Raw genomic sequence first — 144,179 nt, 5'->3', positions numbered from 1 at the left:
AAGGCATGCTGGATAGCAACAAAACTAAAGAACAGCAATAAGACCTACCTGAAGAATATCAAACGGGCCGGCATCAGTGAAGTAACTGGACCGCACTCGCCCATGAAAGACAACGCACCCCTGCAAAGAAGGCAGGACGGAGAGCACGCCTAATTCTACCACAAGGCAGAACCTTCCCCGCAGACCACATCAGGGCAAAGCTGAGAAGCATACCAGTGAGTAAACCAGCTGGGTGGCGTCCCTGTGGATACCAGGTGAGAGTAACAGAACGCGAAGACTCCCATAACAAATCCACTTGGGTGCCATGGAGACATCAGAATTGGCCCAATTACTAGGAGAGCTTCGTGCTGAGGTTCATTCTGCACGACAAGAGACTAATGCCCTCCGGAGAGACCTAATAGTGGCCAAGAACGCACTGAAGAGATTAGCAGGCAATACTTGCATTCACAGACAGGACAGACGCCTCTACCTGGAAGCAATCCAATGATGCAAAACCCCGCCATTCCACCCACTCCGGTACAGATCATGATACCTGGAACAGTGCCCCTGGCACCACCAGAAAGGTTCTCAGGCGACCCACGGAAGCATGCGGAATTCATCAATCAGTGCCGCCTTCATTTTCTTTGTAAGCCTGGAGCATTTCCAAACGACCAAGCTTGGGCAGCTTTTGTCTTATCATACCTGAGTGGTAGTGCAGCAGATTGGTCGGTGCCGTTGGTAACCCATGACGATCCTCTATTACATGACTTTGGGGGGTTCCAGCGAGAAATGGAAAAACTTTTTGCTAGCCATACCCAGGAACAAGCAGTAGACAATGAACTCTTGTCCCTCCGACAGGGGAATCAGGACTTGTTAACGTACATTGCTACCTTCAAAAGACTGGTTGCCGAAGCTAGGTGGCCAGAAAACAAAAGAACCATGTTATTCCATCGAGACTTATGAGGCGAATTAAAGGACATCTTAGCCGAGGTGGTTGATCCACCCAGAGACGGTGCAGAATTCATAAATCTGGTTGTGCAGCTAGACCACCGGTTGCAGGATCGAAAGGCAGACCGGTCTAAGACGGACCCTCGGACCGTGTATGTTCGACCAAGGGAAAACACACCCCGTGTACCTGAAAATGCTGTAGAACCCATGCAAATTGGAGGGATACGGCCTCCATTAACAAAACAAGAGCGGGACAAAAGAAGACAACAACAGCTTTGTTTGTATTGTGGGAAACCAGGACATTTTCTGAAGGGCTGTCCAGTAAAACCCCCAAGAAGAACAGTCGGGCCACAGAGAAGGATGAAGCTAAGGAATCGGAAAACTACCAAGCTTGACAAACGTAGAGGTCAGTTTGTCGAGTGAGAAGAAAGAGCTGCTGACCTCGCACTTTGCAATACCACTGATCTTAATTAACCACCAACAGTCATCAAGAATGCATGCCGTTGAAGCATACATCGATAGCGGAGCAGTTGGAAATTATATTGATCAAGAACTGGCAGCAGAGATGGGGCTTCCTTTGTGTTCTAAGCCAACTATGGACAAGGTAACCACCGTGGATGGGACAGAAATCGCTTCCGGACCAGTAACCCAGTGCACAGCCAGGGTAACCTTGCTGTGCCAGGACGGAATCGGGAGTCTATTTCATTCGATCTCATCAAGGCACCTCAGTTCAGGCTAATACTAGGGATGCCATGGTTGGTTGCTCACAACCCTTTGATAGACTGGCGGGCACGAAAATTAACCTTCCCCGGTGACTTTTCCCCTGCCTGCTATTACCAAGAGGTGAAATCCGACGTCTGTATCCCCATGACTCCCGGAGCGACAGTATCAACCCTGGGAGCAACTAATACCTTGCCAAGTGAATACCATGATTTCCAGGATGTTTTCCGAAAGGAACAAGCCAATACATTGCCGCCGCACAGGCCCTATCACTGTCAGATCAACCTTGTTCCTGGTGCACAAATCCCTTGCGACAGGATCTACACTCTCACAGAACCAGAAAACCTTAATTTGAAATCCTATTTAGACCAGTACCGTGCAAACTGATTTATCCGTCCTTCGAAGTCCCCCGCAGCCAGTCCTTTGTTCTTCGTACCGAAACAGGAAGGAGACCTGAGAACCTGTATTGACTACCGCGCATTGAACCAGATCACCGTGAAGAACCGCTACTCCTTGCCACTTATCCCTGAGATGCTAGACCAAGTTAAAGATGCCCAGATGTATACCAAATTTGGACCTTCGAGCGTACCACCTGGTCCGAGTCAGAAAAGGAGATGAATGGAAAACCACCTTCCGTACTAAGTACGGCTTGTTTCAATATCAAGTCATGCTCCTCGGGTTACGCAACGCTCCTGCGGCATTCCAGTATTTCATGAATGACGTCTTAAGGGAGTTCATTGATGTGTGCGCCTTAGTGTACATAGACGAAATCTTAGTATACTCAGCCTCGGAACAAGATCATGTCAGGCACGTATGTTCAGTCCTCATCAAGCTCCGTCAACATCGGTTGTTTACAAAGCTTGAAAAATGCTTTTTTCACGTCACCGAAGTAGAATTTCTTGGTTTTATCCTTACTCCAGGAGGCATCAGAATGGACGTGCACAAGGTAGATGCCATTCTGAAATGGCCTTCACCGATGTCTCTGAAAGGGGTACAAAGCATGCTGGGCTTTGCGAACTTCTACCACCGGTTCATCCCAGACTTCTCTCAGGTTGTGCACACAATCCCAGTACTATTACAAAAAAACTATTAAAAGTTTGCTTGGACCGAAGAAGCAGAAGAAGCCTTTCAGTAATTTAAAGAAAGGTTTACCTCCGCTCCAATCCTGCGACATCCTCGTCCAGACCTCCCTTATGTCGTTGAAACTGATGCGTCCAGTCTCGCAATGGGGGCTGTCCTTTCACAGAGAGACCCGGAAACCAGCCAGCTACACCCTGTGGCCTTCTGGTCGAAAAAGTTCTCACCTCCAGAGATTAATTATGCCATCACGGACAAGGAACTCCTGGCTATCAAATCCGCCTTTAAAGCCGCCTGGAGGTACTTCCTTCTGGGGGCCATACACACCATTACAGTCATCACAGACCACCGAAAAACCTGCAATATCTCAAAACAGCCAAGGCCCAGTCCTCGCGCCAATTACGATGGACCCTTTTCTTCGCCGAATATGATTATGTAATCACATTTTGACCAGGAGTCAGAAACGGAAAGGCGGATGCCTTATCTGGCATGGGCATAGATGAAATAGTATATACAACTCCAGACCCAGTACCTATATTACCTGAAGACAAACTCTTGGGTATCACGACAGCCTTAACAGAAGCAGAACTATGAAAAGAAATCCAACGGACAATGAATCCTGATGCCTACCTCGCATGGCAAACTCAAGGAGAACAATATACCATCAAGGACCATCTACCCTTTTTTGGGGATCGCCTATATGTACCCAAGAAGGAATTACAACAGCATATTATTTCAAACTATCACGATTCACTGATTCAAGGGCATCCTGGGATCGCCAAAACACTTGCTATGGTGAAAGAGAACTTTTGGTGTCCTACCTGGCATAAGGACATCATTCAGTATATTCAGTCCTGCGGTGTCTGCGCACAAAATAAATCACAGAAACAAAAATCATCTGGTCTCCTACAACCATTGGACATTCCTCCAGTTCTATGGCACACTCTTTCCCTTGACTTTATCACTGATCTACCTCCAAGCCAAGAGCTCAACACCATCCTTGTAGTTATGGACTTATTCTCGAAGATGGCCAATTTTATTCCTCTCAAAGGCCTCCCAGACGCAGCCACTTTAGCAAAAGTGTTCCTGGAGGGCGTAGTTAAGCTACATGGCTTCCCTTCGGTTCTGGTCTCTGATCGAGGCAGCCAGTTTTTTTCAATGTTGTGCAATGGCGCAGATCGACATTCGACTATCTACCAGTCACCATCCCCAAACGGACGGCCAAACCGAGAGAACCAATCAGACACTCGAGCAATATTTACGGTGCATGCTGCACCACGAACAAAGGAATTGGAAAGACCTACTATGGATAGCCGAATATGCATATAACAATTCTTTGCATTCAAGCACCGGACAAACGCCCTTCTATACCCTTTATGGCAGACATCCACGTACCTCTCAATTAGACCTTCCAGCCAGCTTGGAAATGCCAGCGGTAAAGACTCTACACACAACCATTACTCAGGCTTTCAAAAGGGCAAAGTAGCACCTTATTCATGCCAAAGAAAAACAAAAGAGATTTGCCGACCAACACCGGAAAAAGGCCCCTTATTATAAAGTAGGAGACAAAGTTTGGTTAGCTGCTAAATTCGTACCCATCAAAGGAACCCGGACCTTTCATCCCAGATTCTTAGGACCCTATACCATTAAGGCAATTATCAACCCAGCAGCCGTGAAACTAGATTTACCACCTAATCTATACATTCACCCGGTATTCCATATGTCCCTCCTGAAACCAATGCAACCCGGCACACGGATTGGGACACCACCTAAGCCCATACTTGTTGATGGAGAACCAGAATTCGAAGTCAAAGATATCTTGGACTCTAAATACTCTAGGACCAAGCTATATTATCTCGTCGATTGGAAAGGATTTGGACCACAAGATAGATCCTGGGAGCCCAGTGAGAATATCCATGCACCACGTCTAATCAGGAAATTCCATCGGAACTTCCCAACTAAACCTGGGCCAGACAGAAGGAACACCATGGGAGGGGCTTTAGGGGGGAGTGCCGTCACGACCCTCGCCCAAGACCCCCTCTGGCAAACCCATTGGCCAGGTGGAGTCAGGAATCGGGCCTCTAGAACCTGGCATCCTTTTCAAAAGCCCTCATAGGGCCAGTCCTGGCACCCATGGCACCAGGCTCATACACCATGAATAAACAATGTGCTGGGGAACTACTTTATTATTGTCAGCCAACATGGAGGCATCCACATAGCTTGGTTCCTAAGAACCAAGCTATGCGGTCTAGTGTTTTGGGTGTGGTAGCCTAGGGACTACTTTTCCTGGACAATTTTATTGGAGCTATTGAACCACACCCAAGCAAGACAACACACTTTGCGTTACTTTGCATCTTGCAACGTGACGCTCACCGTGTCCAGTTATTCCCTCGGAGAAGCAGAACCTGCAAGGAGACAAAAGGAACACCATTAGCAGCAGCATCTCACCTGCAGTCTTCATCTTTAAACACTCGCAGCTACTGAGAACAGCTTCCTTGAATCTGCACGCCTACCGGACAGAACGACCTGAAAGAGGAAGATAGAGGCAACATTAAGAAAGCAGTAGAGACATTTACAAATTACAAACTGCTCAAAAGGTTTACCTGGCTGTTCGCCTCTCGGCTGGCACCACTCCGGACATTCCACTCGCGCTGAAGAACACCGCGACCTACAAGGAAGGAAAATACAGGTTAGCAAAGGCAAGACTTTGCAGCGCTGTGCATAGCGCTTACTTACCACATCATAGCGCTCTTAATGCGCCAACATTTACCAGTGGGGCTCAACCAAGCCAGTTCGCCGCGCTGAAGCTCTGCATACCTAAGGGAGAAAAAAGAGACATTTTAAACAAAGAAAGGCATGCAGGATAGCAACAAAACTAAAGAACAGCAATGATACCTACCTGAACAATATCAAACAGGCCGGCGTCAGTGAAGTAACTGGACTGTACTCGCCCATGAAAGACAACGCGCCTCTGCAAAGAAGGCAGGACGGAGAGCACGCCCAATTCTACCACAAGGCAGAACCCTCCCCGCAGACCACATCAGGGCAAAGCTGAGAAGCATACCAGCGAGTAACCTGGGTGGCGTCCCTGTGGATACCAGGTGAGCGTAACAGGCACCTCTTCTCCTCATCTCATCTCTGACTGTCGTCTGCCATCCAGGAGTGATGGGCCGCCAATGTTCTCTGCCTTAATGCCAGTAAGACTGAGATTCTCTTTATCGGCACACCTGCTCCCTCCTTTCCTGTCACTCTCTGGCTGGCCTCTCTTGGCCCTCTTCCTGCTCCTACCTGTGAGGCTAAAAACCTCGGGGTTTTATATATTTATTTGTTATTATTTTTTCTTCCCGATGTTGTTTGCTTTTATTGAATGATTTGTAATAGAAATAATAAGTATTTTGTAAAAGGTTTTTTTCTGTAACCAAATACAAATAATAATTTTAAAAAATTAAAAAACCTCGGGGTCATCATTCGACTGCACACTCTCCTTCTCTCCTTACATCTCTGATGTCTCCAAGAAGTCAATTACCAGCTGCACCTCCTCAGAGGTATTCTTCCTTTCCTCTCCTTCCCCCAGAAGCTCACTGTCTCCAGACATCTGGTTGTCTCTAGGCTTGACTACTGCAACAGCCTCTTTCTAAATCTGCCTGCCTCTACTCTCCGCTCTATGCAGCTCACCCAAAACAGGACAGCCAGACTTGTCCTTGGCCTCAAGCCCAGGGATCGGATCTCCCCAGGACTGAAATCCCTGCATTGGCTCCCAGTGGCTGTTAGGATTAAGTTCAAAACCCTTTGCATTGTCCACAAGGCCTTCTGGGGCCTGAGGCCTAAATACCTTCAACTCTCTCTTTCTAAATATCTTCCTTCTCGATCTCCCTCAGGGTCAGTCGCTTTTCCTAGCAACACGTTGGTGGTACGTGCCTCTCTTCAGCTGGGGCCACCCTCTGGAACAGCCTCCCTGCCTCTCTGAAACTTGAGTAGAACCATCTCTGGTTCCGGAAGCACCTCAAGTCCTTCCTCTTTGCTTCTGCTTTCTCTCCTCCTCTCCCCTGCTGAACTCCTGGCTGAATCTGAAATTGCACTAGTCACCTGGCTACCCTCTGTTCTCGGGCCCAGGTCTCCTTCCCACCAGTTGCACTCCTGCACTACCCTCCTGGCACACCCCCCGCACTTAGGCTGTTTCTGTATCCCTACAGCCCCCTAACAGCACCTGACACCTAATGTCTGCACTTACCCATGCACTTGCCACCACTGGCTGCACTTTTTATTTATTGTATTCATTGGTTTTTATTTATTTATTGTTATCCTATATACTGCACTGCCCCCACTCCTTTTCCCCTCGCACTTTTCCCTCTCCCCCCTCCCCTGCACTTGCGCGAGCTCAGTGTCACCTGGATTGTTTGTCTTTGTCTTCCCTCTGTTCACCTGCCTTCCCTCATCACGCCTTGAAACACTTAGGCCCTCATTACGACCCTGGCGGAAAGTGACTGACCGGACCGCAACAGCGTAAATAGCGTTTCCGCCATTGCACGAAGGAGCAAAGTGCGGCCAATCACGACCCATCGGGCACGAGCATTACGCCATGGCGGAATCCGAAAGGCTGCGATGGCGGAAATGACCCCAAAACGGCCCTTACCGCCGCCGTACGCTGCACCAGGTGCAATACCGCCACCCATCTTAGCGGTCACCGTAATGAGCGGTCACCGTAACGAGCGTGCACCGCAAATTACGGCCACCGTAAATATACGGAAACGGAAGTAAAAGCATGTGGCCGGAACGGGAAACAGCACGCCGCACAACTATAAAATCCGAATCCCAACACAACCATAAAAAATCCGACCCTGACACACATCCCAACCCGTTAGCAACCCCAGTTAAAAAAATAAATATGGGAAAGGTAGCCAAGAAAGCGTGTGACCGCAAGCGGCAGGTACACTTCTCCCGAGAGGAACTGACCGTGCTCACCGAGACCCTACAGGAAAATTCCGCCGTCGTCTTCTCCAGTCAAATGACCAGGACGGCCCTTGCCAACAAGAAGGCCATATGGGCCCTGGTGGCACAGCGCGTAAGTGCGGTGGGGACAACACCCCGCACGCCACAGCAATGTCGCAAGCGGTGGGACGACCTGCGGATCCGCGTACGCAGCATACTTTCTGCGAACAGGAACATCGCCACAGCTACCGGTGGGGGTTCAGAGTCGCCCATCAAGTTGACCCCCTGGGAGGAAATCTGCGCCTCCACCATAGGAATGGAGAGCATAGAGGGAGTCGGAGGGATGGAGAAAGGAGTGCCGACATCCGGAGAATCAGGTAGGTTGGCCAAGAGAAACAATGCGAAATCCACAACCCACGAACATGTGCAGTACCATGTGACCCCATAGTGCAATACATACTTAGCCCTGACAGCGCCCTCTAAAAGTCAGAATGAACAAACAAATCAATCAAGAAGCCATAAACAACCCCTACATGTGCAGCATGCACCCCCTAACTGCAGGCAGCCAAATGAATGCATCCTCAATCCACACGAAAATGAGACCACCTCCAAGGCCCAGTCCCAAATCAGCCTCATGTACCACCCCAATGCATTTGATACGTTGCCATTCCAAATCCGACAGACCCATAACTAACGCTCGCCCCTCTTTACTCCACCACAGGGTCCGATACCAACGACGAGCTGCAGGACACCCCTACCAGCACGCCTGCAAAGAGGGCCAGGACCAACGTCCCAAGAGCCTCCACCTCAGGTGCAAGGATCAAGACACGGCAGCAGCAGGAATCAAGTGGCAGCACACTGGAGGGGACTGCAACAGGCACCCCAGCAGCCAGCAAGTCCACAACCCCAGCACCACAGGTCCCCCCAAAGAACGTATCTGATGGCACTGCCTCTGGTGGTAGCAGCACCATAGGTGACACAGCTGTCATGCCAGCATGCTCCGACACGGAAAACAGTGCTGGCGACGTAGGTACCATCCATGACCTTTCCCAATCCCCCTGCATGTTCCATCCCCTACACCATGACGAAACCACGCAGGGGCACCCTGAAGACGACGACTGGCCAACCCCCACAAGTCCTGTGCCAAGGCAACATGTGTTGAGCAGCCCCCCTGTCACACCACCGCAAATGTCCATGGCCCAGCAGAGGCAACAGTCCCTCGACCTGCTGATCGAGCAACAGCAGGAAGTGTCCACGCTACTCAAGGACCATGCAAATGAATGCGGGGGTTCCAGGGCAGCCATGGAAACATCCACCGAGACACTCAGGGCACAAATAGAGAAAAGTAGTGAGAGCCTCAGGGGAGAAATGGAGAGAAGCACCGAGAGCCTGAGAGCACAAATGGAGAAAAGCACCGAGAGCCTGAGGGGGGAACTGCATGCGACGTCCAAAGACGTTTGTGCTGAACTTGCTGCTGTGCGCCGTGTGCTCTCGGAGCTCTCACAAACCCTCAGAGACATGCATGGACGCGAGCAGGCAGAGACCTCATCCGTGGCAAGTTCCGTCCAGGGCAGCCCCCAACGCAGATCTGGCAGGAACCTGCGCTCCACGGGCAGGGGTGCCCCTGATACCCGTAGAGGGGGCCTGCAATAGCGTCTACCCACGGACAGCATGCATATTTGGACACTGGTGTTGGGGGGGGAGGTAGTAGGGTGGAGGGGGTGTGTTGGGCTTCACTGGGTGGCGGGTCCATAGGGTGTATAAATCAAATCACATTAACAATACAGCACCTCATTATCATCCAATGACATGTGTGGACATTGATATTTGCGTACGAGGCCTTCATAGGCGTACAGTCCACAATGTGCCTGTACTACACACACACAGTGCCACAGGTCCCCTTTCCGTGTAATAGGCACCATGCGTGGTTGCTAGAAGCATGCATCTATGATGCTCTGTCGGATTGCACGTGCATCCTGTGCCTCATGGACTCCTTGAGGTGCCTCCACATCCCCACCCTCATCATCATCATCATCTTCAGGTGCATGCAGTACAGCGTCAGGGGGCATGGGCACATTCCTACGTATGCACATGTTGTGCAGCATGACACATGCCATGACCATCTTAGAAACCTTCTCATGGCTGTATATGAGTGCCCCGCCAGACCTGCTGAGGCTGCGGAAACGAGCCTTCAGTAGGCCGAATGCCTGTTCAATGACCACACGGGTACGTGAGTGGGCATGGTTGTAGTCCTCCTCATGCTCGTTCTGTGGGTTCCGGATTGGTGTAAGGAGCCATCTCTTCAGTGGATACCCGGCATCACCTGTATGAGACGAATAAAGGGTGTCAGTGGAATGATAGTGCTAAGTAGCCCCCCCCCCCCTGCAAGGTCATTGACGCATCAAATGGGCCACGATGTCATGCATGGAATGAGACTCACCGAGTAGCCAGGATCTGTGCCCTGCGTGTCGCTCCATGTAGCGTGGTATTCTTGTGTTCCTCAGGACCATAGAATCATGGGTAGATCCTGGAAATCTGGCACAACAATGCGTAAATATCTTGTTGGAGTCACACACCATTTGCACATTGATTGAATGAAATTGTTTCCGGTTGCGGTACTGGACCTCCATGGCATGTGGGACAACCAATTCAACATGGGTGCAGTCGATGGCACCAATGCAACCCGGGATGCCGCCAAGTGCATGGAATCCCACTTTAGCGTTGGTAATCTCCTGGTACGTGCGTGGTAGTGTGATGTGGTCGTCGGCGTGCTTCAGGAGGGCATCGTGCACTTGGAAGAGTGTCCGTGAGAACAGTGGCTGTGAAATGCCATGCAACTGTCCCACTGTGTGCTGGTAGGTGCCTGTGGCCAGGAAGTGGAGTGCAGACACCACCTTCAGTAGGGGTGGGATGGCGGTTGGGCTATCTATCATGCTCACGAGGTCAGCATGTGTCATGTCCACAATGGCGATTATGGTGTCCCGGTCCAAACGGTAGAGGGTGTGGATCTGCTCAGCAGTGAGGTTGAACGGATCGGCTCGGAGGCGTGGGATTGCGGGCCGCCTGCGTGGTGGTAGTGGCAGTGCTTGTGGGCCTTGCTGACCCTGCCTTGCCCTCCTCCTCCTCCTTCTCCTCCGTCTCCCCTGTGCGCCCGGTTGTTGTACCTGTTGTTGTTCGTCGTCTTCTTGTAGTTGTAGCACTTGCAGTGCTATCTGGTACCCCAGGCCCAACATCGCTAGTCCTGCCGGTAGCATTTTGGAGTGGGAGTGGTTGTGGGAGGGGTTTGGGTCTGCAATATATGTGCTGTCGGCCTGTATGGCCTCCACCTGTGCTGATTGAATGAATCTGTGGCAGATGCAATCCCTTCTGGTCGAGCACGGCCCGCACGTAAGGCTGCATTTGGCCGCATGGCATCTTGGGATTTGAATCATGTATCTAATCCCGATGGCAGTGTGATGTACTTTGACTGATCTTCATGCTATGCTCCCATTGTTACACATGCTATGATTGCAGCCGCTTACATACCTGTGAAGAGTCAGTGGTATGTAGGGCTCGATCGATGGGCGACCCTCATGCAGCACAGTAACGTAATTCACCGACGGGCGTGGCGTACCATTTGTGATTGCAGCCAGTTAGCATCATGACACACAGCCGCACTACATTGATGTAATTGTGAATGCAAGCGTTCACAGAAGCCTTTTCGACGTAATGTTGCAAGTGAGGAATTCGAAGGCCAGCATTCTGGGTTTTGAAGTAGCGGCGAGGATACGCCCACAGGTCTGGCTGGAAATGTAACGTTCTATTGTAGAATGTCCTTGGGACATGGCCCATAACGAGCAGGCAATGAATGATATGAATTGAATGGGATGCGCAATAGCGTAGTGGACGATGAGGCAGGACGTTCCCAAATCCATCTTGCTTCACAACACTACAGATCCGGCCAGGGGCACAGTGGTTTTTGCGGACTGCATTACGCACAGACGCGATGGAAGTTTCACATATTATGTGAGTGAATATTCATGCGTTTTCATTGCGGGATGAGGGAATGATGTGTGGATGCATGGACTGATGAATCCGTTTAGGGTCTGCCATGTACATGGGTTTTTTGGTTCACTCCCCTTCCCCTGCGTTATGTGATGCAAGGCTGCCATAGTGGGACATACGTCTATCTGCCCTTGTCGGATCCTCCCTGTCTCGACGCGCCTTCATACACTTGTGTCTAGGCACGTTACTAATCCCATGTCATGGGTTCTATCTTGACGGACGCATGCACAGTAACCGACGTTGCCAATGGTGTATTTAGCTCGATTGGTTTCGTTGTGATTCGATACTGAATTAGGGGTGTGTATATTCCTTTGGAGTGGGCTAGCATGCATATGGGTGTGGATTTGGTGTGTTGAATGAAGATTGTAATGCATCATGAGTCCCGTAATGCAATCGGTTGATTTGTGTTTCTTTTGGGTGACAGGTATCTCCTGCCCTATTGCAGATGCCATCTCTACGCCACTCCTCCAGATGGTTTTTACTCTCGACTCCTGCAGCTTCGGGTGAATCAGTGGAGCACCATTTCGATCATATGGGACGATCGCCAATGGGCCACATGCCCTTACGCTGTACTGGTGGCTAGGTGCAACATTTCGGCCTTTCAGCTCGACTAGTGCCTGCCTCATGGGACGGACCTGCGGTTCTTGCCGCTTCCATGTTGCCTTTTGGAACGTTGATGTAAGCCCTGTGTGCCATGATGGTACAGGGCGTCACACAAGTGGAAGCCGGTCAATTATTGCAGATGCAGCCCTCGGTGATGATGGTTGTTTTGGTGGTATTTTGCAAATTGCTGTGGGGCCTTTGTCATTTGGATGTGCATTTAAATTGTATTCCGATATTTGTCGTGTTGCGTTGTTCTTTGCAGGTGATGTGGCGATTTTCGCTTTGTGGCGGTATGTATTGCGTGATGATCTGCTTTGTGTTCCGCCTTCTGAGTTGAGTTGTGTGGTACAGTACTGGCCGCGTTTGCCTACGTAGCACAGTATGGTCACGGATAGAGGCTGCCATTGTGACTGTTTACATGATGTGCTGTTCAGGGGCGGGGGATTGGCTTTTGGCCGACTGGTGCCTGTCAGCCAGGTCGATTGGTGGAATGATGGGTTGTTCAGAATGTGGCTGGTCACAGGTGGCTGTGTTTGCGTGCGTTTGTTGGAGGGGGACTGGGGTCATGTCCATTGGAATAGCTTCTGTATTGATGCCATCTGTGCCCTGCAGCTCCCATCGGCCCCTCTTGGGATGAGCCTGGCTGCTCAGTCACTCTGCCGACTTGTGTGGTACATGCTTCTGCTGATGGTTGGTTTGTTTACTGGCATGAGTACAGGGCTGGTGCAATCCCCCTCAGGATGCTGTTGTGGATGTTGCCTTGCGCTGGTGGCAAGCGATGGGGGACTACTGTTGTTTTGTGTCATGTGTTCTTGATTTTCATTTTGATGTGTTGTACCTTCACATGCCTGTGCTGCGTCAGTACGGCTATGGTGACATGCCGTACATGGATGCCCACTCACGGGGCGCTTTGAGCCACTGCATGCTTTTCTACGTTGGCATGCATGGGTGAATTGTGGATTTCACTGGTTGCATAGTGTGAGTACATTGCGCCTGCCAGGAGTTGTGCAATGAGGCCAGGGAGTGGAGTACAGGCACTCAGTGGGCCATTTACGGTTGGTTCGCGTTGCCGTATTTCTCGCCATGGCGGAATGGTACTTTACGACGTGCTTGATGGCGTTCAGTACATGTCCGCTAGGGTCAGAATTCGCGTACCGTTGCGCCATGGCGGTGATTCCGGTTTTGCAAGGCGCGCGTGCGCGTACTTGGTGCAGTTAGCGTTGCCGTTCACTGCGGTGTCGCTAATGGCATCGTACTTTACGGTGACGGGTCATGATCGCAACGAGCGGTGTTCGATGGCGGTATTGCATTTCCGCCATCATTTTTCCATTTCCGCAAGGGTCGTAATGAGGCCCTTAGTCTATAGGCGCGTTATAAATGCCATATCATATCATGTCTTATACCTAGATTTTGATCATGCAAAAGCATCACAACCATTCCACCAGTCTCTGAGATTGGGGTTTAGTAAAACACTGTGAAAGTAAGAGGTGAACCTTTAAAAAGAAATAATTACATTGTTTTTTTAAATCTCTCGTATCATTAAAAAATCCAGCCTGTAAGCACAGGACTGGGTATCGAACCAGGGCTGCTCGGCATTGTCTTGCCCCTAAGGTATCCTCCCTGTGAAGGAAGGGCTCTAAACACTTCCAGACCGACCACATAATGTCTAAGTACGTACACAGCCCTTGGTGAATGTGGCAGAATGCTTGTTCCCCCAATTCTTCAATCTGCTCCTGGGGGATCAGAAAGACTTTCACAGCAGATTTCCATGCCTGTTGTGGACTTCATAAAGATGCCCTATCACCGTTTCTGCAGAAATAAGAGAGTGGACCAACGACGCCCACTCCTTCTTGCACACTAATTATGTCCCTCACCCATTACAATGCCATGTTGCCCCCTTAACTCCCTCCTCCAGAGCTCAGTCTGCGCCAGCCACTGCACTGCAGAACAACAGTAGGCAGTCAACAAACAAGAAATTTGGTTCGCCATGATTCCCTCTTGTTCACTATCACTTGCGCCCTTCTATGCCCCCTCCATATGGGTCTCCAGCATCACCTGACCCACATCGAGAGCATGGAGCAGATGGAAGGAGCGGCCATCTGTGCATCGATTCTACCCTCCCACATTGAAGCACTATTTTTAGCAGCCATTATAAATAGCATCATCCTGCACACCATGGGGACATGCTTGCTCTAAGGTGTCATATAAGACATATAATGCCTTCATTTAACAAAAAGATATATAGACCCATTCTTTGTGAAAATAAATTACATTAACCTGAATTCTGTAACGTTAAAATGAAATAGGTGACTCATATGCATCATTAGATTTTGAAATGGCCGCCCGGCGCTCGGTGCCATAACGAGGCTGACTATTCGTTGCCTAGCAACGTGTGTGCATTGTAAATGACATGAATACGCCGGCAGGCGGAAGCCGGCTCTGGCCCTTCCGGTATAGGCCTGATGGCAAAGGCCCTGTTTTGCGCCTGCAACATCACTGAGACCCCAACAACAGAGAGTGCAGGAGCCCATCTCCCTCCAAGCACCTCCGACACAGATCAGAGCTGCAGGAGCAGCTGATTCCAGCTTTGTTCACCTTCACCTTTTAACAGAGATCTGCCCCTGTCCTAGGAGAGCACCTCTAAGGCCAGAAGATCCCTTTTGCCAATCACTCTTGCCCGCATCCTCCTGGGCACACCCGCAACCTGAATCCTTTGATTAAGGATCTGCCACGCTTTGATCCATGCCGCCGCCTGATTTCGAAATGGCCGCCCGGTGCTCAGCGCCATAACGAGGCGGCCGATTCGTTGTCTAGCAACGTGTGTGCATTGTAAACGACACAAATACGCCGGCAGGCGGAAGCTGGCTCAGGCCCTTCCGGTGAAGGCCTGATGGTGAAGGACCTGTTTTGCACCTTCGACATCACTGAGACCCCAACAATGGAGGGGGCAGGAGCCCATCTCCCTCCAAGCACCTCCGACACAGATCAGTGCTGCAGGAGCAGCTGATTCCAGCTTTGTTCGCCTTCACCTTTTAACAGAGATCTGCACCTGTCCTAGTTGAGCACCCCTAAGGCCAGGAGACCCCTTTTGCCAATCACTCTTGCCTGCATCCTCCTGGGCACACCCGCAACCTGAATACTTCGATTAAGGATCTGCCACGCTTTGATCCATGCCGCCGGCTGATCTCAAAATGGGTGCCCGGCGCTGATCCCCATAACAAGGCTGCCGATTCTCTCCCTAGCAACGTATGTGCATTGTAAATGACATGAATACGCCGGCAGGCGGAAGCTGACTCAGGCCCTTCCGGTGAAGGCCTGCCGGTAAAGGCCCTGTGTTGCGCCTTCAACATCACTGAGACCCCAACAACGGAGAGCGCAGGAGCCCATCTCCCTCCAAGCACCTTCGACACAGATCAGTGCTGCAGGAGCAGCTGATTCCAGCTTTGTTTGCCTTCACCTTTTAATGGATATCTGCCACTGTCCAAGTTAAACACCCCTAAGACCAGAAGACCCCTTTTGCCAATCACTCATCCCCGCATCCTCCTGGGCCAGTGGCGGCTGCTTACATAGGGCGGGGGGGGCGCCGCCCCCCTTCCCCAGGGCGCCCATAGTGTGCTGCAGAGTGCAGACACTGAAAACGATTTTTTTTTTGAATTTTTTTTTGTACAGGGCTGCATGGCAGCACAAGACAAATATATAAATAATTAATGACTGCCGCTCAGTCTGAGAGGCCCAAACACGAATCATCAACATTGCAGAGCAGGGTCTGATTCAGACCGCTCTGCAATGTTGATGACTGGGCATGGCTACAACACAGGGGCGCGTCCCCTTTTACGCCCCTTTTTTTGTATTGTAGATGCATGGAGCTCGTAGCTCCACGCACTCTACGTTGCACCACACAATATAGGAGACTGGCGGGGCGCTAGAGGGGTGGCCCCGCCAGATTATAATCTGTGCGCAAACAGCGCACCAGCCAGCCTCTTACTTTAGAATGGGGGCGGGAAAAAGCTAGCAACAGGTATTTTGCAAATGTCATTGGCTGTTTGCCAGCCTTTGACATTCATTACTGAGTGTGGGTGGGGTTGGATGATGGGCACCAGCGTGTTAGTGACGTGGGTATTGCCTGCCACCTTCTAGAACTTCTGTCTCTCTTAGGAAGTGTTTCAGGCAGCTACCCAACCAGGCCGTAGAACAGGACAGCAGAGAGGGCCCACTTCACACGGCCAGTTACTGTAATCGGTAAGTAAAAGGAGGTCGGCGTTTGATGGTGTCCAAAGGGGGTGGGGGAGCAGGCTCTTGTAGTAGAACATCTACTTATATTTTATAATAAAAACAGCCATGTGGGAGGACCCGTCCCACCCGTTTGAAGAACACTGCAGTATAGCATTGTTTTGTTCAGCCAGGGACTGCCACCGTGGGGCCGGATTTCAGTGACGCCTTTGCACTGAAGGGGGCTAGCGCTTGGAAGCGCTCTCCATACTTGCTTTCTCGGCTGCTACACTTTCGTGTCGTCTTTGCCCCTTCGTGCGCTTTCTCTCCCTTTACACCCGGCCTGCCCATTTATCTCCCTCTTGTATCTCCCTTCTGTTTAGTCTGAATATATTAATGTTGAACCCTCGCTCTCGGCCACCTATTATTCTGCCTCGTCCCCTCTATTTTAATGTGCTACATTTGCAAGCCCTGACCGCTATTGGCAATCTTATTCCATAGCCCATTCTAGTTAACCCCCACTTACACGTCTGCCCCGCTTACATTTCCCCCACCATCACGCGCTGCCCTTCCCCTTCTCAACCTGTCTGCTAATCTCATTTGCCACGCCATCTTCTTAGCCCCCCTCGCCCCGTCTTCTGTGTGTTGTTCTTCAACACACACCCTTCCCTTCTTACCTAACCTTTACCATTTGTCCGACTCTTTCAACTGCTAACTTATCCTTCCTTCTCTGACTCCCCACCTAGCCCCTCGTTTCTTTACCCCCACCACTAAGACCCACCTTCTTTCCAGCAGCATCTCCTACCACCTACACATGTTATAGGCTCCCCTTATAGCATAACCTCTCCTGCTCTCCCCAATCTACCCACCTCTTCGACATCTACTGCCCCCCAACTTCCGCCGGCTCTGCACTTACCCCTGGCCCCATCTACTCTGCCTCGTATTCCCCCTCTTTGCTCGCACCTCATGTTCCACGCTTACGTACTGTGTATGTCCTTTCTGCTCCTCTCTCAGCCTGCAGTGCTGCCTCACTGTTATTCGGAGGGTCAGAGACGGAGTTAAGTCACAGGTGAGGGCGGCCATGGGTATATTGGGAGTCTTTACAAGCCTATGCATAATTAGTACATTTGTAGGAAAAAGAAAAACAGTCTTCATGTTTTTCTTTTTCCTCCAAATAAATCTGAAGTTTACTCTAGCTGTCTCTTGAAGGCTTCAAGCACAGCAAGGGCTTTCTGCTGAAGTGCATCCTGGTATTTTTAGTCTTCCATTCAAGGTGGGGTGATTAATGCCACAAATGTAAACTTTTTGCCTAGCATATTTCGAGAAGGATTTATATATTTGTATGACTACCTTAACATGGTTTGTGTACTTTTCAAATTCTCTTTGTAAAATAGAATATTGTTGAAAGCCAAACATGGGAGTGAGAAGGGTAGGATGAGAGGGCAAGTGAGTCTTGACTATGTGCCCAGGATATGGGAAGAGAGGATTCAGTACTGGAGACTGGAGACTTGAGAGTTTATATTCTCTCAGGCCCTATGCTGATTTTCAGGGCACAAGTCGAGAGGACACATATGGGTGGATAGCATCCACCCACTTTTTTCCGGGTGCAAACACAACCCCTTTTAGGTGTATCTGAGGCTAGCATTCAAAAAAGTTTGATCACTCAAGTCAAGTGTTCAGCTACTAGCATTTTCCACCCCATGTTAGCATGTTTCCAGTGCAAAAGCTTGCCTACAAGCCCACATGAAAGTGTCATCAAAGCACATGTCTACTGTTTGGATTTTGTTTTCCTTGAAATATTTCAATATACATTTTTGGGTTTAAAAGGTGTGTACTTTTTATTCCTTGCCAGTATAGTTATTGGAACTCTTTCAGGTTATTGTTCCAGTGTTGGTTACATTTTTTGAAAGGCAAATACTCATTTGTCTTGTGCACTTACTTCTGAAGGGAAAGATCAATTGAACTGAATGTGTATATTTCACTTTAAGATATGTTCACTTACAGTGCATATATTAATGGGTGGCAGCCTCTGATTTTTGGTATGGGGTAGAGATTACCACACAGAGTGATGTGAGGGAGCTGTACCCATCCCCCAGTCGAAACAACACATTTTACAGCACATTTTGCAGCAGGATTAGAGAAAAGCATATGATTTATAAGAAGGTCTAAACATAATCTCAGCAACAGTCACCTAACCTGCTGAGTTGTCTTTGCAGCATTCTCCTATAGGATAGCCTGCCACTCCCTCACCCGCAAAGCAGATTTGAATGATGCTCTTGAATTCTAACAGAACCTGGAGTATTGGAAAACTTAATTCTTAAAAACTGCCTGTAAAATCAATACATTTGTACTCCTTTTCCTTTGAAAACAGTACTATAAATTGCATACATGTAACCCTTTTTTCCAAATTTTCATAGGGGGAAAACCCCAGCAAACCCCCCTATTGTCGGTTCAGCTCGCCCGCTACGCTCGCTTGCATGCACTTTCTAATTCCAGGTTTAGCGCCCCACCACTTCAGAATTTCACCAGCCGCCACTGTCCTGGGCACACCCGCAACCTGAATAAGATCCTTATTGCTGATATTGCTTTGATCCTTTGATTAAGGATCTGCCACGCTTCGATCCATGCCGCCGCCTGATTTCAAAATGGCTGCCCAGCGCTCGGCGCCATAACAAGGCTGCCGATTTGTTGTCTAGCAACATGTGTGCATTGTAAACGACACGAATATGCCGGCATCTTAATGCCTGGTTCACACCTCAGCTTAAAGCCCTTAGATTACAAAAAAGAAAACTGGAAACCCTATGGCGACACACCCCTTCTGATGAAAACAAGACTAACTTCGTAAATAACTATAAAAAGGAAATAATTTGCACCAAAAAAGCCTTCTACAACGAAAGAATCATTCATGCCAGATCTAATACTAAGGAATTATTTGTGATTCTATGGGAATTGGAATCCCCCATTCCTCACATAGACAATGTACCAAGGACAAACCTTGGTGCACAAGCATACACCATGCCTTAGCTAACAAAATAACTCCGCTCCAGATTAAAATTGCTAACAAGAAAGCCTCCTTGCCCAATCATGAGCTACAATCCACTGGTCCTATGGCACCCCTTAGCACAGTAGAACCATTCAGATTTTCTAAAGTATCCATCCTCGAAACTGAAAAAATGATCTCCTCCTTGAAACCATCAAACTGCCAGGGTGACAACTGCCCTACTCAAATAATCAAGGATGCAACTAGAGACTTGGCGCCATTCATCTCGAAACTAATTAACGCCTCCTTCATGGCTAATATTACCCTAAGTAACTTAAAAGAGTCCTGGGTCTTACCATTGCTCAAAAAACAGACTCTGGACCCTTCCATCCCAACGAACTACAGGCCCATCACAACAGTGCCTTTCCTTCTTAAAATACTTGATAAAGTAGCATATTTACAAATTCAGAAATACCTTGAAACCAACCTTCTCCTAGGTGCCCGCCAATCCGGCTTCAGGCCACAACACAGCACGGAAACAGCATTAATCGACTTAAAAACCCAAATTGATGAGCTTAGGGACAAATGAAAAACTGCCATGCTACTCCTCCTCAACCTGTCGGGCGCATTTGACCTGGTGAATAATGAAGTTCTGTGGAAACAACTGGCCTCAGCTGCCCACTTCTCGAAGGACGCGATAGCATGGGTCCAATCCTTCCTAAATAACAGAACTATGAGGGTCCTTTCCTCATCAGCATCTGCAGACCAATTCGAGACTACATGTGGTGTTCCACAAGGATCTTGTGTTTCGCCTACCATGTATAATATATTTACCAAGCCTTTGTTTGACAAATTGGATAGGCTGGGTGTCCCCTACACTAACTATGCAGATGACACCCAGATCCTCATCCCCTTTTCGGGCGATTACTGTAAGGACTCGGCTTTGGTAAATTAAATATACCTTCTCATTCAGGCATGGATGGCAGCCCATGGCCTCTGCCTGAATGACGACAAAATGGAACTCCTGATTCTTGGAACAGCTGCCAACCTAAAAAAACTGAATTCCAACTATTCTGCCTTCAACATCGACAGAAATACAATTAAGGTAGTAAACGAAAAGAAAACCTTAGGCTTCTACCTTGATTCCACACTAACCCTAAGTAAACAGGTAAACCATATGGCATCAGCTACCGCCTACATGTGTAAGCTAATCAGGGCCTGTAGGCCATTTTTATCCAAAGCTAGCTGTATTATGCTTTGATACTCTCGAAATTGTACTATTGTAATGCCCTTTACCTTGGTGCCAATAAGTATGTCCTAGACAAAATCCAAATCCAACAGAACAATGCGTTAAGAACGGCACTGAACATACCCAATAGAGAACATGTATCAGAATTTATAAGAGTTCGCCAGTGGCTGAAAATAAATGACAGAATTCTGCTTAAAACAGCCTCCCTGACCTTCAAGTGCCTAAACAAATGCGGCACCACCATACCTAATGGAGAGAATAGTCAGAAAATCCTCCACCCGTCTCTCCAGAGCAGCCAACTCCTTCTGCCTGAACATACCCAGATTTAAGCTAAAAAAATCTGGAGGTAACAGCTTCCCAGTTAAAGCCACTCAGACATGGAACGCATTACCACTGTGACTTAGAGTTGACCAATCCTTCCGCATCTTTAGACGCAATATGTTGATCTGGTTGTGATCCAATGAAACATAATTGGTGCTGTACTTATTGCTTTGTATATGCTCTACCCACCTGCTCTGTGTCACCCACTGTATAAGCTATTGTCTTCTTTCTGTATAATCTTGTTGACTTTCCCGTTCTTCTCTATGTAACCTAAGCTTAAAGTATTCTTGTATTCATTGTGCCCAGTTACCTTTGGGTTCGGTGAGCCTTACAAATTAATAAACAAACAAACAAACAATTAGACAATGCTTTCTTTAAACCAGAAGAAAACAGAATACATAAGGCCTATATTCTACATGAACTCACCCAACATATGAATTGTATGCCTCCGAGCAAGGTAAAGATTTTGTTAATTCTGCAAAAAACCAATATTGTTAAAAAGGGGACTTTGGGTTAAACCTTAGAGTATACCCTTTGCATTTGATAAAACACACCTTCAAGCCAATCAATCTTTCCCACAGAACAGATATTGTGATTTCAGCTAGACACACATTTATCTTGTAAAACCTCAGACATTTTTGGCTCCTTGAAGTCAGTGTAGGAAGTCTGGCATCTTGTCTCATCCTACAAGATTAGCTATTGGTACACTTTAGGTACGAAGAGCAGGCTGTTAAAACCTCTCTCAAACCAGTCAGTAAACAGACGTCCTTAGAGAAATTTCCAAAAATAGGCTGAAGTGCTCTCTTCAGTGACATGGATCTCTGTCTTTTCACCTACATGGCACTAACATTCCAATGTGCCATTTGTACAGCTTATTAGACATCAGCAAGAATCTCAAATGTGCATTACCTCCTTTTAGAAGACATAAAGACCAGATCCTATTTATTAACTTCTTCTGAGACTCTGGGAAGCCCTTAATATAAAATGTCTTAATGCTTCAGAAGAATGTTATCACCACTGTAATGTACTGAACTGAATGACTATTTTACCCTTGTGATATTGTAAAGGCTCACCTCCTGACTTACACATGCATATCCAAAAAATATAAGACACCCCAATGGGGAATGAGACTAAGAGAACGGGTTGCAAGATTTAGTAAGTTTATATAAGGTTGGCATCCAGAGAACTCTGCTGCCTCGAGAGCGCTCTGGCATACAATACAATTACATGGAATTATAAAGGGGAAAAGCATCATCGGTGAAATCATTACATAAAGGATTACAATAGAACAGGATTGGTGGTGAGCAGAGCAACATATGTGTCCTTAGGTGCTGCTTCCTCCGGATTGGCTGCTCAGTTGTCAGGAGGGTGAGTGTCACAAGGTCCATCTGCCTGTGTCCGGGCAGGGTGAGGGTGAGGTCACGGTGAGATAGGGCAGACACTAACTAAGCTAGCATGAAAAACTACCACTAAACACACAATAAACAATGATCATTAGTATACCTTTGAGTAAATCTTCACAAACCTATAAATTGCATACACATAGTTATATCATCATTCATTAGGACTTATATGGGGTACCAGGCTTAGGGCTCTTGGTTGGCGTGATAACATTGGTCATGGGGTGGGTCTGTGCGCATCAAAGCAATTATGGGGCACACTGACAGTTGTTAGTTCTAGGGCGCAATATACTGTGACAGAGGTCCGGTTTTAGTAGGGGGCACTCTGGGGTTGGCTGCGCTGCAGGGTCACACTTCTGGTATATCAAGAGAATACCTTAGGAGGGCACAGGGTTAGTTTGGCAGTACTTTTCCAACAGCAGAAGTAAGATGGCACAGGGGGGTTTGTGGAGATGGATGAGCTACAGGGCATGGTTTGAGCCGGTTCACACACAGAGGAAGAGTGAGATGATACAGTGTATTATTTGTTTCAGTTATCCTTGGCACATCCATGAGAAAGAGATCTCTGAAGCTTTCGGACAGGGTAGAACAGGTGGGGGCTGTGAGCATGGTGCGCGCGGCGCTGCAGTGGGGAGGGAAGCTTTTTCGTACTATCGGAGTGAGCCTTAGTCCAAAGATGGAATCGAGGGCACACAAAATGGAAGCCAAGTGTCTCTCGCAATAGCCCCACTTATGCTAATGTTAGCATACGGGCAATGGAGGCGTCCCCCAGTAATGCGTGAGCAAGTGGTTTATTTTGTGCTGAATGATTGAAGGGGGCCCAAACGACCCCTCACTCCCACACATTCCCCCCTTTAGTTACATCTAAAGTAACAAACTAATCTTTTTTATTATTTTCATTCTGATAATACTCTGCTTCTTGTATTGCCTCATCCAATGCTGGTGTCCCTTTGATTGGCATCCAAGCCCTACAAACACCCCGTTAGCTTTGACCTCTCCTGGCGTATTCATCAGGTGCGCAGGTCATGTATATTCCCCCATCCCCATCGAGATCCACCCACACCTCCCTGTACCATTGCAATTCACATGGCTCTTTAATTGTGGTGTGGTATAAGTTATCTACCCTGTCCCCATGCTGGTTATATACAGCTGTCAGGTGATACTTTGGTGGATTTGACTCCCCAGTCTGTATTTGAGCGTCTATCATAGTTGATACCGTTGTCGATTTGCCCATTGTTACCATCATCATTGTTTGTTTGATTTATTATTTATAATGCGCGAGCATACCCTAGGGTAACAGGGTGCTGCAGTTACATGAATATGCAAAGCTTAGTTACAACAGCGTTTTTTATTTACATACAGGTATTAAATACAAGGAATATACAGAGTAGGTTATTACAGATGGAAGGTACAAGAGCAAAATATAATGATACATAACATTTGTTTACATCAGCAATATGTACAGGTGTAAGTGATAATAGGGTGAGTGAGTGCAAAAGTACAGTAGGGTGGAGGGGGGTTTGGGAAGCCTGGCTGCTTGTTAAATTTTGTGATCATTCGCTTTCAGCCACATGATGGTGTTGGTCCTGCAATTTTGATGGAGGAGGTCAATTCTCACTGTGGGAGGTAGGGAGTTCCATAATTTGGCTGCTTTCACCGGGAAGCTATTACAACAGATGGTGGAACGATTGAATTAAGGAATAGAAAGGCAGTCTTTGTAAGCTGTTCTGGGGGGTCTCAGGGAGGTCTGTCTGTGGAATCTGTTGACCAAGTAGATAGGCGCAGTGTTGTTGAGGGATTTATGTGTGAGTGACAGGGTTTTTAGGAGAATTTTGTCATTAGAAGGGAGCCAATTGTTCTGTCGGCTACTCTCAGAGATGTGGTCTCTTTTAGAGATGCCTAATGCCGCTGTAAGGGCATTATTTTGTAGGGTTTGGATTTTTCTAATAGTGGCTTTGGTGGACCCTAGATAGAGGGCGTTGCAATAGTCCAGGAGAGACAGGATGAGGGCTCTGGCCAAGGTCGTGCAACTAGTATCGGATAGAAATGGCTTGGCTGTGTGGATTAATTTGCACGTGTAGGCCCTGGAGGATGCTAGAGAATGAACCTGTTTGGCAAATGAGAGGTTTGCGTCTAGGTAGAAGCCCAACATTTTTACCTCTTGTCCTACTTTGATGCTGTTGCCATCGATAATGAATGAGGAATAGTAAGGTCCTAGTTTTTTTAGGCTAGAGGTGGTGCCCAGGATGATGAGTTCGGGTTTATCATCATTTAGGCATAGTCCATGTGTGGCCATCCATGTCTAGGAGGAGGAGAAGGGCAGCTTTGCCGGTATCTCTAAACTCATCGACTTGGGTCTTAAGATCGCCGAGTGCTGTCTCGGTTCCGTTTTGAGGACGGAAGCCTGATTGCCTGGCTCCTAACAGGTGGTGTACTTCCAAGTGTTTCTGAATTTGTACATAAGCAACCTTATCCAGAATTTTTTGCAGAAAAGGTACTGTCGTGATTGGTCTGTAGTTGGTCGAGTGGATGGGTCGAGAGTGTTTTTTTTTAAGAGTGGACGTACCCAGGGTAGTTTAAGATTAGTGGGGATGATGCCAGTGGAAAAGGAGGCGTTGATGAGCTTCGTGATAAAAGGAGCGAGATATCTGGCAGCATACTTGATGAGCTGCGCAGGGCAGAGATCGCCCTGACAATTAGACGGTTTCAGTGATAGAATGATTCTTTCCACTTCAAGAAAGGAAACTTTAGTGAAGTTAAATTGGGTAGACTTGTTAGTTGTGATGCTCTCAGTTATTTTAGGTGGGAGAGAGTTGTTTAGGGCGGTTCTTTTACTGGAGATTTTATTTTGTAAGGTGGAGATTTTGTTGGCTAGTGCAATTTGGATCTCTGAGCACCATTTGTTATCTTTAGTACATGTGCCAGGTGGTGCTATGGGGGTTTCTATTTCTTTGAGGATAGAGAATAGTTTCTTCATGTTGGATTTGGCTTGGGAAATGCGTAAGTCAAAGGTGGTTCGTTTTGCTAGGCATATTTCTTTTTTTATAGAGGGCTGAGAGTTTAGTGAGTTTGAGTTTGTTGGCTGCTGAGGGTCGGTTTTTCCAGGCGGCCTCACCGTTTCTTTTTTGCTGTCTTAACTTTTTTAGGAAAGGCGTGAACCATTTGTCGAGATGAGTTTTAGGCTTGCTTGGTCTAAGTTTTAGGGGTGCAATCAAGTACAATGAGGTGGACATAATTTTATTATATTCTTCGACCAAGGTCTCAGGGTCCGTGTTGTCTGGGAGTGAGTTGAGGGTAGGGAGTAAGGTCGGGATAAGTCCCTCCGCAGTAATACACTTATTAATTCTGGTTAGCATGGGTGGAGCCCTGATGGCTGTTGGGGGTGGGGGTCTTTTAGTAGAAAGCATGAATGACACAAGGTGGTGGTCAGTCCAAGCTGGTGGAGAGATAGAGAGGATGTTAGCTTGACAGTTGTAGTCTGCCACCCAGTCAAGTATTCTACCTTTGTCATGGGTAGGTGCATTACTTCTTTGGGTGAAGCCTATTTCAGATAGGGTGTTGAGTGTGGTGAGGGCAAGCTGGTCTGATGGGTCATTAACCATATTGAGGTCCCCAAGTATAGGTTCTTGTGTAGAACTTTTGAGGTTGCTGGACATAATGGTGTTGATGTCATCCTCGAATGTTCTGGGGGGGAATCGGGGGCGGTAGATGAGGTGGATATTGAGGGTTTGGGCATTGGTAAGTGGGACTTTAACAGATAACAGTTTGCATGAGAGGACATCAATAGGAGTGGCTAATCTCATGGAGAGGCTATATTTGTAGATGATAGCTATACCGCCTCCTCTAGATTTTACGCTGTCTTGTCTCAGTATCGAGTAGCCTTCCGGGACTGCTAGCATAAGCATAGGGCCTGCTGCCGGGTGTAGCCATGTCTCGGTAATGGCGAGGAAGTCAAAGTTCTCTCTTAAGATCAAGTCAGAAATTTCTGTAGCATGTGCTACTAGAGATCTGGAGTTAATTAGAGCTCCCTTGATCTGAGGTTTCACAGTGGTTGTGGGTGTGGATTGGTGGGCTTGTGTCGTTTTAGTTTTGCTATGTTTGGCTATGCTGTTTCGGGCGTACGGTTAGAGTTGCGGGTTAAGTTCAATTTTAAGTTTGTTTGGCCGGGCCGAGTTGGCCTAGTCTTTAGTCCTGTTGTGGTAGGAATAGAACTGATGGGAGGCTCATAGATTTTGGCTAATCTAGCTCTGAGTTGTAGGTTCCTAGTTGTAGTTGGGCATGAAATACTTAGTAATGGGGATTGAGTGTCATTCATGTCTATGGAAAGGCTGGTAGTTGGAATATTATGTAAGTTAGAGGTATGTGTTAGGGTGGGTAAGTGTAGTAACATAATGTAAAGCGTAATGTTATTTATAATGGCTAAGATGTAGGCAGTCTGGCTAGGGGTTCGGGGGGACATGCTAGATAATGGTGACAAAGCAGTTTCTAGGGTTTTAGAATAGAGGTAGCTGGCACAGTCAATCAATAAGTGGGTGAACAACCAAATGCTAGCATAAACACCAAGATCAAGTTAGAGCAAGCAGGTCATGAAATGTCCTTGAGACGCTGGCCTAGGGCTAAGACTGGTTCTAGGCAAAAGGTAAGGCATGCAATCAGTGCAAGGCGTAGGCAGTTGCAGGGCCAGTTCGGCAAACAAACATGGAGAGTCACAGGCCTTGTGCTAAATATACAGGTCGATAGGCAGGCAGTCAATACAAGTACAAGTTACAAGTCATCAAAATCAAGTTAAGGCAAGCAGACATTGGAAGGCGCTGGCCTCATGCTGCGACTGGTGCACGAGCAGTGAGTCAAACAGACCAGTGCAGGCACAGGCAGTTACAGGGTCAATTAGGGAGTGCCCACATGGGAGGCACAGGCCTTAAGCTAGAACACATTCACAAGCAGAATAATGCAAAATAATGCGGCAACTCGGTACGGGCACAAGCAGTTACAGGGCCAGTTGGGGAGGGCAAACATGAGGAGGCGCTGGCCTCGAGCTAAACACATTCACAAGCAAAATAATGCGACAACTCAGTACAGGCACAAGCAGTTGCAGGGCCAATTGGTGGGGGGGGGCAAACAGGAGGAGGCGCTGGTCTCGCTCAGGGTGTGCAGGGAATTGGACATTCAGTGCAGGTACAAGTCATCATGAATCGAGTTAGGGCAGGCAAACTTTGGGAGGCCCTAGCCTCATGCAAGAGCAAATACACAGGCAGTTAATTAGGCAAACAGTGAGTGCACAGGCAATTGCAAAGGCCAATAGGGCGGTACATTTTGTATTGTGTATACAGTGAGTGAGCCCGGGGGAGGTCTGAAAGTACCATATGGATGGAGAGCATCTCGCTTACCTAGTCAACAGTGAGGGTGGCACGTGAGCGTCTTGGAGCGGGAGCAGGGGTCGTGGCCCTAGGCTCGACGGCTCATGACAGGAAATGTGCCTTAACTCGTGTGCCTTAGGACGTGGGCCTGCTTGGCTCTCAAGTGTAGGCGGGCGGCCAATCGGATTTAGATGCAGCTTCTTGTGTGCATCAGCCCCTGGGGGAAGGCAGACAAATGGCGGGCGGCCATTTTGAAGTGGCTAAACCTCGTGGAGCACAATGGTGGAGGCTGCACTTCTATTGAAAGTAACGCAGTTCTACTGGCACAGATACCCCATTTGGCATCAGCTATCAAAGTGAAGATAGTATCAGGGCTAAGGCGAAATTAGTGCTGGGTTGGCAGCGTTAGGCAGTAGGCACCAGCATTGCAGTAGGATGTAGCAGGGGGCCTACCGTAGGCTCGAATATGCCTCCAGGCACGCCGCTACTCCTCATGGAAAGGCATTGTTGAACTAGGCATAGATTTTGCACAACATCGAATGCCCATCTGTCACACACAGAAAAATAGCAAAAGAAAAACGATGACTGGAACAAAAATTGTCATCATGATGCTGAACCATGATGGTATCCAATTAAAAATGCTGTTGAACCAGTTGCTCGGCTCTATTCCTCCTTCCTTCCGCATTCTCTCCCCTAGGCTGTCCACTGCCGAGATGACGTGGGAAAGTGTCCCATTACCCGCGTCTTCAGAAGGTTCGAATGTACAGCATGCACTCCCGATTTTTCGGCAAACAACGCCGACCATTGCTGTGAGAAGGTCCAAGACATACCGGTTTTGCATTGTCATTAGGCGTAGAGCTCAAAGTTCCACTTTTATGACATTGATAGTGTCGTTGGCCAGTTGGATCAGTTCCCAGCGCACGATCTGCAGCCATTTGGCGTTTGTTCACGCTTGAAGTCCTGGCACCAGGAGGGAGTCAAAGAAGGTTTCAGCAGAATTGAAGAGTTTATATTTGTCTGGAATCTCAGCAAGGAGGTCGGATGATTTGCTGGAGAAATAGTTGGATGACCTCCTTTTGCGGGATGCCCTGTCTTGTAATTTGTTTTCAGACAGGATGTCGTCTGTGGAAGGCTCTGTGGTTGCTGGCTGGGGTGCTGCCGGTATGTCAGCCGAATTTTCCCCCCTTGGCTATTGCTTTCCGGAATCGCCATCCGTGCCAAATGCAGTGTGGCCAGGGTACAGGTACCCCCTCCAAGTTGGTGGTAGATGCAGGTATGCTTGTTTGCCACATACCCAATACGTGTCCATGAGTGCTGCTGTACCCTTTTTCATGTCTGAAATGATAATTGTTTTGTTGCATTTTCTGTTCAAGCCCATTTGTACCTTCCCCTCGCCCTGGAAACAAAGTTCATAGTCATTTTCTTTCTGTATTTTGATGAGTTTCTCAAGAGCCGTGACCCACGTGAGCTCTGCGATGTGTTGGGACTAGACCGGAGTGCATGTCTCTTTGACCCATTGAAAGTTCTTTTCAGTGAGTCCTTGCAACGCTTCTGCCTTGCACGTGAGCGTCTCGTTATGCCATTTGTTTTCCGTGAACCGTGTCCCTCTGTTAACAAAAAATGGTTCTTTGATGCAAATCACTCCTTGCGGCTTACTCATGCAGGTTTTGTCGTTCTGCAGCATTTCTATTGTAACTGTGTGTGACTGGAAGGTGCTCCGAATCCTACACAATACGAGATGGGCATCTGACAAGGGCACTTCTTGAGGTATAAGTATTTTAGGTGTGCCTGACGCATGCGGTATGAGAGAGCAGACATAACAGCTCTCATTCGTGGCTTGTGTTGCTGTTGCTGAGTACCATTTGTTTGATTGGTCTGGGGGCGGGGGTCTTCAATCTCATCTAATCCCAGCCCATGGTGTACATCATAACTTTTAACTCCCGCCCCCCTTTTCCGTCTCCTCCTCTCCCATCCCTGTTATTTACCATTTTCACTCTCCGGTACTTTATGGGAAAGACATCTGCCCATGTTTCATCGTTTAATTCACTAGCAGCATGCCAAGACTGTGGTACTGGGGGGTCTTGGGTGATTGAGGTATTGGGGTTAAAGTGCATTACGGTGCCTTGTGAGGTAGGTTCTGTGGTTGCATGTACATTTGTATATGTCGGATCAGGCTCACCTAACCAGGAATAATCACCATCATACTCATTAGTCTGATTATCATTGTCTAAACCCATAGCAGCAAGTGAAAAAACAGGGGTTTTGACAGTTCGGTTTTTCTCCAGCATTGGATCTTTCATGGATTCACATGCTTAGAATATTCCCTGTCGTCAGGCTGGGAACCCTCGGTATATTTATTAAATGTTTTCCATTGGAAAAAACTTGACACTTCTGTGTCCTATCTACGTCCTTTTGGGCCGCTTACGCATGACCCAATAGGACATACGGTATAAATAGCCACGCCCCCACGGCTCCCTTCAGATTTCAACCGTCTCCAAAGTAGCGGGAGCACCGTGTGTTTCTACTCTTTACAAGGTTGAATTTTTTATTTCCCAATGTCTGGGATGGCGTTGTTCTGCCCGTGTGCCACGTGCGGACTGAAGAAAGTCTATGAAGGAGATGGCCACATGGATTGCCTTTATTGTCTTCACCCGCATCATTCTGCGGACAGCTGTGAGATTTGTAAGGGATTCTCACAGAAGACTCTGAGAGACCGTAATAGGCGCCTTGTGACGTGGCTGAATAAAGGGGCCTACCCTTCATTGGAGGTAGGGTCTACACACAGTCTGGCATCGAGACCTAAATCCCTGGTAGTTTCATCGCCGCTCTGTATCTGCAGAGCCTCCGGCGAAGAAGCCACATTCTACAGAAAAACGTCCCTCGTTGGGAAAACATCCGGCGAAAGACTCTTCTTCGTCATCAAAACATGGTTGTGTGGACCAGGACCGCCAACAAGGAAAATCTTCCTCTTTCTCTTCGTCAAAAAAAGACAGGAAAGATCCTTTAAAGACCTCCTCCTCAGGGGACCATTACAGGTCTTCCTCGAGTAGAGAATCGACGAAGCATAGGTTTAGCTGCAAAAAGGCAGGATCTCCTAAAGAGCCTGCATCACAGCTACCACCGTCGTTAACGGGAGTCCCGTCGTTGACGGGTTCACTACCACCTGTGCAGGCAATACCTGCAGTGGCCTTGTCGACCCCGGCAGCGACGATTGAAGGGGCTCCGAAATTGACATCGTCGACGGTGGATCCTCCAGAAGTTTGGCAACCGGCAGTGTATGATACAGTTTTGCCAGATACCCTATTGCAGCAGGAATCGGCTTTCTCAGTATCGTCGATGGAGGAAGACCGTGAACAGATTGTTTGTCCAGCTGATCTTGGCTTGCAAGGTGTTGGCTCGTCGATGGTCTTGGGAATGCAAAGTGCCCCTGTTACATCGTCTTTGCTAAATCCTCAGCCAGTGTTATCCTTACAGGTGTTGACCACGCTGCAGTCTCTATTGAGCCAAGTGGATGCAAGGTTACCCCCCATAGGTACACCGCCAGGATACCAGTGATACCTGCCAACGACGAGCCAGGTCCCGCTCCATGGTCAACATCAACGACTGGGTTGCTGGCCTCCTGTCCGGTTAGCAAGGAACCTCCCCGCTCACACCCGGAAAGGGAATTGCAAGATTCAGAGTCAGATCAAGGGCCTAGAGACTCTTTCTCTGACATTTCATTGTCCCCTTTGAGAGATCCTACATGGGAATCGGAGGCCGAAGTGGAAGCTCCTAGAAGCCCAACTCAGCTGTCAATGCCAGATGACATCGGCTCCATTCACGCGATGATGGGGAAAGCCTGTATCGAATTTGGTCTGACCCCAGAAGAAGAAAACAAGGAATGCTTCTTATTTGACTATATGCGGAAGAGGAGGAAGTCAGTCTTCTCGGTTCCCATTCTGGACCACGTCTGGCAGGAAGGCTTGCGAACCATGCGCCATCCATTTTCGGTACCTGCAATCAAGGGCAGGTTGGAAAAGAAATTCAAAGCCCCGGATTCTAGTCCTAAATGTTTGACCGCACAGCCCTCCCCGGAATCGGTAGTGTCGGCAGCGGCTGCCAGAAAAGCCAGATCGCAACACAAGTGTACAACACCTCCAGACAGTGAAGCTAGAAGGCAGGATGCCTTTGGTAAGAAGGTCTTGTCAGTGGGAGCGACGACGGTCAAGGCGGCTAACTCGCTGGCTATCATGGCAAGATACGACCGTGAAATGTGGCATCGCTTGGCCCCCATCCTGGAACACCTGCCTGAGGAGCACAGGAAAACAGCCATGCTACTGGTCCGTGAGCAGGATAGAGGCATCAAACCACTCTATCAACATCGCCGTGGACTTGGCGGAGTCAGGATTCAAACAAATAAATAACTGAGTGGTATTAAGAAGACAAGCCTGGCTGAAACGTACGAACTTTAGACCGGAGGTCCAATATAAGGTGCTCGATATGCCATGTGAAGGTGAGCAGTTGTTCGGGGAGAAAGTGGACGAAGCCCTTACAGCCATGAAGGAAGATTCAGACACGGCAAGGTCGCTGGGAGCCTTACAAAGTGGTAGAACATTTCTATCTTTTCGCCCCTTCCGCGGAGCGTCTGGGGACTCCCGGTTCGTGGCATCCAGGGATCGGAGTTTCAGCAGGTCCTCATACTCCTCCCAAAGAAGAAGCTGAGATTTCCAGGTTTCTTGGAGAAGAGGAGGACAGTCTTCGTCCACCAAAGGCAAGCAATCAAAGTCCCAACAATGACGATCTTCAGGACGTCCTGGGAGGCAGAGTGTCCCGTCGAGTCGACGAGTGGGAAAGAATAACATCAGACCGTTGGGTGTTGGACACGGTAAAACTAGGCCAATCTTTGCAGTTCAAGAACATACCATCTCACATTCCACCTGTGTATTCGGCGCAACCCCATCTTCACATATTACAACAGGAGGTTGTGCTTATGCTGCAAATAGGAGCTATAGAATTTGTTCCGGTGGCCGAGGGAGGTCTAGAAGTTTACTCCTGTTACTTCGTGGTCAAAAAACCCAACGGCAAGTGGCGACCCATTCTGGACCTTCCAGCTCTCAACCAGACTCTACAATGCCTGAAGTTCAAAATGCTTACACTTCAGGAGGTCATCGGGTCTATACAGCCGGGGGATTTTCTGGCGCTGTTAGACCTACAAGACGGATATTTCCACATATCCATGCGTTGACGACACAGAAAATTTCTAAGGTTCGTGATCGGTCAGAGTCATTACCATTCGGCCTGAAATCGTCTCCCAGGACGTTCACGAAATGCTTGGCTCCAGTGGCAGCATGGCTGCGAAGGAAAGGTCATCATGTCTACCCTTACCTGGACGATTGACTGGTAAGGGGCTCGTCTCCGGCAGTGGCGCAAGCAAGCCTAGAGGCCACCATGCAACTACTGCAGCGGTTAGACTTTGCAATCAACTTCGAGAAATCCTTTTTAGCTCGCTCAAGGAGCTTGGAATTATTGGGCGCGGAATTCCAAACTCATTCAGGACTAGTGAAGCCATCCTTAGAGAGAGTTCAAAAACTCAAACAAAAAGCAAAGGAGTGGAAAACTGGCACCAGGGTTTCAGTCAGAAAATACATGTCACTGCTAGGGGCCATGCCGTCATGTATTCCGTTAGTGAACAACTCTCGTATCTTCATGAGACCAATACAAGAATGTCTGGCAGACCGATGGTCTCAAAGTCGCGGATTGTGGTCCGACAAATTAAGTATCAGCAGCGAGCTTCTGCAAGCGCTTCAGTGGTGGCAGCTCTCAGACAATCTGATGAGAGGGATGCCCCTGCAGGAACCGGATTTTCAGTTGACGGTGGTAACGGAAGCATCTCAGACAGGATGGGGGCCCTTCTGGGATCCCTACAGATTCAAGGCCAATGGTCCCAGGAGAGTTGACCCTTCACATCAATGTGCTAGAGTTAAGAGCGGTACATTGGGCTCTGAAATCATTTTTTCGCGCGCATACTGGGATCAGAGGTAAGAATATTAACGCACAATACAACAACAATGTTCTACCTCAGGAAATAAGGAGGCACCCGTTCCAGAACGCTCTCGTCCGAAGCTCAGGAAATATGGCATTGGGCCCTCAAACAGGAGATAAACATAGTGGCTTACCACCTGCCAGGGGTGAAAAATGTGCAAGCAGACTCTCTCAGCAGAGAGATGAATCAACTACACGAGTGGGAATTGAACGATCAACAACTGTCGAGCATCTTCAAGAAATGGGGCCATCCTTTTCTGGATCTTTTCGCAACCTGAGAGAACAAGAAGTGCAGACTTTTCGGCAGCAGATGACCACAGCCCGGCTCGCTGGGGGAGGCGTTTTCCTTCCTGTGGATGGGCAGGTTCGTGTATGCGTTCCCTCCGTTTCCGCTCATTCGATGGACCCTCCAGTGCATTCACAAATATCCATGTCGTGTGATTCTAATTGCTCCTCACTGGGCGAGACAGCCGTGGTTTTCGGACCTTCTCCAGCTGTAGGTGGCAGAGTCAGTGAGGTTCAAGAAGACTCCGAACCTTTTATCCCAAGACAAGGGAGCGATTTGGCATCACGACCCGGGTTCGCTCAGCCTGACAGCTTGGCTCCTGACTTCTCCGAGTTTGGGGCCCTGAACATTTCTTCTGATTGCCGGCAAATTTTAGAGGCAGCGCGGGCTCCGTCCACAAATACTTCATATGCGTGTAAGTGGAAAAGATTCTGTGTGTGGTGTAGGGATCAACCAGGGGTGGACCCTCTAAACATCGCGTCAGAACAAGTTCTGCCAAATTTGCTATACTTAGCGAAAAAAGGGTTGTCTTTCTCCTCCATAAATGTTCACTTGGCAGCCATTTCAAGATTTACTCTTGGCATTCAACTCCGTTGTTCAGCGATCGACTGGTCAAGCATTTCCTGAGAGGGTTATTTCGGACCTTCCCTCCAGCCAAAAAGTTGCCTCCTAATTGGAGTCTCAATCTGGTGCTTTCAAGTTTAATAAAGGCTCCTTTTGAACCTATGTCATCGTCAGCCCTTAAATTGTAGTCGTGGAAAATGGCGTTTTTGGTGGCTATTACTTCAGCAAGAAGACTGTCGGAGCTGCAAGTACTAGTGATTGACCCCCCCATACTTGCGATTCTTTAAGGACAAGGTGGTATTGGCAACCAACCCTCATTTTATACCAAAGGTTCCAACTACATTCCACAAACATTCTTCGATCGTGCTGCCAAGATTCTTCGCGGTGGCCTCTTCTTTCGCAGAAAAAGCTCTCCACACGTTGGACGTCAAAAGAGCATTGAAGTTTTATCTGAGTCATACTCAAGATTTTAGGCGTATGAGACAACTGTTTGTGGCTTATGGGCCTTCAGTAAAAGGAAAACCAATCTCCAAGCAAGGACTAGCCCGCTGGGTGTCGTCAACTATTGTCTTCTGCCACTCTCAAGCAGGGAAGCCTCTGGAAAGACGTCCAAAGGCTCACTCAACAAGATCCACCTCGTCATTGGCGGCATTATGGTCCGGAATCCCATTGGTGGACATCTGTCAGGCGACATCCTGGTCGGCGCCGCATACCTTTGCTCGGCATTACTGCCTAGAGCAACAGCATGCAGCGGATGTGCAGATGGGACGGGCAGTCCTACGACATCTATTTCAGTAAGGTAAGCCCCAACCAAGGGGGATGACCTCCTGTCAATGTACAATGTAAATTAAGTTCTATCCACACTTGAACAGTTGAGTAACTCATTAGCCATTGTAGCTAGGTAAAAAAACAAACACTTGGATATGATTGACAGGCAGAGGACTTTAATATGTTAGTTTGATAGTGATACATCCACATTTAAGTAAGTAAAATCATATTTGATCATTTAATTTATGTTTATCCCAGCCGAATTCAATACACATCTCAGAAAACAGCTTGCTTTGAAAAGCCGGATACTCTTATTTTGAATCAGGTCAAGTTAAATTCAAATTTCATTGTTGTGGCCTCATGCTTATTTTGTAAAAATATTCTCTTGGTGATGTAATTCTGCTGAGAGAAGGGACAAAATAGAACATGTGATCACTTCTTATTTAAAGGGGCGGTAGCTGTGTTAGAATAACGCTCCCATCCAAAAAGGTTCTCACATCTGCCAATCAGGCGTAGGGGTGTGATTTTGTTGTGCCACACAGTTCAAGCATTCAATCAAAATAGAGAACGAATAGAAAATGATGTGATGACAGATGTCTTATGGGGGGTGGGGGGGTTGTTATGCTCTTTAAAAGGCAAAACACTATGCAAATAGGTGGAAGATTCTGAAACATCCAGCGGAAGAAGGCATGGTCCAGGAAGAATGCCAGGAAATCTATGAGGAGACATACTGATTCAAACTGAGGAAATTAAGGAATGTTCTGTAAAGAAGGGCCGTGAGGCCATTTGGAGAGGCCCACTGACTGGTTCAAATGGGTGTTCAGCACTTAGGAGCAGAACCATATTGCATACACCTGGAGATGGGTCTTGTGTATACCTGTTAGCCCTGCTGATGTTCAGACAGTTAGGCGAGATTTGCCAGAGGGAGCCATTGGTATAACCAGCCTACCTGGAGACCTTGTGCCTTCTGTCCATTACAGAAACATTAAAAGTAAGGGAACTCATACCCTGAAAGAATATTTCAAAGTCACATTCCCATGGAATGTAACATAGTACTGGGCCTATTAGCTCTGCTTAATGGAAATGAATACCCTGGGCTTTCACACAATCAAGATTATATCTAGGTCAGCAAATGACGTGGTGCCACAGACCTTACTGATTAACAGTGAGTTAAATAATAATTTGCCCCGGGATGACCATAGTTTAAGAAAGTCTTGAATTAACTTATTTTGTAGTCCTTAAAAGGAACAGGAACTTGATGTCGAAAGTGGGAACAGAATCCAAATGGGCTTCTGATGATGAGTTGGTTTCCCTTTCATTTTCCCTAGAAAATGAACTCATTTTAAAATGACCCATTTTAACTGCATTGCAAACAGAAATCAAAGAGTTTTAAGTGAACAGCAGAGACCCATAAGAAAACAACTTGTTGATTCCTTCACTATTTGTATTTTACTTTGTGATTACATCACATTTTAAAAGTGATATACATTGGCCCTCATTACAAGTACAGCTTGTGTGGTAAAATAAGTGGTGGTACTTCCATTATTGAGACATTTTGGCAGAAAGGCAAATTATCACCACCTTTACTGCACTGCTGAACCCCGATTTTGTACTTTAAAGTGAAGGGTTGGCAGGTGTATTGCTGTGGAATTACCACACACTGTACATCTGAAATAATTCCCATGTAGTACTACATTTTCCGAAAATGGGCATTTACAATGCCTTGCCCCCACTTGTAATCAGGCAGTAGTTTCGCTCTACCGAATGGCAGTAATGTTAAATTATTTTGGCAGTCATTTTGCTGAAATACGGCAAAATTAACCCCCCATCCAAACTGGTGATGAGGGCTAGTGTTCCAAAACATTTGAAAAGGCTATTTAAAATGAAGCTTTGAGTTTGTCAATGTTAATCAGTTTTGGTGTGAACACATGTCCACACATCGTTAAAAGGGTGTGTGTTTGTTCTGAATAATTTTTACAAATGGAGCTGTATTGTAATTGCTCATACGCAAATAGAATTAGGCAGATTGTATCTATTTTGAGATTGTTTTTTTGCTTATATTTGTCAATAGTGTTCCCTTATATTAATGGTCGGGAGATGCCTATCAATATTTTTCAGTTTATTTTCAAATTAAAGGAATAGTTGTTACAACATAGCTTGTTTCTTGTCATAGGGAGTGGAAGTTAAATAATTGTGTGTGGAACCATTAGACTAAGGCTACCCATATCCGTAAAAAAATAGGTCTGAAATATTGAATTGTGCAAGTCGTGTTTGGGGTTGGGTTATGTGGTGAACCAGAAGAAGGACTCGGATGAATAGAGGTTGTTCTCAAAGATTTTATTAAAATAAAAGAATCAAAATGCCTAACTAGCCCAATCGCTATGAGGGAAGTTCCCTACCTAACAGAACAAAATGTAAGGGTGTGCTTTAAAGTCCAAAATAAAGTTCTTCGGTCCGAATCCTATCCAACTAACTGACCGTACCACTTTATACAACATCTAACTAAAAGGGAAAAGGGAGGCTTTGCACACTAGCCTCAGTAGGGCATCAGACTGGCCCAATTTGTATTTGGTTTGTTCTTGTGTTTCCACGTTCCTTTTTCCACCACAGGATATTCTTCCCAGTCTTTGTGTTGTAACATAACTTTATCCGGTTTATAACCATAAAAGCATTTTAACATCAGAATCAATATAAAATATTAATACCAGTAATCCATCAAATACAGCTCCTTAGGGCACCCAACTATTTTCACATACATTGAAAAAAAATGTTAATGTTAAATACATCATTATTTAACTCTATAATTCATTAGTAATAACATGATTTCTAAACATACTTTAACTTTACCCTTTTGTCTTTGAAGTCCAGCTCTGTGAACATACTTAGAGATAAAAATGAATTGAATTTGCATCCGCAGTACTTTTACAGAATGTGACTGCTGTTTCAGTCAATCTAATATCCCTTTGGCAAAAGAGTGGCAACAAGTAATATCTCCTCAGCCTGGTATACTTTGTATCAAGGAGGTATTTCACTTTCTCCTAATCACAAACAGAAAAAAGAAAACTCTCTTATTGTGGACATTTCCATTGCTCCAGGATTTCTTATGAATAAACAGAAAAAAAACACTTCCTCCTTTGAGGTTTTTAGTTTTCCCAAAGTCCTGTGTTCCTCATAGAGGCTATTTTCTTTTTTCCAAGATATTTCAGATAGTTTGGCGGTCCACCTCTCTTATCAGAAGTCTGTACACTCCGTTGCTTTCTCAGCCTTAATTCACAAGTGTTCGTATCATTTTCTCAATCCCCCTCCCATTGGGTATTTGCACACTAGGGTTTCTCAGGCTCCTGTAACGTTGGTAGCTTTCACAGCTGTTATTAACAATGTTTGTATTTTTATCAATTCCCCTTCCATTGGGTATTCTCACCCTTGGGTTTATAGCAATACCTTAACCTTGATAGCTTTCACAGCCATTAATCACAATGTTTGTATTTCTATCGATACCTTGTTCATAGGTTATTTGCAGACCCGTATTTCTCAGCGTCCCGTTACCTTGATAGCTTCCACAGCCGCTACTCACAATATTCGTACCTTGTCACAGTATTCTCTCCATCAGGTTTCTCAAGCTCCCATAACCTCGCCGGCTTTCTCTGTAGCTACTTGTCTCTGTAGCTACGGTCTGACGTGTGCATAGCTCAGTGACTCAACACCTTCATTCGATCTGGTCTCAGCATCCATTACCCGCATACCACTGCTCATTCACGGTCGCGCCACCAGATGAGATGCAGGTCTTCCTGCGTCTGCTCCCTGTCCGGCCTTGGTTCCTTGATTGGGTAGGATGCCAACCCTCAGGCTTTTGGCTCACGCCTTGCTCTCCCTCTTTGCTGCCACTCGCTCTGCGGACCAGCATAGCTCCATCCCTCCAGGATGTCAACGATGTGAATGCTCGCCTCTGCGTAGCGGTACCCTTTCCTCCATAGGAGTTTCCTCTCTTATACACGTCATAGGAATAAACAGAACAGTGCCCTTCTTTGCTGACTATGGCGGTCGGGCTGTGTTCAATATTTCCTGTAGCCAATACATGAAAAGAAGGATCTTTGGGATATATAGTAGTTGCAGGAGATATTTCATGTCTTTTCCACATCCATACATGCAGAGAACGTGGTTTGGACTGGGAGCTCCACTCTGGAATGGGAGTTCTTTTCCACAAGAAGGAAGTCACTTTGAGTGAAGTCCCACTTGCCTAGACCCATAGGGAGGGTCTTGCGTAGCGGGCTCACCTCCCTAGCCTCTGGGGAAAAGGGACGAATAGTCCAGATTTGTCACAGTTATTAAACTTCTTTAAATTAGCTCATGTGCACTAGAAACTGTGATTCAGTGGAGGTTTAAGGTCACCACGGGTCTTAATTAGGATTGTTTTTGTATAGATACCTGCATGCATTTGAGACTGCTACCTTAAAGGCACGCAATCTCTTGAGGGTTTAGCACATATGGGAGTCGAACTATGGACTCTTACTGCTTCCCTTCTTGCAGCAACCAACAAGGGCCATATTGGCAGGTATTCTGCAACAGAAAAAAAGTATTGAAAGCAGACCCCCAGGCACAGAGGCGTCCATATAATGGCAATGCCACTTAACGGCCATTTTTGTGTCACACACATCCTCCTAAGCCCAGAGGGTACCAGTCAGTGGAAGAGGGTGAGGAATGGGCCTAATTTCCCTGATTCCTAGAGCTAGGTCATGGGGGCCTGGCACATCCCATTGAGTTGTGCATTGTGACCGCACCATCCTAATGGGTGGGCTGTGAATATTCACTCATGGATCCTGGCAATTTCAGGATCTACCACTTTGCTCCCCCCTTACAGTGCAGGCAGTTGTCTCACACCCATCTGTCTCACCTGGCATCCAGTTCCCCAGGTATTGTGCTGTGTACTGGCAGGAAGATTGGTTAGGGTTTATTTCACAGGTTTCTGAGGAATTTTCCGAAGAACTATAAAGGATGGTAAAATATGTTGGTGTATTGGCAGGTTGCTCCTCCTTTTAATTGCTAAAAGTATATTACCCAGTAAATCTTGAGATAAAATAATACTCTATAGACCAGTGCCAATCAGTACTTCAGCCTCTGGGGTGCCCACGATGGCAGTGCCACACTGGAGAGTGCACCATGCATAGGTCGCTGATGGGGTACATTATGTAGCTGAGACTGTTTTGCCACCTTGTAAATCCTGGGCTCTTCTCTCATCAACTTCAGCGACGTTTTGTAGTTGGTTTTATTGAGCACTTATTGTAGTGTGGTTTCCACATCCTGCCATGTCATCAATGTCAAAGCTGTCAGATAACAGGTCCTGTGACGCCATCTTGGTCAAAGGTCTAGTGATCCCACTTCCTGAATTGTTCTCCTGCCCAATACGTTTCATACCACAATTCCTTTATTCCTGTGATTTTCATGAATTACTCCAGCACCAGTGGTATTATTCTGAAATCAGGTTCTGAACCTGCCGAACCTTGCGGTTTGCAGCAGTTTGGGGTCACCACCATTTCACAGGTTCACGTTGAGACTGCTCGATGGTGAATAGTGTTGTGGATGAACAAGGAATGTTTTGGAATGCAGGTGAAAATTCTGTTAACTTTTTGCGAATGTTATTACAGCACCCAGTTGCTGGTAATTGTTTTTTTTAAAGGAATATAACTCAATACATAGTTCATTAGCTCAGCGACTGGATCCTGTAGAAATAGTTTCGTTTTATATGACCGCTTTAAAAGTTCAACGTTGCTAGATTGCCAGGATGAATATGAATTCAACGTTTCTTAAATAAGTGCACATTTTAAGCTCTCTCCTTTATAGACTTGACCAAGAAAGCCTTGTTTTCGTGAACTTAGTTGTACAAAGGACCCCATCCATACCTGCCAGCATTCATCTAGAGGCTGGCTGGCAGTGGCTGCCCTGGAAGCCAAATCCAGCCAGCCTCATATCTTGGGAGCACTGAAAGATGGGCTGTGGGTGGGGGCAGCAAATCTGCCGGGCACACAGTTAATGGGCTTTCTCCATATGAACACGGCCAAGTGGTCTTATTCCCCATAATGGACTGATCGCCCGGTTCAAATGTAACCAGAAACTACTGGACACATCACATCTCCTCTTTATAAAGCAGTAACGTTTCCTTACACGGGCTTTATAAAGGACCATCCTAGAGAGGCTGTAAAAGAAGGCAACATGAATTTTCCACATATATGTTCACCGATGAAGATGCATTCTGCCGCGTTATTAGCATTCACGCACATTCCCTGATTCTCATTCGGCAAACGCATGACAAATAATCAAAACCGCGTGGTTACAGTTGCATTTTTTGGGCAGCTCCCGTGCATTACGCTTAGCCTGCTTCATTATTGTCACGATTCACACAATACGCGTGTTTACAATGTTTTCATTTAATAAATAAAGGTTGAAGTGTGCACATTGCTCCCTGTCCCCCCGATCTCGGTGACTATTCATACAGTCCTGATTGTATGCACTTTGCGAAGTTGCCTCAATGGGACTTGTGTCACACCGGATAATGAGCGTCTGCAACCACAAAGGAGCTGGCATTATGCAGCATGGCACATGCCTCGACGTGTCTATTTGTGATCATAATATAGCCTGGGGCTAAGATTACAATAATGGCACAAATATCTCCCTATGTTTTTAATCTTTTTTATTTGTGCATGCCTTTCCCCTCCAAGGGAAAAAAAGCTCCCTAACAAACACTAAATAAAGAGAGGGATAGGCGAAATTATGCAGTACATACATATTTATACTGCATTTCTTTTTAAAGCTGTATTCCCAGTTTCTCTGAGCTAGAATATGAAACGGATTTCATCACAAAAAACTCCTCCAATTGATAACCATTCAACCCCTGCACGTCATTCCATCCACACATATAGATCATTCCACATATCCTATGCACAACCATCATTCATGTCCTTGAAAACATAGTAAATTATCCAGGGACAGGGGCGGACTGGCCTACAGGGAACACTGGGGATTTCCCAGTTGGCCTCTCTGCATCATGGGCCTCTTTTGTGTTGTACTTCTATTTTATTTCCAGGTCTCCAACAACGTCAAAACCGGCTGGGGATCTATCTGGATTCCACCTTGACCCTCTCAAGGCAGGTCAACGCATTCGCCACCTCGGCCACCCACACAGCAAAAGTATTAACGCATGCAGACCCTTCTTGAACCTGCAAAGCTGTGTCACTATTGCTCGAGCCCTAATAGACTCAAGGCTAGACTATTGCAATGCCCTATTCACAGGAACTTCCTCGCGCAACATCTTTGAACTACAGACTATCCAGAACAACACCCTTAGAGCAGCCATCAACATCCCAAGGCACGAGCACATCTCAGCAGCTAGAAATAGTGTTCACTGGCTACCCATCAAAGAGGGTATCATCTTCAAATCGCTAGCCATCACACACAAGTGTCTGTCGAACACCTCTCCAAAGTACCTCTCGCAAAAATTAGCTAAATTGTGATCTACTAGACGACCTGCTCTCCGTATTCCCACCAGATGACCATCCAAAGATTCAGGGGGAAGAGATCAGGAGGGGCTAGCTTCGCAGCAGTCACCTCCAAGAACTGGAAAGCATTCCCCTTACATGTGAGTTCTGAACAATCTTATTGGTCCTTCAGGAAACACTTTAGGACTGTACTCCTTGCCCACAACTAGCCGTTCGCCTGAGCCTGCAAACACTTGTTCAGCCCTCCTTCACTCCCAATCTGAACTCATACTTTCATTTGCTTATGCTCATTTTACCTATGTAACCACTTGAGTACTATGTAACCAGCACCTTGAATCCCCTGGGCGTAGTGGCCTTATTAACTGCATAAATAAATAAATAAATAAATAAACAGGAAAGGTGTTGGCCTTGCTCAAACTGTATAATATTGGGCCACTTAAAAAAATTAGGAAACTGTGCTTTAGCAATTTATTAATTTTTGATTATTGAAGAATTATCAGAATTATCCCACACCCAGCACTGGACTTCCTTGGCTCTGCTTTTGTTATTTACTTTGTTGACGTATCCATTCATTCGTTGTTTTGCACAAGGCAGTATGAAATTGAGTTCTGGTTGCTTTGTTTGCTGGTATCTGGTGACCATTGTTTGTAGTCAGCTTAGAAACCCTAACATGCACCACAAAACCCCTAGTTTCTAGGTCAATGGGGTTCAGCGATCCATGACTGACTTTCGCATTTCATGCTTCAGCTGCTTGGTGCATTGCATACAGAGAACATAATTCACTTCCAGGGACAGTTTGCAAGCCACTGCCTCCAATTCACCAAATGAGAAATGGCTCCAGAAGTGACCAACATAGCAGATGTGACCGCTATCTTGAAATAGTAGAGATCTGTAGTATGTAAGAGTGACCATTACAAGTTACAATGACTTCATAAAGGAGGCATGTTCGCAAGACCATAAACATGCCCCCGATGACCTGCACATTTTATGCACAATTTTGATGGTTCTGAGTGCCTTCCTCAAATTCCTACTTGTGGGTTCTTGAATTCTGACAATTTACAACTAGACTTAACTTCCAACGGCCCGGTGGGATGACCTAAAGGTGGACTGCTTATCAGCTGTAGGAATTCATTTAATTAGAATAATGTGTACATTTCTCTAGAATCTCTACTTGCTGCACTACTTGCTGGGAGGTCAGCATATGGGTCTACTTTTCCATGCTTAATTATTCATATTTATGATGCTCCAAGCGATAATGGTAATATTAGCCTGTTGAGTGGTGTTAAAGAATTGGTAGTAACATACCTCCATAGTCACTACACATTAATTATGGGGGACTTCAATTCAAACATGTAATCTAATTTACACACATACAAAGGCATTCAAGATGCAGTATTAATGCAATCTAAGTGTGACAGACTTGGCTATGATGGGGCTAATAATTTGGGTCGCTTGGTCGTCGGTAGTTAAGTCTCTTTTCTACAAAGGCTCTTGCTTCCGAAGTTCTGATGTGTTCAAAAATAGAAAAACAAAAGTTCATGTTGGGTGATGATTCTTCACCCCAGGGTCCCCCTCTTCCAGGCTACGACCCTTCTCGAATCTTAGCCTCCCTCTGTCGGGTTCACTATGGCTTTTGCATTCAAAATAACAAAACCGTTCTTTTCAACAATCTTTCACTGTGGACATCCCTCTGCCGGGTTCACTCTTGTCAACACAATGTTCACAGGGTTATCGCATTTCATCCCGTTTTGCAGGCATCCCTCAGCCGGGTTCACATTTGCCCGTTACACCTTTCTCTGTACTTTACACAATACAAGATTTGCTTCCCTTAGTTTTCTTCTTGGTTATGGGTCAAAGACTTTTGATTGTACAAGGGGTTTTACTCGACCATTGTAGGACCACTTTGACCTCTTTTGTCAGCTCTCCTAGGGCCTCCTGGGATCTGTAGTTTTAACAAACGGGGACGGGCCAGAGTCTTTCGAATGAGCACCGACGTGGCGCCGGACCACTCTTCAGCTGGTCTCACCCTTGGTTATTTAACAGTTCTGTAACACATAAATGCTTTGCTCTTTGATTCAATTTTAGGTCGCCAGTTGCAACCTTCCCTCAACACAGTTCGGTTTGTTATCGGTTCTCCCTCCGACTCACCGGCTGTGATGAACTGCTTGGCATTTCTTGTCTCTGGAGTCATGGACAGTACCACTGTAGCAAGCGTCTCTCCCTGGTGTGGTTATCAACGTGGGAGGGCTCTGTGCACCGTTGACATCTGTGACACTTCTCGATCGCTGTTATTCCCGGTTCTGTGATTCCTTTCGGGGAGGCTTTGTGGGTCTGGGTTGAAATGGGCAAGGGCACTTCTCTCCTTGTCGTTCTTTCGGTTCTCGCCGCCTTTCTCCTCCTCTTGAACTGCCGTTCTGGAATAGCTGCCTCATTGTGCGACAAGTGTGCATTCGTGCTCTGCCTTTTATCCCTGTGGGAAAGGAAAACGGTCATCAGGTGTGTGTGTTTATTGTCAATTGCCTGACTCTGCCTGACCCTTGTGTTGGGACATGTCAGGTTAACTGCTCTGGTGTTGGTCCTTTGTTTTAGGGCCCTTGTGTGAAGGGTGGAGGGTGGGCCAAAGTGAAGAAGCCCTCCAGAGCTCCGGCACACCAGTTTCTATTTTTCTGTGCAGGGTTTCAGGATAAAGGATGTGTTAGTGTACTTGGAGTTACCATTCGGACAATATTAAAAAGGCATTTCTCAGCTCCACTCCTGTCCTGCTGCCGACATCCCCTATGCACATTAACTCCAGTAGCTTCACACTTTCAAGCAGACATGATAAACCTGACATGTATGCCTGACATGTATGCCTGACATATATTGATTTGGAATGAATCCTTTATATAGTGGGACACAATTAATTATGAGCCTTCCCAACCCCCTTTGATCCAGTTTTTAACATATATACGTTTCTCTGGGTTGATCTGTTTGTGGGTCAGGTAGAATTCAACATGGGTAGAGTTTATACCCTACATGACGTAAGAACGTTTTCATTGTTTTAGGCTATCATATTTGTTTTCCTTGTTGAGAGAGCAATAGAGAGGGTGTGAGTTTAGCTCTTAAGTGTTGGAGTAAGGAGAGGTAGAGAAAAGTAACTAACGAGAAGAGGGAAGCTGGACTTTCTGAGATGGTCAAAGGGCAATTTGGGTCTGGCCAGGATGCAGAGCTGGTCTTTTTCTTTGTATTCCTCACTTGCAGTATCACATGAAAAGTAATTTACCGAACACTTATATGAATAGCCCAGCTTTAGGACATCTTTTGGATAGCATGTGGTTTGATTGTTTCCTCAAATATGTCTTTAGAGTATGTGCCCTGAGCTGAAAGGGGCCTTCCTCTGGGCTTTGAATTTGTAAACTACTGTTGGTGATGTAAGTGACTTCAATTCAGCAATCCAACTAAGTCAATGCCTAGTCTGGGATGCCCAATGGAAGCCCTTATTTATATATTTTTATGTCAAGTTCTTAAATCTGGATGATAAACCCTTATATAACGCCCCTCTCTTTGAATCCCCCTGACCTCACTGAGCCAAGAAGTAGGTTTGTTTTGCAAATTAAAAGGTTTATTGGAAAAATTGAACAATATATATATATATATATCACACTTTTATGAATAAATTAATATTTGATAGCACACTTATGAGTATGAACAGTGATCAACAATGGATAATATTACAGTAGCACAATTCCTTAATTACTTAGGAGTTAGAAAGGAAGGTATAGAAAGGATAAGGTAGCAGAGAATACTTTGTATGGTTTCAAGGAAAAGCAATGATGGAAAGAATGCAGCACAGAAATAAACTGGATTTCTAAGAGCTTGGGTGCAGAAGTGACAACATTTTGCGCTTTTGATGGGTTTTGCAATATTGGTTTTTCATCAAATCTGACACGGAGGTACACACCCTCTCTGGGCATACTACAGTAAGTTTTGAGGTCTCTAGCATAAACACAGACATTACAATATTAATAATTACAGGGCTTGGCCTCAGAACATCCTACAGCGTCTAGCTTTGTCTCAAATTGTGGGTGCATTTTTCATATTAAGAATCCCCAAATTGTACATTTCTGTCAGCTTGATACAATATTTTATAAGCAATTTAATAAAACATACATTTGCCTCCACTGCAGTACACCCATTTGTTTGTCCCCGCCCCTAGAAACTTGGCTTGTCTCAGAGGTCAAATGTCTTGCCTTCCCCCAGAGCAGTGTTGACAGTTCACACCCAAAATCAGCATACCCTATTCAGCTGAAGGAATCCTTTGTCTGGTTTTTCCTGCTAGCAGGGCATCAGTCCAGGGTGCCACTCTCCATCTGATTAACAGAACCACGTGGTTTCCTGCCTTCTTGCTGAGAATACTAGGTGTGAAGACTTCTCATGGACAAGCAAGCTTTTGAAGTCCCAGCTAACTCAGGTTCACTGTTTAGCTCCTGAAATACAAGTCTCCTGTCAGAATTTAGATCGCTAGCGCCGGTCAGTGGCGGGCACCGGTATTGCACCCATTTTTGACAGCTGCCTTACATTAATACATTTCAAAAAGGGGATTTTACTTGATAGCATATGATCCTTGCTAACATTGTATTGATGTGGATTCTGCAGTAGAGTAATGTAGAACACCCAACCAGAAGTTGGATTTTTTTGGCGGTTTCATGCCCATGATTTTAGCAATTTTGACAATCAAGAAATGAATTGTTGAACAGCTCTGTATTCCTTTGTCTGCTCTTGTTCTGTGGGCAGCCAAAGGATGGGGCTGGCAATGGTCTCCTGTATTAACACTGACAGGGGCAAAAGAAGATGGCAGCCTGTCTGTCAGGTTCTCACTGCGCACTTTCTGGTGATTTTTGGCCAGCCGCATGCTTTCCGGCGGCCATTATGATGTTTCCTGTGTCAGTAATGCACAATGATGTTGTAGGGCTTGGATGCGTGGGTTGAAACATCCCACAGTGAGTTGTTTGCATTCTTGGGGTGTGCATAGAGAGATACCAGTGTTTGCATATTCTCTTCAACACATGCCATCTTCTGGAATGCTGCAGCCACTGATGCAAGCCAAAACAGCATGCTGCAATGTTGGTATAGTCGATAGATCTTGATGAACACTGTCAAATCCCTGCAGCTCTTTGTTAGTGTTATCTGGTGATATGCTGAAAAGAATCATCAAGGATAGTAAACATATTGGACTCTCGTAAGCAGATCACCATCTCTGAAATTGTTGGCAGTGGGAACTTATCTACTTGAATTTTCTTGTTAGTGTCTCACAAATTTACACAAATCCTTAGTTTCCCATTCTTATTCACTGCAATCACTATCAGGATTATCCATTCAGCAGACTTGATTTTCTTTATGAACTCTTCATCCTCCAATCTGTCTAATTCCTTTTCTACTTTCTCTTACAATGTCAAAGGAACCAGCCTGAGATATTGCCCTTGCTTTAATATTATCTTATGTGCATATCCCTTAAGGCACCCTATGCCAGGACCAAAAAGTTCAGGAAATTCTTTTTGTTTTATAGTCTTTTCTTCCTTTTGTACACTTAGAATTTATATCCTTGAGCATGGATCTAGACCAGGGATGCACAACTGATTTTGACAAAGGGCCGAAAGTACCTTACAAGATGGCTATAGCGGGCCGAAAAATAAATGTGGGTTGGGCGGTAGGCACGGTGGGGCGTGGCATGACAGGAGGCTTTTTCAACCCCCAATTTTTATTAAACACGTGGAAAAAGAATTGTTTTTTGAGGTGTAACGATTTTTATTTGTATTTCAAACTTACATTTTGTACTACACATTTTCCAATGTTATCATTTATTTCTATTTAGTTATTGCATATCGTCTGTTTAAATATATATAGTTTATTGACCCTTGATTGGACATTCCGTTATTTTGGACTGCTATACCTTGCTGTTTGGGTTGCCCAAGAGGAGTATGACCTTCGTCGAGTCAGGTTTCCACAAAAAGCAAAGGATGTACATCTCCTAACTGTGCCTGTTTTAGCTTTATTATTGGGTTCTTGCTTGGGGTCCGACACTATGCCCCATGGCTCCCACCCCCAACCAAACACTATGCCCCATGGCCCCCACCACCCAACCAAGCACTATGCCCCATGGCCCCCACCCCCAACCAAACACTATGCCCCATGGCCCCCAACCAAACACTATGCCCCATGGCCCCACCCCTCAAGCAAACACTATGCCCCATGGCCCCCACCCCTCAAGCAAACACTATGCCCTGTGACTCCCACCCCCAACCAAACACTATGCCCCATGGCACCCACCCCTCAACCAAACACTATCCCCCATGGCCCCAACTCACCAACCAAACACTATCCCCCATGGCCCCCACCAACCAAACACTGTGCCCCATGGCCCCCACCCAACAACCAAACACTATGCCCCATGGCCCCCACCCCTCAAGCAAACCCTTTGCCCCATGGCTCCCACTCACCAACCGAACACTATGCCCCATGGCTCCCACCCCCAACCAAACACTATGCCCCATGGCACTCATCCCTCAACCAAACACTATCCCTCATGGCCCCCACTCACCAACCAAATACTATGCCCCATGGCCCCCACCACCCAACCAAATACTATGCCCCATGGCCCCCACCACCCAACCAAACACTATGCCCCATGGCCCCCACCACCCAACCAAACACTATGCTCCATGACCCCCATCCCGCAAGCAAACACTATGCCCCATGGCTCCTACCCCCAACCAAACACTATGCCCCATGGCCCCCAACCAAACACTATGCCCCATGTCCCCCACCCCCAACCAAACACTATGCCCGATGGCCCCCAACCAAACACTATGCCCCATGGCCCCCACCCCTCAAGCAAAGACTATGCCCCATGGCCCCACCCCTCAAGAAAACACTATGCCCCATGGCTCCCACCCCCAACCAAACACTATGCCCCATGGCACCCACCCCTCAACCAAACTCTATCCCCCATAGCCCCCACTCACCAACCAAACACTATGCCCCATGGTCCCCACCACCCAACCAAACACTATGCCCCATGGCCCCCACCCCCAACCAAACGCTATGCCCCATGGCCCCCACCACCCAACCAAGCACTATGCCCCATGGCCCCCACCCCCAACCAAACACTATGCCCCATGGCCCCCAACCAAACACTATGCCCCATGGCCCCACCCCTCAAGCAAACACTATGCCCCATGGCCCCCACCCCTCAAGCAAACACTATGCCCTGTGACTCCCACCCCCAACCAAACACTATGCCCCATGGCACCCACCCCTCAACCAAACACTATCCCCCATGGCCCCAACTCACCAACCAAACACTATCCCCCATGGCCCCCACCAACCAAACACTGTGCCCCATGGCCCCCACCCAACAACCAAACACTATGCCCCATGGCCCCCACCCCTCAAGCAAACCCTTTGCCCCATGGCTCCCACTCACCAACCGAACACCATGCCCCATGGCTCCCACCCCCAACCAAACACTATGCCCCATGGCACTCATCCCTCAACCAAACACTATCCCTCATGGCCCCCACTCACCAACCAAATACTATGCCCCATGGCCCCCACCACCCAACCAAATACTATGCCCCATGGCCCCCACCACCCAACCAAACACTATGCCCCATGGCCCCCACCACCCAACCAAACACTATGCTCCATGACCCCCATCCCGCAAGCAAACACTATGCCCCATGGCTCCTACCCCCAACCAAACACTATGCCCCATGGCCCCCAACCAAACACTATGCCCCATGTCCCCCACCCCCAACCAAACACTATGCCCGATGGCCCCCAACCAAACACTATGCCCCATGGCCCCCACCCCTCAAGCAAAGACTATGCCCCATGGCCCCACCCCTCAAGAAAACACTATGCCCCATGGCTCCCACCCCCAACCAAACACTATGCCCCATGGCACCCACCCCTCAACCAAACTCTATCCCCCATAGCCCCCACTCACCAACCAAACACTATGCCCCATGGTCCCCACCACCCAACCAAACACTATGCCCCATGGCCCCCACCCCCAACCAAACGCTATGCCCCATGGCCCCCAACCAAACACTATGCCCCATGGCCCCCACCCCTCAAGCAAAGACCATGCCCCATGGCCCCCAACCCTCAAGCAAACACTATGCCCCATGGCTCCCACCCCCAACCAAACACTATGCCCCATGACCCCCACCCCTCAAGCAAACACTATCCCCCATGGCCCCCACTCACCAACCAAACACTATGCCCCATGGCTCCCACCCCCAACCAAACACTATGCCCCATGGCCCCAACTCACCAACCAAACACTATGCCCCATGGCCCCCACCAACCAAACACTGTGCCCCATGGCCCCCACCCACCAACCAAACACTATGCCCCATGGCCCCCACCCCTCAAGCAAACCCTTTGCCCCATGGCTCCCACTCACCAACCAAACACTATGCCCCATGGCTTCCACCCCCAACCAAACACTATGCCCCATGGCACCCATCCCTCAACCAAACACTATCCCTCATGGCCCCCACTCACCAACCAAACACTATGCCCCATGGCCCCCACCACCCAACCAAATACTATGCCCCATGGCCCCCACCACCCAACCAAACACTATGCCCCATGGCCCCCACCACCCAACCAAACACTATGCTCCATGACCCCCTTCCCGCAAGCAAACACTATGCCCCATGGCTCCTACCCCCAACCAAACACTATGCCCCATGGCCCCCAACCAAACACTATGCCCCATGTCCCCCACCCCCAACCAAACACTATGCCCGATGGCCCCCAACCAAACACTATGCCCCATGGCCACCAAACAAACACTATGCCCCATGGCCCCCACCCCTCAAGCAAAGACTATGCCCCATGGCCCCACCCCTCAAGAAAACACTATGCCCCATGGCTCCCACCCCCAACCAAACACTATGCCCCATGGCACCCACCCCTCAACCAAACACTATCCCCCATGGCCCCCACTCACCAACCAAACACTATGCCCCATGGTCCCCACCACCCAACCAAACACTATGCCCCATGGCCCCCACCCCCCAACCAAACGCTGTGCCCCATGGCCCCCAACCAAACACTATGCCCCATGGCCCCCACCCCTCAAGCAAAGACCATGCCCCATGGCCCCCACCCCTCAAGCAAACACTATGCCCCATAGCTCCCACCCCCTACCAAACACTATGCCCCATGGCACCCACCCCTCACCCAAACACTATCCCCCATGGCCCCCACTCACCAACCAAACACTATGCCCCATGGCCCCCACCCCTCACGCAAACACTATGCCCCATGGCTTCCACCCCCAATCAAACACTATGCCCCAATACCCCCACCCCTCAAGCAAACACTATCCCCCATGGCCCCCACTCACCAACCAAACACTATGCCCCATGGCTCCCACCCCCAACCAAATACTATGTCCCTTGGCCCCAACTCACCAACCAAACACTATGCCCCATGGCCCCCACCAACCAAACACTGTGCCCCATGGCCCCCACCCCTCAAGCAAACCCTTTGCCCCATGGCTCCCACTCACCAACCGAACACTATGCCTCATGGCCCCCACCACCCAACCAAATACTATGCCCCATGGCCCCCACCACCCAACCAAACACTATGCCCCATGGCCCCCACCACCCAACCAAACACTATGCTCCATGACCCCCATCCCGCAAGCAAACACTATTCCCCATGGCTCCTACCCCCAACCAAACACTATGCCCCATGGCCCCCAACCAAACACTATGCCCCATGTCCCCCACCCCCAACCAAACACTATGCCCGATGGCCCCCAACCAAACACTATGCCCCATGGCCACCAAACAAACACTATGCCCCATGGCCCCACCCCTCAAGAAAACACTATGCCCCATGGCTCCCACCCCCAACCAAACACTATTCCCCATGACACCCACCCCTCAACCAAACACTATCCCCCATGGCCCCCACTCACCAACCAAACACTATGCCCCATGGTCCCCACCACCCAACCAAACACTATGCCCCATGGCCCCCACCCCCCAACCAAACGCTATGCCCCATGGCCCCCAACCAAACACTATGCTCCATGGCCCCCACCCCTCAAGCAAAGACCATGCCCCATGGCCCCCACCCCTCAAGCAAACACTATGCCCCATGGCACCCACCCCTCAACCAAACACTATCCCCCATGGCCCCCACTCACCAACCAAACACTATGCCCCATGGCCCCCACCCCTCACGCAAACACTATGCCCCATGGCTCCCACCCCCAACCAAACACTATGCCCCATGACCCCCACCCCTCAAGCAAACACTATCCCCCATGGCCCCCACTCACCAACCAAACACTATGCCCCATGGCTCCCACCCCCAACCAAACACTATGCCCCATGGCATCCACCCCTCAACCAAACACTATCCCCTATGGCCCCCACTCACCAACCAAACACTATGCCCCAGGGCCCCCACCACCCAACCAAACACTATGCCCCATGGCCCCCACCACCCAACCAAACACTATGCTCCATGACCCCCACCCCTCAAGCAAACATTATGCCCCATGGCTCCTGAAAGGAAGCGCCCCCAATTTCAGCACGATCCTCCCCGCAATGAGAGACAATAAGGGACTCTCCCGTAGTGGGAATAAGACCAAGACAGAGTGCGGGTGAGCGTAAGTGGGAGTTTATCCAAAGAATAGGGCATGCAAAGAACTCTGCAACCTCCGAGAGCGCTCTGTCTGACAATAGCAAAGACAGGCGTATTTCTAATACAAAAAACGTCATCAGAACCTACACACTATAGGGGGCACAAGTTAATTGGGATTGGGTGGCGTCGACTAACTATAGGTGTTGCTGCAGCGTGGTTGGTCTTGGCGTGAGGACGTCACTGGTCAGCCTCGTGGGTTGGGTTGGGCCTGGCAGGCCAGCTTGAGGTCATCCGAGCGGTGTTGGTATGCTGGGGCAGCCTGTGACAAAGATGAATACCTTTCCTGACTCGTTTGCCCTAGGCCATGCACACTGCAGTTATTCAAGAAACGACATCTAAGTTCATCAATAAATCGCTCAGCAGTTTGTCTTATAAAATAAACGCAACACATGAGGAATGCACCTCGTGAGAGGTCCGGTGGTTGTCGGTTGGGGTGAGATTTACCTGTGTCCTATTGACCGGTATTTTAGGTCGAGGGGCTGGGCTCTGGGGCCTGAGCCGAATGATACATGTCTGTCTGCCGCGTTAGAAGTTATTATATAAATGGGTCTCTGTGTCTTGTCCCAGTGATGGGGGTCGTCTTTGCACGAGGTCATGATTCTTGGGGTGGTCTAGGGGGAGGGTTGTGGAATTTACGAGAGGGTGCTGGTAGATCAGTGGATTTAAACGTGGGTTTATTACCGTGCTGTAAATAACACAGGTGGCGGGCTGTGGCCTTGGGTGCGGTACCGGGGCCTCTGACTCTCTGAAGTGGCTCCAGCTTGGTTGGGGGAGGTGAGGGAGCGCGGCACAGGCCTTAGCTTCTTTATCTGGCAGGCTTGGTAGGGTGGGAGGGAGAATGGCCTTGCATATATTCACAAAGGTTTTTTCCTCGTGCGTTGCTAACTTTTGAATGCAGAACTTTTATAATGTTCCGCCTTATTTTGATGTTATTTAAACACACATATATATTTCAATTTAGTTACACATTTCTTTAATACAGTCGGTCTGAGTACCTTTTCGTTACCTAACATTATATTTACTACGTGGTGTGATTATTTTATGTACATTAGACGTTACACGAGGTAGTTCTAGGTTATGGCCTACAGAAATTGATGCTCGCTGCTTTAGGTGATTAAGAAAACATATATGAGTTCAGGTTTCTACATAAAATTGTAAGAACACTTATACAGATAAAGGCTATACATTGGGTCGACATCTTTCTCTGTGGTTATAGCAGCACTAGTCCAGACCTGGGGTGGTATCATGTAACGTTACATCTTTATGGTTTATTCACAGTTTACAGGATCTGTTTAAACAGAGGTAGTTCGTTAATACCAATACTTGAATTATTTTCTACTTTCTTCAGATAGTGATGCTTCAGCTTTTTTCCCGTCACCCCGGCTTCGCGGACCAGGTCATGCGAGGTGCAATATTACATTGTAAACGATAAAATGTTACAGTGTTAGCATCTCGGGTTAGCTCATACCCGTCTTTCTCATGGGAACGCGCTCGCAGCGGATCTACCAGGGCTACTGCGGCGGCGGAGATGCATGAAAGGCCCTCCAAAGGTGGGGGCCTCGTTACAGTGTGCTGAACTCACGCCATGTTTGCTAAACAAGATGGCTTCTAGGCCTAACTGAATTTTGGTATATGCAGGGAACGGATATGTGTGGGCAATGTCGTCGGCGGGTGACCCCTCCTCCACCTGGGCCCGGGTGGCATGAGGGGACGGCCACCGAGTCATGGTCCTCACCTGGGGAGAAGGCTGCAGGTGAGGAGGGCCTCGCGGCCAGTCCTCCCCTACATTTCCCCCCTTTCGTTACTAAAGTAACGAATTCTTTAGCTCTTCTAATCTTCTACATTCTTGCTCCTCTATCACTGCGTCATCCCATGCAGGTGTTCCTTTTCTAGGCATCCAGGCTCTGCATACCCCCCTCAAGCTCTCACCTCTTCTAGCATACTCATCTGGGGTACATGTTAAATATATACAGTCACCAGTTTCTTCCAAGTCTACCCAGACCTCCTCATACCATTCCAGTTCCACATCTCGGGGTTCTTTGATAGTGGTGTGCCATAGTTTATCTACTATGTACTTATCACGGCACATAGGCACTAACTGGTATCTGGGAGTGTTATCTGTTCCTGTCTGTACATGTACTTCTTGTGTCGCCTTAATTGTACCACCAGAGTTGCCCATTGTCACCATCATCATTGCACCGTTAGGGACTGCGTTAGCACAACATCGGAGGCCCACCTGGCACAGGCAGAACACCACGAGGAGGACCACCACAACTGGTATCAAGAACTTCATCGCCATTCCAAGCCATGAGGGAACCCAGGAGAAGATATTGTCGAACCATGAGCTATCTTTAGCCCCACCTTCCAGCTTCATCTTCTCTCCCAGGTTATGTACTGCTTCAATGACGTGGGACAGGGACCCATTTTCTGCGTCTTCAGAAGGGACGAACGTGCAGCACGCACTTCCTATTTTTCGGCAAACACCTCCATCGATTGCTGTTAGCAGGTCCAGAACATACCTGTTCTGCATGGTCATTAGTCGCAGAGCTCGTAGTTCCACCTTTATTATGTTGAACCCTTCTTCAGTGTCATTGGCCAGCTGAATCAGTTCCCACCGTGTGATCTGGAGCCATTTTGCATTTGCTCTTGCTTGGACACTTGAAACTAGTGAGGCAAAAAATGTTTCCACGGAGCTGAACAGGCGATACCTGTCTGGGATCTGTGCCAATAAATCGGATGATGCTTGTGATATGTAGTTTGATGCTCGCTTGTTCCGTGATAGCCCCTCTTCTTTCCCTCCGGAGGACAGGACATAGAGGTGCGCTTCTGCAGTGGGAGACGTCGCATCCTTGTTCACGTTTCCTTGCGTCCTTTTATTTTCGTCGACGTGACTTTCTGGAATCACCATTAGGGCCGAATGCAAAGTGGCCATTGAGCAGCTGCCACTCCATGCCTGGGGAAGGTGCAAGTAAGCCTGATTCCCGCATACCCAGTATGTGTCCATTAGTGCTGCTGTTCCTTTTTTCATGTCTGGGATGGTGAGAGTTTTGTTACAGTTTTTGTTCGCTCCCATTGCCACTTTTCCTTCTCCCTTGAAACATAGTTCGTTTTGTATTTCACTTTGTAGCTTGAAGGGTTTCTCCATCGCTGTTACCCATGTTAGTTTAGAGATGTGTTCTTTCCATATTGGTAAGCACGTTTTTTCCATCCACCGCAGCTTGTCTGGTTGGACACCTCTCAGTGCTTCCGCTTTGCACAGTACTTCTTCATCTTTCCATTTGTTTTCGGAAAACAGCGTCCCTTGTATTGCAAAGAAAGGTTCTTTAAGACAGACCACTCCAGACGCTTTTGAATAGCACGTTTTGTTGTCCTGTATCATTTTGAAAGAGACATCGTGTGCTTGAAAGGTGTTCTTTATTCTACACAGTGTGAGATGAAGGAGACATTGGGCATCCACAATGGGCAATTCTCTTGGCAACAACACTTTGGGTGTACCTGATGCATGGGGGATGAGCGAACAGACATAGCAGCTTTCATTGGTTGTCTGTTTAGCTGTTGTACTCATATCTGCATACCATTTATTTGCTTGGTGGGGGTGTCGTGGGTCTTCCATCTTGTCTAATCCTAACCCATAATACTCATCATACCCCCTCCTGCTTGTCTCTCTTCTTCGCCTACTTCTCTCCCCCCTCCTATACCTTTTAGTTTCGATAGGTGAAAGAATAGGCCCCCCTTTCTCATTCCCTCCCCCCTTTTCCAATTCCTCATATAGGAACTTGTGTTCTGTCATCGTAATTACTTTTCCATTTTCCTCAATAAACAACAAATCGCTGTTTTGTATCGGGGCGGGAAGGGTAGTGGGGCTGTTATATATTTCAGGTAGGGACATTGTGTCATTTTTCATATCTTTATCTCTTGATTGTGACGGGGCAGCAGTGGGTGGTGCAGTATAGTAACCCCATACAAGGTGTGATCCATCCCAGACCAAAAAATCACCTTCTTTAATATTCATATTTGTAATTGAATTCGTGCCAGGGGCAAGGGTGGTGTTACTCCCCCCTCCCCCCTCGTTCATCTCGGTAGAGATGAACGCTATGACCCAATATGTCACTAGGCAAAATATTGAGATGAAGAACACAATAACACACATTGATAAACCACATTCGTATGAATATGTCAATCTATCTACTAACATTTCTCTAAATCTAACAAATCTATTAGTTGCAGGCTGCCCATTCGATGCCATAGTAAATCCTGTTTGAAACATAAAAGTGCATTAAGTACAAGCATGTAAACATTTATAACGTTGTGACATTTTATCGGCAAAGTATGGGAGTGGGTGAGGGAGGGGGTGTGTCCACAGACAAGGTAACTTTACAATCATTACTATCCGTACATTATTTCATATATAAAGAGGAAAGTCGAGAGAAAAAAACTTCTCAAAAACCAAAAAAAAAAAAACCACAAAAACCTTCAAAAGTTGTAAAAAATTATATATATATATATATATATATATTTATTTCAGTACACTTGTCGTGCGCCAGTCGCGTTCAAGGTTCATCACTTAATGCACACAAAATTCCCATCATTCATTCTGCACAACTTCATTGTCCGCAGTTGCCTGTGCCTCGTCCTGTACCTCACCTTCCACGGCGCTATAGGCTCTGCGTACGTCTGTCAAATGTACCCAGTATCGTAGGCCCTTCACCTTTACTGCTGTGGGTGTGCAAAACACTACCTCATAAGGGCCATGGAAACGTGGCGCATTCCACCTTCGCACAAAACTTCTGACATATATGAGGTCACCAGGCATTAGTTGTAATGGTTTTTCAGGCAGTGTCTCTGTTTCTGTTGTGTTCCCCTCCTCTCTTGTAGAGGGGGGGGCTAGTTGCTTCGCAATTACGCGCGCTGCCCGTGTCAGTTTTTTCAAGTACTCTGTGAACTCCTCTCCTAATATCGCTGCACTTCTGTGTGCATCAGAACGTTCACGGAGAGGCGAATGCACTGTGTGCATTCTCCTTCCCGTGACGATCTCATGCGGGGACAAATGGTGGTCTTTACTTGGCTGATTTCGTAACTCAAACAGGGCCAAAGGCAGGCAGTACATCCAGGTCTTTTTAAGGGAAAAACACAGTTTTGACAATCTGCTTTTTAACAGACCGTTCATCTTTTCCACTACGCCATTACTTTGAGGATGATAAATCGAACATAATTTGTGCTTTATTCCTAGTAGCGTAGTCACTTCCTTAAATAGTTCATTAACAAAATGCGTGCCGTTGTCTGAGCGAATAACTTCGCAAATCCCCCAGCGCGGGAACACTTCCCGCACTAGGAACTTCGCGGCGCCCTTCGCATCAGGGCGCGCACAGGGGCCTGCCTCCACCCACCTCGAAAATGGACATACAACCACAATCATGTAGCGAGCCCCGTTACATCTTTCTCCCATGTCTACATAATCAATGTGGAGCTCTCTGAATGGGCCATTTGGTTTTGGTATCGTTCCTCTCAGTGTGCGCAATGTCATACCTGAGTTGTAAATCTGACATGTCGTGCATTCTAAAGCCAGCCTTGTGATGTGTTCATGGAGGCAAGGTGCAAACCAATCTTCTTGTATGTCCGCCATTATGTGTTGCTTTGCGTTATGTGCGGGAAAGTGTAGTTGTTGAAATGCTATTTCTAACAATGTAACTGGCATTACCGCTTTTCCTGAACTTTTTTGTCGCCACAATAAATCAGTCGGCGATTTGCTGCATCCCCTCTTAGTCCACAGCAATTTTTCTTCTGCACTAGCTCCCTCTTGCAGCTCTATTATTTCCTGTGTGGGCATCATGTTGTATCCTGTGGGGACCTCTTGGCTTGCTGTGTGGTGCAACATGTACTCTCCTACTACACCTTTCTGTAAATACGAAGCTTCTTTGGCAGCGGCGTCTGCTGCCGCGTTCCCCAAAGATATAAAATCTGTATTTGTGGTGTGGGCTTGGCATTTTACGATGGCCACTGCCGTGGGGTCTTGCAGGGCCTCAATCAGTTCTTTCAATAATTCTGCATGCTGAACCGGTGTTCCATCTGCTCGTCGAAACCCTCTCCGCCCCCACCGTGCCAACCCGCCGTGTACTGTTGTTGTCATGTATGCTGAGTCGGTATATATTGTCACTGCGCACCCCTTGGCGGCATGCAATGCTTCTATTAGCGCTATTAGTTCTGCTGCTTGGGCTGAATAGTGTGATGGGAGGCGGTGTTGCACTAGTGTCTCGTATTCATCTTCCTCTAATCGTACAACTGCCATACCCACATGTTTCTCTCCTGTCTCCATGTCTATTGATGCTGACCCGTCCACGAAATACACCTCTCCCTCGTTCAGGGCATTCTCAAAAATCACTTGATCCTGACCTTCGTCACCTGTGTACGTAGCGCAGTTGTGGTTCTGCATGTCCTCTACGGTGCACGCCTCTGTGATGAATGTGGCCGGGTTCACTGTTTTACATCTTACTATGTGGATGTTTGCGCTGGACAGTATTATTTCATATGCTGTGGCGCGCTGTGTCGTCAATGTGCTCTTTGATCGCTCTAATATTGCAAAGAGTGAGTGTTCCACAAACAGTGTCACAGGACAGCCCATCACTATCGTGGCACTTTTCTCAATCGCGAACGCGGCTGCAGCTAGGGATTGCTCGCACGCGAAATGACCTTGCATTACTGCGTCTAGGGTGCCACTATAGTAAGCCAGTGGTTTGTGCCCTAACGATGTCTTTTGTGTCAGTACTGCTGTCATCAGTGTTCCTTTGCAGTGTGAAAATAAGAAGAATTCGCGCCCATAATCTGGATTTGCCAGTACTGGAGCGCTTGATATCAGCTCTTTTAGTGAGTTAAATGCTGTGTTCATCTCTTCTGTCCATTCTATGTGTTTGTTTTCCTGCTGTGCCTCTTTTAGTGCCTGTAACAAGGGCCTTGTGTATGCTGCATAATCCAATATCCATGCTCGGCAATAGTTGCACATACCCAGAAATTTCTGCATCTCTTTTACTGTTTTGGGCTCCCCAACTGCTCTAATCGCCTGTGCCCTGTCTGGTATGATCCGCTTGCCATCCTTTGATATCAGCTGTCCCAAGTATAGGACCTCAGTCAGACAGTATTGTAACTTCCCCTTGTCCACCTTGTACCCTTTATTGGCCAATAATGTCAGGAGTGTTATTGAGTCCTTTCTGCACTCTTCCTCAGTTTGTGCACAAATCAATAAATCATCAACGTACTGAATCACTGTGCTTTCTACAGACAAATTCCCCAGATCTTCATGTAGTACCCTGTTGAATATGCTTGGGCTCTCGCAATATCCTTGTGGTAGTCTGCAGTGTTCGAACCTCCTCCCCCCTAGTGTAAACGCTGTTAAGTACCTGCTCTCTTCTGCTAAGGGAATCGAAAAAAATGCATTTTTTAAGTCAATAACTGTGAAGTGGGATGCCGTTTTCGGAATGTTGCACAGTATTGTCGCCGGGTTCGGGACTAAAGGGAACTCCTTCTGAATCACATCATTGAGTGGGCGTAAATCCTGTATCATCCTCCATGAACCTCCCTTCGCCTTTTTAATCGGGTAAATGCATGTGTTGCATGGGGAGTTTGAGGGCACTATTATTCCTTGTGCTAGCAGTGCATCTAGTGTCTCTCTGATCCCTTCTTCTGCTTCGCGTGACAATGGATATTGTTTTACCCGGGGTAGAATTGCTCCCGGTTTCAGTTTTATTACCACAGGCTGAACCCCATGTAATAACCCCACATCATGGGGGCCATTTGTCCATATGTTAGTGGGTACTAACCTCATGTCGTCATCAAAAAAGGCATGTGGTGCTCCTACTACTGCCATTAATTCAACTTGAGTTTTTCTGGCTGTAACTACAATGTCACACGGCATTGCTAGTTCCATCACTATTTCGCCATCTGTCTCAGTGTCAGAAAATAGCTCCTCGTCCGAGAGCTCCCTCAGTGGGATATTTGCATTTGTACACAGTACTGTCCGCCACTCACATCCTTCCATGTCAACGCCAATCACACATATTCTGTTTGCTGACACGTGTACTGCGTGTAAATCCAACGATAGCACTGACCCGGGAGCAGTGTCGGGGCTTGCTATGGGGCGGAAGAGGAATTCGGCTGGAATCCTCCAATCCATCCTTTTTAGTTCTGGTACTATGAGAGCCAATGTTCTCATGCCCTCAACAAACATCTCCTCGTTTCTTGGTAACCCTCTGATCTCTTGCATGATTGTGTGGCCGTGTATTACTGCTAATATGCGGAGGGGGCATATGCCTGGCGTCGAACATACGATACCGCTCCCTGTGAATGATATTGTCATATTTAGTTTGCTTAAGAGATCTCTCCCCAGCAAATTAATGGGAGAGTGTTCATAGTACAGTAAGGGTGCTTTCACTGTTTTACCCCCCACTGTCACATCCAATGCCTCTGTGTAAGGAACTTCAATTACAGCCCCAGAGAACCCCTGCGTCTCTAACGTTCTATTAGATAACGGGAACCGGCCCTCTCTAATGCATGATTTCTCCGCTCCCGAATCCACCATGAATATGAACTGCTTGTCTCCTATCTGCGCTCCTATCAATGGTTCCTCTGATGCATTGTGGGTCGTAGATAGTACTGGACACGCAAGTGCTCTCTGTGGGCTGTCCTATGCGGGGTGTCTCATTGCCCCCCCTTGATCAAAAATGTTCCCCGAAACTACTGACACCCCGCTGTAAGGTGCGGGAGCAGGCGCTCCGTTAGCTACTGTGGCGAAAGTGTTACCTGGCGTGTATTGCATATTGTCATTATTCTGTGGGTGGTTTTGTGTTCTGTACTGATGTCCGTGTAGTTGTGCGTTACTTCTTTGTCCTACATTTTCTGGTTGTTGGTATTGTCCCATGGGGAGGCCGTAGGGGCTTCCTGGGTGGGGGTGACCGTACTGTTCTGTCTCCTGGAACCCGTTGTTTTGTCTGCTCCTGCACTCTCTTGAGTAGTGCCCCCATCTCCCACAATTCCAGCAGCTCCCCTGTGGACCTCTGGGACCCTGCCACCCATTTCCTCCCATTCCTCCATACCCTTGTCCTCCTCTTCGGCCCCTGTACCCACCTCTTCCCGCTCTTGGGGCCCACTCTTGCCACGTTGGACCTCCGTTCTGCTCCTGCTCAGTCCACTGTCGTTGTCCTTGTCCTGCCCAATTTGCTGCTATTCTTCCTTGTATTGCTATTTGCCCCTCCTCTCCTTCGTCTCCCTCCCTCATGAGTGGGAGCCCTGCTACCGCTGCTGCAACCTTCACCAGTTTTGATTGTACTAACTTTGCCTCGTCTGCCAACCTTTTCTGTGCTACTTCCCTCTCTCTCTCTTTGATCCTTTTGCAATGGTGCACTATTATACTTTGGATCTCTGGCCACCCCTTTGCCTCAACGCCCGCTATTTTATCGAGTGCCTTCTGCACCTCTTTTGGGAGCCCTCTCTTAATGATAAAATAAAATAGAGATGTGGATTGGTGCCAGGGCGTGCCCGTTTCCGCTCTCCACATCTCCTGCACCCGGAGAATGTAATCCATAGCATCCTCCCCGTCATTCATTGTACATTGCATTACTGACTGTAAATCAGGGGTATCTGGGAATGTCTCCCGCAGTGCGTCCCACACCCTTGCTCGTACCGTATTAAAGGAAGCCCCATCATGACGATCACAGTCCAACGTCACGGCCGGGAAACCAGCCTTAGCCCATACTCTGTCCGCTTGATCTCCTACTGCGGTTACTAGTAGGCTTTTCACATCGCCTACTGCCAACGGTATGCCGGCGGTATGTTTCTCAAATGCATATATCCACTTGCTCGCCCCTCCTGACAGCTGGGGCAATAATTTCATTAAATTAGCCTTATCCATCTGAGCCCATGGTATATAGTTTGGTCTCCCCCCCCTCTGTGTATCAATGGAAGTTGTAACTTCCCTTTTGCGGTTGCACCCTCCCTTTCCTTAGTCGCTGCTGACTCCAATGACGCCATCTTCCCCACCCTATTTCTTAGTCGTCCCATCCATTCGTCGTCTATAGTCCCTAGCGAACATGCACCGTCCACCTCCTCGCTTTCCCCTCCTACTGCCATACTCAACCTATCACTCTCATCCAACCCTCCTCTGACATCACATAACAAGTCCTCTCTGATCCCTCTCTCTCGTGATACATCACCAATGCTCCCTTCTACTGCTCCTACCTCTATTATTCGTGTCGGCTCTTCCTCAATTCTGAACAGTATTTCCCCCTTTTTCCATCCTTCCTCAATTTGTCTACTTTCGCTCGACGCTCTAGACGTGCGTCCTGATTGTGTAGGGGCGCACGCCGTGCGCTCACATATGTCTTTTATTCTTGAGAGTTCATCCCTTGCCACAGTAAGCCTCGACTCTAAGTCACTCGTTAGCTTCTCTATATCCACCCTCTGTGTGCTTCCCTGGGCGCGCTCTCTGGTGCTTTCGTATGGCGGGGGGGCTGTTGGTCTTTGTGGTGTACCAGTTGTGGGGGGAGGCACATAAGTAGGATCGCTATATCCTGCTGCGGGTGCTGGTTTAGGTAATATCGGGTACAAACTAATCACCTCCGCAGGTTGTTCTGTACGTAGCTGTTCCTTTTCCTCTCTTGGAATCATCAGTGGATTATCTGTGGTAGAAGGTAGATCAATATTTGGTGCCGGAGCTTTGGGTGGGGGTACTTCCTCAAACAATCTCCAGAGGTCTAATATCTCCTTCCTATTTTGCCATTGTTTCCCCTTATACTTGAGGCTAATGCATGCTCGTACCATATCAAGAACGCTTTTGTCAAAAGACCCTCCCTCGGGCCAAATCTGGGGCAGACCCTCCCCTTTCAATTCTGTTACCCATTGATCGTGATATTTATTTATTCGTTCAGCGTATCCCGGTAAGCTCTTACAAATATGTGACAAGGGAGTTTCGGCCCCCATCCTCTAAATCACTAACACAGCCGTGTCCACCTTCTTTACTTTTAGTTAGGTGTAGATATGTGTATGTATACCTTTATGGCACAGACAAGAGCGGACGTCTCAAAGATTATCACCCACTTTTATTCACTGCGCAAATCCTTTCTCACTCACCATAGCTCATCTCCTTCCCATTCCCATACGCTCTCATGTGATTTCACTTGCAACTGATCAATTACTAGTTATGGTCAACACTCTCTGGCACCACCTCGCGGTCAACCGGTCGTCTCCAACACTCACACGGTGCGCGCACCCTTCACAATGCTTTTCCACTCACACCTCGTCTTTTTTCCTCCCTTTCCTCCCTGGCCAGCTGTCCCTGTTTTTCTGCTAAGGTTACTATGTTCACGTCTGTACGTGCCACTACTTAATCCCCACTCCTACAAATGTGCTCCCTATTTTATAGTTCTTCTACAAGTATATTTACCTTATACCCTTTTCGCTTTCTCCCCCTGCCCCGTGGAATGGAAAAAAGAAATAGAGAGAGTAGCAATCACTAAAAAATATTCCCGGTGTCTCCCTTTGCCAGACACCAATAACTTATTTCTTACTTCTTCATATATTCCCAGTACTAGTTTAGATAGCACTATGCGGCGCCGCCTTCCACCCCCTTTCGGAGCTAGGTTTCCGTCACTTCTACCACTTCACTTATTTCTTACTCCTAATGGCCATATGCAAAGAAAAGATAAAGAAAGTTTCAAGACCCGTCTTTAGTAGACCCCCGTTATTCTTCTCCTCTACCTGTCCCCGTTCTTCTGTTCACAATTTCCCCTCCCTTCCCCTTTACGATCGCTCGCACTCAGTACTCACGTGCCCGTCTTGAACCGATAGTCTCCGAAACTGGGTCCGTCCAGGCAGTGTCACCGGTAACTCAACGGTCAGCCCCTGGCTCCGGCGAGCGGCACTCAAAGGGGATTTTTTTCCAATCGGGATCCCGTACCCTTTCTCATTGAGTGCGCACTTCTTATTGTGCCGGTCGCCGTTGGCGGGCAGCCTCCCGGAGCCGGCTCACCGTGCGTATCCCTTCTCGACCGGAGATTCTCGTGCCACAAGGGGGTCGTTAAAAAGGAGTTAGGAAAAATAATTTGGAGATATCACGCTATCGGGGTCACCACTGAAAGGAAGCGCCCCCAATTTCAGCACGATCCTCCCCGCAATGAGAGACAATAAGGGACTCTCCCGTAGTGGGAATAAGACCAAGACAGAGTGCGGGTGAGCGTAAGTGGGAGTTTATCCAAAGAATAGGGCATGCAAAGAACTCTGCAACCTCCGAGAGCGCTCTGTCTGACAATAGCAAAGACAGGCGTATTTCTAATACAAAAAACGTCATCAGAACCTACACACTATAGGGGGCACAAGTTAATTGGGATTGGGTGGCGTCGACTAACTATAGGTGTTGCTGCAGCGTGGTTGGTCTTGGCGTGAGGACGTCACTGGTCAGCCTCGTGGGTTGGGTTGGGCCTGGCAGGCCAGCTTGAGGTCATCCGAGCGGTGTTGGTATGCTGGGGCAGCCTGTGACAAAGATGAATACCTTTCCTGACTCGTTTGCCCTAGGCCATGCACACTGCAGTTATTCAAGAAACGACATCTAAGTTCATCAATAAATCGCTCAGCAGTTTGTCTTATAAAATAAACGCAACACATGAGGAATGCACCTCGTGAGAGGTCCGGTGGTTGTCGGTTGGGGTGAGATTTACCTGTGTCCTATTGACCGGTATTTTAGGTCGAGGGGCTGGGCTCTGGGGCCTGAGCCGAATGATACATGTCTGTCTGCCGCGTTAGAAGTTATTATATAAATGGGTCTCTGTGTCTTGTCCCAGTGATGGGGGTCGTCTTTGCACGAGGTCATGATTCTTGGGGTGGTCTAGGGGGAGGGTTGTGGAATTTACGAGAGGGTGCTGGTAGATCAGTGGATTTAAACGTGGGTTTATTACCGTGCTGTAAATAACACAGGTGGCGGGCTGTGGCCTTGGGTGCGGTACCGGGGCCTCTGACTCTCTGAAGCGGCTCCAGCTTGGTTGGGGGAGGTGAGGGAGCGCGGCACAGGCCTTAGCTTCTTTATCTGGCAGGCTTGGTAGGGTGGGAGGGAGAATGGCCTTGCATATATTCACAAAGGTTTTTTCCTCGTGCGTTGCTAACTTTTGAATGCAGAACTTTTATAATGTTCCGCCTTATTTTGATGTTATTTAAACACACATATATATTTCAATTTAGTTACACATTTCTTTAATACAGTCGGTCTGAGTACCTTTTCGTTACCTAACATTATATTTACTACGTGGTGTGATTATTTTATGTACATTAGACGTTACACGAGGTAGTTCTAGGTTATGGCCTACAGAAATTGATGCTCGCTGCTTTAGGTGATTAAGAAAACATATATGAGTTCAGGTTTCTACATAAAATTGTAAGAACACTTATACAGATAAAGGCTATACATTGGGTCGACATCTTTCTCTGTGGTTATAGCAGCACTAGTCCAGACCTGGGGTGGTATCATGTAACGTTACATCTTTATGGTTTATTCACAGTTTACAGGATCTGTTTAAACAGAGGTAGTTCGTTAATACCAATACTTGAATTATTTTCTACTTTCTTCAGATAGTGATGCTTCAGCTTTTTTCCCGTCACCCCGGCCTCGCGGACCAGGTCATGCGAGGTGCAATATTACATTGTGAACGATAAAATGTTACAGTGTTAGCATCTCGGGTTAGCTCATACCCGTCTTTCTCATGGGAACGCGCTCGCAGCGGATCTACCAGGGCTACTGCGGCGGCGGAGATGCATGAAAGGCCCTCCAAAGGTGGGGGCCTCGTTACAGTGTGCTGAACTCACGCCATGTTTGCTAAACAAGATGGCTTCTAGGCCTAACTGAATTTTGGTATATGCAGGGAACGGATATGTGTGGGCAATGTCGTCGGCGGGTGACCCCTCCTCCACCTGGGCCCGGGTGGCATGAGGGGACGGCCACCGAGTCATGGTCCTCACCTGGGGAGAAGGCTGCAGGTGAGGAGGGCCTCGCGGCCAGTCCTCCCCTACACTCCCAACCAAACACTATGCCCCATGGCCCCCACCCCATGCACCCATACAGACCCGAACACCCATCCCCCAACTCAGCACACAAACTCACAAGAATACACCAATACACTATGCACCCATACCGACCCGAACCCCCATCCCCCAACTCAGCACACAAACTCACAAGCATATACCAATACACTATGCACCCATACCGACCCGAACCCCCATCCCCCAACTCAGCACGCAAACTCACAAGCATACACCAATATACTATGCACCCATACCGACACAAACCCCCCACCACAGCATCTCAACATACACTGCACAGACATACAAATACAAACACCCATACAGACCTGATCCACCCCACCCCCATCTCAACATGCACTGCACAGACATATAAATACAAATACCCATACAGACCCAACACACCCCCCAGCCCCGCATCTCAACATGCACTGCACAGACATACAAATATAAACACCCATACAGAGCCGACACACCCCCCAGCCCCGCATCTCAACATACACTGTGCAGACATACAAATACAAACACCCATACAGACCTGACACACCCCCTCAACCCCATATCAACATGCACTGCACAGACATACAAATACAAACACCCATACAGACCCGACACCCCCCCACCACTGCATCACAACAAACACAACACAAACATGCAAAAACAAACATTCATGCACACCCGACACCTCCCCACCCCCACATCTCAACATACACAATACAAACATACAGAAACAAAAAATCATGCACACCCGACACCCTCCCACCCCGATCGCTACAAACACAACACAAACATAAAAAAACAAACATTCATGCACACCCGACACCCCCCTCATCCCCAAACACAGCACAAACATACAACATGACAGACCTAACACACAAACACAAACAAACAGACCACTTACTGGACGTGCTGGAAGGCAGGCTAGCTGGAACGCTGGTGAGGTAAGTGGAGTGGTACACGGCTGGCGTGGCAAGCAAGGCTGAAATGCCTTCCGGCATCAAGCCTTACTGGCCACGCCAGCCGTAATGCTGGCCCTCCATTGGTGCAGCACACACGCACTACGTTGCTTGTAGGAGCTGCGTGGTTCGTGTGCACTGAACCAATGAGGGCCAGTGTTTTGTCCGGCCTGGAAGACAACAAAGACTTTCCTAATGGAGGGCGGCTGATGCTACTTGCGGGCCGCCCTCCATTAGGAAAGTCTTTGTGCCTCGCGTGCCGGACAAAAAGGCATGGCGGGCCGCAACTGGCCTGCGGGCCGTATGATGTGTACCCATGATCTAGACATATCTTGAGTGCAGCCTGGTCTTTCCATCCTAAGACATCGACACCCTTCCTTGCCTCATATATTATTATGGCCTACTGCCCTAGTTGACACCTACAACCGTGTCATGTTAAAAGCTCTCAACACTATTGCCCCACTCAAACTGTGCAAACAGAAACCTTGCAACCATCTCAATTCATGGTTCAACCCTCACCTGCGTGAATTGCGCAAAGCAAAAAGAAAAGCTGAGTCACATTGGAAAAGCTCACCTACACTAGACAATAGAAATAACCTTGCAACCGCCTCCATCACATACAAAGAAGCTATCCTGGCGGCCAAAATAGAAGTGTACAACGTTAGGATCACACAAGCTCAATCCAATACCAAGGAACTCTTTAAGATCCTAAGGAACTAGAGTCTGCAGTTGCTCCATTGGATACTTGCACCCCGGACGCTGAATGGTGCTCCAATATACAAAAAGCACTACTAAACAAAATTGCCCTTCTCCAAGCCGAAATTTATATGAAAAAAAGCCACCTCTCGGACTCAGCGGGCATCCCCCAGTCTTACATTACCCCCGTTCTGAAGCACCCATTCAAACCTTTCAGCTTCTCACCCCTTAACATCAAGGAAGTTGAAAATATCTTGAAGCTGAAGCCTTCTAACTGTCAAGGCGATGCCTGCCCTGCACCGGTCGTAAAGGAAGCATCTCATTACCTCGCCCCATTCATTACCTCCTTTATTAACTCATCATTCAAATCGAGCACAGTGACAGATAATCTCAAGGATGCGTGGGTCATCCCCCTAATTAAAAAACCTAACCTTGACCCTAGCAACCCTTCCAACTACAGGCCCGTCACCACAGTGCCCTACCTACTCAAAATCCTGGATCGTGCAGCCTATCTCCAAATCCAAGATTACCTTGACACCAACAACCTATTAGGTCTTAGACAGTCTGGCTTCCGTCCAAGACATGGTACGGAGACAGCCCTGATCGACCTAGAAACCCAAATTGAGGACCTGAAAGATAAGGGCAAACAAGCTCTCTTACTCCTCCTTGACCTCTCCGCTGCATTCGATTTGGTTGATCACCAAATTCTCTGCCATCACCTTAAGATAGCCGCTCACTACTCTGACGCAGCTACCTCATGGATCAGCTCCTTCCTGGCAAATAGATCCATAAGGGTCTTCTCTCCCTTAGCCGCGGCGGACCCAGCACATGTCCCTTGCAGAGTCCCACAAGGCTCCAGTGTATCACCCACGCTGTACAACGTGTTTACCAAACCACTCTTCGATATTCTTGACTATCTGGGTGTCTCCGACACGAACTATGCGGACGACACCCAGATACTCATTCCTATTACTGGCGACTATGTAACCGATGTCAATGCACTCAACTCAGTCTACTCGGTCATCCAGGCCTGGATGGCACACCATGGGCTCTGCCTTAATGATGAGAAAACTGAGTTACTCATCCTTGGCTCTCCGTCCAAACTCATGAAACTTGGCCCCAAATATAACTCCTTCGTTATTGATGGAAATATTATCAAAGTCACCAACGTCACAAAAACACTTGGAATTTACCTAGATTCCACTCTCTCTCTCAATAGGCAAACCAACTCAGTAGTCTCAGCATCCTCATACACATGTAAACTCATCACCCCTTCCTGACAACGGACAACTGCCTGATGTTAGCCAGAACCCTCATCATGTCCAAAATGGACTATTGCAACGCCCTTTACCTAAGTAAAGGGCGTTGCAGTAGTCAATTTTGGACATGATGAGGGTGATAAATATGTTCTATGTACAGCGCTTTGCCGAAAGCGATATAATGTGCTTAATACCCAGAGGTTTCTAAGCACGGACCTGGGGATCGAACCTGTGTTTCTCTGTGTCGTCTTGCTTCCAAGGCGAGCATGTTGCCCCTGCGCGATCCTCCCGAGACAATAAATATAGAATTTATCATGGAGTCCTTGTCTCTCTGCATTGTTTGTTGTATCATAACATTGCCATACCATTAGGTTGTAATAGCTCCAGGAATCAATGCAACATCCCTAATTCCTGTAATCGCTTTCCATTTATTGGCTGTAATTATCATATATGACGAACGGCTCTCAACCATTACCTTCACTTTCCAATTGTCCGTGGTAAATTTGCTACTCTGACATTTCAGTTCTTGGTCACCTTCCGCGTAGGCCCCTATCTCTATCTGTTTGGTCCTTTATTATCATCACTTGTTCATCCTCTGAACGGTTGTCATCCATTACATAAGCAACCCTCCTCTTATTAATGCACATGACAGCGAAACGTCTTTTCATCTTGCATGCTGATCATTGCTGATTGAGTGCTCGGCAACATTTTGAGTTTGCTTAGTGACCTCTCTTACCACACCTGTAGTATCAATTATTGTCAGTCTCTGATTCATCTTTTCTCTCGTATTGCCTTGATGTACCTCACTTCTATCGTATTGTCTTGATCTATCTGGCTCCTTGATGTTGATCATCTTCCTTCACTGTCATTTGGTCATTTTTTTTCCCTAAATGTATTTGGTTCTCACTCTCTGTCATTTGGTCCTTGTCTCCCCATTTGGGCAACACCTCCTTTTTCATCTGACCAATCTCTTTCAAGCATTTTTGAATGTCCTCAATTCTTTTGCTATGGCCACAGTTTCTACCAGTTACAGGTCAACACACATCCACAATCTTTATTGGATCACTTGGTTATGTGTGTAATATTATTGATCCCTAATGAGTTCTTCAGTTGTTGATAATGCTAGGGTTTTTAACGCGGTAACATACTCCTCTGCAGTTTCCTCTGCTCTTTGGATTCTGGGGTAGAAACTAATCTTTTGGATTGCTTTGTTTATTTTCTGGGGCGTAGTGCTTGTCTGATTTTCTGATTGCTATCTTATGTTCATTCATGTCTCCTGCATCTGCTGCGCATAATTCTGGAAATTCTCTGGATTTCCTTTGTCCTTCCAGCCCCAAAGCATGGAAAAACAGTTTTTTTTTCTTTTCTCTGCTGTCAAATTCTCATGCTCCACATCTTTAATGTAATTCTTCCAATATTCCTATTACAACCACAGTATTGCTGGTTTTCCTGGATTCGCCAGGACATTTTCTGGAGGGTGGACCGTTTTTGATTGCATTTTGTCACTTTTTGTTATCCTCTGCCTTTATCTTTTGTATTTCTTCTTTTACTAGTTCTTAATCACCTTCATAAGTATGTATTAACCCCTTAACTGCTGAGGAGTTTCCCTCCCAATACTGAACCCTTTTTTGGACATTTCGGTATGTCAGCATTCCAACTCTTGTAACGTTTTTTTTACAAGTGATATCCTGACAAAATGTGCACCCTTTTCTTCCCACATGTAGGCGATCATAACGGCACCAAGCATTCCAAGGAGACAATAAAAAAAAAGTGACCAAATGTTGTGTTTTTTTCAGAAAATGCCAATAACATGAGGTACAAAGAAGCATGTGGTTTATTCCTTGTAAGAGCTAGGAACAAATGGTTTCCTGTTCTGAATTCACCATTTTCCAAGCTTTCAAGAACAGGTTGAGCGGTAACAATCAGTTTTGTGAGAGGTAGGTGATTTTCTACTTTTTCTTTCAATAGGACAGAATGGAAGAGAAGGGTAGGAAAGCTGAATGGGAAGACAGAAAGGCATACATTTCTGAAAAGTAGACAAAATTCCAAGTTCAGGAAGGGGTCATTTGCACAGGTCAGGCAACTACTATGTATTTAAAATTCTCGTAGTGTGGGAGGAAATTGGAAAAATGACAGAAAAAAAGGTATGTGCTGACATGTTTGGACTTGTAAGGTAATGGCTTCTGTGAATATTGAGAAAAGCAACGCAGCACTACATTCCCACGACTATTCTAGTTAGCAAATCACACATTTTTCATAATGTTTCACAAAACAAGCAATACCACAAGCCAAACATTGAGCCATGGTACACAGGATTTTTATGCTGACAGCCTAAACAGACGTACTTCGCATTTGAAAATAATGGTGAAGAATGGCAAGCAGACATTTTTTGAAGGCAGACCTTTTGAAGGATAGGTGACCTGCGCAGGTTACAAAAGCATACGGTGCCTAAAACAGGGGCTAAATGTAGATCACATTTGGGAAATTAAAGGGTTTGGTAACAAAGTGCAGTAGGAAAATGTATGAAAACTTGATCAAAACCAAGAGAAAACAACAAATGTCCTACCTTCCCACATTCCCACAGGTGTCCAGATAAAAATGGTACCTTACATGTGTGCACTGACCTGGGTGCAAAGAGAAAAGGCTAAACCACTGGTACATCAAACACCCTGGCGAAGGCTGGATTTGCTTTTGTGGAAAACCCACAGATCTGGGCCTGGGGTGTATATACCAAAGGGCCTCAGAAGACGACATTTTTACAGTTTTTATGTCTCGTGGACAATCCACAGATTTGGCCCCGGGTTGTCACAGCCACTAAAGAAAACAGGGAACCCCATGCATGTCTGAAAAGAAGACACACACACGGGAATCCAAAGAGGTCTGCCTTTTGCGAATTGCCCTAGAATGTATTACCCCCAAGGCCTGGCAAAGTCCAAAATGTTGGGGGGAAAAAACACAGTTTTCAGACATTTGCCACCAGGAAACCACTGAAACATGCCGGCAACAACACATGTCCTACCTTCCTACCTTTCCAAGTTCCCACAGGTGTCCTGACAATAATGGCACCTCACATGTGTGGGTGCACTGACTTGGTGTCATGCGTCCAGACGGCTGCCGATTGTGGATTTCCTGGAGGACTCGTCTCCATTAGAGTGCCTCCACGCTGCCGGCTGTTCTTTGTGGCATAGTCTAGTTGTCAGCAACATGGGCTCCGCTGGGAGGCTCTTAACCCCTCCACTCCGGAGGTCAGCGCATTTCAACACAGTGTTTGGTTTTTCCTCTTTTGGGTAATACGCTAGTCTCCCTTCGGTGATCGTGTTCACCTGCTTTGCTTACTTTCCGCCCCGCCTCCTGGGGGCTGCACTATCTGTCCTGCTTTCGGCAGGTCTGCCTGCGGCTCTGTTCTCTCTCCCTCTGCTTTGCGGTGGGTCTTTTCTCCATGCCATTCTCTCTGCTCCTGCTAGCGGACATTTTCCATCCCTGCCTGCAGCTCCTCTCGGCTCCCCGTGGCCGGCTCTCGCTTGGCTTGGCTCCCCTGCGTCGGGCTGTCCCCGCCTATGGGTTCTATTTTCTTTCTTTTACTTAGCTTCTAAGGCTGAGTCCCTCTTGCACTTCCTAGTAGCTTTCCCGCTCCATCTCTCAGTCACCTGCTGTCCCTTAGGCATTCTGTGTGCTTTTGGGGCTTCTGTGTTTGTCTTCTACACCCCTCCTTGTGGGGTTTATTTCCTGAGCTTACCTTCACTTCAGTCAGACCTGGATTCCACTTACCTGTTGGATCTTTGGTGGCAAGGATTTCGAGACACCCCTTCCTGGGCCACCTCCTGCCGTTTTGTGTTTCCAAAGACCAGGGTTTTTTTTGTGCCTACAAGGCTTTTTCCCCTCATTTCGCCTATCCCGGAAGAGAGGTCACTGGCCTGCTTATTTCATAAGCGCCCATTGTGGCTTCCTCTCCTGGTAGACTATATCTACACAAAAAGAAAGACTAGAGCAACAGAAGAAGGAGGAATTTACCAGCACCAAGCTCCAGCTCTTCAGGTGTGGACAGTTTGCAACGTCCATTAATAGCGATGGCTACAGCTGAACAGTTCCAGGAATTGGTCAACGCAGTGAAAGGACTGTCTCAGAAAGTACCGAACTTAAAGACCGAAAACGCGGTTCTTCGTCAACTAGTTGTCCCGCTGGATCTCCGTTCAGCAGATTTGCCTCCCATGGCTCTGGCGGTCGGAAAGTTTGATGGGTCCCCAAAAAAGTTAAATGAGTTCTTAGAAGCCTGTGCTGTACACTTCACGTTCAGAGCTGGGACTTTCGCTTCTGAGCACCCCAGAGTTGGCTATCTGATCTCTAACATGGTGGGGAATGCTCTGGCCTGGGCTACCCTGCTGGTTACCGGCTCCAACCCTATACTGCAAGACTACGGGGGTTTTGTAAATTTACTCTAACAAACATTTGAACGTCCGGAGACCACCTTCATTGCTTGTGAAGAATTATTGGATGTCTGTCAAGGAAATACCGACCTACTGACCTACATAACTTCCTTCAAGCAGCTTGCATCCAATGAAGGATGGCCCGAGCAGGCTCAATATGCAATCTTCAGGCGCGGTTTGAAGGAAGACATTAAGGATGAGTTAGCCCGCACCACTCCGTCCACTGCTTTTCTCCGATCTATTGTCAGCGGTTCTCCAAATTGAATACTGCCTGTCTGAACGTAAGATTGAGAAAAAAAATGTTCTGAGGCTTCTCTTTATGTTCCGGGGGATATGTACTTACTACAGAAGAACGAAAGCGAAGGAAAGGCAATGGCCTTTGCATGTACTGTGGCTCTGATGCCCATCTCCTGAGGGATTGCCTCGAAGTTCCTCCTAGGTGTCCGGGAAATGTGCGACCTCGGTCCTAGGAGGGACAGGCCACCAAAGTACCACATCCAGTCCCTTCCTAACTCTTACAGTATCTTCTCCTGAGACACCAGATGATTCTCGACTTGTGGTAGTGGCCATAAAACTCACGATCAAGGATCAAAGGATCAACACGCTTGCTCTCAAAGACTGCAGAGCCGCAGGAAATTTCGTGGATACTATTTGAGCCAGCCAGGTGGGTCTTCATCGCATTAAGAAGAAAGAAGACCAGAAGGTAGAAGGAGTTGATGGAGAACCCCTTAGTTCTGACTTGATCACTCACACCACCAAAGAACTTCAAGTTACAGTCCTGTAACATACCAAAAGGATCTGATTTGACATAATACGAGCCGCCCATTGTCCGATCATTTTGGCATAGCATGGCTCTGCAGGTACAACCCATCCATTGACTGGAATAAAAACATACTCAGTTTTACCTCCGTCTTTTGTAAACAGATTTGCCCCAAAGGACCAGGTCACGAGACCATCAAGGCTGTCTCGATTGCAGATTCGGTCAGGGTACATTGTGTGCCAGTCGAACTTCAGGAATTCCAAGAAGTTTTTGTAGCCAAGGTTCCACAAGATCTGCCCCCTCACAGACCCGAGGACTGTGCCATCGACCTGGTTCCTTGGGCCCCGGTGCCTTTCCGAAGGATGTTCTTTCTCTCTCTCTTTGAAAAGAAAGCATTACGGGAATACTTGGACGCCAACCTAGTCAATGGACAAATTCAACCGTCTCGCTCTCCTCCAGGTGCCTCGCTCTTTTTTATTCCTAAGACGGATTCCACTCAGTTGAGGCCTTGTATTGATTTCTGAGGACTCAATAAGGTCACTGTACGAGACCGCTACCCCACGCCTCTGATCTCAGACATACTAGAGGCTTTCCAGGAAGCCACATTTTATTACCAAACTCGACTTGAGGAGTGCGTACCATCTCCTTCGCATTTTCGAAGGGGACTAGTGGAAGACGGCATTCAGGACACTGTTCGGCCACTACTACCATAAGGTCATGCCATTCGGGCTGGTAAACACTCCAGTGATTTTCCAGAGGTTCATGGACCGGCTGTTCTCTGACTTACTCTTTCACACGACAATCGTCTACCTGGATGACATTCTGTTTTTTTCCACCACAACACAGGATCACCAGTCTCATCTCAAGGAAGTCCTTTCCCGGTGGCGGTCCACACGGCTTCTTGTCAAACTAGAGAAATGCGTGTTTGGGGCTTCTACCGTTCCATACTTGGGCTTCATCCTTTCCAAAGGGATTTTGATCGACCCCAGAAGTTTTCCGCCATCCTGGTTTGGCCTACCCCATCCTCAGTCAAGGAAGTCCAGAGGTTTCTGTGATTAGCTAACTTTTACCAAAGGTTCATCCCCGAATTCTCCAAGATCGTGCTGCCCATCACTAGCCTGCTAAAGAAGACTGCCACTCCATTCTGTTGGACGGAAGCAGCGGATAAAGGTTTGGCTCTTCTCAAAAGTCTCTTTTGCTTAGCTCCCATTCTACGCCAGCCGGATCTATCGCTACCATTCATCATGGAAGCCAATGCCTCTTTTGCGGCCGTTGGAGCAGCTCTCCTACAGGAACATGAGGGCTTAGAGCATCCAGTTGCCCATCTCTCCAAGACCCTTACACCTAGCCAAGCGAATGATTGTGTCATTGAAAAGGAGCTTTTGGAAATGAAATTGGCCTGCAAAGAATGGCGGCATTTGCTTCAAGGAGGGACCCATCCTTTTCTTATTTGCACTGACCATAAGAACCTGAAGGTAATCCAGCAGATGGAGTGTGTCAACTCCCACCAGGCTAGATGGGCCCATTTGTTTGCCTAGTATGACTTTTCCATCACCTACATTCCGGGAAGTCTCAACACCATGGCTCATGCACTCTCCCGCCACGATTCCAACGACAAGACCACCCATCACCCATTGGAATATCTGTTTCCCAGGAACAGAGTTGTTATGTAGGTATCTTCATTTCTTCAAGAAGTCAGAGAAGCTTCCGTGCAATATCAAGAACCTTGGCCCAAGACACTCCAAGACAAGGTAGTTAAGAAGGAAGGGCTACGCTTCTTTGATCAACGCCTGTACATTCTGAACACAGAATTGCGGCCGAAAGTTATGTCCTGGTGTCATGATAACCGCACCACAGGACACCGTGGTTTGAAGAGTACCCTAGAACTTATGAGGCGCTCGTTCTTCTGGCCAAAGATGCCAAAAGATACCTCGGAATACACCAAGGCCTGTCCCATCTCCGCTCGCAGTAAGCATTGTACTCAAAAGCCCAGTGGGCTTCTGGAGCAGAGTCCCACACTTCACCGTCCTTGGAGTCATTTATCCACGGACTTCATTGTGGAGCTCCCCAGGTCACAGGGTTGTTCCTGTATCATGGTTACAGTGGATTAGTTTTCCAAGCTAGCACATTTTTCTCACCTCTCTGGAGTTCTTTCGGCATCAGAGATGGCTGGGGTTTTTGTCAGGGACATTTTCCGTCTACACGGGATGCCGGAAAGGATTGTGTCAGACTGAGGAAGTCAATACACTTCGAGATTTTGGAAAGCCCTCTGCCACCACTTGGGTATAGAAAGAGCCCTGTCTTTTGGTTTTCACCTGCAAACAAACAGACAGACTTAGTGTCTGAACAGTACACTCAAACAATACTTATGTTGTTACATAAATCAGCAACAGGATAACTGGGTGTCCTTGTTACCCACAGCAGAATTTGCATACAACAACAGTCAGCACTCAGCCATAGGCATGAGCCCTTTCTTTTGTACTTACGGTCAACATCCCTGCAGTATCCTACCGGTGTGATCACCGCCCTCAAACATACCATCCATAGAGGCTTCTTTATCCCAGATTTCGGTGGCTCACAAGATGGCAGAACAAAGTCTACAACGCAGCAAGTGATCCTAAAAGACCCAAGCTGATCGGCATTGCACAGAGGCTCCAAATCGGGAGGTAGGATCCAACGTCTGGCTTTCCACCAAGTTTCTTCCCTCCCTGGGTTCACCCCTCCAAGTTGTCTCCTTGTTTTTTGGGACCCTATGACATTATCTCAAAGATCAATCCTGTGGCTTTCCGCCACAGGCTCCCCAAGAGTCTAAGTCGCATTCACCCTATATTCCACTCTTCCCTATTAGGCCTGGTGATAGTAGACGTGGCAGGCTGCTCTGTTCCACCCCATTGAATCAAGGCCAAGATGGCCCCGGACGAATACGAAGTGGCCGAGATATGTGATTACCGACACAGACGTGAACGTCTGGAATACTTAGTTAGATGGAAGCGCTATCCCAGCTCAGAAAACTCTTGGGAGCCAGTGTCCTTTGTTCATGCCCCACTATTGGTCCATAAATTCCACCGGGCTCACCCGGGTAAACCGGGCTGCCCCAGTGTTAGGGGGGGCATACTGTCATGCGCTCGGACTCGCCTCCATTAGAGTGCCTCCACGTTGCCGGCCGTTCTTCGTGGTACGGTCTAGTTGTCAGCAACATGACTGCTGCTGGGAGGCTCATAACCCCTCCTCTCCCAGCGGTCGGCGCGTTGCAAACCAGTGTTTGGTTTTTCCTCTTTTGGGTAATATGCTAGTCTCCCTTCGGCGATCACGTTCACCTGCTTTGTTTACTTTCTGCGCCCGCCTCCCGGGGGTTGCGCTATCTGTCCTGCTTTTGGCAGGTCCGCCTTCGGCCTGCGGCTCTGTTCTCTCTCCCTCTGCTTTGCGATGGGTCTTTTCTCCCCGCCGTTCTCTCTGCTCCTGCTAGCTGACATTTTCCATCCCTGCCGGCAGCTCCTTTCGGCTCCCTGCGGCCGACTCTTGCTGCTAGCGGGCCTCCGCTTGGCTCTCCCACGTCCGGCTATCCCCGCTCGCAGGTTCTATTTTCTTTCTTTTACTTAGCTTCTAGGGCTGAGTCTCTCTCGCACTTCCTAGTAGCTTTCCCGCTCCATCTCTCAGTCACCTGCTGTCCCTTAGGCTTTCTGTGTGCTTTTGGGGCTTCTGTGTTTGTCTTCTACACCCCTCCTTGTGGGGTTTATTTCCTGAGCTTACCTTCACTTCAGTCAGACCTGGATTCCACTTACCTCTTGGATCTTCGGTGGCAAGGATTTCGAGACACACCTTCCTGGACCACCTCCTGCCGTTCTTTGTTTCCAAAGACCAGGGGTTTTTTGTGCCTATGAGGCTTTTTCTCCTCATTTCGGCTATCCCGGAAGAGAGGTCACTGGCCTGCTCATTTCATAAGTGGCCATTGTGGTTTCCTCTCGTGGTAGACCATATCTACACAAAAAGAAAGACTAGAGCAACAGAAGAAGGAGGAACTTACCAGCACAAAGCTCCAGCTCTTCAGTGAGGAAGAGTTTGAAACTGACACTGTATTGTCAGAGGTTGACACTTGGGCGCAAAGGGGAAAAGGCTAAACCAAAGCTACACCAAAGGGCCTGGGAAGACGAAATGTTTATGTATTTGGTTTTGTGGACAACCCACAGATCTGGCCCCGGGGTGTCGCAGCCACTGAGGAAAACAGGGAACCCCATGCATTTTTGGAAATATGACGCCCATGAGAACGAGGTCTGACTTGTGCTAAACGCACTAGAATATATTATCCATAAGGCCCAGCAAAGAACAAAATGTAGGGGAAAAAACTCAATTTTCAGACGTTTGCCACCAGGAAACCATCGAAACACGCTGGCAACAATATATGTCCTACCTTCCCGCGTTCCCACAGGTGTCCAGATGAAAATGGTACCTCACATGTGTGGGTGCACTGACCTGGGCGCAAAGGGAAAAGGCTAAACCACTGGTACATCAAGTGCCCTGGGGAATACTGGATTTGGCCATCTGGACAACCCACAGATTTGGGCCTGGGGTGTCGCAGCCACCAAGGAAAACAGGGAACCCCATGCATTTCTTAAAAGAAGACACCCTTGTGAATCCAAAGAGGTCTGACTTTTGCGAATCGCCCTAGAATGTATTACCCACAAGGCCCGGCAAAGTCTACAATTTCAGGAAAAAAAACACAATTTCAGACATTTGCCACCAGGAAACAACTGAAACATGCCATCAACAATACATGTCCTACCTTCCCACGTTCCCATGGGTGCCCTGACAAAAAATGTACCTCACGTGTGGGTGCACTGACCTGGGCGCAAAGGAGGAAAAGGCTAAGCCACTGGTATACCAAAGGGCCTGGGAAGATGAAATGTTTACAGTATGTGGTTTTGTGTACAGCCCATAGATTTGTCCCTGGGGTGTCGCAGCCACTGAGGAAAACAGGGAAACCCATGCATTTTTTGGAAAGAAGACACCCGTGGGAATCCAACGAGGTCTGACTTGCGCAAATCACACTAGAACGTATTAACCACAAGTCCAAAATGTAGGGAAAAAATAATATTTTCAGACATTTGCCGCCAGGAAACCACAGAAACACGCCGCCAACAACACATGTGCTACCTTTGCACTTTCGCATACGAGTTCCAACAAAAATGGTACCTCACATGTGTGGGTGCACTGACCTAGGCGCAAAGGGAAAAGGCTAAACCACTGGTACATCAAATGCCCTGGGGAATACTGGATTTGGCTCTCTGGACATCGCACATATTTGGGCCTGGGGTGTCGCCGCCACCAAGGAAAACAGGGAACCCCTTGCATTTCTGAAAAGAAGACACCCGTGGGAATCCAAAGATGTCTGACTTTCTCAAATTGCCCTAGAATTTATTATCCACAAGGCCCAGCTCAGGAAGTCCTTCTGGAGATCTTCACCCTTTGGGGAACCCCTCAAGTGGATCTGTTTGCGACTGTGGTAAACCTGAAGTGCGAACAGTATTGCTCAAGGGAATTTCCCCCAAGAGGAGCTCTAGGCGACGCGTTCGTGGTGGACTGGGAGTTCCCTCTAATGTAACGTTTCCTTCAGTCCCCGTGATTCCTCAAGTAATCAGGAGGTTGAGAAAGTTCAGGAAAACCATGATCCTAATTGCCCCGGATTGGGCCAGGAGGACGTGGTACTCGGACCTTTTGGACATGTCCATCTGCCTTCCAATACGTCTTCCGCAAAGAGAGGATCTTTTCCCGCAAGGGGAAGGTCGGGTTCTCCATTCAGAGGTCAAAACACTCAACCTTCACGCATGGTTTCTGAGAGGTTGAGATACAGGGATTGGGATCTTCTAGACGACGTAATGGAAATTTAGCTTTCGGCCAGAAGGCCAGCAATAAAATCCGTGTATTGGTGTCGTTGGAACAAATTCAGTAACTGGTGCAAAAATAAGGATGTGGACCCTTTTCCATGTAGCACCCCAATGGTGCTTTCATTCCTATTACATCTAGCTAATCTGGAGCTCCAGATCGGCACAATTAAAGGATATCTTGCTGCGCTGTCCATTTTCAAGCACTCCTCAGAAGAGGTTTATTACTTCAAAATTCCATTAATCATTCAGTTCCTGAAAGGACTTACCAATGTATATCCACCAGTACCGTTTCATGTCCCAACTTGGGATTTAAACTTAGTTCTTAAATTTCTAACTTGTATACCCTTTGAGCCACTGCACTCCTGTCCATTGAGGCTTCTAACACAAAAAACTGCCCTGCAAGGGAGTCCCAGCAAAATATATTTGCTCGGCTGCAACATGGTCATTAATGCATACCTTCATCAAGCATTACTGCTTAGATGCCTCCTCCTCCAATGAGGGTTTATTTGCAAGGGCGGTACTTCATTCCGTCTATGAGAACAATAACTAGTACTCCCACCTCCAAATTCACCACTGCTATGGGAGTCTATCACAAGTTGAGGAATACATGGGAGGACACAATCCATTCGAAGAACAAGTTACTTACCAACTGTAACGTTCTTTCGACTGGATGTTCCTCCCGCGTATTCCTCATCGACCCTCCCAACCTACCCCACAGTACAGTTTACATGTTTCTTACACTTTCCTCTCACGAAGGGCATATCAGTCACGGGGCACGCCTGAGTGTTTCAAGAATATTTCCACGAAAAAACAGAACTAAAGCTAATGGGCGCGGTTCAAGCTATTTATACCAACAGTGACATCGGCACGGTAAGGCGTCTGTCGAGGGACAATCGACGCCATGACCTCAAGCACAGCGCCCTCTGCCAAAAAACAAATTCCGAAGCAGTGAAGCTGCCGATAACGAATATCACAAGATGAGGAATACATGAGAGGAACATCCAGTCGAAAGAACGTTACAGTTGGTAAGTAACTTGTTCATCTCTGGGTCTCTCTGGGTTCCTTTCCCCAAGTGTTGATCCTTCCAGTTCCAAACACAAAGCACAGTTCCTCTTGGGCCTCTCATGGTACCCTTCACCAAGTCTAGGCCTCTTTTCACAAAGTTCAAAAATGTCTTTAGTGGGCCTTTGAGGGTTCCCTTCCACAAGACTAGTACAGTTCTTTCATGGGGTAGTGTCAGAGACTTTTGAGAACGCCGGTTTCTTTGCTCCCCCAGGCATGAAGAATCTGACCTCCAACCCCTCTCCTTATTCTCTGGCCCTTCTCCTTCTTCTGTGCCTCTTCTACTCTCTCCTTTTTCTTCTATACTATGCTTCCTGCACACCTTCTTTTTCTATTGTGCACATGTAACGGTTTTACAACACGGCACACTCCAGCCAGGGACTCCTTCCACTGACAATAAATATGGCGCACAATAAAAACGCTTTTTATCTTTAATCAACCACGGGTTCTTTATTTGAGTAGGCCCCCAATCCGTCTCAACCCTCCTTCACAAACATCCTGTGTCGCAATGAGCAAGGCCGGTGTGTAACAATATATTTATTCATTTTATGGTCAAATGAAAAATCAAGCAGAATCAAACAATTGGGCAGCCACCACTGATGTTGTGGCAATACAAATGCAAAATCCCCACAAAACAATTAATTCAAACTCCTAACACAATATATAGAAACCTTTAATAGCAAGCAAAAGAGAAATCGTTTTTAAAAGCAACAGATGGCATTCAGGTTAAGCACTCCCCCTGCAACACCCACCCCCAAACTTCTGCTAACTAAATTCTTTCTGGATGCAAGGCAGTGGCAAGGAGTCAGTAAGAAGAGGGAAAAATCAGATTTAGGATTCAGCCCACCACCCCAAGATGTGAGAACGGGAAAGAAAATGAAAACCTTATTTACGAACAAAATAGCATAGTCAGATTTCACTTGTTACTCGCACAGCAGTTTGCAACCGTGGTGGGATAGCTAGGACAGAGGTTCATGTTGCTACAGTTGAGAGATAAGGAAGGTGACAGACTACTAGCAGGGCACCAAGACAACAGAAGGTAAGAAAATCGATTTTTGGAAAGAAAAACAAATGCAAAAGAAATCACACGCGGCAGAATGGAAATTAATTTCTACTCAGGACTTGGGATGACAGGCAGCCACAGAAAGGGCTTGGCTGTCAAAATCAAAATCGGTTTTCAGGACAATAAACAGAGGCACATAACAGATAGGATTCTGATAGAAAGGGGTTTATATGTTTTAAAAGGATTTACGAAGATTATGCTTAGAAAGTATTTTATTTAAATTGTGAATTCTATGTATGTCGTTTTGTAAAAGGTTGACAAACCAAATAGAATTAAAAAAAGGAAGGGTTTCTCTTAAGGGGACTACGGTTTGGGTTTTTCTATGGGACAAATGCAAATCGGAATTGGTAGGAAAGCACACAATACACGGGTAATTTCGGTTTTGGTCACACCAAAAGTTAATTCTGTTGAGACTATATTTTAATGGCTATAATTATTAAAGAAAGGCACTGGGCATGAGGTGGTCGATTTCTAATGTCAACCAACTCACTGTGAATCTCTTTATAGGGGAATTAATTTATTTACTTGAAGATAATGCTAAGGATTTATACAGACTTTTGAAAGATTTATGAAAGGAATACACAAACATACACAGGCTAATACAGATTAGTCTATGGAAATGTGAACAGATTATACTGGCAATTTGGGACTTGATGGGATTTCAATGGGGTGCAAGGGTCAAAAGAGCGGGATATGCAGTTTTGGGAACTGGGTTATGTGCTACTTACAATGTAAGCTTGAGTTTAGGATTCTGGAAAGCCAGCAGGGTCTATAGACAGCTAGGGCAAGGGACCTGGCAACTCTGAAAGGCTGGGCCAAGGGATCTGGTGACTGAGACAGCTGGCCCAAGGGATCTGGTCACTGGGCTCTCCTGGATGGGATGCTAGACGCTAGGCAAGATCTGGTCACTGCACTCTCTAGGGTGGGATCAGCTGCCTCCTCTCCTTTCTCCCTGGATTCTTGGGTGTGCCTGGGTCTGGATGAATGGATGGATCTGCCCCTTATTTCAATGCGGTTTTTGTTTGAAGGGGATTTCTACTTAGGGCCGTAAATGTAACCCACAGATTCCCCCCTGCTCTTCCGTGACTTTTTGTTGAGGAAGAGTAAGGCAGAGTGGGGTTCATTCAATGGAATTCTTCATCAGGACGCAGCACTCCAGGATCCCCTTCCATCTTTTGGTTGGAGGGTATGGGGCGGCACCCTCTTTCCTTCCTTCCCTTCAAGCTCCCCAGGGTGATCCTCAGCAGGCTAGAAGGTAATGATGTTAATTATCTAATAGAAAATATATAAAAAAACTAATTTTAGTATTTTTCAATGACATTATTCCCGGAAGATTTACAACAGTGGAACCATGCTTACAATTTGCAATTTTCAGGATATGGATCCCTCTCATTTTTATACAATCACACCAAATAGATTACTCAATAGAACAAGGTCAACAACTTGACTTTTATAACATCTTTTATCATTTTTACAATAATGTCAAGTAAAATATTTCCTTTTATATAGATATACCTATGCATCTAAACACTTCCCCCTGCTATTTTCTTTCTTTCTTCTCATTCTTCAGGTGGTTCCCCTGTTTGGTTTTCCTTTGGCTCATCAATCAGCTGCAAAGTGTGTCTGGGGTGACAGCTTTTTAACTGATTGATGTGAACCAATTTTTCTTCTCATAGTTCTCCTTTGGGGATGCGGATATTATAGGCGACAGGTGACATTTTGTCTACAATTTCAAAGGGACTGCACCAGGAGGGTAGGACTTTGTGCTCCTTGGTCTGGTTCCTCTGAAAATTGTATAAGTAGACCCTGTCTCCTACTTGATATTCTTTTTTTAGTAGTCTTTAAATCGTAGTGGGTTTTCATCCTCTCTGCCGATTGCTCCAGATTCCACTGAGCGTACGCAAAATCATGCTGAAGGTGTTTTCTCAGTTTCTCAACATATTCATGTGTTGTGGAAGCGTTAATCAGTGTCTGCTCTTGTGTTCTATAGAGCAGATGCTGACGTAGTACCATTTTTCATCCAGTCATTATCTCAAATGGAGACATTTTGGTCGCAGAAGAGGGTATATATCTGATGGCCATCAGGACAAGTGGTAATCAGATGTCCCAACTAGGCCCAGAGTCCGCCACAAACGTCTTCAGAATCCTCACAATGGTTTTATTGTACCTCTCGACTACCCCACCCAGGGGTCTGCAACCTTTGGCTCCCAGATGTGTTTGGACTACCATTCCCATGATCTCCTGACATTGACTATGCTGTACAGGCCGGATGGGAATGGTAGTCCAAACACATCTGGGAGCCAAAGGTTGCAGACCCCTGGTAGGCGGTTTTCAATATGGAGTTTTCTCTTTATCCCAAGTATCTCCCACATCTTTGTCATCACTTTGCTGGTGAAGTGACTTCCTCTATCTGACTCAATACTATGGGGAAGGCCGAAACACGAGAAGATGTGGTTGATCATCAGGCCAGCTGCTGTTTCCTCCTTGCAATTTGGGGCGGGGAGACATTGCACTCATTTGGTAACCAAGCATGTTACTTTTAACATGTACCTGTTTCCCCTAGAGGAGCGAATCACGGGCCCAATGAAATGTACTTATAAATCTGACCAAGGAAGTTTCCTCCCCCTTTTCTGGAGGGGAGCTCGGTGTTTGAGTGTACTTGGCTCAAATTGTGCACAAACAAGACACTCCTTCAAATATTGGTTTAGGTCTTGACCCTTGTGTGGCCAGTATGCGACCTCTCGCATGATTTCTAAAGTAATATGAAACCCCTGATGACCAGCTGTGGCCACATCATGGGCGTGACTTAGCATCAGGCTCCGGAATGTGGTAGGTACCAGCGACTGGTCACATGCGGAGATGGATCTCCTTACCAACAAACCGTCTTGGATTCAGAACATTTTGGGAAACTTCATTAACACCCAGAGATACTCTTTCCCAATGTAATCGGTTTCCGTCAAAGGAAAGTTCACAGGGTCCTCAATGTGTTGGTAACATTTCACAATAATCAGATCCCCACTTTATGCCATGATCAAATCAGCATCTGGCGTCTCCTTACTCCAGTGGGCAGTTGAGAGGTCATTGTGGGCAAGTGTTTGGGACTTGGTGACGGCAGTGACCTGGATTTCCCCCAGCAGGGACTCGATCTCAAGGAGATCCCCCAGGATGGCTCCGGTTTTGGCCAGTTTATCAGCCAGGTCATTTCCATTTTTGTCTGGTTCCTCTATTCCGGAATGACCCTTGATCTTTTTCCAATAGATGGTCATCCCACTAGAGGTGACCAGATCATCAATGTCTTGTATGAGTTTGCTATGTTTGAGTGGTTTATTGTTTGCACACAGCATGCCTCAGATTTTCCAATTAATCAGGTGCTCCACGAACCCCTTCCAGACATAACCTGAATCAGTGATTATGACCTGTTTGTGGAGTCAGTGTTGCACGGCAGTGAGGATGGCCTGGTGAACTGCCATCAACTCTGCCACCTGACTACTGCGGGGACCCATTTTGTACCCAGCGGAGGGCTCCGGGGCATCATTCACCCAGGCAATCCCAACGCCGCCACCAATTCCTTTTCCCCGTTGTTGTCAACATGGTAGGAGCACCTGTACACATAAATGGTGGGCATCCCCTTGCACGTGTCTTCTTCATTGACTTTGTGTGGGAAATTCAGGTATGCCTCCATGTTGTCTTGGGTTTTGAGACTTTCGTCCTCGAGGCAGTTTTCTCTGGGACAATCATGCAAGGCAGCCAAACCTTGGTCAAGGGGACTCTTCTTGTTTTGGCCATATCTGACCTCAACAGGAAAGCCTTGCATGGACAGAATCCAGGAAGTAATTCTGGAATTACTCACATTCGCTGCCCAGATTCTGTCACTTTGGAGGTATTGCAAAGGCTGGTGAGGAGTCTCGACGATGATGTGCTCCCCCTGGATGAACGGGCAGTCATTTTTCAATGCCCATATCGTTGCCAAGAGTGTCTTCTCCCAATCATTGAATTTTTCCTCCACAGAGGATAAAAATCTTACTCACATAGGAGATTACTTTATTGACCTTGTCATGCTTTTGGTATAATACTGCTGTTAAGCACATATTCGAGAACCCCGTCTCCAAGAAGAACTCCTTTTTGACGGGGTAAGCTAGACAAGGCGCTTGTGAGAGGCTTCTCTTAAGTTGTTTCACTGACTCAGCTTGTTCCGCACCCCACTCCCACTTGACCCACTCCCACTTGAACCCCCCCCCTTTAACAAATGGACCAGGGGTCTTGTGACCGCTGCGTAATCCTCAATGAACCTCCTACTGTAATTACTCAGTCCAAGAAGGCTCCTTAGTTCACGCAGAGTTGTGGGGTCTTTTAGTTTTAGTAGTGCTTCCACTTTCTTCGCCTGGGGACAGAGACGCTCAGGGGTGATTTCATGTCCTAAGAAGTTGACACGGGTCCTACACCAGTGTGCCTTCTGAAAGGACAGTTTTGCTCCGGGAACCTTCAACTGCGGTTAGGAGACGAAGTTACAGTTCCTTTGTTGCCTGTGGGCAGAATCATGCCTGCGCCCATTCCCCAGATCACTGAGGCATCTTTGACCCTCTGTGAACCTGGGGTCTGTGCGCTGCAGATTCGAGAACCGAGCCCACAATTGAACAGACGTGGTTTATTTATTCATGCATTGTTTGTCGAATATGCGGATCAGACAAACAATGCATAAATAAATAAACTGGGTAGTGGTCTGTTCCCGCTCTCCGCACGACATGGTTAATTTATTTATTTATGCGTGTATCTGACAAACAATGCATAAATAAATAAATAAACCTGGTCGGTTCAGAGAATAAAACCAAAGGTGCGAGAACAGAGAAAGGAACAAGGGGATAAAGTAAGGTGAGGGGGCAGTGGCAAAAGAAGTAGAGTAACAAGTGAGCCTGAAGAGAAAAGTAGGAGAGGACAAGAGAGTGAGAAATAAAAGTGGTGAAATATTCAAATGAAATCGAGAAAAGGTAACGTGAGAGAAAATAAGGGCATGAAAGATAGGGACACAAAAGAGTGGAGGGGTGCATACATTGGGGAGAAAACTATGGAAGAATGCGAGAACAGAGAAAGGAACAAGGGGATAAAGTAAGGTGAGGGGGCAGCGGCAAAAGAAGTAGAGTAACAAGTGAGCCTGAAGAGAAAAGTAGGAGAGGACAAGAGAGTGAGAAATAAAAGTGGTGAAATATTCAAATGAAATCGAGAAAAGGTAACGTGAGAGAAAATAAGGGCATGAAAGATAGGGACACAAAAGAGTGGAGGGGTGCATACATTGGGGAGAAAACTATGGAAAGAGAATGAAAAGGAGGAAAGAAACACAAGAAAGTGACAGAAAACGATGTTACAGAAGAATGAATGACAGAAATTAGGTGAGAGAAAAGGAGGAGAGGAAAGTCAAAGGTTAGAATGGGGGACGGGGTGAAGGAATCAGAGCAGAGGAGGAGAGGAAAGAAAAGATAGTTGTGAATAGAGAAGAAGGGGAAGGGAAGGTGGAAAGGAGAGATGGAAGAAGAGGAAATATGGGGTGAGACTGGTGAAGAGGGGCGGAGGATTGAAAAGAGGAGAGGAGAGGAAAGGGAAGACAGGGGTAAGAATGAGAGAAGGATGAGGAACCATGGAAGGAGAGGAAAGACAAAGGTGAGAATGCTGAAGAGGGGTGAAGGAATGGAAGAGAAGGAGGAGAGATGGAAGAAGAGGAAATAAAGGGGTGAGACTGGTGAAGAGGGCAAAGGATTGAAAAGAGAGGAAAGGAAAGACATGAGAATGGAGCAGAGGAGTGAAGCAATGAGAGTGAGGAAAAAGGAAAGGCAAGAAGAAAGGGATGACAGGGAGCCTGGAGAAGAGTTAACTGACAAAACACTCATTGTAAGACACTTCTTGAAATAATGTAAAATGACCTAACAGCAGTCTGACCTCATTTATTTTAAAAGGTCTTTGTTGGCATTTATTAAGATTACAGCAGTGGCACACTGCGATATAGAGTATCTCGCATGGTGTATAACAAGGTGAAAACATTAAACCAACATAAACATTAAAGGAATGGTGCGGCCAGAAATATTATTGTCCCTATGGTTCGGCCATGTGTTTTTAACCATATGTTGATCGATCGTACAAACATTTCCTATGCACCTTACCAGAGTTTTCGTCTTTTGTACATAAGCGAAATCAGGCAGCAGAGCGCGGCCATCTTGTGATAATCTTATCAGTTGATGCATCGCCCAGGGCGGACTGCCTTTGCAACATTAAATCATATCCCCCGCCCCTGAGCCTCACATCACTAGACGCGTACCGCCCATTTCACAATGCCAAAGCACGACTCGTGTCAACATTCTCTGCGCTTCAGCTAATGACGTGTCGCCATGGAAATGGCAGGATGCCTCTTTCCTCAATAAGTATAAACAGACCGTTTCACAACACACATCAGATTTTCTATTCCATTCCTCTCACTGTATTTCTTTGAGTATTCTGTGACTCGTTTCTGTGCTCTGGTCAGCTACCTGCGTTGCTTGTAGCCTGTGCGAACAGATACCAGTACCATCGCTATAAATTATTTTAATTTGTTTACCACACAATGGCAACAATAATGCCCTACCAGTACGAGCCTGAGTATTCCGAGGCGGAATTACTGGAAAGAGAAAGATGCGGAAACGATGGGGCTTCGGACGACAGTTGGGAGGACGATTCAACAGATCAAGAGCTTGAGCCTAGTCGCATGGATGGCGTCTCCACCTGGTGTACCTGCAGTCGGTGTGCGCTAATGCCAACCGAGGTGGAGAACTGCTGCCGCCGGGGAAACTCTGGATGCTTGTCCTACATATTGCAAGGCGAGCCACTGCCGCAATGCGTTACCGAGCTGCCAGACTTCAGGGCTTCCTGCCTCACACGGTCCGTGTTGAGGATTTTGATGGTGCTTATGCACGAACTTCACGCAACGGTTTGCCCTCGTAATCCAAGTAACGAGTAAGTATACTCTGCTTGTGATGTCAGTTAGGCCACTACTATTTCATGGTTTTCTCCTATATTGTCGTTACTTCAATGTATCATTGTCATACCAATTTAGTCTTGCAATTCTCTAGTAATAGTCGTATAAAAGTCGTTCAATATTGTGCAGTGTCTAGGTCGCATTTGTCCTGGCAAAAATGCCCTTGGATACAAGAATTGTCATTGACAACTAAGGTTTAATACACTTATCTTGGTCATATCTTTCTCTTTCACGGGTGGAACAGGCTGGTGGCCTATCGTTCTTTCACATGGTGGCTTCATGGGAGGCTTGGACACTGCGTTCAACGAGTAATACCCGCCTGTGTCGTTGGTGCCATTAGAGAAACTTTCCCCTGTGACAGCGGTCAGTACAGGGGATTTTCCCTCACTGTGCTGCAACCGGACCTTTACAATGTGTAGTAGGTTTGTGCCATCAAAATAAGTTTCAGTTTTTAAGTGAATCAAGTGCATCTCGATTCAGTAGTGTTCCGGTGCCTTGTCTGCGCGCCCCAGGCCCATCCATCCCCCCTCCATTATCAAAGGCAGTTGGCACCAGTGGATGTGCGCTGCCAAGGGGTGCTGTCTGGGGTGCGAAGGCCAAGGTGCCAAACACCATGTACACTTCAAAGGTATTTTACGCGCAGGGGTCATTGTTCACATGCCCTCCTCAGACCCTGTGTCTCCAGGCAGGCTCCCCTTGAAGCAGGCCGTGCCCCTGAAATCCACATAAGTGTGCCTCCATTCAGCAGTGTTCCAGTGCCTTGTCTGCACGACCGAGGCCCATCCATCCTCCCTCCATTCTCAAAGGCAATTGGCACCAGTCGATGTGTGCTACCAAGGGGTGCTGTCAGGGACACCAACGGCCAAGGTGCCAAACACCATGTACACTTCAAAGGTATCTTACATGCAGGGGTCATTGTTCACATGCCCTCCTCAGACCCTGTGTCTCCAGGCAGGCTCCCCTTGAAGCATGCCGCGCCACTGCAATCCACATAATACCACGACATATACAAGTCATTCATTCTCATACACACCCCTTTTTGTAATTCTTTATAAAACACTTCATATTTATCATGAGAACATCTTTTATCACTGCAAGTCAACTCGTGAACGTGCTACCTGAGAACCCCGGTGACCAATGCTAATCTGCTCATCGTTCTGCTACCTCTGAACATCTCCCTGTTCTCCTGCCACTAACTACTCTGTGTTAGGGAGAATTCTCTCTTTAGGCTGAATTTCCTAACCTAGTGAGTCCCCCAAGCAGCTTTGCTGGATTTCTGGAGTTTGTTTTTTCTCCTGCTAAGAGTGAGACTCTTTTTCTCCCACTCTTGGACATGATTTATGGTATTCCTTTGACTGTTAATGTGTTTTATGGGCTATGGGGTCCTTTACTCCATAGGGTCTCATGTGTTTCTACTATGCGTGTTACACAGCACCATCCGTGCAGTAACACAGGGGTGTCATAGTGACACCCCACCATAGACTCCATACCCTGGGACTGACTACTGTCTCCCAGGGCATGTAAAGTCACCATTGGCTTTACTAGTCCCAAATTATTAACAGACACCAGTACAAACCATCATATTGTGGACGTACTGGTCGGGACAATTCGATTGCCCCGGGGTCTGTTAGTCGAGGGGGCATGTCTCCGTCCCCCCTGATCGAGTTTTGGCTGGTTGCAGTGGATGCTACTTTTTATATTCGACCGTGAATATATTCCTATGGGATTTTCCCATTGTTCGAGGCTACCAACTTTAATTATTTAATTCTCATAGCCTCGAACATACCGCCGGTTTATTTAATTAATATTAATTCGCCGGTTGGTATTTTTTGCCAGGACTCGATTCTAAAATGGCGTTTGTGTTCTCTTCTGTGACTCCAACCCAAGTCGAGCCCTTTGTTCCACTTTTTGGCGGGCTTCTCCACAGAAGCCTCCAAAAGTGGTGCCACTCTGTCTGGGTACCACAGAGGGTGTGGGAGGGGGTTTAGGCACCCTGAACTGAGTTACCTTGGTAACTCAAGTCGCACTCTTGTGTGATTGGCCCAAGTCGTGAGCCGGCCGGCTCACCACTTAGCATGTTTGATTGACAGCTAGGCTGAGTGAATGGGGGTATGCTGCATAAAAGCAGGGCTTTGGGGACTGGAACTTCGGAAGTCGCCACAGGACTTGAGAATCCGACGAGGGAGAAGCTGAGCCGACCTACCATGACAACACCACCGGTGGAGCCCTGCGGAACCGACTCACCACTTCCCGACGACAGAGAGGATCTCCCGGCTGGAGAGGCTTCTTCCCCTGACTGGTGGGCACAACCAGTTTATCTTCTTCTCTTCGCACCCCCGACCAGCTAAGTGGTCGAATTGCCCATGTCAAGCACCCCGGCAACCGGATAGCCACTTACCACTGGACCGCGAACTAAAGGACCGCTCCTTTCACCTGAGAAACTCTGCAGCTGGTTTCTTCCCTGGCAGTGGAATGGGCTCCTGTCTTCCTCCTCGACGAGATCCTCTCTTCCCCCAGACGAAGCACCGACTTGCATCCGCTGCCAGGAACAACTGCCCCCGCTGGAGTATTCTCACCACTTTAAGGTAACGTGTCTGCCAGGCCTCCCTTTCTAAACATTGCTACAAGGTAATAATAACCCCTTAACCTTCTGGACTGGGCTGGCATCCTTGACCTTCTAACTGGTCCCTTTCTTTGGTCCAACTCCTTTTTGAACCTTTACATGACTCTTGTGCACTGCAACTGTGTGACCTTGGACACAATTCGTTTGATCCTCTTAAAGTGGATCCGGCATACTGAATCTAAACTCACAGTGTTACTTGCCTTCCTCTCTTGTTGTGTTTGTGAAAAAGTGTTGGGATCTGTTCCAATTTATTCTCTGCTTTTCTCTCACTTTTTTAAACAAATTATTAGAGTGCCATCTACGTTAAGCGCTCACCGCTGTCTGAAAATAAGTGGAGCTTTCCTTAAGACTTGTCTTATATTCTTTGAAGGCAGTGTATATCTTTTAGTGACCGTGTTTTTGGATTGCTTACTATTAGTGCCTGTGTGTTTTTCTAGATGTGGTTTTGAATAAATAATTATATCTCTTTCACACCAAGCCCTGTTCAGTGTTTACTTGTTCTATTGTGTTCTTTTGACCTATTGTGAATACTCTGTATACTGCCTAACTCTTATTGAGGGAAGTCTGACTGCTCAGCCACAGCTACCAAGTGAATCTGAGTGGTACAGACTGCTACCAAGTGGGTTTACTGCCAAACACCTGTAGTCCTAAATCTTTTGCAGTGGTCCCAGAGGGAGCTGCACAGGTTTCTGCCTAACACTCTGCTTGCTGAATCTAACTGTTTGTTGGTCAAGGTAAGGTCATGTATCCTAATCATATCTCCTTCATCTCTAAATTTCTATCTATTTTGAACTAACGTACTCAGTAGTGTTATGTTCATTTGTCTCATTGCCATTGACTTGAGTTTAATTTGTTATGTTATCGATATATCAATTGTCATCAGTGTCAATTGGCATTGAATTGCATCCATAGTGGACCGTGTCTATAATATAAGCTTCTCCAGCATGGGATCTGGCATGGATTCACATGCTCATGAATATTCCCCGTCGTCAGGCTGGGAATCCTCGTTAAAGAAAAAATCAGTATCAGTTTTGTTTCTGATCTGTCTTTCTTAGTATTAACCAATCACTGGTCTCTGGGTCATACTGCCCCCAGCCAATGACTGCCCTCTCCCTAAACCCTGCCCCTGGCAGCCATCCTCAGATTTTTACCGCACGTTCAAGTGTTGGGAGTCCTCGTGCTATAGCTCTCGAGCTTTTACTGCGTTTCAGGTTTTTTCACAGAGTTTAATCTCTTTTTTTCGGTCAATTGAGCCTCAAGCTCCACCGTTTCTACTTCCGATCAATGGGACCCGTTTCAGAATGTTCTACGCCCCTCAAGGGTGAAGTTTCGTCGAGTTACGCTTCTTGGAGGATTCCAGAAGATCTGAGGCCTACCTTGTGGGCATGGCCCAGGACAAGGGAAGCTCGACGCCCGGATCCAAGCTGTTCAGGAACTGCCCTGGATGCGGATTACAGAATGTTTTCAAGGAGGACGAGCATTCGAGATGTCTCTACTGCCTTCATGGAGACAAAACGCACGTGGAGAAGGACTGTGCGTTTTGCAGGAACATGTCGGAACGGACCATGAAGGATCGGCGTATCTGCCTCGCCAACTGGCTGGAAGGAAAGAGCCCAGCAGGTGAGAAGAAGAGGTCAGAGCGGTCTTCTAAGTCCTTTGAGGGTGCTCCAGTGACGGGGGCCCAACAGAAGGCAAAGCACCGCAAGTCCGCGGGCACTGGGAGCGCCGAAGGGATGGGCTCCTTGGCTGCCAGGCAGGGCGTGCTTTCACCAACGCCATCAACCACGAGCCAACGCTCTGGCTTGGGGAAGAGAAAATCCGAGAACCCGGGTAAGCTTCTGGTGAAGCTCCGGTCGATCTCGAAGACAGCCGAGGGGGAGCGAGGCGGTGACCCTCCCCCCAAGGTGAAGGTCTCAAGCGCACCAAGGTGGTGAAGGCCTTGATTCACGTGGAAAAGGCCTCTATCGAGGGAGTCATGGCGGCCCTGGCGAAGCCTGTGGAGGCTACGCCAGTGGAGGCGACCTCGGGGCCCAGAGTTTCCCTGCCACCACAGAGGGAATCCTCTTTTAAGCCCATCGATAAGACCCCCGTGAAGACCCCGGTGGAAAAAGGGAGGGGGGCGGTGGCCATTACAGACACGGATACAGCCTCTGAGGAGGAGCTGGTTGAAGTCGTGAAAGGCCTCAACAAGAGTTTCGAGGAGGTCCGATCCCACGGAAGGGACTCCGAGGAGGCGGACGAAGAGAATGACAGTGGTGCTCCCGTGGAGCAGGAGCAACCATCGCGCCCGTCGCAGCCAGTGCCTGAGCCTCAGGGCAACTCGGTGGCCATTTTGATGGCAATCCAAACCTTATGCACAGAGATAAGGACAAGATTGCCCCTCACCCCAACGGACGACCCAGCAGAACCGGGCCCGTTGGGAAGCCCTCCAAACAAGCCGAGGAGAGTTCTCCCCCCCGCCTTTCCAGACCTCGCAGCCCGCTCAGCCTTCATCTCCTTCCCCTGATCCTAGGGATGACACGGGAACGGATACGGCCACGACGGGTACAGATGACAACGGTGGTTGGGCCTTCCATCACCACCCACTCGGACCTCCCACCCGACGAAATTGGCTCCTTCCACGCCATGATTGCCAGGGCATCCGAGCTTTTTCAGCTCTGCCCTGAGGAACAGAAGAAGGAAGGTTTCCTTTATCAGCGGCGCGAGGCCAAGAGGAAGACGATCCTCGCGGTACCATTGATTGACGATATCTGGGAAGAGGGACTTGCTCTCCTGAAGAACCCATCCATGGCGCCTGCCAAGAGGGATCGGTACGAGGAGAAGTACCAGGTCCCCGATTCCGCCCCTTTGTGCCTTAGGGCACAGCCGACCCCGGATTCGGTCATCTCAGCGGCGGCCAAGGAGAAGACGGCGGGGGCATCATCCTCAACTTTGACCTCCCCACCTGACGGCAAGGGAAAGAAGCTGTACGCCATGGGACGACGAGTCATCTCGTCTGCAGCAACGACAATTAAGGTGGCCAACACGCTAATGATTGTGGCCTGCTACGACAGGGAGCTGTGGTACAAGATTGCTCCCCTGCTCTACTTCCCACCGGACGACAAGAGGTCGGAGGCCCTGGAGATCCTACAGGAAGGTGAGGTAGCGTCGGACCACGCCATAACGATGGCCACTGATATTGCTGACACCGGATTCTGCCAGTTGGGCAACAGTGTTTGCCTTCGACAGCGGGGATGGCTCAAGGCGAATGATTTCCGCCAGGACGTGCAAACCAGAGTTTTGGACATGCCCTTCGACGGGAACAACCTGTTTGGAAAAACAGTGGATGAGTCACTTCAGGCCATCAAGACCGACACGGAGACTGCTCGGGCCTTGGGAGTGTTGCAGCAACGACGGCTGCCCTTTCGGAATGCCGGAGGCAGACAGGGTGCCTCCAAGGGATCCGGCGGTGGCTCCTCGACATACCACCAGGCGGCCCGCTCCTCGTCGCAGGAGGCCTACAGAGGATGCGGCAAGTCAGGAGGATCTCGTTGTCGTCGCCAAGGAGGCCAAGTAAGCAAGGCCACCTCCAAGCAGGACTGAACCAGCTGTAACGTCATGCCCCTACCGGAGCACCCAGGTGGGAGGCCGGCTGGCGAAGTTCGTCAGCGTGTGGAAGTCCATCTCCACCCGTTGGGTGCTGGATGCCCTGACCCATGGGCACACTCTCGAATTTCAAAGAAAGTGCCCCCGCATTCCTCCCGTGTCCCTCAACTGCTGTTAGAAGTAAGGGCGATGCTCAAGAAGGGTGCCATTGAGCTCGTCCCGAAGAGGCTCCGGGGCTCCGGAGTATACTCAAGGTACTTCCTCGTCAGAAAGAAGACAGGCGGTTGGCGCCCCATCCTGGACCTGTGGTGGCTAAACAAATACATCAAGGCACAAAAGTTCAGGATGGTCACCCTCCAGCACGTGCTGGGACAGCTGGAGGAGGGCGACTTCCTATCGTAGCTGGGCTTGGAGGATGCTTACTTCCAAATCCCTATTCTAAAAGGACACTGAATGTTTCTCAGATTTGTAGTCCAAGGACGGCACTACCAATTCATTGCCCTGCCATTCGGGCTGAAGTCGGCACCCAGGGTGTTTACCAAGTGCCTCGCACCAGTGGCAGCGCAGCTGTGCCTGCGGGGGATCCACGTCTACCCCTACCTGGACGATTGGCTCATCCATGCAAGGACAAGAGAACTCGTCGTCGAACACACAGGAGAGACCGTCCAACTTCTCACGGATCTGGGCTTCTCCATCAACTACTCGAAATCCCACCTGGTCCCGTCCAGGTCGCACTGTTTCTGGGAGCCAAGCTCGATACAGTGGCGCGATTGGCCTCGCCGTCGGAGGAGAGGTCGAAGGTCATCTTGGGCAAGGTGCAGTGCCTGCTGGCCACGGGCGTGGCCAGGGTGAGGTCCATCAAGTCCCTGCTCGGAATGATGTCCTCATGCATCTACCTGGTACGCCAGTGCAGGCTACAGAAGCGTCCTCTACAAGAGCTCCTCGACGCCCATTGGATACAAGCGACGGGCAGCTTCGAAGACAAGATCCCGCTCAAAGAGGTTTTCCGTCAAACGATTCGATGGTGGGGCACCCGTGCGCATCTCACAGTGGGTAAGGACTTTCAGACCTCGGTACGTCAGAAGATGGTGACGACAGACGCCTCCCTGGAGGAATGGGGAGAGCACACCGGAGATCTGCACGCGAGAGGCCTTTGGCTCCCGGAGGAGAGGTCACTCCACATCAACATCCTGGAACTCCGAGCAGTGTTCTGGGCCTTCAGGTCGTTTCTCCTGTCTCTCAAGGGCAAGGTGGTGAGGCTCTTCACCGACAACACCACCACGATGTTCTACATCCGGAAGCAGGGAGGCACCAGATCCCCAACCCTGTCCAAGGAGGCCCAGGATCTGTGGCAGGGGCCGTCGCCCAGGGGATGTTTCTGGTGCCCTTCCATCTAGCAGGAACAAAGAATGTCATCGCTGACTCACTCAGCAGGGAGCTGCGCTCCTGCCACGAGTGGGAGCTGCATCAGGATCAAGTGAATCGACTTTTCCAACGATGGGGCAACCCCCAGATCGACCTGTTTGCCACGGCGACGAACTCCAAGTGCCAGAGGTTCGCCAGCAGGTTTCCCCAGCTGAGGAGCATGGGCGATGCTTTCTCGTTCCCCTGGGACGGCCTGTTCCTGTATGCGTTCCCTCCGTTGCCGAGACAGATCTGGTTCCCGGACCTTCTGGACTTGTCAGCGTTCCCCCCAGTCAGACTGTCGACGGACGCAGATCTTCTCTCCAGAGAAGGAGGCGCCATCCTCCATCAAGACCCGGAGTCGCTGAACTTGCAGGCCTGGCTCCCGCAGCACTAGAATTTGGAGGATACAATATCCCGGCGGACTGCAAGGTGGTGTTTTCAAAGGCCGGGGCGTCCTCAACTCTAAAGTGCCATGGACACAAGTGGAAGAGGTTCTCTGTCTGGTGCCGTGCACAGAAGATTAACCCTCTGTGAATTACAGCCCCTCAAGTGCTGCCGTACCTGCTATCGCTGGCCAAGGCGGGACTAGCTCACACTTCCATCAAGATCCATCTTGCAGCGATTTCCCGTTACACCGGACTACGGGACGGTCATCCCTGTGGTCTTATCGCCTGGTGAAGGAATTTATGAAGTGACTGCTCCGATCGTTCCCGCCGGTGAAGACTCCGGCCCCGGGGTGAGAGCTCAACGTGGTGCTGACCAGGCTCATGGGGCCGCCATTCCAGCCTCTGCATTCGGCACTGTTGAAATTTCTGTTGTGGAAAACAACGTTACTTGTGGCCATCACCTCCGCACGACGAGTGGGAGAGATCCAGGCCCTATCCTGCAAGCTTCCATACTTGACTTTCCACGAGACGAGGGTGGTGATGAGGACGCACCCCTCCATCATGCCCAAGGTGCCGTCGGACTTCCACCTCAATGAGCCTTTGGTGTTGCCAGTTTTCTTCCTGTCGCCTTCGTCGCCGGCCAAGAGGACTTTGCACTCTCTGGATGTAGCTAGAGCGCTGAGGTTCTACATGGACCGCACAAAGAGTTTTCGGAAGATGTCACAGCTTTTTGTGAACTTTGGACCTGTGAATCAAGGGAATGGCCTCTCAAAGGCTTCCATTTCCAGATGGCTCTCCGGCTGCATCATGCATTGTCATCGGTTGGCAAACCGACCGTTGCCCGGCCGTCCGAGAGCCCACTCGACCAGAGCGATCGCTGCTACTACGGCGTTCTTGTCTGGTGTGCCCCTACTGGACAGCTGCATGGCTGCTATGTGGAGGTCGACACACACCTTCACGAAATTCTACTGCGTCGACCGGGATTCCAGGGAGGAGTCCAGAGTCGGCCAAGCAGTGCTGCGCCACTGTTCACCTGAAGGTGGGCCTGTTGAGGAGATAAGAGTTGCTTAATGTTGAGTTTATGTAATGCTTGATGTTGAGCCTTGCCACCTCCCGTGGTTGTGCATGTGTGTACTGCTATGTATTCTTATATTCATGAGCATGTGAATCCATGCCAGACCCCATGCTGGAGAAGGAACAAGTTACTTACCTGTAACTGTTTTTCTCCAGCATGTGTCTGGCATGGATTCACATGCAAACTCTCCCTCCTACCCCTCTGCGGCTCCTCACTTGGTCATACTGCCACTTTACGTGCTACCAAATCTGAGGATGGCTGCCAGGGGTGGATCTTAGGGAGAGGGCAGTCATTGGATGGGGGCAGTATGACCCAGAGACCAGTGATTGGTTACTACTAAGAAAGACAGATCAGAAACAAAACTGATACTGATTTTTTCTTTACCGAGGATCCCCAGCTTGATGACGGGGAATATTCATGAGCATGTGAATCCATGCCAGACCCATGCTGGAGAACAACAGTAACAGGTAAGTAACTTGTTCCATATTTCCTTTTGATGCACGTTAGCACATTCAAGGGACGAGTAACATGATCTGATTTTCATCACATCAAAGAACTGTTTATGAAAGTTATTGTATAATACAGCTGCCCTCGCTGCACTGGTTTTGCTGTGGTGACCAAAACATAGCTTGCATTAAAGAATGTATGGTATAATTCCTTCTTTCCCACGTTTTTATGCAAAGTAATTTTCGAATAATGTTAACCTTTTTTTTGTGCAGAATTTACAACAATGCCTGCATGTTCGATTTTCGGTTGCCCTTCTAAGGCCCATGAGAAATCTGAAGGCACTACAATGCATGTATTCCCAAAGACTATAGATCGAATTAGAGAATGGGTCAGATATTGCAGATATGTGCTGGAAGAGCTTGAAAGTAGAGTCAAAAAAGTCTTGGAGGACAAGAGGGGTGATCGATATCGCATCTGCAGCCTGCACTTTACTCCGAATATGTACGACATATCCTGGTACACAAAGAAGAATCAACTCAGAACGACTAGAAAATTGCTCCCAAATGCTATTCCAACTATATTCGTTCACATGCCGCCTCAGGTGAGTCACGGTTCTGGATTTTGCTGTAGGCCTGGGGTAGTGAGCGGGTAACTAAATGGAATGATTGGTATTTTAGGTGTAAATGTCACTTATAATACTTTACATATTTATAAGATTGTATTGCTTTTCAAATAGAGACCATTTTGCTAAACATCAGTCCTTGGTTTTAGAACCCTCATAGAAAATTGATTTATGGGCACAGAAAACTATGCTATATTATGCTTTGAAATTAGCATAATGTTGTCGTAATCAGTCTTGTTACATGCCAATTTTTAATATTACCATTTCTAAATCAAATAATATTTTCCCTTTACAACTCCATGACTATGCACTGAATATGAAGGAACAAGAATCAGAATCCATGTCTTGCCTGGAGTCATCAACCACTTCGAGCGCGTATCAGGTAGTCTTACTTAGTTATTCTGTTCCAGACTTGTTTTATGCATGGAATTTGAGATAATCTGATCATATTCACGTATCGTGTCATTCGTTTACACAATGTTTCATTTGTGGTTTGCTATTGATATGTACCTTTGTCCGTGTCCCAATTTGTGTGTTCAATTTACAATATTTTCATCCATAATAATGCAAGTACTGTGTTTCAGGGAGATGCTGAAGCGTCCAGTTCAATTACATCATCCCTTGTAGTTGATCCGGAGACAGAGGTATGCGTACTGACAGTTCCTTCGAATAAGATAATCTGATCATATTTACATATCGTGCCGTTCTTCTACACAATGTTTCATTAGTGGTTTGCTATTGATATGTACCTTTGTTCACGTACCAATGTGTGTGTTCAATTTTCAATATTTTCATCCATACTAATGCAAGTACTGTGTTTCAGGGAGATGCTGGAGCGTCCACTACAATTACATCATCCCTTGTAGTGGATCAGGAGCCAGAGGTATGCGTACTGACAGTACCCTCGAATGAAAGAAAGTCGGTCTTAGATGTGATACTATTAGACTGTGGCAATATTAGAAACAAGCGGTTTTTGCAAATTGCTTGAGTGCAACATTTCGATTAGTGTTCTTCGTACAGTCAACTTAGATTGATAGCTTAATCAGGTGAAATCCAAAATGTATAATTTGACAAAATGACATGCACGTTGTTAGAGTTTCTGTGTAAGCCATGAGTATGAAGGACTGATTTGATTTGTAATAGAAATTACTTATTTTAAATGGATACTCTTTTCTAGGGATGTATGCAAGATCCGGATATAGAACTGGAGGCACGTGGATCCGAGTCGGTGCACCAGCTTGCTGTTGGTGACGTTAGAGTAAAGCAGGTTTCAACTAAAAGAAAGAAAGATAAGGTCATTTAAAAACACTTTCTATTTTTAGCAAGTGTTTGTGCTGAGGCCTTCATAATACGCTTTTTTAAATGTAAATTGTCCAATACTGTATGTTGGATTTACATTGAACATCTTTTTCCATCCTGTCTTCTAGTTGCCCGATGGTGTATGGACTATGCAGACACAGACAGCAACACAAATGAGAGATGCTGCTTGCCAAACTGTTTTCACCATGGAGGAACTATTAATTGAGGCGTGGCATGTTCAGACTCAAGATGCCTTTGTCCAATGGCCAGAAAATGAATTTAATGTGACCGGTGAATCCAGAAAAGTGTTTTTGGACCATTGCTACAATGCGACTGCTCCACTAGATGAAGATGAAACTGAATGTATTGAAGATACTTTTGAATTAGTTGCAGAGCACTTGACACAATCGACACCCGCCAAAAAAGTGCCACCCAAAAAGCAGTCGACATTGATGTTTTCTCCTATTCACGGTCAAGTAACAGATGTTGAAATGACAGAAACTGAAGCATCAACACAATTGACCGACGAACTACACACAGATCTCAACTATAGTATGTCCAGTTTGGTTCATATGTCCACAACAGCTGAGTCCGAAACAACATTAATGCAGGATGACAGCCTGATAAAGGAGGCCAAATACATAGTATTTGACAGCTGCTTGATGGAGATTATAAAGATGCTGAAATGTGTGCATTCAGTGAGAGGGGAAGTATGTGGGAAGCCATTGGTGAATGTGACTCGTCTAACACAAGGCAGTAACCTCAAAATACATGCCACCTGTGAAATGCTACATAAAACATTTTCATGGTCCGCTCAACCAATGGTGGGGAAACTGCCAGCTGGCGATCTACTGTGTGCAGCAGCTTTATTTTTCAGTGGTTCTAGTTTCAGGAAGTTATCCAGTTTCTGTCTGTTTGTGGGACTCCATTTCATTTCTAAAACGCAGTAATACAAGTATCAACGTGATTATGTATTCCCTGCCATTATTGAAGCTTTGAAAATTGAATAATTGTCTATTCAAAGTACATTGTCCGACAAACGGTTCAGGCTAGCCAGCGATGGACAGTGTGACAGCCCTGGATTTTCTGATAAGTACTGCACATACCACTTTCAGGACATGGAAAGTAAACAAATTGTGAGTTCGGGGGTCGTGCAGGTGTCGGACTGTAAATCCTCAGTGGCCATGGAGAAACTTGGTTTTATAAAATCACTGGAAGATCTACAATCGAGGGGAATGCAAATCGACCTCATAGCCACGGACAGAAACGTTTCAATAGCCAAGACAATGAGAGAGCAATTTCCAAATATTAAACATCAATTGAATGTATGGCATGTTGCCAAATCAATCAATAAAAAAATCTCTGCTGCAGGGAAAAAAAAGGTTTGGAAAGTATTTCACAGTGGTCCCAGTCTTTCAGCAACCATCTTTGGTGGATCTCCAAAACATGTGATGGGTCTGTGGAAATTCTACTGGAAAAATGGCGGTCACTAATGCACCACTGTTCCAACGTTCACCACTGGACAGAAAACCAACATTTACACCAATCTGAACATGGCCCTTTGTCCCCGGAGCAGGCACGGAAGAAGAAGTAGTTGATTCCATCTTCACCTCCACACAAAGCCCTTGAGAAGATTGTGTTTGATAAACCTCTATCAAGGGATCTGAAGGGACTCACAGAATTCTGTCACACTATAGATTTGGAGGTGTTCCACAATATGTGCCTAAAGTACAGGCCAAAGAGATTGCATTTCGGCATCGAAGGGATGTAATATAGGACATTACTAGCGGTATTAGCGCATAACGAGAATGTAGGCCGTGAACAATCTAGGACTGCAGGAAACTTAAGGATGCTTTGCTACACTATGGCCTTTATGAAAAGAAGCAAACAATGGGTGGTCAAGCCAGTAAATGAGGAAATGGAATTCGATTTTGTTAAATATCTTATTATTAATGTCTTGGAGATGCATACTCATGGAATTGCGCAGGATTTTGTTCAAAGCACACATACATTGCCACAGAACACTGCCAACGTGCCATGTCCACCCAAAGCAGAGCACGTTGAACAGTTCAAATCCCGGTAAAAATGATTACCATTTGTTTTTATTTTTGCCTAACATGTTTTTATGAAATGTTCAAATAAAGTATGCAATTTCTCTTTTGAAATCTATCCTCTTTGTCCTTTTTTTTCAAATAGTACAATTTTTACGATTGCCATACAATGTAACACTGTGCTTTCACATTTCACAGTTTAGTCGAGCTACTGTGGGATCTTCATTGATCGTGGTAGGGCCAGATGGATAACAGTGTGTAAGAATCTTTGGGTTTCGGCAGTTGCCTTACCATACAGTTACTTAAGCCGCTGAATAACTGCCCGTCACACAAAAGGGATGAGACCTAGGCTACATAAGATACTAGGTATGCAAGAGTACTGACTGTGAAAACATGCCATGGGGTAGGAGGCCGTGACATAAGCAGAGGTGGGGCTATTGCTAGACACACTTTGACTCCGTGTTTGTGTTTCCTCGACTACAATTTTGGAGTAGGGTGCATTCTATCATTGCCAAGTTTCCCCTACCCCTCAACAGCGCCACGAACAGCGAGCAGTGACAGCCCCCAAATTTTTCATCCTGTGCCCGTGCTTCGCAATTCCAGTTCTCATGGATGTGTTGACACGAGATGTTGCAAACTAAGAATGTATGTTCATTGTGAGTGAAGGTCACCAATTTTTGCTAGCGAGCTGAGGAAGCCCATGCGTCACACACACAGTATAAGGTTCTATTGTTTTTTGACCTTGAGAGACAGGGACCATTGCGAAAGGGATTGAATTGAAGGAGGGGTGTAATAACATAAGATATGATAAGGTTGTCCATTCCAAAACTGGACTTAGGTGCATGTAAGTTCAGTTTATGAAAAATCGTAACACGAAATGAACGGAGTCTGCGTTACGGTCTGCATTACGCCAAGAGAATGGAAATGCCGAATATAATGTAAGTTTCACTTTAGATGGTTTTATACCAGAACTAGTCCAAATACCATTAGCTGACCGTTATTGCTGGGTTACGTTGTACTCGTTCGTTCTGTGTGGCATATTGCCATGAAACACAAGTACAACCTTTATGTGCTGGTCTTTCTACCGGGCACATGGGCAGTCCAGCATCGACACGCATGTAGACCACCACTCATTTCCCCCTGGTTCAACGCTAATAAATCATTATATTGTGCACCTCGAATTGTTGCCTCTGCTTCTGCATTACGTTTAGAGCTGAACATACTCCATTGCACTATCCTCGGAAGCAAATAGTGGAGTGTTTTCCACGTTGTGTTCTCTCTGTTCACATTGTATCACGTCTGTGCTAATAAGTAAAATGATTAATTGTAATAAAGATCGGCTACTGAGACACATTTTTATTTTTATGTTTTGCAAAAAGGTACATCCTACCATTCTGCGATTGTCATCTATTCCAGACCCCAACCGATGGTTTCTTCAACCGCCAGCTGCAGCTACATGTCAATCACTGGATTTATTTGACTCTTTTTTGGGACGATTGCCAAGGGCCGATATGCCCTTACGCTGTACCAGCGATTAGGAGCAACATAACAACCTTTACGGTGGTCTAGTGCCAAGTTGATGCACAAGCCTTGCAATTCACTGTGCGACCAAAGTGCTTCTTTTACCCAAAACAAACACCCTGTGTACCCAAAAGGAACAGCGTGTGACTCACGATAAAAATTTGCGGATTGAGAGCAAAGAAAAAAAGTTCAATTTTGATTGCATATGTGAATCGCAGAATCTTCTCGAAGCATTTACTGTGAAATAAATGTACTTTACCAATTGTACAGTCCTGCTGTTACCTTTTTAAAGTACAGTTTCATATTCCGAATTGTGAGGCGCTATGTTGTGAGACGATGTGTGTTGTTCTCCGCGTTCTGCGTCAAGTCACGTAGGTGATGACTGGGCGCGTTTGGCTACGCTGCCCAATAACGTCAGGGAGAAAGGCAGAGAATATCAATGATTTGGTGATGTCAGGCTCAGGGGCGGGGGATATGATTTAGTGCCGCAAATGCAGTCCACCCTGGGCCATGCAGCAACTGATAAGATTTTTTTTGTAAAGTATTTTATTGGCATTTATAAACAAACATATATTAAATGCTCGGTGTTGCAATCTTATTATTTAGTATGATAATTGTTTCTTAAGTAACAATAAATAAACAGTAAACAACAATTAACAGTGACTATCTTCCGGTTGCGTTGTGGGTGTGTCGCTTCCTCTTTCCTCTTAGGTGGTGGGATGTTGTAAGGTTTATAGCTGTTGGTCTGTGGAGGGCCAAGTGGGGGGCGTGGTCCATGCCTGTCCATGTTGTTTCAAGCTTGTGTTGGTTGATGCGTTTGAGTTTAGGGGGATTTGTGGTCTGCCGAGAAAAGCATATCTCTTATTAGGGCTTTCCATGATTCGAACATAGCGTTTGTGTCTCCCTCTTCTCTAGTGATCCCAGCGTTCCAGGCACTGGTTTCTGCTTCTGTCCATCTCGCCATCTCTTTGATCCAGGCTTGGTATCTCGGACCCCCAGGCGATTTCCATGTCACCACTATTGCTCTCTTTGCAAGTATGCACGCCATGTCCATCAGTTTTACTACGTGTTTATGTTTGCTCAGTCTGGGGTATGTACCTAATAGGAACTCTTTCGGGGTCCATTTGTACCTTTTCACTCCCGCTTTCTTGCAGGTTTGTTCAATTTTGATCCAGAAGCTTAGCACCTTGCGACAGGTCCAGAACATGTGGATCATGTCTGCATCTTCGTTGCCGCACCGGGGGCATTGTGGTCGGGCTTGTTTGTTAAAGCTGGCTACTCTGTGTGGGGTCATGTAGGTCCTATATAGGACGTTTAACTGTATCAGTCTGAACCTGGTGTTTCTGGATACCTCTTTGGGGTAGAGTAGTACCCTTTCCCATTCGTTCTTGGTCATATTGGTTCCTATGTCCTTCTCCCATCTTTCTTTCCGCGACGTACTGCGGGGATTGGGTCTGTCCATTATTTGATTGTATAATCTGGATACGGGTTTCCAGCCGTCGCTTAGGTTGTACATTTCTTGTATTAGGGGGTTTGGTATTGGTTCCTCGGGCCATATATTCAATTTCTTCTTTGTGGTGTGTTTGACTCTTTGGTACCACAAGTATGTGCCCTTTGCCAGTCCCTTTTGTGCATGTAGCATTTCAAAGTCTCTGAACGTTCCATCATTGAACATGTCAATTAGTACTTCTGAAGGTCGGGAAGTTGGATCCCTCCTTCTTTGTGTGGTAGTGTCAGTATGTGGAGGGGAAGTTTGTGTCGTGACGCTCCCCACAAGAATTCTTTGAGCATGGTTTCTAGTTTCCTGGAAAAGGATGGTCTTATGTAATAGCGTACGTTTACGAAGTAGTATAAGAATCTCTGGAGTATTATCATTTTAGTGATGGTTGCTCTACCCATCATTGATAGTGGTAGCTTGAACCAGAACTTTATAGAGTTGCGTAGTCCACTCGTCACAGCTTCCGTATTACATTCGTGCATGAGCTCTGGCGTGTCTTTTTTATGTTGACTCCCAGGCATCGAAACATTTCCGGTTGCCACTTGATTCCTAACTTGGGTTGGTTTGTCTCCTTTAGCCCTCTTAGCCCGGCCAGTGGGAATGCACAGGATTTCTGTTTGCTGAAGTGTATCCCTGAGTAACGTGCATAATTATCCAATATGTCTAATGAGATCAAGGCATTTATTTGCGGGTCTATTAGGTATAGCAGGACGTCGTCGGCGTATAGTGAGATTATGTTGTATTTCCTGTCAACTCTTATCCCTGCGTCAAAGAGCTGCTTCCTGAAATAGATAGCTACCGGTTCCAGCCCCAGGACATATAAAATCGGCGATAGCGGACAACCTTGTCTTGTTCCTCTCTGTATTGCCCAGGCCTTTGACATCATGTTTCCAGTCTTCACTCTTGCCGTAGGGGCGTTGTATATTACTTTGACCCATCTCACGAAGTTTTCACCAAATCCAAATTCCCTTAGGACCTCAATCAGCCACTCCCAGAAAATGAAGTCAAACGCCTTGATGGCGTCTAGTGATAGTACTGCCATTTCTTTCCCGCTCTCTAGGGTTTGTGCCACAACGTGTTGGAGTCTCTGTAGGTTGGCTGTGGTGTTGCGGCCTGGCACAAATCCATTTTGTGTTTCATGGATTAGGGACCCCACGCCCCTGGCTAGCCTTTTGGCTAATATGGTGGTTAAAATCTTGCTGTCGTAATTTAGCATTGCCAGTGGGCGGTAGGAGTCGAGTCATTAGCGGGTTTGTTTGGTTTAAGCATTGGGATTATAAGCGTTTCTTTCATGCTTCCTGGTAGGGTTCCCATCTCGTATGCTTCCAGGAATACTTTGTGCAGTATCGGGGTTCAGGTTGTTTCGTAGGCTTTGTAGAACTCTGGCGGGAGGACGTCGCTCCCCAGGGTCTTGCACGTGACAAGTGACCTGATTGCTTCTGTTACATCCTCTGTGGTGATCTCCTCTTCCAGCGCCTTTATCTGTTTGGTGGTTTTTAGGGAGTCCTATTTCTTCTAGGGTGGTCTTGATGTCCTCTTTCGGTACTTGTGCGTCGTGGGCGTATAGTTTGGAATAGAACTCAGTGAAGGTGTCGTTAATGGCTGATTGTGTTCTGTGCGTTACCCCGTGTTTGTCTCTGATCTCATTCGGGAGGTGTTTTGGATGCTCACACTTGCACAGCCAGGCCAGTAACCTGCTTGGTTTGTCGGCATCTTTGTGCACTCTGGCGGTACGCGTTGTGAAGTCGAATTTAGATAGTCTCTCCCATGCCAGTTGGCAGTTGTTTCTGATCTCCTTCAGTTTTTGCTTGTCCGCTTTGGTGTTTTCAGTTTTGGCTTCAGTTGTTTTATCTCCTCTTCTTTGTCCTCTAGTTCTCTTCTCAATTGCTTCTTGACACCTCCTGCTCCCGCTATTGTTTTTCCTCGTGTGACCACTTTCATAGCTTCCTATAGTGTGCTCCATCTGTCCACTGTGTCCTTGTTTATGCTTACGTATTCCTCTAGTTTGTCCCCGAGGCTTTCTCTGAATTCTTGGTCGGTGAGCGCTGCAGTGAGCATTCGCCACATCAGGGTCCTCTGAGTTTCCATTGGATGAGTAAGGGAGAGTGGTCCGGGATCGATCTGCCTAGGTTAGATGCGGATTCTGCTTGCGTCAGTTGTTCTCTGTCGATGAACAGATAGTCGATTCTGGTGCGCAGGTTGTGGGGGATGAGTAGTAAGAGTAGCATCTTTCAGTGGGATGTAGTTCTCCAGACTTCGGCCAGGCCTAGGTGTTCCATCGTGGTGTTCAGCGCCTGTGAAGTTGCGTTTTTCAGTGTTGTGGTGAATCCGACCTATAAATGGCTCCATCTTTAACACAGTTAAAGTCCCCCCACCCATATGAAGGTTCCGCCTCTGTGGTGTGATATTTTGGCGCACAGTTGTTTAAGGTGTGTGGGTATGCCGTGGTGGGGGAAGTAGGAGTTCACTGAGCATATTTTGGTATGTTTAATGATACCCCACATTATTAAGTACCTGCCCTCCCTGTCTGCCTCCATTCCCAGCAATTTCTATGCTCACCCATGTGAATACTCCTCGTGCATATTTGGAGTAGGGCGCACCTCGCCCCTGGCCCCCCCAGTGTCCGCTTAGTTTGGCCGTGGCTTCCGCTGTGAGGTGGGTCTCTTGTAGCATTGCGATCTATACCTTCTTTCTTCGCAGGAAGGATTGGATTTGGTTTCTCCTTAAGTATGACCCCGCCCCCTCACATTCCATGTCATTACCTTGAGTTGTGTTGCCATTACCAGTTTATGGGGTTTCTCACGGTTCTGCCCCAACAGGGGCCTCGGGGTGGCCGTCGCTTCCAGTACACGGCTCCCTCCCGTGGTCCTCCCTCATTCTTGGTTTTAAGTCTTATAGTGTTTATGTCCTTTATCCCACCAGTTATACGCGGCTTGAAGACAGTATGACAAACAAAACAAAAAACATAACTAGAACTGTTGCGCACAGCGACTGCGTTTACATCACTGTGCTCAGGCACACTCGTGCTGTCTGGTCCCATCCTGGGTTACAGGCGCGACTAGGGTTGTGCTGGCAACAGACCTGCACTGATCTGTCTGTGGGTTGGTGCTGTGTGCTCGGTTGGGGAGGCCGAGCGAGTTCCATAACCATTTTGCTGTCTCGTGTCTGTTGTGGTGTGCTTGATATTTCAATCTGGGGTTCTTAGTTCGGGGTTGTGGGGGGAGAAATGGTTTCTAGCCTTCTGTGTTCTGTGACTTAAGCCTCGAGCTTCTTGGGAGGTCACCTCTTTCCCTTCTGCTAGGTTGTTGTGCTCCATCCACATGGTGGCGGCAGCTGGCGTTTCCCAGAATATTGCACAGCCTTTGTAGATCACCTTCAGTATGGAAGGGTATTGTAGCGTGTTCTTTAGGTTCAGTTGTCTGAGCCTATCCTTGATTGGGACAAACAAGCTTCTCGCCCTTTGTACAGTGGGTGTGTAGTCAGGGTAGATGGTAATCTTGCAATTATCCCGTTCAATCACTCCTCCTTCTCTGGAGTATTTTAATATGGTTTCCCTATCTTGAAAGTGAAGGATCTTTGCAATTATTGGGCAGGGATATGATCCTGGTGGCGGTTTCTTTTGAAGGGATCTATGTGCCCTTTCCACAGCGAAACCTTGTGTTAGTTTTCCTGCTCCGATTTCTTGTTGTATCAAGGTTTCTACATAAGCTGTCGGGTTCAGCCCTTCTGTGCCTTCAGGTATTCCGAGTATCCTTATGTTACTGCGCCTGGGCGCCCTTCTGCTTCTTCAGATCTTGCCTCCAGCATGACCACTTTTTTTTCCAGTTCGGCCACTCGGGTCTTTAGGTCTGCAGTGTCTTCTTGGAGAGCCACTTCTGCATTACTGACCCTCTCGGCTAGATTACGAGCATCCTGTCTCATGAGCTGCATATCGGACTTCACTTCATCAATTTTAGTGTCTATAAATGTTGTTAGTGCGGCTATGGCTTCTAACACTTGGTTGTCTCTGCCATCCCCAACTGTTGTTTTCTGTTGTTCTACTTCGGGGGTTGGGGTGTGTGTTGGAGCGTGAGATTTAGTTGTGACAAAGGTGTCCATAGTGGCTGCCTCCCCCTTGCTTCTGGAGGAGGACATTGTGTTGCTGCGTTGTGTCCAGAATGTGTCCTGGGCTATAGTACGGTGCCCGTGTTTTGCGCCTTGTTTTTCGGGTCTTAATATGATCTGTGGTTTTACGATGTTTAGGGTGGTTGTGGCTCCGATGTCTCACTTGCCGCCCTTTTATGATGAGGGTTTTTGCGTATTGTGGCTGTCGGTTGTGCTTCTGGTTTGGTTTATGGCTGATGGGGCCAGCGTTAAGGGAGTCGTGGGCTGGGGTCTGCCATTTCTGATTCTCCCAGTTTTGGCCACTTTTGTTGTGTGGACGGGGCGTTTGGTGGGGGCAACGTGTGGGCGGCCCTGTTTGTAATGCTTTGCAAGTTGTCAGGGTTTTTAGTTGTGGGGCTCTTGCAGGCAGTGTTTCATGTCTTTTATTGGGGTGCCCGGTCCCCCTTTTCAGTATTTCAGTGTATAGGTTCTGGTGTATGGGTTTGGAGGTTTTGTGCTGTTGAATCCAATTCCTCCCCCCCCGGCTTGGTGGTTTCTCTGGTGCCCCTCTTTGCCCCTGTTGCCGTGGCTCACCTCTATCTTGCTGGTCTATGGCGAGGCCCCCGCGTTGCGACTTGGTTCCCCCTCGCGGGTTCACGGGCGGGGGGGCCATGACTGATCTCGTGTTGCGCGCCTCTGTTCTCATTGCCCTCTTGCTCCGTCTGATGTGGTTCTCCCCATCTCTCACCTCAGTACTTCCTGGGTGTGGAAGCCACTGCGGAGTGTTTCTTGTCTGCCGTAGCGCGGGTCCGCTAAGTTGCGTCTGTGTGCTGCTGGGGGTCCCTGGCCTGGATCTTCCTGCAGTGGTGAGGTGGGATTCTGGGGCTTGATTCTCCTCGCTCGTGCTGCTTCTTCTTTGCTTCTCCGTTCCAGCGGTGGGGTGTGATGAATCTCCTGGGTCTGCTTGCCACGCCTTAGTGTCTCGGCAGCAGTCTGCTTTCTCCCGTTTGAGTGGCGCGGGCTTGTTGTGGCGTCCGCCATCTTGTGCGAGTCTCTGGAGGGAGGGGGGTTTGGTTCGGGTGAATTTGCTTTTCTTCTGCAGCTCCGATTTTTCTGCGGGTTGACTGCACTGTGTAGGGTTTCGCTTCAGCTTCCCCCAGGTCGTTTTCTTTAGTCTCATGGTGCTTTTCTGACGCCGTTGCAGGATCTGGTTATGGCGACCTGGTTGGAGCTCTGCATTTCTGCCTCCTCACGCCATGAGCACCAGTCCACGCCCCCGCGGCAACGATAAGATTATCACAAGATGGCCACGCCCTGCTGCCTGATTTCGCTTGTGTACAAAAGACGAAAACTCTGGTAAGGTGCATAGGAAATGGTTGTACGATCGATCAACGTATGGTTAAAAACACATGGCTGAACCATAGGGACAATAATATTTCTGACCGCACCATTCCTTTAACAATAAATGTCTCCAAGGGTTTGATGGTGCGATTCGATTTGGGAGGAATCAGTGAGGGGGTAGGGTCTGACCTCATACACGCATAGACATTAATTGCCCAGGCACTCAACTACTACATGCCTGTTTCTTTTTGGTTTTCCTTGAATCTTGATTGTCCCCGAAACCTTTTTAGTATTTTGATAGGCTGAAGAGTTTGGTTCCACACATTTCCTCTCCAACCTATCATCAGAAAAAGTGCCTGCCACCTGTTCATTCCTCTTCCGATGCGCACAGCATTCATGACACAGAGCAACACCCAGGCTGGGGGATTGCTAGCAACACATTGAGAGTTGTGTTACACAGCATCGCCATCCTCAGTCATCAAGCTCATGCTGCCACCCCCATTGCCACTGGCTCCAGTTTACCTCCACTGGGGTCCTTTGATAAGTGAGGCCCACTTGCAAGGTTCTATATGGTTGCTCTTGCTGGGTTACCTGAACAACTACTTCAAAGAGAATTTATGAAGGTGTTCGCGGGTGGGTCCGACAAACAATGCATAAATAAATAAACCTGGCAATGCACTGAGCAGGAACAGTTCTTGGGTCGCACGCAAGGCCTCACCTGCATACACGACCCGGTTTATTTATTTATGCAGTGTGTGCCAGGTGCATATGCTGATTTATCTATTTAGTTTCTACCGAGCAGACTGTGTTGTGATATGCACTTAGTTATATAGGCCAGACCATTTTTACATGTTTGTCTTTAGGCCACACCTACCAAGTCCTAGACCACGCCCATCCTGCAAGCCACGCCCTTAAAGGAACCGCCCCCCCAATTCCTCACCCCACTTAAACCACTGACTCCAGGTAATTCCATGACAGTAGAGTGGGTGTTACTGTGTCCACATGTAGGAGACATTCACAATTGCAGAGAGGATGTCTCTTTGCCCAGAGTGTACTCCGAAGCATAAATCCCAGTCCTTACACTTTCAGTCAGACACTAAACGCCTCTCCTTTTACGAAGAGACCCTCCCCGCCACAAATTCTCCGAACATTTGCAAGCCTCCCCGTCTGATTACCCTTGTCTGTTTTCCTTTTTTTAGCGTAAGTGCTCGCTTGACTTGCGATCGGTTGATTGTCGTGATAATTCCGTCGTGCACAGTGCACTTATAATCCCGAACGACACTGCATGGGCCTCGAGGCACTCTAAATTGTCAGTGTGCACCCGCTTCTCCCTCAATCACCCCTAATCAATTGCTTTCAATTGAGTTGTGGTTATTTAATAGTTCAAAGGAGAACGCAGATGCCTTCGACCCTGAGCATTCTTGAACCCACACTGCCCTCTTGCGGTGCTGTGCGGCAGTGCAGAGAGGAGAGCACTTGGCTTAGTCTCCTGGGGATCCGTCCACCCACTGTGCTGCACTTCGTGCTTGTGGGCCCGAAGCTGCCTTCTCTGGCAGTGGTGCCACCGGCAGAGGGCAAATGGCGGCTTCTAATGAGCGGACCCGGTATCGGACCGGCAATCGGAGAGTAGGGGAAGCGCGAACACGGGCCCTTTCCTTTCACTTCCATATCTCCAGCTGCGAACAATTTAATGTATTAAAACACACATCTGGAAAGTTGTACTAATATTTTGTTTCCAATAAATGCGGTGGGATAATACCCCTATGGCTTCATAATGTGCAGTCCGCATGACCTCTGCTCGTGAACATCAGAGGGCACGTCCAAGTGGCGGTTATTCCGTTTGTCAAGGCATGACATCTCCTGGAAACGGTGCTTGTAAACATGGCACCGGGGAGGTTTAGGGCAGGCGCCTTCATGGGTGAAACCGGGAGTGATCCATGTATTAGCAGCGTGGGGGTCCTTCGTGCAGGGTGGCAGTGAGTACGGGGGCTTCTGCGCCAAGGGAACTCTCCGCGCAGTGTTCATTGTACACACCAGAGACGTAGGACAGCAGCAACAGATAATATTAATACATAAGTACATAATCCACACCCGAAATCCAAATAAATCTTCCTAACATTGACTATCGTTTTTAGAAATATAAATGGTGCTCCTTTCTTCGACTTTGGAGCTATACAAGGCTGGGCTTTTGATGGCTGGGTTTGGACCTATGGGTTTCAGGGAAACATCTGCCACAGGCGCATTACCCCACTGCGCTATCCTGGCAGCTCTTGTGTGCCACTGCTGCGCGCTTGCGGCCTGCCATCGCTAACACGAGCCAAGTATAGCCCGTTTTCAGGTCTGATCGCTGTATTCCCGCTTTCCTCTGGGCGGCTGAATGTTGGGCAATGACCCCGAAGCTGAAGAACGCCCCGCCGGGGAGTATAACGAACTAGCCCTCGGGGGCATCGCTGGTGCTCGCGGGCGGTAGGGGCAGACCACTGACCCCTTCTGGTTACTTGCATCGCATGCTCACATCAGGCAGCTATGGTGCACATTATATAGCCGGGGCATGCATTGTCCTTGGGCGTGTACTAGCCCGGGTGTAGGGTGCCGTGCTTGGGGTCTCCCCCAGGAGCAGAGAAGGATCTCTCTGTCCCAGACTGTGGCTAGAAGCACAGTCTCCTTGCATGCTTCATAACTAGGGACGGTGCTTGGGTGAGGAGGTAGCGGGGCTGAGGCCTGCCGTCACACCAGGGATGCTCGCCAGCCACCACCCTGTCACTTAGGGAAGGTGCAGGGGGTGGCAGTGCTTGGGTGAGGAGGCAGCGGGACTGAGGCCTGCCGTCACACCAGGGTAGCTCGCCAGCCACCACCCTGTCACTTAGGGAAGGTGCAGGGGGTGGCGGTGCTTAGGTGAGGAGGCAGCGGGACCGAGGCCTGCCGTCACACCAGGGGTGCCAGCCACCACCCTGTCACTTGGGGAATGTGCAGGGGGTGGCAGTGATTGGGTGAGGAGGCAGCGGGACTGAGGCCTGCCGTCACACCAGGGGTGCCAGCCACCACCCTGTCCCTTAGGGAAGGTGCAGGGGGTGGCAGTGCTTGGGTGAGGAGGGAGCGGGACTGAGGTCTGCCATCACACCACGGATGCTCGCCAGCCACCACCCTGTCACTTAGGAAAGGTGCAGGGGTGGCAGTGCTTGGGTGATGAGCCAGGGGGACTGAGGCCTGCCGTCACACCAGGGGTGCTCGCCAGCCACCACCCTGTCACTTAGGGAAGGTGCAGGGGGTGGCGGTGCTTGGGTGAGGAGGCAGCGGGACTGAGGCCTGCCGTCACACCAGGGGTGCTAGCCACCACCCTGTCCCTTAGGGAAGGTGCAGGGGGTGGCAGTGCTTGGGTGAGGAGGGAGCGGGACTGAGGCCTGCCGTCACACCAGGGGTGCCAGCTACCACCCTGTCACTTGGGGAAGGTGCAGGGGGTGGCGGTGCTTGGTGAGGAGGCAGTGGGACTGAGGCCTGACGTCACACCGGGGATGCTCGCCAGTCACCACCCTGTCACTTAGGGAAGGTGCAGGGGGTGGCGGTGCTTGGGTGAGGAGGAGGCAGCGGGACCGAGGCCTGCCGTCACACCAGGGGTGCCAGCCACCACCCTGTCACTTAGGGAAGGTGCAGGGGGTAGCGGTGCTTGGGTGAGGAGGCAACGGGACTGAGGCCAGCCGTCACACCAGGGGTGCTCGCCAGCCACCACCCTGTCACTTGGGGAAGGTGCAGGGGGTGGCGGTGCTTGGGTGAGGAGGAGGCAGCCAGACCGAGGCCTGCCGTCACACCAAGGGTGCCAGCCACCACCCTGTCACTTAGGGAAGGTGCAGGGGGTGGCGGTGCTTGGGTGAGGAGGCAGCGGGACCGAGGCCTGCCCTCACACCTGGGGGGCCATCTACCAACCTGTCATTTAGGGAAGGTGCAGGGGTTGGCGGTGCTTGGGTGAGGAGGCAGCGGGACTGATGCCTGCCATCACACCAGGGATGCTCGCCAGCCACCACCCTGTCACTTGGGGAAGGTGCAGGGGGTGGCGGTGCTTGGGTGAGGAGGAGGCAGCCAGACCGAGGCCTGCCGTCACACCAAGGGTGCCAGCCACCACCCTGTCACTTAGGGAAGGTGCAGGGGGTGGCGGTGCTTGGGTGAGGAGGCAGCGGGACTGAGGCCTGCCATCACACCAGGGATGCTCGCCGGCCACCACCCTGTCACTTGGGGAAGGTGCAGGGGGTGGCGGAGCTTGGGTGAGGAGACTGATTTATCTATTTCGTTTCTACCGAGCAGACTGTGTTGTGATATGCACTTAGTTATATAGGCCAGACCATTTTCACACCAGGGAAAATGGCCTGCCGTCACACCAGGGGTGCCAGCCACTACCCTGTCACTTAGGGAAGGTGCAGGGGTGGCGGTGCTTGGGTGAGGAGCCAGCGGGACTGAGTCCTGCCGTCACACCAGGGATGCTCGCCACCACCCTGTCACTTGGGGAAGGTGCAGGGGGTGGCGCTGCTTGGGTGAGGAGCCAGCGGGACTGAGGGCTGCCGTCACACCAGGGATGCTCGCCAGCCATCACCCTGTCACTTGGGGAAGGTGCAGGGAGTTGCAGTGCTTGGGTGAGGAGCCAGGGGGACTGAGGCCTGCCGTCACACCAGGGGTGCCAGCCACCACCCTGTCACTTAGGGAAGATGCAGGGGGTAGCGGTGCTTGGGTGAGGAGCCAGCGGGACTGAGGCCTGCCATCACACCAGGGATGCTCGCCAGCCACCACCCTGTCACTTAGGGAATGTGCAGGGGTGGCAGTGCTTGGGTGAGGAGCCAGCGGGACTGAGGCTTGCCGTCACACCAGGGGTTCCAGCCACCACCCTGTCACTTAGGGAAGGTGCAGGGGGTGGCGGTGCTTGGGCGAGGAGGCAGTGGGACTGAGGCCTGTCGTCACACCAGGGATGCTCGCCAGCCACCACCCTGTCACTTAGGCAAGGTGCAGGGGGTGGCGGTGCTTGGGTGAGGAGGCAGCGGGACTGAGGCCAGCCGTCACACCAGGGGTGCTCGCCAGCCACCACCCTGTCACTTGGGGAAGGTGCAGGGGGTGGCGGTGCTTGGGTGAGGAGGAGGCAGCCAGACCGAGGCCTGCCGTCACACCAAGGGTGCCAGCCACCACCCTGTCACTTAGGAAAGGTGCAGGGGGTGGCGGTGCTTGGGTGAGGAGGCAGCGGGACCGAGGCCTGCCGTCACACCTGGGGGGCCAGCTACCAACCTGTCATTTAGGGAAGGTGCAGGGGTTGGCGGTGCTTGGGTGAGGAGGCAGCGGGACTGATGCCTGCCATCACACCAGGGATGCTCGCCGGCCACCACCCTGTCACTTGGGGAAGGTGCAGGGGGTGGCGGTGCTTGGGTGAGGAGACTGATTTATCTATTTAGTTTCTACCGAGCAGACTGTGTTGTGATATGCACTTAGTTATATAGGCCAGACCATTTTCACACCAGGGAAAATGGCCTGCCGTCACACCAGGGGGGCCAGCCACCACCCTGTCACTTAGGGAAGGTGCAGGGGGTGGCGGTGCTTGGTGAGGAGGCAGCGGGACTGAGGCCTGCCGTCACACCAGGGGTGCTCGACAGCCACCACCCTGTCACTTGGGGAAGGTGCAGGGGGTGGCGGTGCTTGGGTGAGGAGGCAGCGGGACCGAGGCCTGCCGTCACACCAGAGGGGCCAGCTACCAACCTGTCACTTAGGGAAGGTGCAGGGGGTGGCGGTGCTTGGTGAGGAGGCAGCGAGGCCTGCCGTCACACCAGGGATGCTCGCCAGCCACCACCTTGTCACTTGGGGAAGGTGCAGGGGGTGGCGGTGATTGGGTGAGGAGGCAGCGGGACCGAGCCCTGCCGTCACACCAGGGGTGCCAGCTACCAAGCTGTCACTTAGGGAAGGTGCAGGGGGTGGCGGTGCTTGGGTGAGGAGGCAGCAGGACCCAGGCCTGCCGTCACACCAGGGATGCTCGCCAGCCATCACCCTGTCACTTGGGGAAGGTGCAGGGGGTTGCAGTGCTTGGGTGAGGAGGCAGCAGGACCCAGGCCTGCCGTCACACCAGGGTGCCAGCCACCACCCTGTCACTTGGGGAAGGTGCAGGGGGTGGTGGTGCTTGGGTGAGGAGGCAGCGGGACTGAGGCCTGCCGTCACACCAGGGGTGCTCGACAGCCACCACCCTGTCACTTGGGGAAGGTGCAGGGGGTGGCGGTGCTTGGGTGAGGAGGCAGTGGGACCGAGGCCGCCGTCACACCAGGGGTCCTCGCCAGCCACCACCCTGTCACTTAGGGAAGGTGCAGGGGGTGGCGGTGCTTGGGTGAGAAGGCAGCGGGACTGAGGCCTACCGTCACACCAGGGGTGCTCGCCAGCCACCACCCTGTCACTTAGGGAAGGTGCAGGGGGTGACGGTGCTTGGGTGAGGAGGCAGCGGGACCGAAGCCTGCCGTCACACCAGGGGTGCTCGCCCGCCACCACCCTGTCACTTGGGGAAGGTGCAGGGGGTGGCGGTGCTTGGGTGAGGAGGAGGCAGCCGGAACGAGGTCTGCCGTCACACCAGGGGTGCTCTCCAGCCACCACCTTGTCACTTAGGGAAGGTGCAGGGGGTGGCGGTGCTTGGGTGAGGAGGAAGCGGGACTGAGGCCTGCCGTCACGCCAGGGATGCTCGCCAGCCACCACCTTGTCACAAGGTGCAGGGGGTGGCGGTGCTTGGGTGAGGAGGCAGCGGGACCGAGGCCTGCCGTCACACCAGGGGTGCTCGCCAGCCACCACCATGTCTCTTAGGGAATGTGCAGGGGGTGGCGGTGCTTGGGTGAGGAGGCAGCGGGACCGAGGCCTGCCGTCACACCAGGGGTGCTCGCCAGCAACCACCCTGTCACAAGGTGCAGGGGGTGGCGGTGCTTGGGTGAGGAGGCAGCGGGACCGAGGCCTGCCGTCACACCAGGAGTGCTCGCCAGCCGCCACCCTGTCACAAGGTGCAGGGGGTGGCGGTGCTTGGGTGAGGAGGCAGTGGGACCGAGGCCGCCGTCACACCAGGGGTCCTCGCCAGCCACCACCCTGTCACTTAGGGAAGGTGCAGGGGGTGGCGGTGCTTGGGTGAGAAGGCAGCGGGACTGAGGCCTACCGTCACACCAGGGGTGCTCCCCAGCCACCACCCTGTCACTTAGGGAAGGTGCAGGGGGTGACGGTGCTTGGGTGAGGAGGCAGCGGGACCGAAGCCTGCCGTCACACCAGGGGTGCTCGCCCGCCACCACCCTGTCACTTGGGGAAGGTGCAGGGGGTGACGGTGCTTGGGTGAGGAGGCAGCTGGACCGAGGCATGCCGTCACACCAGGGGTGCTCGCCAGCCACCACCTTGTCACTTAGGGAAGGTGCAGGGGGTGACGGTGCATGGGTGAGGAGGCAGCGGACCGAGCCCTGCCGTCATACCAGGGGTGCCAGCTACCAAGCTGTCACTTAGGGAAGGTGCAGGGGGTGGCGGTGCTTGGGTGAGGAGGCAGCAGGACCCAGGCCTGCCGTCACACCAGGGATGCTCGCCAGCCATCACCCTGTCACTTGGGGAAGGTGCAGGGGGTTGCAGTGCTTGGGTGAGGAGGCAGCAGGACCCAGGCCTGCCGTCACACCAGGGTGCCAGCCACCACCCTGTCACTTGGGGAAGGTGCAGGGGGTGGTGGTGCTTGGGTGAGGAGGCAGCGGGACTGAGGCCTGCCGTCACACCAGGGGTGCTCGACAGCCACCACCCTGTCACTTGGGGAAGGTGCAGGGGGAGGCGGTGCTTGGGTGAGAAGGCAGTGGGACCGAGGCCGCCGTCACACCAGGGGTCCTCGCCAGCCACCACCCTGTCACTTAGGGAAGGTGCAGGGGGTGGCGGTGCTTGGGTGAGAAGGCAGCGGGACTGAGGCCTACCGTCACACCAGGGGTGCTCGCCAGCCACCACCCTGTCACTTAGGGAAGGTGCAGGGGGTGACGGTGCTTGGGTGAGGAGGCAGCGGGACCGAAGCCTGCCGTCACACCAGGGGTGCTCGCCCGCCACCACCCTGTCACTTGGGGAAGGTGCAGGGGGTGGCGGTGCTTGGGTGAGGAGGAGGCAGCCGGAACGAGGTCTGCCGTCACACCAGGGGTGCTCTCCAGCCACCACCTTGTCACTTAGGGAAGGTGCAGGGGGTGGCGGTGCTTGGGTGAGGAGGAAGCGGGACTGAGGCCTGCCGTCACGCCAGGGATGCTCGCCAGCCACCACCTTGTCACAAGGTGCAGGGGGTGGCGGTGCTTGGGTGAGGAGGCAGCGGGACCGAGGCCTGCCGTCACACCAGGGGTGCTCGCCAGCCACCACCATGTCTCTTAGGGAATGTGCAGGGGGTGGCGGTGCTTGGGTGAGGAGGCAGCGGGACCGAGGCCTGCCGTCACACCAGGGGTGCTCGCCAGCAACCACCCTGTCACAAGGTGCAGGGGGTGGCGGTGCTTGGGTGAGGAGGCAGCGGGACCGAGGCCTGCCGTCACACCAGGAGTGCTCGCCAGCCACCACCCTGTCACAAGGTGCAGGGGGTGGCGGTGCTTGGGTGAGGAGGCAGTGGGACCGAGGCCGCCGTCACACCAGGGGTCCTCGCCAGCCACCACCCTGTCACTTAGGGAAGGTGCAGGGGGTGGCGGTGCTTGGGTGAGAAGGCAGCGGGACTGAGGCCTACCGTCACACCAGGGGTGCTCGCCAGCCACCACCCTGTCACTTAGGGAAGGTGCAGGGGGTGACGGTGCTTGGGTGAGGAGGCAGCGGGACCGAAGCCTGCCGTCACACCAGGGGTGCTCGCCCGCCACCACCCTGTCACTTGGGGAAGGTGCAGGGGGTGACGGTGCTTGGGTGAGGAGGCAGCTGGACCGAGGCATGCCGTCACACCAGGGGTGCTCGCCAGCCACCACCTTGTCACTTAGGGAAGGTGCAGGGGGTGACGGTGCTTGGGTGAGGAGGCAGCGGGACTGAGGCCTGCCGTCACAACAGGGATGCTCGCCACCCACCACCCTGTCATTCCTCCTACGGTTCTCTCAAGAGAGCAGCGGGTGGAGCGCGCACCTTTGTCCGGAATTTTTGGATGGTGGGGGGGGGGGGTGTAAGAGATCCCACCGCCGATGCCACTGACCCGCATATCACAGGCCGTTCATCCGAACAACAAACGCTGGGCCGAAAAAATCACACAGCCGAGAGCCAAAACGTCCATGGGACGCATTTCAGAGCTGTGCTTTGTGGTCTCTCCCGAAAAGCCACGTGGGCGAAAAGTGGGGGCTCCCTGGTGTCAAGGGCTGCATTGTGGGTTGCATGAAACGATCAGATTGTACGTACATTTCACGGCGGGTGTCTTTCTTCTTTGTTCGTTCTGTCTTTTGGAATAACCCACATGTATTGAGTGTTTCAGACATGCCTGATGCTATTCCAGAATAATGGGGAATTGGCGCGTTCGGGTCTTCTCGGCGCTATGGTGCAGTGGAAATGTGCCTGAGGGGAGCCGTTGTGGGATCTTCCTGAGAACGTGCATCCATGGAGAATGACTGTGGAGCTGGCATAGTGTACCCGGGGTGCCATCGGCGCTCCATGAGAAATGACGCTATGAAAGTAGGGCTCTGGCTTTGGAACCAGTTGCCCTGTGCTGTGGCTGTGTGGGGAAATGGTTCCCTGGGAAAACACACGCCTGCTGTGCCTCTCGAAGAATGTGCACACTGGGCTCGGAAGCGAGTCGTTGCTAAAGTGTGAGCTCAGGAAGCACGTTTGTGGCAACAGGCTCGTGTGCACACAGGAAGCGAGCCAACGCCCGGACTGCATGGCCATGTGCACGCGCTAGCAGCGCGGTAGCATCTCTCGGCTGGTGCATGGGGTGCAGCGCAGGAGGTCAGCGGACACGTGTTCTGTGGATCCATTGCGCCTAGAATCCGCTCAGTCGCGGCTCTATTGGGCGTCCTCATTTTTCCTGTGGACGAGCCCACGGCTTCCTTCTCCCACTTTCAGCAGGACTCGGGTGTATGCTTGTTGAATGCACCGTGCACCTCGCATGTGCCGACTGCACACACTCTTCCTCTCTGCCTTGTGCACCGTGGGTGGCCAGATGTGATAGTTCATATTTCTAAGGGTGCCCCGTTCTGGGGTGATTGCTGGGGGGAATCCTGTGAGTGTAAATCAATGCATGGGACGTTGCATCGCCAGAACCGCACACGGAAAAGTCCTTGTGACTTATGTGCTAAAGTCAATGTGCAAAAAGTTGCGTGCATCCTTGCCCCCTGCACTGTGTCCAGACCCCGGGGTCGCCCTCTATGCAAATCTTGGTCTCGTTCAGAAGTCGCATCCCTTTTACTAAAGCGCTGTATGGATTTTTCCGGAGAGGCGATTCTATGCAAATGCGCCACGTATTCCAGACCGGCATAATAAAAGTGACGGTTTGACAGTATTGACAGCATTAATAGTGTGTGTTTGAACACAGCGCTTTTAGACAGCTACCCAATGAGCAATAAAGGCCCCTCTACAATATTTCAAATAATCGGCATGGCTCTTTTATGCGTCCTTTTCTTTATACCTGCACATCGATCCGGCCCCGAAGGCCAGAGTCATTTTCAAGCAAAAACCTCGGCCATCATTTAAGCCGCTGCCAATAACGGCTTAAAAACCTTTTTCCGATGGCTTTTAATTAATTGCAGTGAAAGATTCAGGAGGCTGGGTGCTCGGGGAAAGGTTAATCCCTTCTGCGGGGCCGGCTAGGGAGTCACCGGGCAGCCAGGGGTGGGTGGACAGGGAGCTAAAAGAGGCACTGGAAATAATGTTCAAAGTGGCCCCATATTACACGTTCAGAAAATACAACCTTTTCCCTATGGGAACATTTGAAAATAGCACACAAAAGAGGCCAAGGGTGTGCAGAGGCCTATCGGGAAATCTCCAGAGATCCCTATAGGCCAGTCCTCCACTGCGGGCAGCCTCACGCCAAAGATCGCATCGATCGGCTCCCCTGCACTGGGCTTACCTTAAAGGCTACCGCGAGAGCTGGGGTAGTATATGGGGGGACGCTTAGCAACACACGAACCTCTCCGGGGAAGCCCTTCCAGTCTTGCACGCCACAGTCCCGTCCCCAAGCCTCGTGGCCCAGTTAAGAGAGAGAGGCAGTCGAAATCGCGCTGGTTTTCTTAAACCTTCGTAAGCTCAAATGGCCAATTGCCGCCAGAAAGGGGTGTGCGCTCTGGAGCTCCAGTGGCTCCGAGGACGCCGGGGAGAATATCTAGGAACCGCAGAACACGCTCGCGGTGATCGGGGAAAGGTGTCTTCTTGGCTCTGCTGTCAAAGGCAGGAAAAGGCATTTTTTATAATGAAATGGAGATCGTGAGTGTGCCCCGATTACCGACCTGCCTTCTTAAACTGTTGCACGAAGAAGGCTTTTCCTTTCTTTTTGGGTTGGCAAAAAATGTGTCCCGACTGGAACGGAGCCCTTTGATATCTATGGGGGGGGGGGTTATGTATCTGTTGATAAAAGCGACCGCACTACTGTGTGAAAATGAATAAAAGCAATATGTTTAGCAATAGCACACACATTCACAAAATCCGTAAAAAAAAACTCGTAGAAAAAATGTCCTTCCGCGGCGCGGACACTGGGTTTCTACAGCTTGTTTTGCATAGAAATTAAATGACTATGCTTTATTTCATTTTAAAAGACGGTTCCGTATATTTTACAAACATCTCCTGACCAGTTTAGCTAGATTACAGTCCCACTGCTGCCGAGGTCACGCAGAGTTCACCCCTGGGGAGCTGCCATTAACGTTCGTTAAAGCCCCCTCCACGCACACCCATTAACCAACATTTTACCCAAATGAAAAAAACGTGTTTTAGCAAAGCCGAGCCCTCAAACACAGAAGACGGAGGAAAGCATGAAATAAACGACAATGAAACTTCGTACAGAAAAAAAGGTTTTGATCGAGGCGAAAAGTTGGTGGAGCAAGACGAAAATGAGAAGAGACTCACACTTGGTGTGATGTGCTGCTTATGTGTAAAATAAAATTCTGGGCTCTTTGAAAAAGGATTGCTCAAACTGAAGCCCTGGAAGTAGGTGGGGTGTATGCACAGATCATGTTCTAGCCATGTTTGTAAATATATATATATATATATATATATATATATGGCGCATCCTTTTCTCTTCTGATAAATCCAGCGTGGTTGTTAGCATCGTTCTTTTCGTGCGGCAGCCACGATTGTTCAAGGTTCAAAATGAGCAAATATGAAAACCACTTTGGAAACTCGTGCAAAATAGATTAACCCGGGGACATCCCATTTCGAAACACTCACATTGAAATGGGATAAGAAAAGCCCGAGAGCGGAGCGCCCCGTCCTGTTAAGCCGGGTGCGCCTCTCAGGTGCAGGGGTTAAGAGGGCGCTTTCCCAGTGGAACTGGGCACCAGCACAGCTGGCCAACCTGGGGTTTTCGGAACTGCGCGCGAATTGTGCTGACATGAATGGACTTTTAGGGTTTTTCACGTATGAATAGGACGTCGAGCCGGTCTCGGCGGGCATTTAAGAATGTTGCTTTAAACTCCTCACTGGCGTAGGGCTGCCAGCTTTTGGCAGCGTGAGCTTGTTTTTTTTTTCACGGCAGGCTGTGTTGGATTTGTGGTGTGTCGGCTCCCTCCCCTGGCTGCCCGGTGCTCGGGATGCAGCCAGCATGTCCCTCCTGCCGCAGAGATGCGATGCCCCCCCCCTTCCCTGCCTGGCCTTGTATTTTTTATCCTGGAACCGATCCTGTGATGGGTCGCGCATCTGGGCCATGGGGTTCGGGGGCCTCACCCCGGGGTGACCCCAAACGTGACACCGTAAGAGGTCTTTTCACGTCTGCAGAAGTAATTTGCAGCCGCTGTCACGGAAACAGAGAAATCTCTTCTCAGTCCGGTGGGTTCCTCCACTGCCCTCACCAATCCCAGTTCCTAACCGGGCACCTAATCCCACACCCTCAATCTATCGTGCGGCACCGACGAAACGACCTGCATTCTCCACCACAAAGCGCTCCTACCCGAGCACCGGCTTGCATCGCCCCATAGCTGTGTACCCCCCCTCCCCTGCCCCCCACCCCAGCCTCACAAAGACCGAAATCCGTCTGCTTAAACGCAGAACTTTACCCGGACATCACAGCACAGAATTTACAAGCGGTGTCTGCGATGGACAAAGCTTTCCTAACCCCCCCAATCACCGCGACACATCTGGGGTTAAGTGCGGGTCACCGAACCCGCCAGCAACCACTGAAGACCATCGAACATAAGCCAGAAAGGGGGCATTCCCCGTTCACACGCCGTGGGGGGGGGGGGGGGGTACGAGCAATTCAATATATAGCACCGTTTATAGAGGAGATTATTTGGGGCCAGGGTTATCGATGTAACAATAAATACTTTCAAATTATATGAGTTACAATCGCCTATGTTATGGCTGCTATGGACTGCTCCGGGGTCCTTTGTATCAGGGCACACGCCGTGTGCAAGCTGTGCTTCAACCCGCACGCCCACAATGGCACAGCACTGGCTCCACGGTCGCTGCTCTTTTCCGGATGAATGAATTATCTATTTGCAGAAACGTGTTTTTATTTTAACTCGGAACCCGCGCACATGGTGCTTCTCCCTCGGACGGAGCGCAGGAGCCGGATGCGCCGCCGAGATAGCGCTGTGGCTGTTAAACAAACACAGCCAGCACTTTACACGCCCTGCCTCTCCCCAGAGGATTAAACCTGCGCAGCCAGTGACATTAAAAGTGTAAAACACCAAGGCCACCGAAGCGACGTCCCCTCCCACCCTCCTCACATGCAACGTGAGAGTCTGCAGCTCCGTGGTGTACTCACCCCAGCTATTCCCGGGAAGACGGCCCCAGGGGTCGGGTGCAATGCAGGGGATCCGCGCCTCCTCTCCTCCCCGGCTCGGCTCTGTGTGATGAAGCGGGTGCCACCACGCGGCCCTGACCCCTGCACTAGTGTCCGCGGATCCCAGGCTGCTTTGCCGCAGACAGCGCCTTATGACGGCTCATTTAATCAAACTGTTTAATTGCTCCAGTAATCACGGTCATCATCACAGGTACTCAATCAGTCTTCATTTTGGAAGATTTTTATTGACCTCGAGAGCCTATTTCCCGTGCCCATTAAATCGCGGGCAGTGCCTCGGTGTGTGCAGTTCTGCGTGGCATGCATTCGTAGGCAGCAAGCACGCGGGCCGCTTTTGTCACATTTTAACGTAGTCGCAAAACCCGAGGATCATTAAAACCAAACAAAACACAAGACAGCGCACCCTCCCATCCCCCACCATTTCCCCCCTTCTCGCCACGGCACAGGACAGCTGAACCCAGACTCATCTGGAAGCAAAAGACCCAATCCTGAGAGGGAAAGAGGGAGACGGTTTTAAAATTTGGTGCCTTTTTGTGACTGAGGCCGTGACCACGGTAGAGGGGGTAAAGGGCCGAACACGCTGGCTGCCATGGGAGTCTGGCCATTGCTCCTCCCCCAGCCGTCAAGACCCCCCCCCACAAATGATTGATGATCCCTGGGAGCAGAGGTAATTGACTGTTCTGATGGCTAAGGCAAGTTTAGTTCCAGCCCAGTGATTGGCCGACCACAGAAACACACACACACTCTCGCCTGAAATCCCGCTGCTTCTCTGCCCTGCCTCCCAACACATGTTGTTTGGGGGAAAAGTTCAGTTAGTACTTGGGGGGGAGGGGGCGTGCGCGCTCCCTTCCTTCATTTACTAAATAACCCTCTTGTAATTAGCACTGCCATTAGAAGGCATTACGGAGGTAATACACCCTCAACCACAACAAAGCCTTTCGACGCCGCCCCAGGAACACAGAGCCCCCTCAGGTTAAGCGGGATGATGTTCAGCGCACAGCACAATCGTGGACTTTTGCCAAGTTTGCAACCTAGGCTAGCTCCCTCTAAATGCCAACATTGTATTTTTTTGTTAAAAATTGACAATCTACATGAAAGGAGTAGAGCTAAACGGACGTTCTCTTGAGCCTGATTGGCCACAGCAGGAACTGAGCCGTGCACTCCTGGAATTAAACTGGGCTATTTTTGGAGGGGCTCGCAAAAAAGAAAGTTACATAAATACGTATTTCCTTCAATGCAAACATTCGCAGACAAGACCCACAGCCAGGCGGCCGTTGGCATGACCCAACAGCGCTGAGGCTACAAGAAGAGCACAGGGGGCGTGGGCTGGAACGCCAAGAAACAAACTTGAACACATTACGTGAAATGCGAACTCTAGTTATAAAAAAAAGTGTCATGCACTCCCCCATCCCCCACAGAAGACGTTGTCGCCTTCTCTACTTTCGGGGGGGGGGGGGTGGGGGTTGGTAGTGGGGGAAGGGGAGCTGCAGTGGGCAGTGGCATTGCTCTTGCCACCATGCTCTGAAATAGAGAGAGTCCAGCAAAGCGGCTGGGAAGGCCCTGGCTAGTGGGCCTGAAAGACATAAAGTGGCCAGGCCATAGGCCATGGACACCTAATGGGTGCAAAAGAAACATTTGGGGGAACATGTAGAGTGGACACAGCCGAAGGCCATGGCTAGTGGGCCGTTAAAAATGTATGGTATATCCAAATCCTTGAAATTCACTGAAGAAACCTTACTTAAGATGCAGTTAACTTTCGCAGATTTAACCAACAAAACTCTTGAAATTCAACGGATGTGGGAAGTCATGAAGTCGGTGTGTTCCCGTTGCAAAGCCCATGAGCACATAGATATTATAAAAGAAGGCATTCATAGTGACATTCAAAATGGGGTTATGGGGGCATCAACAGGAGTACACCTGAGTTAAATAGGTCATGACTTCCCACATCCGCTGAATTTCAAGGGGTTTGTTGTGTTAAATCTGTGCAGCTTAACCACACTTTAACTAAGGTTTTTTCAGTGAATATCATAGTGTGGCAGTGTGTGTGACCAAGCGGTGTGTGCACCATGAAATGCGTCGTTGTTTGATGCTGTTTTCTTTTTTCCACGGCATTATATAATAAAGGAATAATTTCTTGGCATACCTTTTAAGATATAGGAGTTTCCCAATGTCTGTCGAAAGGTAGTAATATGGAGACCATTTTGTTTGATTATGCAGTTTGCCTGTCTCATTTCTGTCAGTTATTTCCAAGAACTATTCATACGCTCCATTTTATGCTTTCTGCTCTGTCGCAGTTTATTAGGGGGTCACACTCAACTCAGGGAGTTTCTTTCCCCCCCAAGCAAGGTGGCTCACAATAAAGTGCTTTTTATTTCAAGTTCACTTTGGTGAGGCCTCCAACCCGTCTCGCACCCAACCCCAACAAATACCCTGTGTCACCAATGGACTAGGAACCAGGCCAGTGTATAGTAAGAATATATATATATATATACATATTTATTTAAGGTTTGACAAAGAAGACTTAGAGTCAATATCAGCCACCAATGCTGTGGAAACACCCAATATCACAACAGTAACTTGGTTATTAAAACAACACAGTGTCACGGTTTTATTACACGGCACAATCCAGCCAGAGACTCCTTCCCCAACACTGAATGTGGCGTACAATAAAGCGCTTTTTATTTTTAATAAACCACAAGTTGTTTTATTTGAGTAGGCCTGCAACCCGTCTGGCACCCAACCTCCACAAACACCCTGTGTCACAATTGACCAGGAATCAGGCCGGTGTGTATCAATAAGATATTAATTAATTAATTATTTAATGTAAAATGAAGATCAAACTTTTACAGCCACTAGTGTTGTGGTACACAATTGCACTAATCTCTACAAAACAATTCACTTAAAATATACTGTTACCATTCTCACAATCTTAACTGGCAACACAGAAAAGAACAATTTTAGAAAGAGATAACACAATGGTTTAGCACTCCCCCCTGCAACACTCACCCCAAACATTAGCTAACTTGATTCCTTTGAATGGAAGGTAGTGGCAAGGAGTAGGGATAGAGAGAGAAAATCGGATTTTGAGTAAAGACCACCACCCCAGGATGGTACACCAAAAAAAGAAATGAAAACCCGTTTTTGGAGCAAAACGGCAGATTTGGATTTTGATTATTACTCACACGGCTATGGGACAGAATGAAAGGACATTTGTATTGCTACACTTGAGGAGATAGGGAAGCTTAGAGACTACGAATCAGCACACCAGGGCAATGTAGAAATAAAGTCGGAAAATAGATTTTGGGGAGAAAGCAAATACAAAAGGAAAAATACAAACGGCAAATGGGAATTCATTTTACACTGTATTTACAATGACAGGCAGCTCAGGGAAGGGGTAAAGCTCAGAATAGGAAAATCGGTTTTCATTGGCATGGACAGAGACACATAACAGATAGACTTGTAGGCAAAAGGGATTGCTCTGAATGGGACTACGGTTTGGAGTTTTTAATGGGACAGATGAAACTAGGAATTCGTGGGCTGGGGCACACAATACACGGGCAAATCCGGTTTTCATTTACAAGGAGTCTAATTCTTTGGAGGCAATACTTTAATGACTATAATTATTAAAGAAAGACACTAGGGGGTTAATGAAAAATTTTAACCAACTTGTACCGTGAATTTCAATGGGGAATTGATTGATTTACTTAAGAATATGCTAAGGATTTACAGACACAGAGAGGCTAACCAAAGGGAATATGCTAACATACACAGGCTAAACACAGATTTGTCTATGGGAAGGTGACTGAATTACACTAGCAATCTGAGGTTTTCAATTGGGTTTTCAATGGGTTGTCAATGGGTGTTTCAATGGTGGTTTCTATGCTATGCAATTTAGGGTGGGGGTTATTTGCTACTTAAAAAGTAAGCCTTGGTTTGGGAGTCTGGAAAGTCAGCTGGATCTCAGGACCCTCTGGACAGCTAGGCAAGGGGCCTGGTCACTGCACTGTCATTGGTTTGGGATTCTGGACAGCCAGCTGGATCTCAGGACACTCTGGACAGCTAGGCAAGGGGTCTGCTGGTCTCTGAACTCTTCTTGGTATGGTTCAGCTGCCTCCTTCTCCCGTCACCCAGGATTTCTGTGTGTCTCCTGATGTAGTACAGTCCCCCTTATATAGCCCAAATGACATCCCTCACTTTACAATCTAGGGGGAGTACTCTTTAATTACCTCTACCCCTGGGATAGGACAGTTTACCGTTCCTCTCTCCGCCCGCTGCCATGATTGGTCCAAGGGAAGAGAGCACCATCTTTTCCATTGGCATTTTATTACCCTTCTTTGTTCTCTTGGCCACTTTCTGACAAAAACCCAGTTATGTCTCATAACTTCATATTTCTACTATCCCCAGACATAGGCATTAGATATGCGGTTTGAGGGGGGTCATAGGGAATTAGGTAAGCCAATCGCCAACTCCGTACGAGCTAGCATGGCCGTTTGGTGCATTTTTGTCATTTACTTAAGATATATAATAGTCATGACTTTGCAAATGATCAAGCATATTCCTAATTTTACCTTCCATCTTTCCATCAAATCTCATACTTGTCACATCTTCCGAGCAGCCAGAAACTAGTCTTAACTGGCCATTTCCATCCGCAAAGTCATAAGAAAATGCACTATAGCTCTTAAAAACCGCCTGGAAATTACATAAAAACATAGCATAAAACAAAATTATTTCTCATTCTAATTGTTAAGTTTGTCCTTGGTAGTGGGTGCAGGAGAAACTCATACCACTGAGTAAAGTTTTTAGCCACACTTGCTTTCCTTGAAGTCCCTGAGCCCCTGCCTTCAAATGGGCAGAGCAGGGAAGTATAACACCCTCAGTACATCACATGTCCTTGCAGGCTGATTCACTAGTAGGTGAGACTTTCAGCAGAGAGCTGGGCTTTCAATTAAGAAGTTTCCTGCCTGAGCCCAAATACTGTTTATATCCAGTATTGTGAGCCTCTTCCAAGGTGATTGAAGTCTTGTGGGTGGGAACATAATGTACATTGCTTACTCCACCACTCCCCACAGCATTTTTCACTGACATTTCTGTGCGAGCAAAGCTATCCTTCCACAATTGCTTTTTAAAGTCATTTCTTTATTTTTACACATGTGCAAGCAGTTTCTTTGTCTGATATTTTTTGAACTCCTATCTTGTATGTCATGGGATTCTTTAATGTGTCCTTTGTGTGAGAGTTGGCATTTGCTGTTGGTCCATTGACAATGAGGAGTAGGCCCCCTTCCACAGGGTTCTTTGATTTGACACTGAATAAAAGAAAAAGTCAAGCCATTTTTCATTTCCAATATTTTAAAGGCCAAATGTTCAAGTGAAATGGAAAGCAAACACTGTGTCTGGTTGTAGGATTGCAATTGTTGCCCCTCATGTGAATTTTGATCTAATGCATGACTTCATGTCATTCAAGTAAAACAAAAGCAATGCAGGGCCATTTTTGGATTGCTGGGTTCAACTGCTTGCCACTCACGTGACAGGGAAAGCAAAGCACAGCCGTTTTTGGTGCAGAGTTTCAATGCAGTTTTTCAAATGAAAGAGATTTCTGTTTAGGGCCTTTAAATGCACCCCACAGACCCCCCTGCTCTTCCATGTTTCATGACTTTTTGTTGGATAAAAGTAGGACAGAGTGGGGTTTCCTTTGGCGTAATTTTCCCTCCTCAGGAAGTGGGCACTCCAGTATCCCCTTCCAACTCTGGGTTGGGGAGTGTGGCATGGCACACCCTTTCTTCCTTCCCTTCGGGGTCCCCGGGGTCCTCTCCAGGCTGAAATTTAAGGATGTTAGTTCTCTAATAGAAGATAACAAAAACAAGTTTCAGTACTTTTTATAGACATTTTTACCAGAAGATTCACAAAGATTTTACAACAAAAACAACTTGCAATTTTTATACATCAAACTTTTCTCTTTTTTCCCCTCCATTTTTACAATAACACTTGTTAGGGAGAATTCTGTTTAGGCTGAATTTCCTAACCTAGTGAGTCCCCCAGCAGCTTTGCTGGATTTCTGGAGTTTGTTTTTTTCATCCTGCCAAGAGTGAGACTCTTTTCTCACACTCTTGGGCATGATTTGTGGTAGATTTCTTTGAATGCCAATGTGTTCTATGGGCTATGGAGTCTTTTACTTCATAGGGCCTCATGTGTTTTGTTATGTGTGTTACACTGCACCCTCCGTGCCGTAACACTGGGGTGTCCTAGGTGATCCCCACCATAGACTCCATACCCTGGGACTGACTACTGTCTCCCAGGGCATGTAAAGTCACCATTGGCTTTACTAGACCTAAATTTACTAACAGAACTAGTACAAACCATCCTATTGTGGACGTACTGGTAGGGCTAATTCGATTTCCCCTGGGTCTGTTGTTCGAGGGGGCACTGTCCCATCCCCCCTCGTCGAGTTTTGGCTGGTGGCAGTGGAAACTACTCTTTATATTCGACCCCGAATATATTCCTATGGGATTCTTCCCATTGTTGGGAGCTAATACTTTTTAACGTTAGTCTCTAACATACCGCCGGTTTATTTATCTTAAATAAATCTACCGGTTAGTATTTTCTGCCAGAACTCGGTTTTTAAAATGGCATCTGTGTTCGCCTCTGTAACTCCGAACCAAAGGAGCCCTTTGTTCCACTTTTGGCGGGCTTCTGCACAGAAGCCCTCCAAAGTGGTGCCATTCTGTCTGGGTACCACAGGGGGTGTGGGAGGGGGTTTAGGCACCCTGGACTGAGTTGCCTTGCCAACTCAAGTCGCACTCTGGTGTGATTGGCCCAAGTGGTGAGCCACCCCGCTCACCACTTAGCGTGTTTTGATTGACAGCTAGGCTGAATGAATGGGGGTTTGCTGCATAAAAGCAGGGCTTTTGGGACTGGGTCTTCAGAAGTTGCCACAGGACCTAAGAATCCGACGAGGGTAAAGCTGAGCCGACCTGCAACGACGACACCTCCGGTGGAGCCCTGCTGAACCGACTCACCACTTCCCAACGACAGAGGAGATCTCCCTGCTGGAGAGTCTTCTTCCCCTGACTGGTGGGAACAACCAGTCCCTTTGCTTTTTCTTCGCTTCCAGGGCGTAGGGGTCGAATTACCCGTGCTGAGCACCCCGGCAACCGGATAGCCACTAGCCCGTACCGCGACCAAAAGGTAGTGCCTTGTGACGGAGCACTCCGCGGCTGGTCTCTTCCCTGGTGGTGCACAATCTTCAACTTTCCTTCGACGACGAGACCATCTCACCTCTTGGCAAAGCCCCGACTTGCATCCACCACCAGGAACAACTGCCCCCGCCGGAGCTGTCTCTGCACTTACAAGGTACTGTGTCCGCCTGGCTTCCCTTGTGACGGTTAGCGTGAGGTGTCTTAAATCCTTGCCTTTCCCTTGGGTCGCCTCCAGACCTTCTTAACATTTTGTTCTAAACTGGTCCAACCTTTCGGTGACAATTTGCTACAACGACTCGAAGTGCATTTCCACTGTGATACTTTTGGGACATATCGCCTTGCCTCTCTCCGAGTGGGCCTGGCCTCTGAAATTTGTGATCTACAGTAGACCTTGCCTTACTTGCCTTGCATTCGCTTCGTAAAAGTGTTTGTACCGGGTTCGGTTTCATACCCTGCCTTTTTGTCTCCCGTTCTAACGAATATTAGAGTGCCATCTAGGTTAAAGCATTCACCTCTGTCTGCAAATAAGTGGTGGCGTTGAACCTAGACTTGTCGAAATATTGTTAGGGGATTGATATCCACATAATAATTGTAATTGAAGTTGTTTGTCGTATTAGTGCCAGTGTGTTTTTCATGGATGTGTTTTTAAAATAAATAATTATATATCTTTACACCCAAGCTCTGTTCCGTGTCTGCTTGTTCTACTGTGTAAATTGCCCTATCTTGTATACTCCAAATACTGCCTAACTTTTCTTGAGAGAAGTCTGACTGCTCAGCCACAGCTACAAAGTGAATCTGTGTGGTACAGACTGCTACCAAGTGGGTTTACTGCCAAACACCTGTAGTCCTAAATCGTTTGCAGTGGTCCCAGAGGGAACTGCACAGGTTTCTGCCTAACAACACTAAGAGAATTACTCCCTGTTATATATGTGTGTGTGTGTGTGTTTATATATATGTATATATATATATGACCCTACATACTTCTGTCTGATTTTTCATCCATTCTTTTCATCCCTCGATGGTTCCTCTGCTCGCTTATCATCTGGCTCATCAATCCGTTGCAAAGCGTATTGGGGATGACTGCTTTTCAACTGATTGATGTGGACCCATTTTTCTTCTGTCTGTTCTTCTTTGCGGATACAGATCTTATAGGCGACATGTAAGATTATGTCTACAATTTCAAAGGGGCCGTGGCAAGAAGGGAGGAATTTCTGCTCCTTGGTCTGGTTCCTTTGAAAACTGTACAAGTAGACCCTGTCTCCTCTTTTTTAGTAGTCTTTAAATCGTAGTGGGCTTTCATCCCCACTGCTGATTTTTGCAGATTCCGCTGAGCGTATGCAAAAGCATGTTGCAGGTGTTTACTCAGATTCTCAATATATTCATGTGTCGTGGACACATTAATCAGTGTCTGCTCTTGTGTTCTGTAGAGCAGATGCTGGGGAAGCACCATTTTTTGCCCTGTCATTAGCTCGAATGGACACATTTTGGTCGCAGAAGATGGTGTAGTCCTGATGGCCATCAGGACAAGCAGTAGTCAGATGTCCCTACCAGGCCCAGAGTCCGCCACAAACTTCTTAAGAATGCTCACAATTATTTTATTGTACCTCTCAACCCCCCCACTAGAGGCTAGGCAGAAGGCAATATGGAGTGTTCTCTTTACCCCAAGTATCTCCCACATCTTTGTCATCACCTCGCTGGTGAAGTGACTTCCTCGGTCTGACTCAATTCTTTGGGGAAGGCTGAAACGCAAGAAGATGTAGTTGATTATCAGGGCAGCTGCTATTTCACCTAGTGCCACCGCTTGGATCTCCTCCATCATGCAAGGAAGGACCATGCAAGTTTTCTCTGACCTGGCCTCAGCCTCAACTACCATCATCCTATGTGGGGTCCCACAGGGATCCTGCATCTCGCCCACAGTCTATAATATCTTTACACAGCCCCTCTTCCTCATCCTCGACTCACTGGGTATCTCATACACTAATTACGCCGACGATACCCAGATCCTCCTCACGCTGACAGGCGACTACGACACTGACTCCAAGACACTCACTGACATCTACAACACTATCCAAGCTTGGATGGCAGCCAACGGACTCTGTCTGAACTTGGACAAGACTGAAATGGTCTTGGTAGGCTCCAAGGAAACACTTAAGAACCTCGACTCTCAGTTCAGTCACTTTATGATCAACTGCATCAGAATCCTTGTGGCTAACTCGGTAAAAACACTGGGAATCTATCTCGACTCTAACCTAACAATGACCAGGCAAGTCAATGCTATCACCTCCTCAGCGGCATATCACGCCAAACTCATGACTGCAGCCAGACCCTTCCTCTCCAAGGACAACTGCATTACCATTGCAAGAGCTATTTCAGGATCTAGACTAGATTACTGTAATGCCCCCTTTCTGGGTACCTCCACTAAAAACTTGGCTAAATTACAAGTCATACAAAACAATGCTCTATGTGCAACCACCAGAATCCCGAAAAGAGAACACATCACGGCCGCCAGGAAACAGGCGCACTGGCTCCCAGTTAAAGAGAGAGTCATCTTTAAAGCCCTTGCCCTTGCTCACAAGTGTATCCACCACACTGCCCCCTACCTCACTGACGGAATTCACCCTATAGTCTCCACAAGACCAACCAGAACACCCTACACAAATATGCTCTCAATCCCCAGAGTCAAGAGACCCTGAGCTGGAGGCGCTAGCTTCTCATCTTATCAGCTCTGCAATGGAACACCCTACCACCACCCCTACGAGGAGAAGTTTCTCTTCTAGCATTCCGCAAAGCCGTGAAAACACTGCTCTTTATATAAAGCACTGACCAACACTAGCCAATGTGAGAACCATCACTGCATGTTCAGAAATGTCACAATGTATGTATTTTATAATTGTAATCATCTGTCTGACATTTATGTATGACGCAAATGCATACGTTTCATCTGTAACTAAGTTAGCCACAAGTAACAGCACCGCGATGCCCTTGGGCTGTATGTTCGCTATATAAATATAAAAAATAAATAGATCTGGGTAGCTTGCTCTATTACCCAGTTCAGGGTCCTTTCATCGTGGAAGTCCCTAACCAACTGCGTCATAATATATTTAGGAAGTGCAAGGAAATAGGTATTGATCAACTCCCTACTGTTTGTGCACACCCGCCTCGTGGTTTGTGCAAATGCCTGCTTCAATTCTTGGACAAGTTTCCTCGGGGCCTGATCCTCTCTGCACTGCAAGTTGTAGGCCGCCTTGTGAGCCTCCTGGGGGTTTCAGTGCACGAAAAAGTGCTTCAAGATGGCCGCCTTGTAGGTAGACCACTGCGAGTGATTCTGACCCTCCAGCCCAGCAAAGAAGCTAGAATATTCTGGGGAGAATGTCCATTTAGCAAACTCCATGGAATTCTGATAATTTTTGATGCCAAATGACGTCATCATTTGGTCATACAGCTCCAGATGCTCCCGGGCTGAGTACTTGGCATTTTTATGGTACAAAGTTATGAAGTTTCTAATGGCTTTTATTTGTCTAATATGGTCTTTTACCAAAGTTCTTTTTGTTTGGCAGCCTTCTTTTTCTGCTGTGCCTGAATTCATTTGCCCTTAGACTCAGAGCTGCTGCTATTCGACGTCCCCTCCATATCTCCGGGCGCTCCGTGATTCTTTGAGCCTGGGAGTCTCTCCCAGAATGACGGGGGCCTAGTTTCTCCACCCTGTTGTGCTCTGGGCTCTCTGGGTCAATTCCCTTGGACTCTGTCTTTCGAGCAGGGGAGTACTTAACTGATTCCTCCAGTGGGGTACATTTATCAGCCCAGCAGAACTCCCCTACATCACCAAACTTCATTCCAGCAGTTACAAGCAGAATCGTTGCGCTGGCTCTGCTGAGCGCTATTCCCTTGCATTGAAACAGCTTTTTGCAGTTACAAAAATAATGGCCGGGCTGTCTTTGCCAAGCACACATGGAACACCCCAAGAATGGCTGCCAGTGTATCTGCATGTGCACCAAAGAAAATAATTGAAAGGCAGAGCTGTTATGCTGCCAGCTCACAACTTCCCACTGAAAAAGAAAATGTTCTGCATTTAAAATGACTGCGCACTGATGCCCCTTTAATCTTTTCAACATTACCCAGTTTGGTTCCAGTAAGACACATCCATGTACACCCATATTGAGGGTATACACCAGAAAATGGGGGCATTCCTCACTGAATGGCATGTTGTGTCAGGCAAAATCGGTGAAATAGCAGAGAACTTCACTACAAGCCGTACGGAAAACGCTTTACATTTTGCAACAAATTAACACAGGCAAACCCTTCACAAGAAGCGCTCTCTCTCTTTGCTTATTTCATTTTCAAAGGATCCTTGCATTGAACAGATTCATGTGTAGTAGGAATTGACTAGGGCCATGGACATGCTCAGAATACAGATGCTAGAAAACAAAATGCATTCAAAGGAACATTCAAGGAATATCAACCCGGTCTGGCCATCCGTTTCCGGATGGTAGGCAGATGAGAATCGGGAATCAATCCCCAGGAGTCCAGTAAGTGCCTGCCAAAACCGAAATGTGAACTGTGGCCCCCTGTCCGAGATGATCACAATAGGCAACCCAAAGAGACAGAAGACAGATTTGAAGAAGAGGCTGGCCAACACCGGATCTGAGGGAATGCCTGAACAGGGAATAAAGCGGGCGACTTTAGAGAAGGAATCTACCACCACCCATATCGTGTCGAAGCCCTTGATCTGTGGTACGTCTGTAACGAAATTCATCGTTATCGTATGCCAGGGCCTCGGAGGCATAGGTAATGGATGCAGGAGTCCTAAAGGACACCCTTGGTGATGTTTACACTGTGCACAGACTGCACATGTGTTCACATAGCATTCAACATCCCGTTTCATGGACGGCCACCAACACCACCACTTGAGGAGTGCCAGCGTCCGTTTTTGACCGGGATGCCCATTAATGGCACTGTCGTGGGACCATTCCAAAGCGAGATTGCGGGTGTCCGCTGTGGGTAGCAGCAGTCTGTTTTGAATGAACCGCAACCCATCATGAAACACCGGGTCCCACTCGGAGATTTGTTCAGGGTGTTGGTATACCCATGTACGAATTGACGAAAGAAGTGGCAAAGGAGGGGTACAGAAGCAGATGACGTGTTGGTCTAGTAGGGTTTCGGGGAAAACGGGCAAGGAAACCCCGCCAGGGGAACAAGATAGCGCGTCTGCTTTCCCATGAGACAAACCCGATCGATGTTTGATTTGGAAGTCGTGGGCTGCAAAGAATAAATGCCACCGCACCTGCCGACTATTGAGACATTTAAGCGAAGCCAAGTCTTGGAGATTACAGTGATCCGTGAATACTGTGACTTGATGTTTTGCCCCTAACAGGTGATGCCGCCAGACCTAAAAGGCATCCTTAATGGCCAATAATTCTTTATCTGTCACTGTGTAATGATTTTCAGCAGGAGAAAACTTCCGGGAATGAAACGCCACTGGATGTAACTGACCAGAGGACAGACAATGTTGGGATAATACTGCGCCGAGAGCAAAAGAAGACGCATCTGCCTCCACGATGAAGGGGAGTTCTGGGTCCGGATGCTTTAGGACGGGGACAGTAGTGAATGCTGCTTTCAATGCATCAAAAGCTGCCTGATAGTCGTCTAACCACAAGAAAGGCACCTTAGGGCTGGTCAATGCAGTAAGGGGTGTGACAATAGAGGAGAAGCCCTGAATGAACTCTCTATAGAAATTTGAGAAACCCAGGAATGACTGCAGAGCCTTAAGTTTACTGGGTTTCGGCCAGTCTAGTACTGCTCCGACCTTGGAATGATTCATGGCTAGACTCCCGGGAGTAATATGGAACCCCAGGAATGCCACACTATCAGTGTGGAACTGACACTTCTCAGGTTTAGCGAAAAGCGAGTCTTGGCGAAGACGAGACAAAACCTTGCGGACGTGTGTCACGTGCTCTTTTAGGGTTTGTGAAAATATGAGGATATCGTCGAGGTAGACTGCCACACACACGTCCAGTAGGTCATTGAATACCTCGTTCATAAAGCATTGAAACGTGGCGGGAGCGTTACAAAGCCCAAACGGCATAACCACGTATTCAAACAGCCTGTAGCGGGTGCAGAATGCCGTCTTCCATTCGTCTCCGGGGCGGATCCTGATTAGGTTATACGCTCCACGGAGATCGAGCTTCGTAAACACCGTGGCGTTGCTTAGCCGGTCCAATAACGGGGTGATCAAAGGTATCGGATACCGGTTCTTTATGGTGATTGAGTTCAGTCGGGGGTAGTCCACACAAGGACGCAAGTCGCCCTCCTTCTTGGGCACAAAAAAAATAGGACTGGCCGCCGGGGAGGTGGAAGACGTATATGACCAATCCTTAGGGCTTTTTGGATGTATTCCTTTAGAGCCTATTCCTCTGAGGGGGACAATGAGTAGATTCGACCAGCAGGAATGGTTGAATCGGGGATTAGCTCAATAGGGCAGTCATAAGGGCGATGGGGGGGAAGGACTTCAGAAGAACCCTGATCAAAAACCACCTGAAAGTCCTGATACTCTGCGGGTATACCTGTTGCAACAGCTCCCACTAGGTGTGACTCTGAAGGGGAAGTGATGTCACCGTTCAGTGTAAGTTGGGTGCGGTGAGGCAAAAATTCTGACATAACTCAGACTCAAAATGAACCTGCCCAGACTTCCAATCAATCATTGGGTTGTGTTCTTTCAACCACGGAATGCCCAAAATCAGACCAAACTGTGGCATAGAACTTAGGTCAAATGAAATGATTTCTTGGTGTATGTTGTGAATGTTCAACGTGAGAGGGGCTGTCTGCTGTCTGCTCGGACCGGAAATCAGTGCCGTGCCATCCACTGCCTGTACAGGTTCAGGGTGATGTTTGTTAACCAAGGGGAGATTCAATGATTTGGCCAACATGATGTTAACGTAATTGCCGGTGGCACCAGAGTCGATCACGATGGAAACCGGATGAACGGTATCTGGCGTGGGTTTTAACGTAGCCTGTACAACCACCGGCCTGACACGCCCAAAGGTGGGTACTGATTCCGAGGGAGTGGGAGGTATGCTCGATCCAGCCCTCGGATCTAGGGTCGAGCATTCCGAAAAACCGGGTTCTTTAACTTGGGACGTCGAGGGCAGGTCTTTACAAAATGTCCATTCAGGCCACAATAGTAGCAGGCATTGTTGGTTCTTCGGCACTCCTTCTCCATTGGTGAAATTGGGCTGCGGATACCGCCTATTTGCATGGGTTCACCACCTGTGTCTGCGGAAGGGGAAACCTGGACTGTATTAGAAAACCCTGCTTCGGATTTGCGTTCAGAACGCCGTGCATCAATCTGTAGGGCGAGGTCTACCAATTCAGCATGCTGTGTGGGCAGGGAGGGAATGACCGCCATGGCGTCTTTCATGGAATTACTTAATCCCCTATAAAATACCACCGCTTTCTTAGTCTCAGGCCATGAGTTCTCGACAGCCAACTGATTAAACTTGGTAATGTATTCTATGAGTGAGCCTTCTCCTTGAGTTAGGTCCAACAACTCGAGATCTCGGGACTGGGCCTTATGGCGTGTGTCAAAAACATGAGACATTTCTGTCACTAGCAGCTCAAAATCATAAAGAGCGGGACTGTCATTTTCGAGTAGCGGGTTGGCCCAAGCTGCAGCAGTACCAGCTAGATGGGATAGGGTAAATGCCGCCTTTGTGGTGGAATCAGGGAAGGCCAGGGGTCTACAGAGAAAATGCAATTTACATTGGTTGAGGAATGTGCGAAGCCTCCTGGGGTCTCCATGAAATCTTTCCGGGGCTGCCAGGGGAAAGGGAGTGGGCATGACTACAGGAACTTGGGGGTGCGGCAGTGTGAGCAGCAGGTTGCACTGCCGGGGGTTGGGCAGCAGCGTCCCCAAACTCTGCATCAACTGGTAAGGGGTGCTGTGTGCTTTGGATGGAGTCTAGGCGCTGATGAATAGCCGTATTGGCAGCCGCCTTATCTGCCCTTAATACTGTGATTGCTTGCACCAATGCAGCCACGGGGTCATTGGCTGTGGCCTCCATACTCAACACGAACACACCGGCCTCACAGTCTGTCAGATCTTGCTGTGTCGTGAAGAGTATAAGGGCCTCTGTCCCCAAGTTCCCCACAGAGAGATACAAGAATACTCTCTGTGCGAGCCTTGAGGCCACAGGTGTGGTTGTTGTTCACAGGATCAGACGCCGCCGAGGACCCCAAGGCTGTTGGAAGGAAGCCAGCTATTAACACAAAAAGCACAGTAATATGGTCACAAACGTTAACTCTTATACCAAAGAAAAGCTTACCTAAACCCAATAGGGAGGGGCTTGGGACTCGGGAGCTGTGGTGCAAGGAGTGCATCAACAATCCCTGAAGCCTGGCACCAGATTATAAGTACCGGCTACACACACCTGGATGGCTCTTGAAGGTCATTGTACTTGAGGAGACGTGGGCCACTTGAAAGCAACGTAACAGTTCAGGGAGAAAAACGAGGGCAGGTCAAGAACGGTCCAAAGGTCGAATCCGGGTAATGGTGCATAGCCGACAAGCCAGGTAAGTATTTCAGAGGCAGTCCGTAATTCGTTATCCAAAGTTCAAAGTCCGAGTATCCGTGCAGCACCAGGTGAACGCACCGTGGAGTAAGAGATAACAATCCGTAATCCGTGAGCCGAGGTCTAATCCGTGGAATTCTTGAATCTTGAATCAAAACGCTGGACAGTGTTACGTGAGAAACAGCTGTGAAGCAACAAGTGATTCGAAGCGACCGGCTTTTATGCCCGGCTCCCGATCACGTGAGAGGAGGTCAGAGCACCTGATCGGGGAAGCATCTCGAAACCAGGAAGTGATCGCCATTGGTTGCTCCTGCCCGCTCGCAACCTCCATGGTAGTTGCCACTGCAAACGAGGGAGCCAATGAAGTCGACCTCTGCCCCTGCCTCGAAACAAGGACTGCTCACGCCTCCCTCGCACCACAGGTAACGTGAAGTTATGAGGAAATGGATGCACTTTGGGGAACCTAGCGGTGCTACGGGTCGGAGAATCCCCGGGAGTGGGAGTGCGAGTGTCACTACTTCTATTGGCATGAGTGTTATGCATGATGGATTGCATGAGGGTACCCTTTCTGCGCATGACAGAGCCCAGCTGATGCACCTCGCTATCCAGTGACCAGAATAGGCCCAGCTCTCCACTTCTAGGAGAGCCCGCTCATGTGTGCAGTGACCAAATCTTGCCTCGCTGTCCAGAAACCCGGTCCGCTGTCCAAGCTACCCATTCAAGTGTTTGTTGTGAGTATTTCCCTTCCCCAGTAACCACAAACTGCATCCCTTTCTTTGTTCCCTTGTATTAGGTCCAATTCCATAGAAATCCTATAACTGCCCTAGCAAAATCCTTAAAATTGTCAGAATCCTCTGTGTACCTTGTTCTTAGGAAAATCTGTTGTGATCTCCATGTGTTAGCACTGTTCTTTCCAATTCGTTTAGTCCTTGTGTAAGTCCTTAGTACTATTTTGAATAAATTAATTAATTCCCCCATAGAGAGGCACATGGCAGGAGGGGTTAAAATTGCAGCTTAACCCTTTTCATGGGCGGCATTCCTCTTTTCTAGCCACTAAAATTATAGTCTCAGTAAAACTTGACATTTCCTTTTCAAACCGAGTTGTCCCGTGAAATTATTCCTGTTTAAAAACCGAGTTTCCTTTCCCGTTAAGGATCTCATACTGACATCCCTCCAGAGTTACACTTTAATTTCCGTATTATACCTGTGATGTGCCTTTGTCCTTAGCGTCAAAACCGCATTCTGATTTTGTCTGTTTAACCCATTTTTCAAGCTGTTTTGTCATTTTAAATCCGTAAAAATAAGCAATGGCAATGCATTTTATTTATTTATTTTAATTCTTTTAACGCGCTGCATACCGGTGGGCCTCAGGGCGCACAAAAAACAAGGACAAAGACAAGACAACAAAGAAGCAAGTAGGAGCTAAAAGGGGGTCATAAAAGATTACTCCATGTTGAAAAGGTGAGTTTTTATGGCTTTTTTGAAAAGGGGGTACTCTTGGATCTGTCATAACCCAGCCGGCAGGGCGTTCCAGAGTAGAGGACCCTGAACATCGAGAGTAGCACCACCAAATTTAGCAGTCTTGAATCTGGGAGGGGCAAGGACAGTAGCAGAGTAAGAGCGAAGATTTCTTCCATTGCTCTTGATGTGAATGCGTTCAGACAGGTAGATGGGGCTGCTGAGAGAGAGGCATTTATGTGTCATGGTGAGCATCTTGTGTGAAATGCAATGTTTAACTGGAAACAAATGAAGCTTCTTCCTAAAGGTGGAAATATGGGAAC

General features: G+C 48.5%; 1 long non-coding RNA gene across 1 annotated transcript; it reads right to left on the bottom strand.

Annotated features, from left to right (window-relative positions):
- Window positions 1–83,273: 83,273 nt before the first annotated feature.
- LOC138527423 (uncharacterized) lies at window positions 83,274–127,001 on the bottom strand. Its single transcript, XR_011283922.1, has 2 exons — window positions 126,606–127,001; window positions 83,274–85,060 (listed from the first exon to the last, which is right to left on the bottom strand). It is a non-coding gene; the product is annotated as an uncharacterized lncRNA (long non-coding RNA).
- Window positions 127,002–144,179: the final 17,178 nt, after the last annotated feature.

The sequence above is a fragment of the Ambystoma mexicanum genome, chromosome 14 (genome assembly GCF_040938575.1).
Source record: "Ambystoma mexicanum isolate Mex_15411 chromosome 14, UKY_AmexF1_1, whole genome shotgun sequence".
In the NCBI taxonomy this organism is placed as follows: Eukaryota; Metazoa; Chordata; class Amphibia; order Caudata; family Ambystomatidae; genus Ambystoma; species Ambystoma mexicanum.
Note: the sequence above shows the minus strand (reverse complement) of the source record. Positions and strands in the feature narration are given on the sequence as shown.